This window comes from Megascapheus bottae, chromosome 18, assembly GCF_031878675.1.
Source record: "Megascapheus bottae isolate mThoBot1 chromosome 18, mThoBot2.hap1, whole genome shotgun sequence".
Lineage (NCBI taxonomy): Eukaryota > Metazoa > Chordata > Mammalia > Rodentia > Geomyidae > Megascapheus > Megascapheus bottae.
In genome coordinates this window covers 6,378,814-6,522,631 of record NC_143526.1, presented here as the reverse complement: position 1 = coordinate 6,522,631, position 143,818 = coordinate 6,378,814, and the positions used below count along the sequence as shown (strand labels likewise).

General features: G+C 45.1%; 2 protein-coding genes, 1 long non-coding RNA gene and 2 other non-coding genes across 9 annotated transcripts in view; 4 read left to right on the top strand and 1 right to left on the bottom strand.

The window, feature by feature from the left end:
- LOC150050033 (uncharacterized) overlaps nucleotides 1-22,186 on the bottom strand; it is a 23,833-nt gene extending 1,647 nt beyond the window's left edge. Inside the window, exons 1-3 of one of the 2 annotated variants that reach the window (XM_090352744.1) lie at nucleotides 22,119-22,186; nucleotides 2,979-3,212; nucleotides 1,851-1,956 (exon numbers count right to left, since the gene is read on the bottom strand). In XM_090352744.1, the coding sequence (XP_090208870.1) occupies nucleotides 1,851-1,956; nucleotides 2,979-3,128 (256 nt within the window). In that variant the 5' untranslated portion in view covers nucleotides 3,129-3,212; nucleotides 22,119-22,186. Of the gene's footprint in view, nucleotides 1-1,850; nucleotides 1,957-2,978; nucleotides 3,213-15,246; nucleotides 15,314-22,118 lie in introns of those variants that run through there. The other variant, XM_090352745.1, reaches the window with a different exon arrangement.
- LOC150050034 (U6 spliceosomal RNA) lies at nucleotides 11,910-12,015 on the top strand. Its single transcript, XR_016538774.1, has one exon. It is a non-coding gene; the product is annotated as a U6 spliceosomal RNA (small nuclear RNA).
- Nucleotides 22,187-31,625: 9,439 nt separating the features above from the next.
- On the top strand, nucleotides 31,626-33,576 carry LOC150050032 (uncharacterized). 2 transcript variants are annotated; one of them, XR_016538697.1, is made up of 3 exons: nucleotides 31,626-31,742; nucleotides 32,699-32,832; nucleotides 32,937-33,576. It is a non-coding gene; the product is annotated as an uncharacterized LOC150050032 (long non-coding RNA). The 2 variants fall into 2 exon arrangements; XR_016538698.1 differs by having other exon boundaries at nucleotides 31,626-31,746.
- A 36,886-nt stretch (nucleotides 33,577-70,462) lies between these two features.
- Nucleotides 70,463-70,569, top strand: LOC150050031 (U6 spliceosomal RNA). The gene has a single exon (XR_016538748.1). It is a non-coding gene; the product is annotated as a U6 spliceosomal RNA (small nuclear RNA).
- Nucleotides 70,570-76,177: 5,608 nt separating this feature from the next.
- Nucleotides 76,178-128,404, top strand: Gpd1l (glycerol-3-phosphate dehydrogenase 1 like). Of its 3 annotated transcripts, none has more exons than XM_090351799.1 (8): nucleotides 76,178-76,395; nucleotides 96,529-96,706; nucleotides 105,645-105,785; nucleotides 107,496-107,634; nucleotides 114,533-114,645; nucleotides 122,398-122,631; nucleotides 123,638-123,744; nucleotides 126,041-128,404. In XM_090351799.1, exons 1-8 carry the CDS (start codon nucleotides 76,328-76,330, stop codon nucleotides 126,135-126,137), a joined length of 1,077 nt encoding a protein of 358 aa, XP_090207925.1. In that variant the 5' UTR covers nucleotides 76,178-76,327; the 3' UTR covers nucleotides 126,138-128,404. The 3 variants fall into 3 exon arrangements, with proteins under 3 accessions (XP_090207925.1, XP_090207927.1, XP_090207926.1); XM_090351800.1 differs by lacking the exon at nucleotides 76,178-76,395 and adding an exon at nucleotides 94,053-94,167; XM_090351801.1 differs by lacking the exons at nucleotides 123,638-123,744; nucleotides 126,041-128,404 and adding an exon at nucleotides 122,965-123,269.
- Nucleotides 128,405-143,818: the final 15,414 nt, after the last annotated feature.

Genomic DNA, 143,818 nt, shown 5'->3' with positions numbered 1-143,818 from the left:
GACTTTTTCAAAATGAGAGCATGCCAAAAGTAAGCTCGATAGGCTCAACTCCACCTTAAAGTTTATTCTGAGACTCACATGGGGAGGCTCCAATTTTAAGAGAGCAAACACAAGAATCAGCAGGCGCTGGTAGCTCACACTGTAACCCTAGCTTCTCACAAGGCTAACATCTTAGCCTGGTTACCTACTGAAAAGCTGGAAGTGGAGCTTTGGTTGATGTGGTAGAGAGGGAATCTTGAGTGGAATAGCTAGGGGATAGTACCCAGGACCTGAGTTCAAACCCCAGTACCTAGACACAGCAACATACATCTATAATAATACTCATATGCTTTTCTCCCCGCCCCCCTCCAGTTTTTATTACAAACTATAGTCATGTGACTGAAATGTCAACTAATTCAAAAGAGACAGGAGAGCATGCCATCCCGGCACTCTATGTCCAGGCTGGATGCATGGCTCATGGTGTCTGCCATGGGCTGGCTGCCCCATCCCATCTCCCCTCCCCACCAGGCCCAGCCAGGCTGTGGTAGGCTCAAGTCTGCTGACTGGCCACACTGATTAGGGAAGAAGTACACAGCCCCTTAGCAGCACAAGTTGTCAACCTCTCCAAGGCTACTCCCTGCCCCTTGCGCTGCATTCCAGGGAAAAGAATGACTTGTGTAACAGAATGCCTGTGTGTGCCTGGGTTTCCACCTACTTAGTAGACACGAGCGAATTGCTGTGTGATTGCACTACCAAATAAGAGGTCTGTTGTTTTATTAGATGGGTTTTTTTTTTGTTTGTTTGTTTTTGGTGAAGCTTAGGATCAAAATCAGGGAGCTACACCTGCTAGGCAAATGCTACTGAACTCGTAGCACGGAGCTCCAGACATCTCAGCTCCTTTTGGTTTCTAATATGAGGCCTTATTGTGTAGGCCAGGTTGACCTTGAACTTGAATAACCCTGGTCTCAGCTTCCCAAGTACTGAGATTACAAACATGCATTACTCCGACCATCAGGGGCCGGTAGTGTGGCCTAATGTAGAAGTTTGCCTAGCATGGCACGAAGCCCTGGGTTCGATTCCTTGAGCCCACATACACAGAAAAGGCTGGAATTGGTGCTGTGGCTCAAGTAGTAGAGCACTAGCTTCGAGAAAGCTCAAGGACATTGCCTAGATCCTGAGTTCAAGCCCCAGGACTGGCAAAAAAAAAAAAAAAAAACAAAGGAAAGAAAAGACTTTCACATGGCCTCTGTGTGGTAAGTGGGGTGCCTCTGATAGGATTTGGGGGTGGGTGGGCAGGTTGGTAGGAACTGTCTGTATTCCCTGGCTCTAGGGGAAAATGGAACTGGGATCCTGGGCTCACTCGCTGCCTAGTTTAGGGAGCCACTCTTCCCTCACCCCTGTCATGTCTTGATTTTTCTTCAGACTAGAAAATGGACACTTAGGTGTTCTCCATTAGCTTTTTCACTCAAGGTGGGTACTCTACCACCTGATCCGTAGCTCTAGTCCAGCTTTGGTGGCTAGCTGGGGGTAAGTGTCTCATGGATTTTTCTGCCTGGGCTGAGTTTGAACTGTGATCCTGAAATCTCAGCTCACTTAGAAACTAAGACGACAGAGGGGAGCCCCTGGCACCTGGCAAGGTGATCACTTTTGAAACATGTGAAAGGCCTTCCTGAGTTCCCTGGCAGAACAAAGAAGAATTTACTACTCCATAGTCTATAATTCCTTAGAGGACAGAGACCTCACAGCAGTTTGTGCTGTCTGGGGTGTGCACATCTCATAAAAGACTGATCATTCTTTTCTGGCTTACCAGTGACATTCTAGAAACACTGTAAATGGTGGCATTCACCTATAGAGGACCAGATGTCACTTACTTGTCAATGAGTCCCTTCTGTTTGAGGATGCGGTGCACTTCAGCTGAGGTCTGGGGTCCTTGGAGTTTCTGCCATTCAGCATCTCCTTTTCCAATTCTTCGATTGTCTTAAAATAAATAAATAAAAACACACAGTCATCGGGTGTGGTGGCTCATGCCTGTAACCTTAGCTACTCAGGAGGCTGAGATCTGATCTGAGGATCATGGCTCTAAGCCAACCTGGGCACTAAAGTCCATGACACTCTTATCTCCAATTAAACACCAGAAAACCAGAAGTGGGGCGCTGTGGTTCAAGGGGTAGGGCAGTAGTCTTGAGCTGAAGAGCTGAGGGACAGCACCCGGGCCCAGAGTTCAAATCCCATGAACGACAACCACTCCCCTCCCCCCAAAAAAACAAAACAGTAAAAAACTAAAAAAAAACAAACAAAAAGGCCTTACATGTATTCAAAACAAGGAAGAGTTGAGAATGTGGCTTAGTAGTAGAGTGCTTGTCTAGCATTCATGAAGCCCTGGGTTCGATTCCTCAGTACAGGAACAGGAAAACTAAAAGTGGCATTGTGGCTCACGTGGTAAGGTGCTAGGTTCAAGCAAAAGAAACTCAGAGACAGTGCCCAGGCCCTGAGTTCAAACCCCAGGACTGGAACCAAAAAAAAAAGGGGGGGGGATAAGGTACTTGTGGCTCACGGCTGTCCTCATCAGTGTGAGAGCTGAGGACAGTGGTTTGATGCCAGCTAGGCAGAAAAGTCTGTTCGATTCTTATCTCCATTCAACCACATGAGGCCAAAGGTAGAGCTGTGGATCATGGAGTAGAGTGTCAGATTTAGTGAAAAAGTTGAGGGATAATGGCTAAGCCCTAATTTCAACCCTCAGTAGACACACACACACACACACACACACACACACACACACACACACACACACACACACACACACACACACACACACACACAAAGAGAAAAGGGAAGAGGAGTAAGAGCGAAGTGCCCAGTTGTAAGCCAACAAAAGGGAAAGGCCGAAAACGATGCTAGCACAAGAGCGAGCAGCAGGACAGACAGAACAAAGAGCCCCAGTTGGGGAGTCACGTGGAGGAAGAGGGGGCAGGTGTGTGTGTGTGGGGGGGCAGCGCTACCTTCCCCGTCCTGGCGAAGGCCTCGGCCACCCTGCGGTTCCGCCCTCCGTAGCAGGTGGTGATCAGGTCGGCCACCCCGCAGCTCTCCAGGAACGTGCCCGTGGACACCTGGCCCTTGCAGAAGAACCTGGCGAAGGCGATCATCTCCATGAGGCCCAGGCGGATGACGGCAGCCTTGGTGTTGTCTCCACAGCGGAGGCCGTCGCAGAACCCGGCTCCCACAGCCACGATGTTCTGCAGGAAGGACAAAAGCCGGCATGGGGGGAGCGCGCAGGCCAGGCGCCTCCACGGCGCGGGAGGCGGTCAGCGCAGGCCGGACGGGGACGGACCAGAACGGCATTCGAGGTCAGTCCCAACCCGACACGCACTTATGCCTCGTGGACGGCTCCTTAAAGTAAAACCGTAGCCTTCTACAGCTACAAATTCACACAGAAAGGTCTGTAAAGCCCAAGCTGGAAGTCAGCCTGGGCAAGACAGTCTCCTGAATCTTATCTACAATTACTTAGCAAAAAAATGGGAAGTGGATGTGGCTCAAGTGGTAGAGCACCACCCTTGTGTAAAACCTGTTAAGAAGGAGTGAGTAAAAGGGAAAAAAGTTTTAAAGGGTGGAAGGCACTAAGTCTGAGCCTCAGTAGCAGCACAAAAAGTCAGCTAAAGAAAAAAGCCAGAAAGAAGAATAGAGGACTTAATCTAATTAGCACACAATGTATACGTAAGTGAAATGCTCTGCTGAAACTCCTTGGTACAATCAACATAGACTAAAAAGGGGAATGACAGGCTGTGTTGAGGGATGAGATAGAGTAAATGAGGGTGAATTAGATTGAAATCCTTTTTATATGTACACGAAAATAAAACAAAGAAAACACTGAAATAGTTTTAAAAGTGAAGACAGGAAAGTGACAGAGCCCAGGAGGTTAATGGATCCATTATATCCATGTCTGCAAATTTCGCAAAACCCTTCTTGCAAAACTAATGTATGCTAATAAAAAATCTTTATAATGACAGACTGGAATAAAAGGGGGCTGACTGACAAAAGGACTGGGAGCAGAGCTTCCTTTCAAAGCAAGATGAGGCCTGTGGAAACTGTGCTAGGCCTTGGGCTCCATTCCCACTGCTGCAAGGAAAAAAAGAAAACATTGGAAATGAAGCAAGGAAAGCAGCAAGGAGGAGGGGATGTCTGAGCAGAGGCTCCAATCCCACGGACACCGTCCCGGGATCACAGGACAGCAGAGCCTCCCAGTCTCAGAAGTGGCACGTGTTTGGCTCTCCAGTGGAAGGGCTGGCTCCTAACCCACGCTTCCCCAGGGAAACTGCACGCCAGGAACATGCATGTATTCTGACTCTCACTACGGTAGCATTTTCTATACTGCTTGCTAATGATACAGCAGTTCGGGTGTCCAGAAAGCTTAAATCATGAAACAAGTTGTGAACAAAATAAACACAGGCAGATTTTTTTTCCCCCCAAAAAACATTTTGGACTGGAATCATGGTTAAAGTGGTAGAGTACTTACTTCGGCCCTGAATTCACACCCCAGGACTCTGCCTTCTCAAAACCCCCCCAAAACCCGTTTTAATACTGAAAAGCCTATAAATCCTGATCTGAAAGGGGGTGCAGAAGGAGCATAAGCGCCTGCCCCTAGGAACCCCACAGCGGCTTTGGTACCCACATTGAGCAGGCAAGGTTCATCATGAGCAGCAGCCAGCTTTGGGGAGAGCACAGAGCTGTACCCGAGGAAACACACTTCACGAGCCCTTCTGAATCTATGCCTACTTCCCCACCCCACCAAGACAACACAGGGCTCTCCTTCACTTTCCTAGGTAAAGGGTGGGGGAGCACCCTTTGGAGGAAGGCTAGAGAGCCAAGGATGGGACTGGAAGGCTCTGAAGAGTTGTCTCACCTTCCTCAGGGACAAAGCAGCACTCATGCAGGTTGTTAGCTACTCTTCTCCTTGTTAAGGCAGAAAGAAAAAGTCAAAGCCAGGTGTTGGTGGCTCCCACCTGTAATCTCAGCTACATAGGAGGCTGAGATATGAGGATCATGATTTGAAACCAGCCCAGAACAGAAAGTCTATGTGAGATTCATATCTATCCATTTAACCAGCAAAAACCTGAAAGTGGTATGGTTCAAGTAGCAGAGTATCAGTCTTGAGCCAGAAGGCTAAGGGAGAGTGCCTAGGCACAGAGTTCAAGCTCTAGAACTCACATAGAGAGGGAGAGGCGCCAGGGGAAACAATACCAGCTAACTTCATTGAACACTCCTAGGTGCTCAGACATGATTAAACTTCACCCATTCTTACAAAGCAGGCTCTGAGGAAACTGAGGCAGGGAGCTTGCCAAAGGAGACACACCACCTGGTGCTTCCTGGGTCCTGAGACTGGAAGGAAGGCACACAGGGGTCCTCTCAGAATCCAGCTAAGAACTTTCCAACAGGAGGGGCTGGCCACCCATCCCAACAGACGTGGCAGGAGCTCTCCCTGGACCTGGCCAAGCAGCACTTCACACCCCCCCGAGTGTAACCCAGGAAAGACAGTGCTTTCATGTCTCTTGGCTGAGAGGAAAGGTGAACAAGGAAGCTGGCAGGGAGACGAGGCCGCCAGGGGCCTCTTGCTTCCCCATCACCCTCTACTGCAGGGCCTAGGGATGTGGACCGCCTCAAAGCTTCCAAACATCTAACTTTCCCACCAGAAGCGAACAAGGCTGGCATCCACTCAGAGTCAACCCACTCCCTAGACACCCTGGGCCCTGCCCAGCTGAGTTGTCTTCTGATAGATCTAGAAATCTCTCCCCACCACCTACCACTGTCAAAAGAAAAACAAACACAGCCAGTGAGAGCATGTGGGAACTGCTCTCAAGCAGCTGTCCTCTGAGATGGCTCCGCTGTGGAAGTTATCATTATCCCCTGTGCATTTAAATCTGCCTGGAAACATCTGCAGCCCAAAATACCATGATCTCCAGCAGGCAGACGTGCTTCCCCATTTCCTGGGTCCTGGCACTATCCCGAGGAAATCAGCCAGCCCAAAGCGCCATCTTTGCAACTCTGCACCAGGGCGGTTTGGATGGGGCTCAATTCCTCTCTCTCTGCCTGTGTGCACAGAAAAGAATGGAAATCCAGAGCAGCCAACTGTATAACCTGCAGGTTATACAAACACTACCCAGGAAGAGTCATCCCAGGAATCTGGGGTCCTTGCCTTCTTTCCTCTCTAAGTACAACAATCCATCTATCTGCCCCTTCCTGGGCCCAGCTCCCCATGTACTTGACCTTGGAGGGCGATGTGGCAGAGCAGGCTTACTAACAGCAAAGAGCCATGGACTGTTGCAAGTTGGGCCGCATAAAGGCACCTGGTGTGCACACTCTGGCCACCAGGCTGAACACCCTGACCCAGAGCTGCCTCAGCTAGAGCAGTCATCACTGAAAGCCATTTCTACCTTGATATGATGTTTCCCATGTGCTCTATCTCAGAACATAACCACCAAGGCATACCAAGCCTTTGCCATATGGTTATGTGACTAGGAAACTGACTTTCCAAAATTTGAAACAGGGTCTTACTACATAGCTCAGTGTGGCCTTGAACTTGTGATCCTCTTGATTCAGCTTTCCAAGTATGATTCATTTTATGGCTGAGCTTGTGATTTGCCCTGTATGTTCAAGGGCCAGAGTTCATGCTCAGGACTGGAAAAAACAAAACCAAAAAACTGAATAAAACAAAACAAAGAAACAAACAACAACAAAAAACCCCAACAGTCATGAGAGCATCTTATTTATTTATTTATTTATTTATTTGCCAGTCCTAGGCTTGAGCTCAGGGCTTGAGCACTGTCCTTGGACTTCTGGCTTTTTTCTATGTATGTGGTACAGAGGAATCGAACCGGGTCTTCGTGCATGCTAGGCAAGCACTCTACCATGAGGCCAAACTCCCGGCCCCTGAGAGCATCTTACTTTAAAACAAGAAAGCACTTTTTGTGACTTTCCCACCTCAGCTGGTTTCAAAGCCCAATCCTCCAGATTTCAACCTCAGAAAGGCTAAGATTACAAATGCGTGCCATTTTGTTCTTTGATAGTATATTTCTGTCAAGGCTACCATAGTCAACAACTGGTGGCTCACACATGGGATCCTAGCTACCCAGAAGGCTGTAATGTAAGGAGCTGTACATCGTGACTCTAAAATGATCAATAGAAAGTCATTCATCAAAGCCAGTTCCATTAAAATATTTATTCCTTTTCTCTCATTTCAGTGGCTTTACAAAAAAAAAAAAGGGATAATATATCTTTCACATTTTGAAACACTACCCACTTCTAAGGAATACACAGGTAGCTCCTAGCCAAAATCAATCAATCAATCAATCTCCAATGGTTCTGTTTTGTTGTTGGTGGTGGTTTTTTTTTTTTTTTAATCAGTCCTGGGGCTTGAACTCAGGGCCTGGGCACTGTTCTTGGGCTTTCTTGTGGCTAGCACTCTATCACTTGAGCCACAGCACCACTTCTGGCTTTTTCTGTGTATATGTACCAAGGAATTGAGGCCAGGGCTGCTAGGTAAGCACTCTACCACTAGGCCTTACTCCAGGCCTTAGTTCTCTTTTTTTTTTTTTGCCAGTCCTGGGCTTGAGCTCAGGGTCTGAGCACTGTCCTTGGACTTTCTCAAGGCTAGAGCTCTACCACTTGAGCCTCAGCACCACTTCCGGCGTTTTTCTATGTATATGGTACCGAGGAATCGAACCCGGGTCTTCATGCATGCTAGGCAAGCACTTTAACCACTAGGCCAAACTCCCGGCCGTTAGTTCTCTTTTTTGAAAGGGGAAGATAGGCCATATTTTATTTCCTGAAAAAAATAATAAAACACATTGACGATATAAAACTTTCATGGAAAAAAGTGATGTTTCATTTAAGGCACAGAAGGAAACCCTGTGCAACTCTGCTCTCTAAGCAAAAGGTTCATTCACCTCCACACTTTGAAGCCTCAGACATGGCCACCACAGCACTGCAGAAAGATACTGAAGGGAACTGAACTCCAAAGGAGCTTCCTTCCTGTCTGTGCTTCTATTATCTAGAAACCAGGGAAAAACCAGTTAGGACCCACACCTCGAATAGACAGCGTCTCGTAGATGGCCTCTACTGGTTCCCAAGGAAACAAGTGTCTTTTGGGGGTCCATTCCCACAGATTCTCCATCCTCTTAAGAGTGACTGGCTCATGAGATACGGGTACTTCACCTTGTAACCCGAGCTGCTCAGCAGGCTGTGATTTGAGGATCTAACCCAAAACCAGCCTAGAATGACAAATCTAAGAGATTCACATCTCCAAGAAACCACCAGAAAGCTGGAAGTGGAGGTATGCCTCGAGTGCCAAAGATATGAATGTCACTTCAGGGCCTGCAGTGAACCTCCAAACTGTTTTCAGAAAGAAGACAGGCTCTTACTGCCCAACTAACAGGGGAGCTGCCAACCATCCAGTACTCAGCCCTAAGGCACCTCTCATGTTCACCTTTCCCATAGTCCTACTCCTTTCTGCTGGACCTTCCGAGCCACCAGCAACACCATCCCAGCATCCCCTGCTGCCTTGGAGGAACCTGGCTCTTCTGAAACAAGTACCAGAAAGCTTGTTCTTGGTCCCCAAAATTGGTTCCAAATCACATCCATCATGCTAAAGAGAAAATTCCTTGTCCTTCACTGAACGACCTCAGATGCAAGGGTATTCCCTTATAGGCGAAGGCTGCCTCTTGGTTCAAATCCTGCAATCTCTCAATACCAGAAGCTCCACCCTTTGTCATGCCTGCCATGAACCTCCCCTTTCCCTCCTACCTGGCCCCTCCTCCTTTCCAGTCTCTCCTAGCCATGCCTCCTTCTCCCATCAAGCCTTTGGGTCACTACCTGCCCCACCACCTCCACTCCACTGCAGCTCATACAGCCATACCAACTCCTGCAAGTTGTTTCCCAGTTCTCCCCACCATTGCATGTCCTTCTCCTCCACTCATGCCCAGCTTGTATGCCCCACCAGTCCGCCTGTGCACATATACAAAAATATTCTCCTTCAGTCACATTCACTCTACAACGAACACACGTGCTAAGATTAGGAAACAATGTCAGGGGGGAAGAGGGGAAGAAAACTAGGAGAAAAATGAGGCAGTGGGTAACAATGTTTGACAAGAAATGTACTCACTACCATACATATGTAACTATAACACCTCTGAATGACATCTTGACAATAAAAATTTGTAAAAAAATCCACAAACATTAGGAAAGTTTTACCACAAGCATTCCTGTTTTGTCTCCCTGCTTCCTAGTTCACACTCTGTGAGCTGCTTTCAAGTCACATATTCTTCGCAGCCCTGAACAGAAACACAACCCTGGGCACGAGAAGCCTAAACAAGACTTTTCCTATCTTCAATTGTTTATCTCAGGTATTTATCGCAGCTATTCCAAGGGAAAATTACCACCAAAAATGGAGCTCAGTCACATGAACATTTGATTTGAGGCCATCTTTGACCACCCCACTTACAGTGTCATAGAGAAAATTCCTGGACAGAGAGATATCACCTGACTGACACATTCTAGACCCTGATTGTTCAAAGAGTTCACTTTCCTTGGAGTGAGAGTGAGAGCACCAAGGCCCATGTCTCAGCTCCTTTTCTAGGATCAAGTAGCTGATCATTTGAAATTCAGTGTGTAATACATACTTACATGTATATATACATATGTGACATACTGATAGAGAGCATCTATAAAGGAATTAAAGAGAAGAACAAGCTCCAGGTCTTTCAAGGGGCTCTGAAGTTAGGGATCAGAAGACCAAGACTTCAACCAGACATCCACCAGAACAATTTCTATGGTTCTTCAGGAAACCAAACTCAACACCACCACTATGAGCGCTGTCCTTGGGCTTTCCTCAAGGCTGTCACTTTACCACTTGAGCCTCAGCACCATTTCCAGGTTTTCTAGGTACTTGGTACCAAGGAATGGAACATGGGTCTTCTTGTATACTAAGTAAGTAGTCTACTACTAGGCCAAACTTTTGGCCCTGCTCCATCTTGTTAAGAATGGATACACTAAACAGAGAAAGGGTTAGAATTGCTGAGGCTGGTGGGGGTCATGAGTGCCGGAGGCTGCTCCTAGACTCTGTCCTCCTTGACTCTCCCACCTGCCTCACCCATCAAGAGATTGCCTGCACCTTGCATTGCAGACAGCAAACAGGACTGTAGTCTGCCTCACTGGGAGTTATCAGAGGACAAGGATGTCAGCCACACCTTGTGAGAGCTGGGAAAGCTGTGGTGTCCAGCACAGCTATGTCTCCACCTGCCAGTACAGCACCTGTCCCTGTGTACAGCATTCGGCCTCTGGTTATGCACATAGGCTGTGGGGTCCATATCCCAGGACACTTTATGCAAGGTGCTTGTCTCCTATCAGCCCCTCCCCTCATCTCCCCACCCCATAGCAGTGGAGAAGACCAGTGACCCTGATACCATAGTCCTCTAAACCCCTGCAACTTCATAAAGGTGATTTTCAGAAAAGAATTGTCTTTGAGGAGCTGGACAATGGGATTTGAGTTCAACATTCTAGTTGTACGATGCATCTTGGCAGTGTCATCCATTCATCATCACCCCATTGCTCTCAACTCCACTCATTCTCTCAAACTCACCTGTTTCATTTCTCCCGTATATGCCATGAAGTGTCACCACTGACATTGAAAGGAGGTCAGGCCCTGGTGCCTCACACCTGTAACCCCAGCTGTTCAGGAGGGTGAGATCTGGGATCATGCTTTGAAGGCCAACTGGGATCAAAAATCTGACACTCCATCTACAATGAGCCAGCAAAATACCAAAAGTGCAAGTATGGCTTAGGTGGTAGAGTGGCAGCCTTGAGCACAAGAAGGGAAAGAAGAGGGCAAGACACTGAAGTCTTAGAGCAGGGGTCAGGACAAAAAAGAAAGGAAGAGGAGAGCGAGGCACGGGGGGAAGAAGAAAGGGTGGAGGGAGGAATTTGGAGGGGGTAGAAAACAGCACCTGTGCATGGCCTCAGAGGCCTATGGGAACTCACTGGAGTACTCCCCTTTCAGTGTATATCTCTCCCTCGGCCAAGTACACAACCAGTGCAGGGGAGTTTCATGGCCAGGACACAATGGCTCCCGATCGACAGGATTCCACCTGTCTTCTGGGAGCTGCTTCGATTATCCATAAAACACTGCAGATTGCAGGTCTCCAAATCCAGCACAAAGTACCTGCAAGGGGATACCACAGGACATCACTCTGGCCTCCCAGCGTGTCCTACACAGCTAGATTAAGTCCAACAGAAAGGTCAAGGTATCCAGGTTCCTCCCAGGGCCCCATGAGTGTCAAACACAATGTAGAGAGAACACTTTTTTTTTCCCCTTTTGTGTTATTTCTGAGGCTTGAACTCATGGCCTGAAGCACTTATCTCAGTTTCTTGCTCAAGGCTGACACACTAACACTGGAGCCACAGAGTCCACCTCTCAGGAGAAAGCCCTGGAATCAGAATGGAGTTGAACTAGGCCTCAGTGGGCAAGAGTGAGGGTCACTCAGGGCAAGAGTCCAGGCCCAGAAGTTCACTTGGTGGCCAGAGACACTGTTTCAAACCTCAACATAAGGGATTAGGAGGCAATGAAACAGCAAAATGTAAGCAGATCCAACCTTGTGGATGTTAGCACCAATGAAGGAGGCTTCAAAAGACATGATTTTTACCCCAGCAGCAAAGCCCAGCTTCCTGCCATTGCTCAGCCACCACAGAGCCACTGGGCCACACTGTATGATCCTTTCATGACATATCTTTGCCAAGGGTTTCACAGGGTACTGTGAAAAAAACAAGTATCCAGAGCTGCTAATGTAGCTCACTTGTAAAACACATGCCTATCATTTCTGAGGCCTGGAGCAATGAACAACACACACACACACATACAACAACAACAACAACAAGAAAACTCCTAAGTGTTCATTTTAACAGCACAAATAGTAAAAGTAGAATAATGCAGAGAAGATTAGCATAACCCTGGGTAAGTATGACATGCAAATTTGTGAAGCGTCCCATATTTTTATTCACAAAGAACTAGAAAGACTTGAAAAAATCATGGTAAGGTAAGCCAGACCCAGACACACACAGGTTCTATGGTTTCTGTCATGTGTAAGAATTACTATATGTGTAGGATAGCCCTAGCAGGGAATCCCGATGGCTCAATAGCTATGTACACATGACCACGTAAGATGGTGCTAAGCGAAACAAAATTCAAGATCATTTTTGCTTGTTGCTGTTATCACGTTCTTTATTTTTATCTTCTTTTTTTTTTTCCTTTACTGTTTATCCCAGTGGTCACTGTCATTAATTCAGGTACTCTACGTTTTCTACATAGGTTTACCTCATTGGGATAAGGGAAAGGGAATAGAAAAATGGTGAAAGAAGGACAAAGGATGAACCAATGTAAAAGGATTACTCACAAGAAATTGGGTTGGAAATGAATTTGAGCAATGAAGGTGGTAGAGTGAGAAAGGAGGGAATGCGGAAGAAAAACCAAGGAGGGGATAACCACGTTCAACAATAAATGCACTCATGCCATTTCTCATGTAACTGTAACTCCTCTGGATATCACCTTTACAACCAAATACATTTCAAGTAAAAATACAGAAAGAGGCTGGGTGTAGTGGCTCATGGCTATTAAACTAGATACTCAGGAGGCTGAAAGCTGAGGATCATGGTTCAAAGCCAGGCCAGGCAGTAAACACTGGGAGACTCTTGTCTCCAGTTAATCACCAGAATACCAGAAGTGGCACTGTGGCTCAGGGGTAGGGCAGTAGCCTTGAGCTGAAGAGCTCAGGGACAGCGCCCAGGCCCATAGTTCCTGCCCAATGACCTGAAAAAAAAAATACAGACAGCAGCATAGAATTCCATTGTGTACAAATACCACAACTTGTTGATCCACTCATCAATGGAGGGACATCTAGGTTGGTTCCATATCTTTGCTATGGTGAATAATGCTGCAATGAACATTGTTGTGCTAGTGGATTTAGTATGCCCTAGATTCTGGATGGTTGGGTAAATGCCAAGTAGTGGAATTGCTGGGTCATAGGGGAGTTCTATGTTTAGCCTTTTGAGGAACTGCCATACTGCTTTCCATAGTGGTTGAATGAGTTTGCACTCCCACCAACAGTGTAGTAGTGATCCCTCCTGGCCACATCCCCTCCAGCATCTGTTATTATTCTTTTTCCTGATCCTGGCCATTCCAACTGGAGTGAGGTGGAATCTTAGAGTTGTTTTGATTTGCATTTCTTTTATGACCAGAGATGTGGAGCATTTCTTCATGTGTCTATAGGCCATTTTTGTTTCGTCTTCAGAGAAGACTCTCTTTAAGTCTTTGGCCCATTTTTTAATGGGATGGTTATTACTTTGGAGACTAGTTTTGGAGTGATTCAATTTTTTGAGTTGTTGATATATTTTAGATATGAGGCCTTAGTCTGTTGTTTGGTTGGTGAAGATCTTCTCCCACTCTGTAGGCTTCCTAATTAATTTACTAGCTATGTCCTTTGCCATACAAAAGCTCTGCAGTTTAATGCAGTCCCACTTATCCAGCCTTTCTCTGATTTGTTGTGATTCTTGGTCCTTATTAAGAAAGTTTCGACCTGTGCCAAGGAGGCCTAGTGTATCTCCTATTCCTTCCTGTAAAGTTTTCAGTGTGTCAGCTTTTACCTCCAGGTCTTTGATCCATTTGGAGTTAATTCTAGTGCAGGGTGACAAAGAAGGATCCAACTTTAGTTTTCTGCAGGTGCTTAACCAGTTCTGCCAGCACCACTTGTTGAAGAGGCTGTCTTTCTTCCATTCTATTTTTTTGGCTCCCTTGTCAAAGATTAGGTGGCCATAGGTCTGTGGTTTAATATCTGGGTCCTCAGTTCTATTCCATTGGTCTTCAGGCCTGTTCTTGTGCCAGTACCAAGATGTTTTGATAATTATAGCCCTGTAATAGAGTCTTAGGAAATAGAAAGACTTAGAAAAAATCATATTAAGTGAAGTAAGCCAGACTCAAAGGAACTTAGGCTCAATGGTTTCCCTCATTTGTCATAATCAGTAGAAACCTTGGGCTCTACTAGCAGAGATCTGCAATAGAGCAAAATCTTGATACATAAGGCCATATAGTATGAAGCTAATTGAAAGGACCTCCAGGATAGTGAAACAAATGATTGTTGTCCCTAATGTACTATGTTATCTCTCATCTCCTTTGCTGTCCCTTGGGTATTTCATATTGTTATAGTATCTCACTTTGTTATCTGATATATTGAATTTATTTGTATTTGATTATTTGAAATTTGATAGGGAAGGGGGGAAAACCAAGATGGGGAGGGGTGGGGAGAAGGGTGATGGGTACCAAGACATGTGAAAGGGTATAAATGTATGTGAATTAATGCACCTTCTATCTGGCAAATATCATGTAACCCTTTTATTAATTACAATAAAAAAAATTTAAAAAATACAGAAACAAAACCAAATACCTGCTATCACTCACCAAGCACACATAAGAAAAAGAGGTGAATGTCACCTCAGGGCCTACAGTGAACCTGCAAACGACTTTCAGAAAGAAGACATGTTCCTTCCAATCATATAACAGGGGAGCTGCCAACCACCATCACTCAATCCTCGGCCCCTTCCACATCCACCTTTCCCACAACCCCACCTCCTCCTCCTCCTGTCTACTGGATCCCTAGACTCTCCAGCAATTCCACCCAGCCTCCCTACTGTCCTGGCTGCAACCTGGTTCTTCTGCTGGAAGTGGCAGGCGGCTTCTTCTTACTCCCTAAAGTCAGTTCCCAATGATATCCTCCCCTCAATCCTAACCAACATTCAGTGCTCCTCTCCTCCAAGGTTACCCCTCTGCAAGGTGTTCCCTCCCAGGCTCTCCAGATTCTTACCTGCCTCACATACAAGCTTTCCCACCGGTCCCTGCCCCACACATCCAGTCTTTCCACTCCTACCTTCCCCAGATGCCCAGCCATTGCATTACAGCAGGCTACTCTTTTTTTTTTTTTTTTTGCCAGTCCTGGGCTTGAGCTCAGGGCCTGAGCACTGTCCTTGGACTTTCTCAAGGCTAGAGCTCTACCACTTGAGCCTCAGCACCACTTCCGGCTTTTTTCTATATGTGGTACCGAGGAATCGAACTCAGGTCTTCATGCATGCTAGGCAAGCACTGTAACCACTAGGCCAAATTCCCAGCCAGCAGGCTACTCTTTTAGAGGCTTTCAACATATGCAGTTCTACCCTTGAGCCCTGAAATCCTGTAGCAACCTCTTATCCGGCCTGGACCACCAAGAAAACTGCTCTTCTCCACATCGCTGGATGTGGTTCTTCCAAGGGAACAGTGCCAAGAGGTATCCAGCTTTGGCCAGCTCCACTCACAGCATCACAGAGGAGCTTCCAGGCCAGAGAGTCACTACCTGACAGACACATTCTAGACCCTGATTGTTCAAAGAATTTACTTTGCTTGGAGTTCTAGTGAGAGAGCCAAGGCACATGCCACAGCTCTTATTCTAGGATCAAGTAGCTGATCATTTGGAATTGAGAATATATAAATATGCACACACGCATGTAAGATACTGATAGAGAAAAATATAAATGGCTCAGAAGAAGAACTAGGCCCTGTTTCTCCAGTAGGGGGCAAAAGTATGTGTCCTGAGGAGCAGATACCAGAAGACCAAGACCCCAACCAGACATCCACAGGAAAAAATCCCATAGCTCTTCAGGAAGCCAGTCTCAACACCAGCACTTTGGGATCCAGCCATGGCAAGTACTTTGGGAATGAGGGCCCCCCAAGAGGAGGCCAGAGTCCCCAAACCTCCATCTAAAGGGGCTTCAATATTCAATATGAAAGAGGGTACCCTGCTTAGACATTCATGGCCGACCCATAACAGGTTGAGGAAGCTAAGGTGCCCCCAAATAGTGGAGGTCAGACCCACCCGAGATCCCCCAATCGAGATTTATCTCTATGACAAGACAGACAGTCTCCTGCCCAGACCTTTCTGGATGGATGAAGACAATCGTGCAAGCACCACACACCCAAAGTCAGGGCACAGCAGTGTCCCCAGGTCATCCATGGGGGACTTTGGCTCTGCCACGAAGGCAAACCATCTGTCCAAACCCTCCTTCACCATCAGTCCTAGCAACCACTCCATCATTTCATGCCCACACACAGTCAGGGTGGAAGCCCCCAGACAGCCATCTCAAATGGCAGGCTTGAAGGAGGGAAACGTGCGCAGGGCCGCCTCCATGATCAGCAACACCATTATAGTAAACTTTAAACCACACATCCCTGGAGACCCAGATGCCCAGCCCAAGGCTGCCAAGTCCAAGTCTGACACAGACATTAGACGCATCAGACCCAGCTGTGCGCACAGGAGAGGGGAGGTGACCCTGAGTGCCCAAACACGGAGCCAAACCCCGTCATTCTCAGTTTTAGAACTTGATCTCTCCGTGGAGGGCACAACTTGTAGAATCCAGGCTGCCATGGCCACATCTGACGGTGACCAGGCTAAATTACACAGGGATGCCTCCTGTACCAGCAGTGTGCCACTCACCTCCAGTCACAATTTACTTGAATGCCAGGCAATTGGTACATGTGCTGCCAATGCCAGCACTGAAGGCCAGGCCACTGGAGACATAACTGCTGAGGAATGTGCACCAGGAGAAGCAAATAAACCATGCAAGGACAAGCTGTACCTCAAGGCTACCACTGCAAAACCACTAAAATCCAAACCCATAAAAGCAGAAGTCCCAGAAATCCCATTCCCCACCAAAGTAGGGTCTCTAGCCCTAAGAAAAGTCCCCCGCAAAATTCCGGTTCCTGGAAAATCCAAAGTCACTCAAACTAAGCATCTGAAAAGAGTACAGGAGCTTAAGACTCTAAACCTCCCACAACCAAATGCCAACACGACCCTGCATGAAACTAGACCAGATGCCAACAAGCCCATGTGCTCCACAAAACATGATGCCACCAAGACTCTGTGCCCCACAAAAACAGACATGAGCAAGACCCGGCCACTCAAATTGAGGCCCAGAATAACAGACCTGTCCAAAAAAACAGATCTCACCAAGACAGAAAAATTGAACTTGGCATCTAAGAATGCTGCTGAGCCGCCTGCTGCCAGCATAAAGATGACAGAAGACAAAGCTAAACCGAACCAGACCACATCCAATACCAAGAACAGACCCCAAATCAAGAGTTGCCCCTTCATGAACAGCTATGGGAAATTCAAACCTAAGTACCACAATTCAGAACAGGAAGAAAAGGAAGAGCATGAGAATACCTCACTCAGCAATAGCAAACAAGAATCTAAGAGCCCCCAAGCAGCTGGGGTCACAGCTGGTGTAAGCCAGGCTGCTGGGACCAATTCACCCACACAAGACACTGAAGGAGACAAGGCTGTCTTAAGCACCCGCAAAGCACTGGGACAACTCACTCCACTGCCAGGTGCCAGAGACAAGGCATCTCAGGATGTCACTGGCAATGGACAGGCCACCCCCATTCCCCTAACACCAGGGGGCCCAGCCTTGGGACCTTTGTCTGCCAGGGGGAATAGGACCACTAAAGATGCTGACCCAGTTGCTGATGGCTTTGTCACCATGATAGTGTTTGCTAGGGACAACCGAGAGGTATTTAAGAGGCAGAGGGCCTTACTGGGTGCCACTATCTCTTGTCACAGTCCCCCAACAGAAAAGCCCAAAGCACTTCCCAAATTGCCACCAAGGGAGGGGGCACCCAAAATGCCTCACACCAGTCTTCAGGCCTCAGCAGGCACCTTGGGTCCACAACACACACGACCAGGTGACATGACAGGTGGCATGACACTTCACCATTGCCTCAGATCTCTGCCACACATACTCAACAGGAGTGAGCAAAGTAAATCTGTCCCCATAGCAGAGAAAATGCCAACATTGGACTATAACATGCAATGGGAGACAATGGAGACCCCTGCCAGGATGGTCATTCAGGCAAGAGAAATTCACACTGCACATGACACTTCCCAGAACCTGCAAGAAAACAAGATGAAACTACAGGAGCAACACTGGTGTGGGAAGGCTTGTCACATATCCTTTCTCAAGTATTTACTCTTATGCACTGAGGAACCTGAGCCACAGCAAGGGGTATACACAACCAGACACAGCACGAGACACAACTCTACCTTACCATCTATGAAAACAACTCCAGACTTGGAGGAATATTTGGAGATCCATGAAAGGCTGAAGATGAGGAACCAACACCATACAACCAGGGGTGCTTCCCATGCACGTTACACACCACATGCCAAACAACAGACCTTATTGCCTGAGAAAACCCATGAGGAGAGACTTGTTAAGACATGGAACAAACTCAGCAGATCACTTCTCAAAAGACAATCTCTGCAGAGGAAACTCTGTGACCTAGGCATTCAACAGCTGAGAGCCTCCCAGCTGAGAAGATACATGACAAGAAAACCTGGCAATGTCAGAGAGGTCTGGTATCAAGGAGGCTTCAGCGGCCACCAAATGAAGGGAAAGCCACCCAAGATCCTGAAGCCCTTAAAGCCAACTGGTTGGGCCAGAAATTTTCATTTGCAACAAATGGTAGTCACAGTCTGATACTATGTCTACAGAAGAATCTACAAACCAAAATGAAACCAGGAAAGCAAGCACAGTATTTTCTACCTCATGAAATATTACTCGGAATAGATACCCATCTTTCCGTTCCATTATGATTTTTTTATCCCATTACCATTAAATTGTGTTATCCGTTTCTTGCCTTGTGTCCCTCTTATCATTAAGGAGTTGTACAGAGGGGTTACAATTGTGTAAGTCCCAGTTCTTCTGGGACAATGTCACTCCTTCCTTCTCTGCCTTTTCTTCTCCCTCCTGTCACTGGCCACAAGTGGAATTAGGCCCTCGTATTGGTATGCATGCACACACATGTGCAAACACACATGCTGTGCCCATGCTCCAAAAGTATTCTCAGGAGTAGCCTTGGCTTCCTGAGCCTCTCCAACCTCCATGAGCACAGCTCTCTGGGACTCTGCTGCTGCCACTCTCACAGTGCTCCTCCCACTGCTTCTCCATTGGTTGGCCTCTGTCTCTTCCCACCTCTCACAGTCCCAAAGCTCTACCTGCCTCCGTGCATCCTTGTTGCTTGCTGAGGAGTTGTCCCTCCACCTCCCAGAATCACCATTCAGCAGCCCTGCTGGGCCCATGGCAGGCACCGTGGTCTGAGCAGTACTGTCTGGTGGTTCAAGTTTCCAAGAACTCAACCTGACGAACTGGTTCCCAGTGCTGCTTGAGCCTTTCCTTCTTGGTGAGAAATCCCAGGTGGAGGTGGGGTGGAATGCTCTCCCAGGCCTCTCAGGGTACGCCGTGGTGGGCTTCTACAGTCTGCTCCATCTTTTTTGGCGGGGGTGGAATGCGGGACATCATGGCGCCTGTACTGAGTCAGGCTGCTCTCCCTGAGTTCTTCAGCTCAAGGCTACTGCCCTACCCTTGAGCCAAGCCCCATTTCCAGTTTTCTAGAGGTCAATTGCAGATAAGAGTCTCAGGTCCTTTTGTGCCTAGGCTGGCTTTGAACCTTGATCCTTAAATCTTAACCTCCTGATTACCTAGGATTAGAACCGTGAGCCAATGTGCCTGGCTCCATCTTTTTTTTTTTTTTTTTTTTTTTTTGCCAGTCCTAGGCTAGAACTCAGGGCCTGAGCAGTGTCCTTGGGCTTTCCTCAAGGCTGTCACTTTACCACTTGAGCCTCAGCACCATTTCCAGGTACTTGGAAATGGTGCTGTACTTTTCTAGGTACTTGGTACCAAGGAATGGAACATGGGTCTTCTTGTATACTAAGTAAGTAGTCTACTACTAGACCAAACTTTTGGCCCTGCTCCGTCTTGTTAAGAATGGATACACTAAACAGAGAAAGGGTTAGAATTGCTGAGGCTGGGGGGGGTCATGAGTGCCGGAGGCTGCTCCTAGACTCTGTCCTCCTCGACTCTCCCACCTGCCTCACCCATCAAGAGATTGCCTGGACCTTGCATGGCAGACAGCCAACAGGACTGTAGTCTGCCTCACTGGGAGTTGACAGAGGACAAGGATGTCAGCCACACCTTGTGAGATCTGGGAAAGCTGTGGTGTCCAGCACAGCTATGTCTTCACCTGCCAGTACAGCACCTGTCCCTGTGCACAGCATTCGGCCTCTGGCTATGGACATGGGCTGTGGGGTCCATATCCCAGGCCACTTTATGCTATGTGTTTATGTCATGTTGTTCTCTTTTGACTTCTCAACTTGGTAAATGTCCCGCTAACCATGTTGGCGATGGAAAGTCTCTACAAGAGGTTATGGAGAGTGGATTCCTATTTTCTTATGAGACAAATCATCCAGACAGGCTGGATGATCCTTCAAAGATCATTGCAATGACCACTGATCCTGAGCTGAGGCTTCCTTGAAGCAAGTTTTCCCATCAGTCCTCAGAGCAACGTTTACACCTGGAGTCAAGCAATCCAAGCCCTCAGAAGTCTCTCACACCTTTAGAGAGATTTTCCTTATCCAGTGACACCCCCCCCCCCACCGCCAGCAAAGCCTGCCACAGTGGACAAAACTAAACCAGAATACTTGTCCTACATTTCCTGCAGTGTTACCACGCAGGACCCAACATCAATCTGTCCTTCCTCCTTGTCAGGACTCACTATTCCTTTTCACCACTCACCCAATGTCACATGAAATACATATGGCCTCCTTTGTGTCTGTCTTTGATTTCCCTCATAGCATTCTCCGTATCATAATAGCACTTTCAGTGATGTTACATATCATGTACACTTAGAACAAGTGTGGCAGGGAAAAGACAAAACAACAACTCATACCCCAATTGGTATTCAAATTGCAAGGAAGTAAAAGCAAACCTAAGGGGCCAGGAGCCTGTCTTAGTGGTACAGTGCTTGACTAGCATGCACAAAGCCCTAGGTTTGATTCGTTCATGCCACATACACAGAAAAGGCCAGAAGTGTTGCTGTGGCTCAAGTGGTACAGCGCTAGCATTGAAAAAGCCCAACCACAGTGCCCAGGCCCTGAGTTACTTAAGTAAAAAAAAAATAGCAATGCTTGTTGAAGGGAATGAAATTATGTTACATACCAAGAAGAAGTAGTCATATCTAAAGAAGGGGCAGAGTAAAGAATGGAAATTCTCCTGGGTGCTGGTGCCTTACTCCTTTAATCCTAGCTATTCAGGAGGCTGAGATCTCAGAATCGCAATTCAAAATCAGCCAGGTCAGGAAAGGACCTCAGAGTCTTATCTTCAACTAATCACCAGAAAATCAGAAGCAGAGCTATGGCTCAAACTATTTTAATGCTGTCCTTGAGCAAAAAAGCTCAGGGACAGTGCCTAGGCCCTGAGTTCAGGCCCCAGGTCTAACAAAAACCAGACTGTTAATCTATTGAACACACAAAAAGTATTCTTCTTCCTGTTCCTATTGTATGATCTTCCAGAAACGAACAGATATTCCAGTTCCTGAGTATGTACCCTGGGCAGCTGGAGGAATACACTTAGCCTGACTTTCTGTCTCTGCAATTGACATTTCTAAAAGTGTATGTGACTGGCCTGCCTGCATACTGAACTTTCCATGACCAACTACCTGGAAGAAGCACATACCACTTGGAAGACTGGAACTTCTCAGGGGTCTCAACAGTGTTTTCTGCCACTCTGCTCCTAACCCCTCCTGCCTAGATATTTTTATTTGGCTCCTATGTTGTACAGGGTAAGTTCACCTTTGGTGGTGATGCAAACCTCATAGTTCAAGGGTGGCCCCGGATTATCTCCTGCCCTCCTTTCCTGCTCCTGAAAAATTACTCTCAGACAAGACAGTGCCTCAAACACAGTAATGCCCATGAACTTTCATGTCCCCAGGACCATTAGAAAATGACCAGCAAATAGATTGTTCAAAACTATGTATTTTGGAGAGCAAAAGATTATTAATGCCAGGTGCTAGTTGCGTATGCCTGTAATTCTAGCTACTCAGGAGGCTGAGATCTGAGGACTGAGGCTCAAAGACAGCCCCGGCACTAAAGTCGGGAGACTCTTATCTCCACTTAAGTAGAGATAAAAATCTCTTGAGCTTGTATCCCCTCAAAACCATTCTTTGCACCAGGTGTGGCAATGCTTACCCGTAATCTTGAATATGGAGGAGCTGGGGGTAGGAGGATCAAGTCTAGTCACAGAGCCTATCTGAAAAGTAATGAGAGAAAAAGGGTTGTGGTTGTGACTCAGGTGGGAAGGTGCTTGTCTAGTTAGTTTCAGGCCCCGAGGTCAAACTCAACTACCATAGAAGGAAAGAGCAACTCTTGGAATGTCACAAACCAATTGTTCTCAACCAAGGTTAATCCCTCAGGAGACACTTTGGCTCTCACAAGGAGGAAACACACCACTCGCTTCCAGGGGTACCATGTTGGTGACATTCCCCTCTAAGAGGACACAGGACAACAGTCCCCATACAACCAATATTCACAGCCCAATGCAAAGAATGCTCAAGTTAAGAAGCATTGGAAGTAAAACAGTGGCATGGGTGTTAGCAAGGCACTTAAAACTTCCACTTACTTCCTCATGTACTAACCTGGCAAGCTTAGCTGCCAAATTCTGTTTTTGTTTTTGTAAAAGTGCTTAACCTGCTCGACTACCTGCATGTGGTTCCATCCTTGTGGTTATTGACTGTGGACGTCAGTCAATGACCACCTGTGTATAGTTGTGAGCACCTCCGTGTGCTGTTTACCTTGAAAAGCTCAGTCCTGCTGATGCTCAGGGATGCTATCAGCCTCCTGAAGGTGGAAAGGTGGAGAGTAGCCATTGCACTGCTATGAAAATGACCTCTAGCTCTGTTCACTGAGTGCTAGTGACTCTATTACTTGGCGGGGGGGCAGGGAGAGTTCAGGTCTCCCCAGAGTGACTGGAATATTACACCTCATGAAATTGTCCTAAGTTTGAGAACATGGAAATAAGAAAGTAATGAAAATTGTCAGTTCATACACCATAAATATAGTCAGAAAACCAACACACATGAGGATTTAATGTAGTGTGGAAATGAAAATTGCTCCATCTCTGGACTGAGAGTTTGGCCTAGTGGTAGAGTGCTTGCCTAGCATGTGCAAAGACCCAGGCTCCATTCCTCAGTACTTCATACATAGAAAAAGCCAGAAATGGTAGAGTGCTAGCCTTGAGGAAAGCCCAAGGATAGTGTTCAGGCCCTGAGTTCAAGTCCCAGAACTGGCAAAGCAAAGAAAGAAAGAAAGAAAGAAAGAAAGAAAGAAAGAAAGAAAGAAAGAAAGAAAGAGGCTCCAGCTGACTAAAGATTCAGGACTCAACCTGAACAGCAGCAATGGAGGAAGCATGCCACAACACCAGCCTCTGGCTGCAACCACCCACAGGCAATCAATGGACATGTGAGTGACATAACAGCACACATATGCCACATAAGGATCAATCCACAGGAATACTATCCGGCATGTAAGAGATTAAAGATAGCTGAGCATCAGTGACTCTGACCTTTCTGAGTTGGCTACGCAGAAAGCTGAGCTTTGAGAACCACAGTTCAAAGCCAGTCCAGGCAGAGGAGACCATGAGATGATTATTTCCAATTAATCCGCTAAAGGCCAAAAGTAGAGCTGAACTCAAGCCTTGAATTTAAACACAAACTTACATAAAACAATTTAAAAAATAGAAGAAGGAAGAAAAACAAGAGGAGTAGTATGAAGAAGAGGAGAGGAGAGAAGAGGAAGAAGAAAAAAGTCCTTTTCAGTTTGCTGACATATGAGGTTCAGTTGATTCAAATAATAGTCCCTATGAAATTTAAATATCAAACTATTTCGCCACCTTTGTTTTTGTTGGTCGTAGGACTTGAACTCTGGGCCTGGGCGCTGTCCCTGAGCTCTTCAGCTCAATCCTACCACCCTACCCCTTGAGCCACAGCACCACTTCCTGTTTTCTGGTGATTAATGGAAATCTTACACACATTTTAGTGCCTGGGCTGGCTTTGAACTTCGATCCTCAGATCTCATCCTCTTGAGTAGGTAGGATTACAGGTGTGAGCCACCACACCTGGCCATTTTTAATACCTTCGTATGTAAATTCCTGGTGTTCTTACCCTGAACCCTAATGCTAGCAGTCAGGATCATACAAGCTGGCACTATTAGGAGGTGGTAGAATCTTTCAGGGGTAGAGCTTGGTAGGAGGTCTTAGGTAGCTAAGGAATAAGGCTCATGTTGGTAATCCTACAACAAAACCATATCAGGGATCAAGCCTAAGCTCTGAATTCCAACCCCAGGACCAGCACACAGACACACAGACACATACACACTTGCAGACATTCATGCATATGCACACACACACACACACACACACTTGATACAGATGAGAGAAAGTTATCTAGAAGACTTAAGAAAAAGAAGAGAAAATTAAGTATTCCCTGGAAAGGTGGCCTAGTATAAGAATGCTCCCCCCCCCCACACAAAGTTCTGGAAGTGGTACTGAGCCTCAAGTGGTAGAGCACTAGCTTTTAGAAAACCCAAGGACAGTATTAAAGCCCTTCATTCAAGCCCCAGGACTGGCCAAAAAAAAAAATTAACTACTCTCTCCAGCCCCTCCAACCCATGCCTACCCATTTTTCCAAACTCAACCATGCATACAAGTTCCATACCTACTCCAGCAAGTTCCTCCCTCCCCACCTCTATCTTCTCTCCAAACAGACTACCTTGCACACATTCTCCCCTGGCCCCAGCCCTGCAAGCTCCTTACCTTCAGACTTTCCCAGCACACAGCTCCATCTCCTGGAAGATGCACCCTTTGCCCACACCTCTGGTTCTTCTTTGCCAGGTCTCCTTGGCCTTCCTTTCCTATCTTCCATATACTCCCCCAGCTACCACCCAGACCCACACATGGTGTACCTAAATGACCACATTGAATGCCAGTTTTTCACCTCCCCACGGGGCCCTCTGTCAAGACATCCACCATGAGATGAATGCACCACCACTAGAGGCTGAATATCAACACAGATGTCAGGAGGAATGGATGCCACCCAGCCCACTCTCAGTCCCCTCTCCGGTTGTTTTCCAGCCTTCTTTGCTCTGTACATGCCTAGAGCTCTTCCCATCTCCTCCTGTTCCCCTACAGAAAAGACTCATCATTTGATAGATTAAAAAAAAAACACAGAAAAAATAAAACAATATGCTAGCTGAGTGGAAACCGTTCCTTTCACCATCATTCAAAGGTATACAATATTATCAATACAGGTAGGGCAGCAGTGGACAGCCAGAAAGAGGCATCTAAAAAGCAGACAGGGGGCCAGGAGTTTGGCCTAGTGGTAGAGTGCTTGCCTAGCATGCACGAAGAACTGGATTTGGGTCCTCGGTACCACATACATAGAAAAAGCCGGAAGTGGTACTGAGGCTCAAGTGGTAGAGCTCTGACCTCGAGAAGGTCCAAGGACAGTGCTCAGGCCCTCAGCTCAAGCCCAGACCAAAAAAAAAAAAGCAGACAGGTCTGTACAGTCATGTGCCAAATGATTTCAAGGTCTTCCACAGCCCATTGGCCAAACATCCTCTGTTGCCAAAAATGGCCAATCAGGGAAGATGACAAAGTTTACCACTTGTAAAACTTGGCTTCTAGCCAGGCATGGTGGCTCACACCTGTAATCCTAGCTACTCATGAGGCTGTGATCTGAGGTTCAAAGTCAGCCCGTGCACAAAAGGACCTGAGACTTTTATCTCCAATTAACCTCTAGAAAATGGGAAGTGGGGCTTGGCTCAAGGGTAGGGTGATAGCTTTGAGCTGAAGAGCCCAGGGACAGGGCAGTAGCCTTGAGTTGAAGAGCTCAGGGACAGTGTCCAGGCCGAATTCAAGCCCCATGACCCACAAAACAAACAACAACAACAACAAAAAGCAAAACAAAAACTTGGCTCTTAAAAACCAGTGAGGAAAAAAAGAACAGTAAAAAAACAGTAAGGGACTGGGAGTTCAGCCTAGTGGTAGTGCTTGCCTAGCATGCACGAAGACCTGGGTTCGATTCCTTGGTACCACATATACAGAAAAAGCCAGAAGTGGTGCTGTGGCTCAAGTGGTAGAGTGCTAGCCTTGAGAAAAGCCCAGGATAGTGCTCAGGCCCTGAGTTCAACCCCCAGGACTGACAACAAATAAAAGAACCGTAAGAAAATAAAAAAACCAACAACAACAAAGAACATGAACTGGTTTCTGAAAATGATGTGCCACCTGTTCTGAGGACATACAATCATGCTCACCTTCATGTAAAACAGGAGAAATTTTACTTTCAATGAGGACATGCCGGCATCTGCCTAGCCAGGTGACACAGGCTAAGTCTGGCAGCACAGTGAGTCTGCGGGGTACACAGAAGCCGCTGCTCCTAACAGCGTAGGTCTGGGTCTGGGGAAGTTCTCCTTCCAGGAACTGACAGAGATGCCCAGGGCCCCCTCATACCTTTGTAAACCAGGCATAGACACCGAGGTTCCCTGCTGCATGCTAAGAGCACAGAGCTGGGAACATCCTCAAAGGACAGGAGAAGTCAGGTCATGGGGACAAGAAGCCAAACAAAAGTCATTACTGGGCTGTGACAGCACACTCAACAAGCTTCCCTGGTGTGCCCGGAGTCCCCTTGGGACCAACCAGGACTTGTCAGCACAGGAAGTCCTCTCTCTGTGAGACAAGGTAAGCCAGAAAGGATAAGGAGCAACAATTAACGTACAGAGTAAAGATCCCTCCATTGCTTCTCCAATGCATCTATCCCTACTCCAAGAAAGGCCAGGGCCCTTTAGGAAAAAGATTGGAACTGAGCCAGGATCAGCTTCTTTTCTTTTAACGCTGATTCTGGGGCTTGAACTCAGGGCCTGGGCACCATGGCTGAGCTTTTTTTTTTTTTTCTTTTTTCTTTTTTTGAATAAAGGCTCTCAGTCTACCACTTGAGCCACAGATCCACTTCTCTAGTTTTATGCTGGTTAATTGGACAGAAGTATCTCAAGGAACTTTCCTGCCCTGGCTGGCTTGGATCAAGGATAGAATTGAGGTCAAATTCAAGTCCTCAAAGAGCATTCCTTAAGTCACACTTTATCCACAGGAAATATCATTACAGACATTCAAAAAAAGCAAACAAATGGGGCGGCTCCTACCTGCACTGACAAATCTCTTCCAAGAAAAAAATACTTTTTTTTTTGTTTGTTTGTTCTTTTGCTAATCCGGGAGCTTGAACTCAGGGCCTGAACACTGTCTGAGCTTCTTCTGCTCAAGGCTAGTACTCTACCACTTGAACCCAATGCCACTCCTGGCTTTAGGTACTGTTTAGATGATACTGAGGAATCAAACCCAGGACTTCATGCACACTAGGCAAGTATACAACCACTAAGCCACAATCCCAGGTCCCAGAAAGCAAACTTCCTATGGAGGAATAGGACAATCAAGTCCACAGGGCAGAGACCAGAAGATGAAGCCACCATCCGGCCATCTGCATGGGAAACCACTATTGCTCTTCAGGAAGCCAACCTCAACACCACCCCTTGCAAATCTAGTAATGCAAGTACTTGTGGACTGAGACCCCCTCATCCTCCATCCCTCTTTTGAACATGGAAGAGGGTATACTGTTCAGAACTTCACGGCTACTCAGCAGCAGGTTGAGGAAGCTAAGCTACTCCTAAATAGTTGAGCTCAGAACCACTTGACCAACTGAGATTTATCTCAATGTTAAGGCAGAGTCTCCCCAAGACCTTTCTGAATGATGATAACACTTATGCAACCCTCCCAGACCTCAATTAGTGAACAGCAAAGTCCCCCAGTCATCTAAGGGGGCTTCGAGCTCTGCCATGAAGGAAAAGAATCTGCGCAAACCTTCCTTGATGGTTGACAGAAGCAATCACTCAATCATTGCCTACCCTCAGACAAGGTTGGAGCCCACAGACATGTAGACTACATCCCTGACCTGAGGCAAGCAAATGTGGGCAGAGCTGCTTCAATGACTAAAAAAACCACTTCGTCAACTTGAAACATGAAATCGTGTGGAAACAACATGCTATGTCCAAGGCTGCCAAGTCAAAATTGGAAAATAGAGAGTAGGTCAGGTAGAACCACTTCACCTCACAAGTAAGTCACGTGACCCTGGACACCTAAAGAGGCACCAAAGCTCTAGGGTCTCAGCTTTACAAGTTAATCCCTCAGGTAAGAGGTGAGGGCCCAACTCTTAAATTTCCATCTAACATGGCCAAATCTGGTGGTGACCAAGCTAAATGACACTGGGCTACCTCCACTCCCAACAGTGCTCCACGCACAGGAAGTACCCCATTAGTTGAAGGTGAAGCCATTGGTATATGTGCTGCTCAAGTCAACACTGAAGTCCGGGGCATTAAACCTTGACTGCTAAGGAATGTGCAGGAAAGAAAATACACCACGCCAGGAACAGATATCCATCCTCAAAGGTCACCACATCAGAGGCACTGGAATTAAGTCCAACAAAACCAGTGGTTCCCCAAGACTGCCCTGAGGAAAAAAGTCCCCAAAAATTAGCACCCCCAAGTACACTGAAGTTACCAAGAATGCCAAAAAAATAAGCAGAGGTCGCCAAGAGTTTGTGCCTCTCCCCAAAAGCAGTAGTCTCTAAGACAAAGAGGCAAAGATAATACCCAATAAAGCAGAAGTCCCCAAAACTATACCCCAAAACCAGATATCAGGAAGACTTTGTAACCCCAGAAAACAGACATTATCAATATATGGCCATTTAACTTGGACATCCAATGAGCTGCTAACACTCCTGCTACCAGGGATAAATCCACAGCAGAAAAAGCCAAAATGAACCAGGCCACATCCAGTACCAAGAACAGGCCAAAAACAGGTCAAGAGTTGCCCCTTCATGAACAGCTACGAGGAATTCAAAGCTAGGTACCACACTTCAGAACACAAAGAGAAGAAACAGCACGCGGATACCTCACTCAGCAACAGCAAACAAGAAACCAAGAGCCCCCAAGCAGCTGCTGCCACAGCTGTTAAACCTGGGTTGCGAGGATCAATTCACCCATACATGATACTAAAGGAGACAAGGCTGTCTCAAGCAACCCCAAAGTACTGGGACAACCCACTCCACTGCCAGGTGCCAGAGACAAGGCATCCCAGGAGGCCACTGGAAATGGACAGGCTACCCCCACTCCTTGGCATCAGGAGGCGCAGCCTCGGGACTTGTGGCTGCCAGGGGGAATAGGACCACTAAAGATGCTGAACCGGTTGCTGATGGCTTCATCACCATCATAGTGTTTGCCAGGGATAACCGAGAGGTATTTAGGAGGCAGAGGGCCTTACTGGGTGCCACTATCTCTTGTTATCATCCCACAGGAGAAAAAATTCGAGCATCTTCCAAACTTGGAAAAAAGGGAGGAGGAACCCAAAATGCCTCACACCAGTCCTCAGGTCTCAGCAGGCACTTTGGGTCCACAACACACATGACCAGGTGAACCTGAAAAGGACAAGAACATGACACTTCACCAATGCCCCAAACTTCAGCCACAGACATCTAAGAGTGACCAAAGTAAATCTTTCTCTGTACTAGAGAAAATGCACAAATTGGAATGTTAACTTCAAAGGGAAGACACCAACCATAACTGACTTACAGGAAAAAGTAATTTACTCCACACATGCCCTCCTCAAGACATGCAACAAAACAGGAAACACCTACAGGAGAAACACTTGTGTGGGAAGGACTGTCACAACATCCTTTTACAAGCATTTGCTCTCATGCAAAAAGGAACCTGAGCCACAGGGATTTATATACAGAACCACAGAAGACAGGAGACATGATTCTACCTTATAACCCATGAACCAACTATGGACTATAAAGAATACTTAGCTGGACCCCTGTGACTTATGCCTGTAATCCTAGCTACTCAGGAGTCTGAGATCTGAGGATCATGGTTCAAAACCAGTCTGGGCATGAAAGTCTGTGACACTTTTATCTCCATTTAACCACCAAAAAATCCAGAAGTGGCACTGTGGCTCAAGGAGTACAACACAAGCCTTGAGTTGAAGAGCTCAAGATGAGAGTTCAAGTCCCACAACCAATACCCAAAACCAAAACCAAAGCCAAACAAACAAACAAAAACACTTGGATGTCTGTGTTAGGCTGAAGATGAGGAAGCAATTACCTATAACCAGTGATGCTGCCCATTCAGAGAAGACACCAGATGGATACCAACCAACAGGCCTCATAGCCTGAGAAATCCTGTGAGGAGAGACTTGCTGAGACATGGAACAGAACAAATAGCATATTGCTACACAAAAGACAACCTCTGCAGAGAAAACGCTGTGATCTAGGCATTCAACTGCTGACAGCCTACCAGATGAGAAGACATATGACAAGAAAAACTGGCATTTTCAGAGGTTTTGTACGGAGGGGGTTTCAGTGTCCAAATAAACAATGAAAATCAACCTATGATACTAATAACATTGAACCTGGAATACTCCCCTTTTTTATTATGATGGCAATTGTTATTAACAAGGTAATATTATTGTGCCTCCTCACTGTTATTATTAAGGAGTCATACAGAGGGCTTACAGTTCTATAAGTCAGCTAATGGGGACGATTCTTCTTCCTCTCCTTCCATTGCCCCTCTCCGGTCACTGACCATACATTTAGAGAGCATGCACACATCTGCAGGCACAGGTGCAAACACAATCTGTGTGTCCCTAAGCTCTAATTCCCTGCAGAACCTGATCTACCATACTCCCCTAGACTTGGGCCTCTTCCCACCTCCAGAAGCCCACCGATTTTGGGACACTGGTGATCCCAATCCATCCCTAAGCCAACGACTTTACCACTTCTGCTTTGCCTCATAGCCTCTGTCTGCTTCCCATCACTCACACTCCAAAAGGCCCAGTCAACCTCATTGCTACCTCGTGCACTGGTCCTTCCTCAGCTCCCAAGGCAGCATCCAGGCCTCCCCTGGAGTCAAGCCCTCTCTGCTGGCGCCTCTCTTTCCAGTCTAGACTTTCCGGACACGCCCACTCCTGAGCTCTGTCTTTAGACATTCCTAAGAGCTTCACAACTCCATCCAGGCCCACTCCCTCCAAGTCCTTCCTTCTAGCCTCCCTCTTCCCAGCATGCTCCTCTCCTCCAGCCAAGCCCACCACTCTGCTCTCTTCCCCTAGGCCACGCCCACCCCTTGCTCCTCCCCTCCTGCCACGCCCACCCTGTAAGTGCTCACCTGGAGCCTCCCCTTGCACGCATCGCACCTACTGGCAGGTGCATCTGTACCCTTGCCTCCATTGCTTCTTTGCCAGGTCTTTTTGGACGTGGCCATCTTTCTTTCTCTTCCTCCCAGCCCCCAACACGCCTAGGGACAGCACTCCACCCCACATCCTCACCGGCCCCATGGGCCCTCCCAGGCCCCTCCACGAGAAGACCACACGACCACTAGAGCTGATGTCACCCATCCTCTGAGACCCTGGGGGGCTGAACGCCAGCCCGCCCCACCCTCGGTCCCTTCCTGGCTGCTCTGGCTTCTCCACTTTGTCCGCACCCCCATCTCCTCCAGTTCCCCATCAGAACTCAACCTGCCCAGCCCTAAGCCTGGCCCCTGGCTCCACCGCTGGGGCCTCCTCCAACCTCCTTCTCCTCCTCCTGCGCGAGAACCAACCGCTCAGAACCCGCCTGCCCGAGCCCCAGCCCACCTTCCTCTCTGCAGCTTCCCAGACTATCTAAGGAGCCTGGCTTCTTCATTTTAAACTAGTACTGGAATTTGAACCGGGGGCCTTGCTCCGTAGGTACTCTTCTGCTGAGACAGACCCCTGCAAGTCCCCAATTTTGCTCATCTTAAAAAGAAAAAAAAAAAAGGCAGCCCTGCGCCGGTGGGCTATACCTGTAATCCTAGCTACTCAGGAGGCTGAGATCTGAGAATCGTGGTTCAAAGCCAGCCCCGACATGAAAGTCCAGGAGACTCTTATCTCCAATTAGACACCAGAACACCGGATGTGGTGCTGTGGCTCAAGTAGTAGTGCACTAGCCTTCAGCTCAAGCGTTCAGGGACAGTGCCCAGGCCCAGTGTACAAACCCAACCATGGAAAAATAATAAAGGCAACAAATAAACAACAAACAAACAAAAACTTATCTCTCCTCAAACCTACAGCCTGCTGTGTCAGATTCCCCTGCCAGCCTTCACACACACACACACACACACACACACACACACACACAGCAAGACAGTGGCTGATTTGGGGGTCACTAGCTAGACATGAGCTGGGGGATTGCCTAGAGAGGCCCAGGGTAGCAAGCCAAAGGCTTTGTGTGTGTGTGTGTGGGGGGGGGGGTTCATGGGACTTGAACTGTGACGTGGGAGCTGTCCCTGAGCTCTTCAGCTCAAAGCTACCACCCTACCCTTGAGCCAAGCTCCATTTCCCATTTTTCTAGAGGTTAATTGGAGATAAGAGTCTCAGGTCCTTTAGTGCCTGGGCTGGCTTTGAACCTTGATCCTCAGATCTCAGCATTCTGAGTAGCTAGGATTATAGGCATGAGCCACCATGCCAGGCAAGCCAAAGGCTTTTTGAATGTCATTCCTATTTCCCACTTAGATATCTAATTGTCTCCTCCTCCCCTTCCCTCTCTGCCACACAGTTCTGCCAAGGACCTGACATGTTCCCAAACAGGGAGTGGTCTCTTTCAGTTCCAGCTCCTTCCCTCTGAATAACACCATACCTCTGCCTTGACTAAACCTTGCAGGAATCCTTCTAGAACCCCAACATGAAGCAGGTGTCCCAGGACTCCTGCAGTTCCCAGTGCTTTCTGACATCACAATTCCTTTACTTCAAAATGCACGCATCCACTGCAGCCCCAGAATGTGAAGTGCCTGCCAGGTAAGCCAGGAACCTGGGACTCCTCAGGCCAAGCACAGATGGGCACATACTTGCAAAGAGCAATGTATAAAAATTAGTATAAAACATTCTTTTTTTTTCTTCAGTAACCACAACTACAAAAGAGGCCTTAATTCGGGATTGACTGCAATAAGAAGAGGACAAGCAGACCCGGCTCATTCTTACTCTAAAGGCAGAGAGAGAAGGGAATGGAAGTCACCTTGGGTAAATAAATGAATCTCAGGGAAAGCATGCTGAGTAACAACGAGAAGGCTCTCTGATGGATATAAACACGATTGGTTTTTCAGTGGGTTTAAGAGCTCAAGGTGTAGTCCCACAAACCTACCCTGAACTGGGTAAATTCCAACAGAGGTACCTAGGAGCTGAGCAACAACCTCGAAAGGTACCAAGAGTTGAATACTATCAAGTCTAGATGCTCCCACTTCTCACCAGGAATCTGGACACTTGCCCATTGCCAAGGATTCTGGCTGACCCCGATTTCTTGCTTTCTATTGGGTGAGTTGCTAAGCAACTGTGTGAGAGAGAAGCAGTCTCTGCTACCTGCCAGTTTTCACATCACACCTGAGCAATGGTTTCACCAGGGGAAAAGAGGGGGACAGTGTGAAACTGCAAGTGAAATGAATTCCTTCACTATCAGGAAGCAGAGGACATAGTAAAGATCTCCTTCCAGCACTCCTTGCTTCCAAATGAAATCTCCAATGTTATAAAGGGTGCTAGCTGCATTTCATCACATGCCATCCAATTTGCTGCATTCCATTTTTTTTTGTCGGTTTTGGAGCTTGAACTCTGGGTCTGGATGCTGTCCCTAGGCTCCTTTTGCTCAAGGCTAGTGCTCTACCACTTGAGACAGAGCACCATTTTTGTTTCTTTCTGTGATCGAAGATGAGTGTCTCACAGACTTTCTTTCCCCCGCTGGCTTCAAACTGTGATCCTCAGATCTCAGTCTCCTGAGTAGCCAGGATTACAAGCATGAGGCACCAATGCTCACCTTCACACTAATTTTAAACATTTCAGTGCTGGCAATTGCCAGGCTTCTCTTCTGAGTCAAGAATTCAATAACAAGCTTGCCATTGGCAGCTCATCGTGTAATCCTATCTAGGGAGCTGAGACCTGAGGACCACAGTTCTAAGCCAGTTCAGCCAGTCTTACCAGGACAAGTCCTCGAGACTCTTATCTTCAAATGACCATCACGATGCTGTGGCTCAACTGGTAGAATGTTGGCCTTGAACAACAACAAAAAAAAAGCTAAGAGAGTGGGGAGAGGGAAAGTGGGAGAAAAAAGTAAAAAAAATGTACGGAAAAGCCACATATGCTCAGATGGGAATGCCAACCATATCATGGACAGCCAGAGCCCAGGCTTCCAGCCCCTCCCAGGCACATTGGCAGCACCACTGTGAGCACGAAGCTCTTTCATCAACCAACCACAGTTGTCAAACCTTTCCCCTCTGTTCCAGAGAAATAAAGCCCAGGAATGAAGTCATGTCCATATTCTCAGGTAGAGAGAAGGGTGAAAACCAAGGGATTGGAAAGCATCACCCATCCTATAAAACCAGTTCACATAGTCTCCAATGCCTCCATTCCTGCACCACCTGCGCATTGTAATGTACACTAGTGGTCCCCAGTGTTTAGGAAGACAGCAGGCATAAATAGCCCTTTAAAAGTATATATATATATATATATATATATACATATGATATGAAAAACAGACTACTTCTGGAACACTTTCTGCTGCTACCAGTCTGGCACATGGACAGGACCTTGTTACCCAACACATAAATTACAGACACAGCCAAGGGGGAAACTGATCATTAATACAATCCTGATGATTTCCATGTGTTGGTGGGTCACACATGTAATCCTAGTTACTCAGGAGGCTGATATCTCAGGATTTCAGCTAGAAGCCAACCCAGGCAGAAAAATCACTGTAAGACTCTTATCTCCAATTCATCACTCAAAACTGGAAGTGGAGCTGTGGTAGACTGGAGTGAAAAAGCCCTGAGTTCAAGCCTCATGACCACCACCAACAAAAAAGCATCCCAACCTACTTAAGTTCCTGGACAATTATTGGATGGCAGGTGAGTGGTGTGTACGAATGGAGCATCTTGCTGGTGGGTCAGTTACTGATGCCAAGAGGAACCTCAAAGCTAGCACTCTACTAACTTGAGCCATAGCACATTTCTGGCTTTTTTTGTGTATGTGGTACCAAGGAATCAAAACTCAAGGCTTCTTGCATGCTAGGCAAGCACTCTACACTGGGCCACATCCAAACCCAGTCTAAGAAATTCTCATCTCCAATTAACCAGCAAAAATCTGGAAGCAGAGTTGTGGCTCAAGTAGGAAAGTGCTACCCTGTGCCAAAAAGCTAAGAGATAAACTGGGTGCTGGTGGCTCATGCCTGTAATCCTAGCTGCTCGGGAGGCTGAGATTTGAGGATTGAGCTTCAGAGTCAGCCTGGGCATGGAAGTCTGTGTGACTGAGCCCAGGCCCAGAGTTCAAGCCCCAAGACCAATAAAAAAACAAAACAAAACAAAAATCTAAGGGACAATGCTCAGGCACTGAGTACAAGCCCCAGTACACACACACACACACACACACACACACACACACACTAGGCAACAGAACATTACTCCAATTTCTCCACAATCCACTAGCTCCTCTAACACACTTTACAGAAATAATACTCTACCCAAACAAGTAAACCTACTGTGGTCCAGAGGAAAAGCTCTCTGGGCCTCCTAAGCTCTTAGAGAAAAACATTAGAAGTGATTGTGTAACACACCAGGCCAGGGCTGTCTGTGACCAGACACCTTGAAGTGCCACTAACTAGACACAATGTCCAAGTACTGACCTGGGTGTAATCATGTCCTAGCTCTCTTTTCCTCTGCATTCTGCCTCCTTTTCAACTTCCAAGAACAGCAGGAGAGACAGAGATGCAAGATGGCGCTGGAGCAGTAGGAAATCTCCCTAACTCTCTCCAACCAAAAAAGACAGTTGAGGTCTCAACACCCAGTCCCCCCAAGGAATCAACCACAACAATGAATATACGAACAAACAGAGAATCACAGGAACAAAAAAAGAAAAAAATCCTCCAAACTGGCACACACAAAGAGGGAGAACCAGGAAGACCCGTCCCCTGCCTCTCTAGCAGCTCAGTCGAGAATGTGGCCCGTGGCTGCCTGTAACTTCAGAAACACGAGTGGAGCACGGGAAACTCCCACAGCTCCAGACCTGGACAGCACAGAGACAGAGACCACAGGCAAGGGACTATGAGACTCAGACCCGCGGAGCTGCCACCGCCACACTGCTCAACCCACGACCAGCACAATGCAGCATGGTGGCGGGGTGGCAACCAGCGCAGATACAGAAATCTACCACCACGACATGGCTGGCTAGCCCTTAACCCGGCCCCGGAGGACTGAGTACCCGGCCATAGTCACCCCCACCCCTTGAGACCACACCCCTTCCCGCCACAGCGCGGGGAGAACTGGTCTGCGAACCCACACCTGCGCGCTTGCAGGTTCCCACCGCGCGAAGCTGTGCGCCCCGTGCAGCGCGCCCCCTCCCCTAGGCCGGATTTCAACCAGCCAGGGCCACTGAAACCCAGGAACCCCACAGGATCTGCCAGCGAGCGCGCCCTACATGGGAACCCCACAGCCTAGGCCGCTGGCCCGGCTGAGCTGCGAACGTGTGCTCCGCAGCCTGTGGGGCATGGCGTCCCAAGCCAGCTCTCTAGGTGGAAAGTCCAACCACCCGGAGCCGCTGGCCCCACGGAACCCCGGAACCACGAGCACGTCTCAGCAGCCCAGCCAGCAGAGCGTACCACCCACTGGCACTTCCCATGCCAACTTGCCCGGGGCAGGAATTGGAACCTCCTGGACCACTGGCCCTGTCGAAGGCACGAATTGCACACACCTGGAGGAGGGTCCCCTGCCCGCGGAGCCTGCCATGGAATGCGCCCTTCGTGGACATTCAAGTTGCCTAGGCTACTGGAGCAGCACCTCCCACCGCCTGGAGCCGCCCAGCCGGTACACACACAGATATGATGACAGAATGGGCCAAAGAATAAGAGAGCAGATACAAAAGCGGTTTCCAGAGCACAAAGAAGAAATACAAAGGAAATCGTTAAAAGAGGGAAATAACACTTGGAGAACCGATATAGGAACCATAAAATAGTTCAGTTTCCATAATGCAAACCACAATGGAAGAACTAGGAAATAGAATAAATGAGATGGAAAATAGAATATCAAGACTAGAGTTTAAAACACAGGAGCTGGAGCAGAAAGTCCTTTGTATGGATAAAAACACTCAGAAATTACCAAAAGGAGACCCAAGAATTGGCAGACAAAGCCAAGAAACCAAATGTACGTATAACTGGGATTGACAAGAGGGAGGAGTACCAGAAAACAGGGATGCAACTTATTCCATAGAATTATCACAGAAAATGTCTCCAACCTTAGGAGAGAAAATCTTACATAACAGAAGCATATATAACACCTAATAGACAGGATCCTAGAAGAAACACTTGTAGACATATCATAGTAAAAACACTACACCAGAGTAGCAAGGAGCTGATTTTAAATGCTAAAAAAATCAAAAAAGGAGCTCTATTACAATGGGAAAAAATCAGGATCATTTTGGACCTCTCTACACAAACCCTCAATGCAAGGAAAGGCTGGAAAGATACCATACAAGCTCTGAAGATCAACAGCTGCCAAATCAAACTGATATACCCAGCAAAGCTAGCATTTACATTTGATAGTGAAGCTAAAACCTTCCATGATAAACAAAGATTAAAGGAATGCATGAACACTGTAAGAAGCACTACAAAAAACACTAAAAGGAGGAATACAATCTAAATAAATCATCAAGATCAGGGAATCACATCAGATAGAAATCACTAGAAGGGATTGGGAGTGTGGCCTAGTGATAGAGTGCTTGCCTAGCATTCATGGAACTCTGAGTTTGATTCCTTGGTACCACATACATAGAAAAAGCCAGAAGTGGTGCTGTATATCAATAGCTTTGAGAAAGCTCAAGGACAGTGCCCAGGCCCTGAGTTCAAGCCCCAAGACTGGCAAAAAATAATAAAAATAATAAATAAATGAAATAAAACTTCCATTAAAAATCACTAGAACATCAATTTAGTAAGCACATGAACAGGAAACAAGCAAAACACAGGGAAGAAAGAAAATGGCAGGAAACATAGCACAGGTCCCTATAATAACCATAAACATTAACAATCAACTCTCCAGATTGGATCAGAAAACAAAATTCATGCATTTGTTGTCTCCAAAAGACCCTACTGTTTCCAAAGCCTATATTCACTAAAGAAGGAAAACCTAGCAGAAATAGACTTTTTCCTAGAGAAATACAAATTGCCCAAACTGAGCCAAGAAGAAATCAACTACATAAGCCGATAACATAGAATGACATAAAAGAAGTCATCAGAAGTCTTGCAACAAGGAGAAGCCCAGGCCCAGATATACTCACTGCAGAATTCTATAAGGCTTTAAAAGAGGAAGTAATACCCATGCTCCTCAAGCTTTTCCACAAAACAGAAGCAGAAGGAGCAATCCCAAACTCATTCTATGAAACCAATATTACACTCATCTGAAAACCATGTAAGAATCCAACAACAAAAAAAGAACTACAGACCAATCTCTCTGATGAACACTAATGCAAAGCTCTTCAATAAAATAATAGTCAACAGAATCCAGAAACAGGGGCAGATTGCGTGGTCTTGTGGTAGAGTGCTTGCTTAGCATACAGGAAGCCCTGGGTTCAATTCTTCAGTATCATATACTCAGAAAAAGCTGAAAGTGGCACTGTGGCTCAAGTGACAGAGCTTTAGCCTTGAGCAAAAAGTGTCCAGGGACAGTGCCCAAGTTCTAAGTTCAAGCCCCAGGATTGGCAAAAAAGAATCCAGAAACAAATTTTTAAAAATCATGCATTATGATCAAGTAGGTTTCATTTCACAGATGTAAGGATGGTTTATATGCAAATCAATAAACATAATTCACCAGTCAACAGAGCCAAGGTCAAGAACCATAGGATCATTTCAATAGATGCAGAAAGAAACCTTTGACAAAATACAATATCCATTCATGTTAAAAGCTCTGGAGAGGGGCCGGGAGTTTGGTCTAGTGGTAGAGTGCTTGCCTAACATGCACAAAGACCCTGGTTAGATTCCTTGGTACCACATACTTAGAAAAAGCCGGAAGTGGTGCTAAGGCTCAAGTGGTAGCCTTGAGAAAAATCCAAGGACAGTGCTCAGGCCCTGAGCTCAAGCCCAGGACTGGCAAAAAAAAAAAAAAAAAAAAAAAAAGCTCTGGAGAAAATAGGAATAGGAGGAACATTCTTCAAAACAATAAAAGCCATATACAACAGACCAACAACCAACATCAAACTATGTGAAAGAAAACTAAAGCCATCTCCCCTAAAATCTCTCCATTCCTCTTCCACTCTAGTACTGGAATCATTAGCCAGAGCAATAAAGCAAAAGGGACATTAAAGGGATCCAAATAGAGGGGCTAGGAATGTGGCTTAGTGGTAGAGTGCTTGCCTGTCATTCATGAAGCCCTATTTGGATCTGTCTATCTATCTATCTATCTATCTATCTATCTATCTATCTATCTATCTATCTGGTGCCAATCCTGGGGTTTGAACTCAGGGCCTAGGCACTGTCCCTGAGCTTCTGTTGTTCAAGGCTAGCACTCTACCATTTGAACCACAGTGTGACTTCCGGTCTTTTCTGTGTATATGGGTGCTTTTATTTATAGATCCTAAGCCTTCCTTTCAGCTGCATGCCTTGCTTTCTGACAAGACACATTTAGGGTCATCCAATTCTTGGATTTACTGGCAGACATTATGCAGTGAATTATTTCTGGCTATGAAAGCATGGCCGATTTATGTGCATAGCAGAGTTCTGTAATATGCCTACCATAATGCCAATAGACAGTGTTTATGTTCTAATAGTCTCCCTATGAGCATTTTATGCACATCATTCATCCATCCCATCTTTTCTTTGTGGTTCCAGGGAACAAACCCAGGTCCTCGAACATGCCAGGTAAGCCTCTACCTACCCCTGAGCTATGTCCCCAGCCCCCCAAAACTTTTTTGCTGGTATTGGAGCTTGAACTCAGATTTGGGCACTTTCCTTTGACTTCTTCTTTCACTCAGGGCTAGTAAACTCTACTACTTGATCTACAATTCCATTTCCAGCTTTTTGCTAGTTAAATGGAGATTTTAAAAAAAAGCTCATGTGAGTTTTCTTTAGTAGACTGATTTAAAATCTGGATCATCAGATTTCAGCCTCCCGAGAAGCTAGGATTATAGGCATGAGCCTGGCAGCCTTCATATGCTTAGTAGAACTGAGTGAGTAGACTGAGAATGTCAGCAGGACTTTTAACTTTCCATGTCAAATAGTCTTCCTATAATACATTTCATCAAACATTTGGGATGGGAGGAGGCAGAGTTATAATCTAGGGAGCTTTTTGTCCTGTGGATGTGAGTAGACATTCAGCTTTGTCTCATTCTTGAGCTGGGGGCTTCTTTGAGCGTCAGTCTTTTGGGGGGGGGGATTATGGGGCTTGAACTTCGGTCCTGAGCACTGTCCTCAGCTTTTTCACTTAAAGCTAGTGCTCTACCACTTTGAGCCATGGCACCACTTCTGGTTTTTCTGATACTTATTTGGAGATGACTCTCATGGGACTTTGGTGCCTAGGCTGGCTTTGAACTGAGTAGCTAGGGTTACAGGTGTGAACCACTTGTGCCTGGCTGAGCCTCAGTCTTTTATTTTCATTTTATTTTTTATTCTCTAGGTAATGGATAGAGGGGTTATAGTTACATTTGCCGGATAGTAGGTGCATTACTTGTCACACATTGATACCCCTTCTTATGTTTTTGTTCCCATTTCTCTCCCCCCGCCCCCTCCCAGATTGTTTTTGTTTTCCTCCCTTCCCTTTCCTATTTCAAATAAACAAATAAACATATACAATATACCAGGCAACAAAGTCAGATACAGTAACAACATGAGATTAACCAAAGGAGCCTGTCTTTTTACATGAAAATGCTGGTGAAAATCCCCACCTTCAAGTGCTAGAAAGGGGCTTTAACTGACTTGCTGAATAAAGCACCCTCAAATGAGTAAGTACTGGGAGTTTTGTTTTCCTTGAAACATTTTTTGTTCCTAGATGAAAGTGAGGAAATGATATTAAAGTATATTATATTCCAGGAAGAGGGAGTATGGCTCAAGTGGTCGAATACCAGCCTTCAGTGAGAGAGCCAAAGAAGACACAGGCTCAGAGTTCAAGCCCCCGTTCTGGTGTGTGTGCGTACACACACACACACACACACACACACACACACACACACACAGAGGCATGCATGCACACACATTACACTCCGTTAGCATATCTCAGTCCTTGCTGACCACACCGTACCCCTCTAAAACTACTATTAAAATCCATACCAGTGACCAAGCTGGCTGGTTTCCTGCCAAAAGAGGGTTGTGGCCCTCATGGGACTGAATTATAACTTTAAAAGAATTTCACAATTATATTAAGCTGAGATTGCCATGATACATTTTGTTAGTAGCAAAAGCCATAAAAATCCCAGTCATCATATTTGTTCATTTTATTCCATACTTCTCTGTTTCTGTTTCTCTGTTCCTCTCTCTCTGACAGGAAGGAGTAGAGGTAGTACAACTCAGAGCCTCCTCCTAGCTTGCTAGTCAGGTATTCTATTATGAGCCATGCCTTCAACCTTTTGGGGTTATTTGGAGGGAGAGGCTAAATTTTTTTGATGGAGAACAGGTATCCTCAGATCTCAGCCTTTTGAGCAACTAGGACAATAGACATGAACTATTAGTACCTGTTGTACCCGAATTCCGAGGACCCCCAAAATGACCACTAGAGACCGAAGTCAAAGCAAAGCAGCAAGGGACGTATATTGCGAGTTCAAACTCGGTCCTCCATGCACCCGTAGCTGGTGATGCTGAGGCCCCGAGCACAGATTACACACAGCTTTTATAGGGGAATTCCACAGTTACAAACACCCGATTGGTTGACATTTAACTTCCAACCACTGGTCGCTTCAGGATTGGTCAGTGCTCAGGTGTCTAAGCGCTGGGCGTTGGACTGTTGCCACCTGGGGTTCAAGTCCAGGCTAGTTCCGAGAACATGTGTTTTTGATTCCCAGAACACCGGCCCTGGGCAAGGGGGGTCATTCCCAGAACACGGGGTAAGGGGGTCATCTCAACAGCATATACCAGTATTTTTCTACTCTTCGTTCCCCTCTTTCCCATGATACTTTTAGAGCCAATCTTGGATCTATCTCTACACACCGGAATAATCCTGTAGTTCCTGGCCATCTAGGGACTGATACTGTGTTCTTAATACCATAAGCTGGACAGTATTAATCCTGTCCTTAACAAAAGCAACTAACTTATTAATCACACAAGGGCCTATGATCAAAGCTAGCAATAGCAAAAGTAAAGGTCCAGCTAAGGCAGAAAGCAGGGTTGTCAGCCAAGGGGAAAAATTAAACCATGACTCAAACCATCCTTCACTTTGCTCCCTTTCCCTTTTCCTTTCTGCTAGGCCTTCGTGGATCTTGACCAGGGACTCCCTGACCACCCCGGAGTGGTTAGCATAGAAGCAACATTCCTCTCCTAGGGTGGAGCAGAGTCCCCCCTGCTAGAGGAGCACCAAGTCTAGTGAGCTTGCGAGCAGCAGCCGGGAGACCCACCATTAGAGTCTGGTGATAAACCCATAGCCTTCCTCTACCTTCTACCATGTTATAGTCCCATTCATCCTGAGGGGGTCTGGTTAAGGGAAAAGTATCATTAATCAAATCTGGATTAACAGTGGGCTGCCCATCGTCACCAGGGACCAGTTTCCTGGCCTCCACTTGGATCCTTTCCCTCTCCTCCGTGGTGAACAGGATTCGGAGGAGCTGCTGACAATCATCCCAGGTGGGCTGGTGAGTGAACATAACACGGTCTAGAAGAGAGATCAGATCTTTGGGGTTATCAGAGAAACGGGCTTCTGGGTTTTCCAGTTGTAGAGGTCACTGCTGGAGAAAGGCCAGTCCTGAAGCCTAGGGTTCCCAGTGTCATCTGGAAGATCTATTTCTCGCAGCAAGAGGGCCACCATGGAGTCGGGAAGGCGTGGGCTCGCCACTCGCTGGGCATGTCCCCGCGTCCTGCCTGCTGGGCCCCCAGCGTTGATTTCTCTCGGGGCATCCAGTGCAGTGGCGTTTGCCTCCCCCTCATCTGGGGAAGGCACCTCTGCTCCTCCTGCTGGCATTGCAGGAGGTTGTGGATTGAGAGGAGGAGGAAGATAGGGGGTTCAAGGAGTAGGGGATCTACACTGTTGGCCAGGACCTGGTAAAGGGGAGCCGAGGGCTTGGGTGGTCAGGGGGCATCAACCTGGTGCAGGGCCAAGACATCACTGGTTCTTGGTGGTTCTTCTGTGTTTGACCCATCTCGGAGGGAAATGCCCTAATCAAAAGAGAAAAAGTCAAGAGAAAGGCAAAATCGAGAGGAGATGACAGAGTTGCAGCTGTCTCAGGTTGGAGATGACAGCGCAGCAAATGGTCTCCGCAGGGGAACGAGTAGGAGTGACCTGCAATAGACCAAAGGGATGGATTCTGACCGGAAGGCCCAGATTATCTGAGTCCTCCAGCAGGAGCAGGAGGGGTCCTTCTTCTTGTTCCAGCATTATTGAAATCTGAAAGTGAAACTGTTAGAGACGAACAAACAGAAATAACTGGAGCAGACACAAACACAGACCGCAAGCGCGCTTCAGGCTAAGTCCTGCCTGACCAGATGGGCTATTATTCCTTAATACAGATAGCCGCGGATGGGGTCCGGGGGACGTTTCCCACCGGCCCTGCCAACAATCCTATAGAGCATCCTCCAGGACTCTTTGTCGACCCAGATACAGAGCCTGTAGGCAACCCAGAACAACAGACAATACACAGAGACAGAGCTGACTCACTTACCAGCTGGCTTCCTTCGACCCATTCACCAGCCATCTGAGTGGGCTTGGGTGATCCCGGACGAGCCCCCAAATGTTGTACCCGAATTCCAAGGACCCCCAAAAGGACCATCAGAGACTGAAGTCAAAGCAAAGCAGCAAGGGTTGTTTATTGCGAGTTCGAACTCGGTCCTCCGTGCACCCGTAGCTGGTGACGCTAAGAGGCTCTGAGCAAAGATTACACATAGCTTTTATAGGGGAATTCCACAGTTACAAACACCTGATTGGTTGACATTTAACTTCAAACCACTGGTCGATTCAGGATTGGTCAGAGCTCAGGTGTCTAATCGCTGGGCGTTGGACTGTTGTCACCTGGGGTTCAAGTCCGGACTAGTTCCGAGAACATGTGTTTTTGATTCCCAGAACATGGGCCCTGGGCAAGGGGGGTCATTCCCAGAACACGGGGTAAGGGGGTCATCTCAACAGCATATACCAGTATTTTTCTACTCTTCACACCCAGCTCTAGAACTGACTTCTGATTATTATTATTATTATTATTATTATATTATTATTATTATTCAGCAACACTGTATTACCAAGGAGGGAGCTTTGTGAACCTTTCCAGTGGCAGTGTTCATGTTCTTGGGAGAAATATTATTTATTGTTAATTTTGGAGCTGATATAGTTCTGTCTTTGATTCCCTCCTGATGAATAGTCAGGAAAATGATCACAGTCAAGCTAATGTTTGCCTGCTGGGGTCTCAGTGGGAGACAGTGAGATTATTTCAGAGCTGTGGAAGGAGGTTAGCAAGTGCTTTGTCTAGACTTCCCTGGGTGGAGGGGGAGTTTGGAAGAAGGAGGCCTCCCCTGGGGGAAGATCCAGCTCTTCAATGGTGGGAAGGTGTGGGGTAGGTTAAGGCCAAGCACAGACTTGGTAGAATAAGGATCTGGCAGAGTTAACCTTTTCAAAATGCTAACTCAAAACCAAACACGAGCCTGTGTGTGAAGCTCAGTGGTAGCTAAGCATTTTTCTTTCTCTCCACCTTGCCCTGTCTCACTGTATGATGCCCAGAATGATATCAAACTCAGTCTTCCTGCCTCAGTCCCCATATTCTGGGAAAACACTACCACACCTGAATGCTGTTTTATTACTCATTGAGAAACACTCTTTTTTGAAACTGTGGATCATTTGTGGGTCATAGCCTTCCACCTATGTAATCCATACTACCCTGCTACCCCCTGCCACCAAGGTCCTAGGGCTTGAAGTCAGGGCCCTGTGTGATCAAGACTACCACTCTACCACTTATCCACAGTGCCACTTTGGCTTTTTCTGTGTATGTGGTACTGTGCAATCACACCCAGGGGCTTTATGCATGCTAGGCAAGCAAGCACTCTACCACTAAATCACACTCCCAGCCCCATCCTTGCTACTTTGTGGAAATAGCTACATGGTAGAGGAATAGCAGTCTGAGGCTGGACTCAAGCAAAAACTGGAGCCCCGACCTGAACAGTAACTAAAACAAACATGGTTGTGGCTCAAGTGGTAACGCACTGGAATATGGTTCAATCACAAGACCTTGAGTTCATATCTCATAGCTGCCAAACATACAATAACACTTGCTAGACATAGTGGCATCTATAATCCCAGCTACAAGAAGCAGAAGTAAGGGGATTGAAGTCCAAAGCTTGAGATTCTGTCTGAAAAGTAACTAAAGCAAGCTGGTTGTTGGTAGCTCACATCTATAATCCTAGCTACTCAGGAGACCAAGATCTGAGGTTCACAGTTCAAAACTAGCCTGTGTGAGAGCCAGAAAAAGCCAACCTGTGGGATTAAAAAAAGAATTATAGTCTGGAAAGATGTTCTCCCAACAAAAACTCTCAGAATGCTAAGAGTTTCTTGGAGAGGTCAATCAGGAATTCAGATTTCTATCCTGGGTGTGGGCTAATTTAGCCCTAAACTGCCAGGGAGCTTGGGGGGTGTGGTAGACTAAGGCTTATGCGAATTGTAAGTTGTTTACTATTTACCTACAGTTTCCAAGATAAAGAAGTCATTTATCACTTATATACAAAATATTGTCATCAGTTGATGTTTATATCTTACTTTCTATACATACTTCCCTGTAAGAAACTCAATAAAAACCTTGGTTAATGGAACCTTGAGATCTTAAGTTGGCAGAAGGCTTCAGGGCCCCTGCAACCCCAAACCTCAATTCCATGGTCTGGGGTCTCTATTCCTGCCTGTTCACTGATGTGGCAGGTTGCAGCAAACCTGCACAGAAATATCCTTGATAGTCTTATCTCCAGTTGACCATCAACAAACTGCAAGTGGAGCTGAGCCTCAAGAAGTAGAGCCCTAGCCGGGAGTGGGTAGCTCACGCCTGTAATCAGCTACTCAGGAGGCCGAGATCTGAGGAACACGGTTCAAAGCCAGCCCAGGCACCTGAGAAAAACAAACATACCACAAGTCAGAGGAACAAAAAAATGGGGTGAGCCAGGACACCACTGCATCCTCTACCAAGATTTGATAATGACAGGAGACTTCAAGGTGTCTCTCCCATGGTATAGAAGGTTGTCAAACCTTGTGGTTGCTAATCTGTTGATTGTGATGTCTCTACCAATCGTTTCATTACCTTGGTGATTCTGACCTTCAAGTCTTCAGCCTTGAAGGGACATAGGGGAGGAATAGCAGTTTTAATGATGGACACCCCTACACACAGGCTGAGCAAGACTACCACCCAAAGATTAAGGCAGCAAAGACAGGTGTAAAATGAAGACAGTGGCGCCAGGCATTTGTTCTGCTTCATTATCCAAGGTAATGGAAACAGCAGGCAAGGGGGAATGGACATTTTTATTTATTTATTTTATCAAAAGTAGTCCCTCGCTAATTGCCTATCATCCTACCTGAGTTCTGACGATCCAGGTTGCAAACCAGCCTGGGTAAAAAACTTCATGAGACGCTTCTCTCCAATTAACTACCAAAAAGCCAGAAGTGAAGCTGTGGTTCCAGTGGTAGAGTGCTAGCCTTAAGCAGGAAAACTGAGGAACAGCACACAGACCTGGAGTTCAAGCCCAGCACCTCTATGTCCCTGCTATAGTTCCTTTCAGGCTACCATTGCTCCCAGTTTGCAGAGAGGAGCCACATTGGAGATGCACCCTGAGCCATCCATCCTATTTCCTGAGAACTTTCTAGGAAGCAGGCTGGTCTTCAACCCATGCTGAGTGTCAGGAAAGGACAAGCAGACCTTGGAAATCATGGGCGCAGAGAAGCAAGGTGCAGACCGAGGGGGACCCTGGGCTGCTGAGGCTGTGGAGAGGAGTCTGCTGTGAAGCGCCCTCCAGGCCCCTGCTGAGCCCCTCCCTGGCTAGTGGAGGGGACGGAGAGGATGCAGGCCTGGCCACGGAGGACAGCCTCCAAGAAAGAATGGAGCAGGTGGAGGACGTGCACAGGCATTGTGTCTGGAGGAAGATCATGGAAAATTCTAGCACATGGGGGGAAATGAGAAATATATTAAAAAAGAAATATATTCATGATCTTGTAACTATAGCCACTCTGTACATTGCCTTTTCAATAAAATATTTTTTTAAAAGAAAGTTCTAGCACTGGTGGTGGTGCTGTGAGCTCTGTCTGTCCAGGTCACCCTGGCCCATCATTGGAGGTTGCTTTGTGCACAGCTGAGTTGGGGAAAGTCAGAAAAAAAGTTGTCACATCAGCCTGAGGATCTGATGTCTTTAACTGTGCCTCCTCTGCCATTAGGGAGGCAGTTATAAAAAAACATCTAAAATTATTTACATATTTTTTTAGTGCTAGTACTGAGGCTCGAATTCAGGGACTCTTGCTCTCACTTGGCTTTTTCACCCTGGCAGCCTTAACCCCAAGTGTGGGCTAAGCATCAAGCACCAAAGCCATGCAAGCCAGGGGGGAGGGGAAAACAATGAGGGGGTGGGGGAGACAGCTAGAGTCTGTCCTTGATTTCAGGCACTTACTCTCTCCCACCTGAATGGGGTTGAAACTCAGAGGCTGATGCTCTACCATGTGAGGCATGCCTCCAGCCTCTCTTGACACCAAGCTGTCACCAGTGTATTTTTTAAATTTCCCATTCAGTTCCTGCTCTGTATCTCTCCCAGAAACTTTGATGGCCTGTAATCTGTGCCCTTTGATCTGAGCCATCCTCCATTGCAGTCACTTCTTAGAACTGTTGGCATCCTGGTACCAACACACACACACACACACACACACACACACACACACACACACACACGTGCGCGCGCAGATTGTCTCCCCCCACCCCCGACGAGGATTGAACTCTGGGCTGTCCCTGAAATATTCAGCTCAAGGCTAGTGCTCTACCACTTCGAGCTGCAGTGCCACTTCTGGTTTTTCTGGTGGTTAATTGGAGATAAGAGTCTCACAAACTTTCCTGCCCAGGTGGCTTTGAACCCAGACCTTCAGAGTAGCTAGGACTATAGGTGTGAGCCACCAGTGTCTGGCATAGATTGTCTTTCTTATTTATTTATTTATTTAGTTAGCCAGTCCTGGGCTTGGGCTCAGGGCTTGTGCATTGTCCTTGGACTTTCTCAAGGCTAGAACTCTACCACTTGAGCCTCAGCACCACTTCCTGCTTTTTGCTATGTATGTGATACTGAGGAATCGAACCCGGGTCTTCGTGCATGCTAGGCAAGCACTCTTCCACTAGGCCAAACTCCTGGCCCAGATTGTCTTTTTAGTAAGGCTCTATGGGCCTCTAGTATAAGGACTTCTAGTTGTTACTATAATACAACCTTCCCTGCCTCCAGGAGGCAAACCAGATCTTAAGCCTTTTATGAACTAATGCAAAGGCAACTTAAAAGATGCTTTTGCTGGGTTCCATAATTAACTAAAAGTTCCCCGACTTTGCATCTGTGCCTTTGATCTGAACCATTCTCTGTTTCAGTCACTCTACAAGAACCTTGAGCTCCAGGAGAGAGAAGATTCACTGAGAAGCTTCTTGTGTGGGAGACAAGCTGCCTCTCAACGACAGCTAGGCGCAGTGGCTCACCCCTTGAGCTGAAGAGCTCTGGGACAACGCCCAGGCACAGAGTTCAAGTCCCACGACTGACAAAACAAAACAATGAAAAACTTCTGTGATTGCAGGTGAATTTTTAGCATCCATTATGTCACTATACTGAAAGAAATAAGATTTAAAGCTAGGCATGGTGGTACATGAAAGCCCAGAAAACCGCAGGGCTACCAAGTCACATATAGCAAAGTTTATTGTCAGCAAGTGGACAGGCTAGCTCTCTTGGGATAGATAAAGTAGCAGCCTGTCCTTGTGTAGGAGAAGTGGTTATATCGGGCCAGGTAAGCTGCAGGCAGGATAGGGAGACTGAAAGTGGGAAGTCTTGTAGCTGGATGCTAGAAATAGCATGTCGCTGGGCCAAAATCTCCAGTGGTATTTTGTTGACACAGCTGGGGCTAGAGATAGTGCAGTGTAGGGTAGAGATGGTGATTGTGGCCTGGTCACCTGATTTGGGGGCAAGGACAGAGCTAGGATGAAGGCTGTCAAGCCAAAATAGGGGTGCATATGCTAACAATACACACCAGTAATCCCAGCACTCCAGAGGCTGAGCTATGAGGCTTCTAAGTTTGACACCAATCTGGCTGCACAGTGAGATCTTGTATCAACAATAACAATGAAATGAAAAGAAAAAAAATGTGGGAGATAAAGGATTGATCTCACTGTCTGGGAAAGCAGTTTGGTAGGACTGAATATAAGCAGGACTGAGTATCTGTGATCTTAGCCTAGAGTTTATTCTCTCCCGCTGCAGTTAGCGTTCACAGTGAGAGCAAGCAATTCTCTTGCTAGTGTGTTTGCTTTAAGAGGATTCCTTGCAGCTGGGAGGCTGGTGGCTCACACCTGCAATCCTAGCTACTCTGGAGGCTGAGATCTGAGGGTCACAAGTTCAAAACCAGCCCAGGCAAGAAAGGCTATGAAACTCTAATCTCTAATACACTACTCAGAAAAGGTTGGAAGTGGTGCTGTTGCTCAAATGGTAGAGCAGTAGCCTTGAGCACAAAGAGGCTCAAGGATAGCATCAAGGCACTCGGTTCAAGTCCTCCAACCACCACTATCAACAACAAAAAAAACTTTGCAAATACTAAAACCCAAGAATAGATGCAAAATTATTTGCACAACAGTATACAATAAAAATGTCAAGGCTTTGAGTTCAAACTCCATGACTGGCAAAAAAAAATTCTTTCCTGAGCTAACTTTGAACCACAGTCCTCACATTCGGAGTAGCCAGAATCACAGGCATGATCCACCAGTGCCCAGAAGCGTGTACTTTTCTGTTAAACTAAGCTGTAGGCCTCCATTTAATTTGTGCCAGACCTGAGTCTTTAGATCAGAGCCTAGGCACTGCCCCTAAGCTTTTTAGCAAGGCCAGCACTCTGCCAAGAGCCACAGCTCTTGGATATTTAATTGGAGATAGGAATCTTAGGGATGTTTTTTTCCCCCCATGTTCAGGCTAGCTTTGAACTGTGATAATCAGATCTCAGCTTCCCTAGTAGCTAGGATTACAGGCATGAACCACTGGCACCTGACATTTAACATTGTCTTCTTAATTATTTAATTTAGTTTAATTTATGTATTGCTAGTCTTGGGGCTTGCAAGGCCTGGGCACTGTTCCCGAGCTTCTTTTGCTCAAGGCTAGCATTCTTTCACTTGAGGCACATTCCCAGCCCTGCATTCCAATTTTAAAACATCACCCTCTAAATTCTAAGGATCAGTACTCCATAGACGAAGGCCTCAAAAACCACAGTGAAGAAGGGTGGAGGTGTCCTTCAGCTAAGTCTAAGCTTGTTTTCCTGTTGAGCCACCAGGGGGCAGAGCAGCCCACTCAAGTCAACCAACTGTATGTCTTCTTAGACCTGGATAATAAGCTTTTGTAATCTCATGCCTCCTGGAAACCACCTCAGGAATAAGAGACAGATACTCACATATAGTATAATTGAAAACCCAAATAATGGTGCCCCCAAGAACGAAAGGTGTGTTTTTGTGGAATGGGATGGCAGTGGGTAAGTGTGCCAGTACTAGGGCTTGAACGCATGACTTTTCTTCCTCTGTTAGCTTTTTCACTCCAGTGTTCTAACACTTGAGTCACATCTCCACTTCTGGCTTTTTTGCTGGTTAATTGGCCATAAAGTCTAGGAAATGTTTCTGCTTGGCCTGGCTTTGAACCTCAATCCTCAAATCTCAGCATTCTGAGTTTGCTAGGATTACAGGACTTCAATCTTCATATTACAGCTTCCTGAGCTAGATACCCTGTGTCAGTTTGCCCTTTTATGTTTTTGAGGGGTTTTTGTTTGTTTGTTTAAGTCATTAGTGTACTCATCATGTTTTCTTGGCTTGGTGCTCTCCATTTGAAGCATGCCTCTAGTCAGGCCTTTTGCTGGTTGGTGACAGTGGCTAAGAACTAAGATGAAGGCATGAGTCATTTTCATCCAGTTGTTTAAGATTTTGTTTCTTTTGTTCACTGAGTTTGATATTTATGGGAATATACAGATGTTGCAGTTTGTTTGGCGATACTGGAGTTTGAACTCAGGTCTTCACATTTGCACGCACTTTACTACTGAGCCATGTCTCCAGCGTAGTTCTCTTTTTTGGTTGGTTGTGGGGCTTAGATTGCCCCCCACTAGGCGCTGTCCCTGAGCTCTTCAGCTCAAGGCTACCGCCCTAATTCTTGATCCACAGCCTCACTTCCGGTTTTCTAGTGGTTAATTGGAGGTAAGGGTCTCACGGTCTTTAGTGCCCAGGCTGGCTTTGAACCGTGATCCTCAGATTTCAGCCTCCTGAGTAGCTAGGATTATAGGCATGAGCCACTGCATCTTGCTTGTTTGTTTGTTTTTAACCTACTTGGGTTTCTTTTTTGTTTAACTAGTTGTACAAAGGTTTATTTCAATAAGTCTGTTAATGAGTATAATGCAGCTTAGTCAATGTCCATTTTTATAGCACTCTCCCCATCTGTTCCAACCCCACCCATGCCAAGTTGCCTGGTTCCATTTTTGTTTGTTTGTGCACCAGTACTGCAGCTTGAACTTAATGCCCAGGCACTGATCCTGAACTTTTTCACCCAAGGCTTGTGCTCTACCACCTGACCCACAGCTCTCTTTCTGGCTTTTGGGTGGATACTTGGAAATAAAAGTCTGGCAGGCTATGAACCATGATCCTCGGTTCTCAGTCTTCTGAGCACCTGGGATTTCGAGTGTGAGCCCTCAGTGCTAGGCCATTGAGTGTGTTGTGCATCTGTGCATTGAACATTATGTCTGTTCTCACCTACTCTGCCACTTCCCTTTCATCTGCACTCCTCTCCGTGACTTCTCCTCCAACACATGTTTCAGCTTTTCAAACTGTAAGTCATGTGTTCAAGAGTTACTCCACTGGAGCCAGGCACCGTGGTTCACGCCTACAATCCTAGCCACTCAGGAGACTGAGATCTGAGGATCATGGTTCAAAGCCAGCCTGGGTACCAAAGGACCTGAGACTCTTATCTCCAATTAACCTCTAGAAAACAGGAAGTGGCGTTGTGGTTCAAGGGGTAGAGCCTTGAGCTGAAGAGCTCAGGGACAGCATGACAGCATCTCACAGCATTTGGTGTCCAGTGCTCAAAATTCTGATGACTTTGTGTGTGTGTGTGTGTGTGTGTGTGTGTGTGTGTGTGATGGTGATGGTGTTCAAACTAAGGACTCCATACTTACTAGGCAAACACTCTAGTGCTTCATCCATATCCCCACTCCTTGGTGCTAATATGTAAAGGAATATTTAAAGGTAGACTTGAAGGGAAAGCAGACACAGGAAATACATTTTATTTCAAGCGAAGACCACATTCCTGGCCTGCACAATCCTTCTATTTTGCTCTCATAGAAGAAGTTCCTTCTTGCATGCCACTCTTTTATCCAGAAAAAATAAAGTAGGCCAGGGACCAGTGGCTCAGGCTTATAATCGTAGTTACTGTGGAGGCTAAGATCAGAGGATCAGGTTCAGTCAGCTGGGAAGACAAATCTGAGAGACTCTTATTTCTAGATAGCCAGCAAAAATCCTGGAAGTAGATGTATAGCTCAGGTGGTACAGCACCAGCCTTGACTAAAAAAAAAAAAAAAAAAAAAAAAGCCAAGTAGGGACCAGGAGTTTGGTCTAGTGGTAGGGTGCTTGGCTAGCATGCATGAAGACTTGGGTTTGATTCCTCCATACCACATACACAGGAAAAAAGGAAAAGCTGGAAGTGGTGCTATGGCTCAAGTGGTAGAACTCTAACCTTGAGAAAACCCAAGGACAGTGCTCAGGCCCTTAGTTCAAGCCCCAGGACTGGCAAAAAAAAAAAAGGAAAACATTTGCACATGGGATATTATGAATGTTTTCCCACCCTTTTCTCTCTTTGTTCGTCCTCATCTTATCTCCAATAAATCAGTAAAAAGTTTTAAGTAGAGCTGTGTCTCAAGTGGTAGAGCACTACCTTTGAACAAAAAAAGTTACTGGACAGCATGCAGGCCCTGAGTTCAAGTTTGTACAACACACACACACACACATGCATGCACGCACGCACACATGCGCGCGTGCGTAGTCAATAACAAGAGTTCCACCAATCATACACCAATATTTCTATGTGAAGTGATGTTCATTATAGTACTTGCGGGAGAAAAAAAATAGCAGGCACCGCAAAGTGGGGAGATCTGTTTCTATCCAACATATCACAGGATCAGGCAACAACGGCCAAGACACCATTTTCCAGGACAAGGGTTGGTTTGTGGATTTGCTATTGCTTTCAGACTGGAGCTGCAAGAAGCAATGGAAAAATCAGCCTCATGCCAAAGTGTAAGACAAAGTCCCGCCAAATCCAATGTGTTTGGACACTACTTGTAAACCTCATTCCTAATGACACCAACCAGGCTCTGACAGCCACAGGGAAAGTTACTTGTCTGAATTCCAACCAAAGTAATAAGCAGAAGACCTAAAATGAGCAAGCTGGCTTATTTGATTTAACTTGAACTCAGGGTCTGGGCACTGACCCTGAGTTGTTTGTTTTTAATTTTTTTGGCTAGTCCTGGGGCTTGAACTCAGGGCCTGAGAACTGTTCTTGGGCTTTCCTCAAGGCTAATGCTCTACCACTTGAGCCACAATGCCACTTTGGCTTTTCTGTTCATGTGGTGAGGAATCAAACCCAGGGCTTCATGCATGCTCTGAAAGCACTCTACCACTGAGCCGCATTCCCGGCCCCTCAACTTTTTTTTTAGTAGTATACACAGAAGTTTCCATTTAACAAGACATTACGAGTAGGGTACATGTTGATTAGTCACCCTTTTAATCATTCTCCCCCATCTTTCCCAACAAAACCCATTCCATTTTTGTTTTAATTAGAATTGCAAGAATTTACTAGCTGGTTCTGGTGGCTCATGCCTGTAATCTTCAATACACAGGAGGCTGAGATCTGAAGATCACAATTTGAAGCAGCTTTGAGTAGAAAAGTCAGATAGGGTTCAGGGTTTGGGGCAGGTGAAGGTAGGCAAGCAGGTTCATAAGGAATCAACACCAAGAAGTGCAAGCGGAGCAAGACAAGGCATTATGTGGCTTACAGAAGGGCAGAAGCCAGCTGAGAGTCAGTGGCTCACACCTGTAATATTAGCTACTTAGCAGGATGAAATCCCAGAATCACCATGCAAAGCCATGCAAAGTCTGTAAGGCCCTCATCTCTAACCAACAAAAAAGCTGCCAGTAGAGCTGCCAAGTGGTAGAATACCTCAAGTGGTAGCACAAAGGCTAAGAGATAGTGTTAAGGAACCAAGTTCAAATCCCAGTATTTGCAACACATACATAAACAACAACAAAAAATCCTTCTTACTTTCTTTAAAGGCTCCCAACTCCCACTTGCCAGCAAACTGTGGGGGAAAAGGTTTTTGTTTGGGGGACCTTTTTCTGTTTTTGTTAGCCACTCTTTGAGAATCTTGGAATATAATTCCATATTGTTAGACTGGTCCAAAATGATAGGGGTGTGTGTGTGCGTTCCCCCCATCCTCCTCTCCTACCACCCTGCCCCAGACTGGTTTCAGCACAGGCAGGAAAGCCATTTTACTGATTGATTTTGATTTGGAATGAATAAGGAAATGAATGTTTTTCTTCTGGTTGTATCACATTGTACCCAGTAAAATAGAAAGAATTAGCCATCATATCACTCACCACATTTTTCAAAAGAAATATTCAATGCATTCAGAATCACTGATGGTTTTCTAAAGCTCTAAAGGAGCCTCATACACATGGAAAACTCCAGAAATGAGTTTTTTCTCTGTCTCCCTCCTTCCTCTACTCCCGCCCCCCCCCCACCTCTCTCTGCCAGACCTGGGGACTGAACTCAGGGCCTGAGCACTGCTCCTTAGACTTTTCCTCAAGGCTAATATAGTGTTCCACCACTTGAGCCACAGCACCACATCTGGCTTTTCTATGTATATGGTATTGAAGAATCAAACCTGGGTCTTCGTGCATGCTAAGCAAGTATTCTATCACTAGGCCAAACTCCGGCCAGTGTCTCTTCTTTTGGCCAAAACTTTAGCCAGTCCTTGACATGGCCTTGGGCTTCCCTTAGTTTCAGTGTCTAGTTTCAGTAAGAATCCAGCTAAACTGCCTTAGGAGCCCCACTCCTTAATATGTAACAACCTTAGACATCTGACCATACCTTTTATCTGCCTTCTGTAACACTCCTACTGAGAATTTAGCCTGAAACCTTTGATCTTGACATTGCCTTGTGATCATTTTTTAGTCCTAAACCTACATTTGTCCTTGCCTTTGCCCTGTGGCTTAGTCGTAGAGTGCTTTCTTAGCATTCGTGAAGCCCTGGGTTCAATTCAGTGCCACAGAAAAAGAAAAAGTCAGAAGTGGTGCTGTGGTTCCAGCAATAGAATGCTAACCTTGAGCCAAAGCAGCTCAAATACAGTACCCAGGCCCTGAGTTCAAGTCCCAGCACTGGCAAAAAAAATGTTATTATAGAGGTGATTTATAGAGGGGTTACAGTTACATAAGTCAGATAAAAAGTACATTTGTTTTTACAATGCCACTCCCTTCCTTGATCTCTCCTGGTTTTTCCCTCCCGTTCCCCAACCATTTTTTTTTGGGGGGGAGGCCAGTCTCAGGGCCTGAGGGCTGTCCTTGAACTTTCTCAAAGCTCTACCACTTGAGCCACAGCTTTTTCTATGTGTATGGTACCAAGGAATTGAACCTGGGTCTTTGTGCATGCTAGGCAAGCACTTTAGCACTAGGCCCAACTGCCAGTCCCCATTCTTTTGTTTTGTTTTTCCTTTCTTTCCCCTACAAATTGAAGTTGTGTCTCTAGACATCCACTAAAAGACTGCTCTTCTCCAGAAATCAGCAGCCCCAAGGCCTTAGTCTGAGCTCTGCAGGCAGCTTTATAGCAGGCCCCTTTTTAACCTGCTCTGAGGCTTCTTATCTCCCCTCCTCCCTCACGTTCCCTCACACCTACCATCCCTGGAGAATGGAGTCTATATCTTAAGAAACCAGAATTCAGATAATATGCTTGTTGCTCCTTTCTGTAGAGGTAATTCAATACCTTTGGTCCTTTGGAAACAGTGATACCTTATCATATGAAATCAGAAAAATAATATAATCAGATGTTTTCCTCTCTCTGGGAAGGCCTGGGGAATCACTCTTCAAGTACAAATAATTTTTTTCATATATTTTTATTGTAATTAATAGAAGGGTTACATTATATTCACCAGATAGAAGGTGCATTACTTCACAAACATTGATACCCTTTCTCATATCTTGGTCCCCATTTCCCTCTGCCCACCCCCACTCCTCATCTTGTTTTCCCCCTTCCCTATCCAATTTCAAATAACCAATTAAGCATATAGCCAATATATCAGATAACAAGGTAAAATTCTGTAACAGTAAGAGATAACAAAGGGACAGCAAAAGAGATGAGAGATAACATAGTACATTAAGGACAACAATCACTCATTATATGGCTTTTGTTTCTATATCCTGGAGGTCCTTACATTTAGTGTCATACTATCTGGCCTTATGTATCTAGATTTTTGTTCTATAGTAAATCTCTGCTAGGAGAACCCAAGGTTTCTACTGATTATGACAAATGAGGAAAACCATGTTCCCTTGAGTCTGGCTTACTTCACTTAATATGATTTTTTTCTAAGTCTTTCCATTTCCTTACAAATGGGGGGGATGTCGTTCTTTCTGACAGCAGCATAAAATTCTATTGTGTATAAATACCACATCTTGTTGAGCCACTCATCAACTGAGGGTTCCATCTCTTTGCTATGGTAAATAGTGCTGCAATGAACATCATTGTGCTAGTGGATTTATTATGTCCTTGTTTCTGGATGATTGGGTAGATGCCAAGTAGTGGAATTGCTGGGTCATAGGGGAGCTCTATGTTTAGTCTTTAGAAATAATTTTTGAGTGAGGAATATATAATTTTTATTCCCACTTTATAAAATAATTGCCTACAAAGCAGTCTCAGTTCTTCACTCACATAGTAAACAAGGAGCTCTTGAATCTCAGTGGTCTAGGAAATAGATTGTTATATGGGAACTCCTTCAGTTAGATACAGAGAAGACACACACTCTGAGAGGTCAAATCTTAAGTCTTTATTGCAAGCTGACTACTGCAAGTAGGCTTGTGTCAAAAACAAAACAAAACAAAAAAAGAAACAAAAACAAAAACAAAAAAAAAACCTGGTAAGCTTCAATGCAGTTAATATAAAGCTGATAAAGGCAAAATCCACATGATTAGTATAAGGATAGTTCCTAGCAAAAACATGTTTATAGAAGCAAAGCAAGCTAGGGAGTTCTGAGTCAATGCAGCCTAAGAATTGCCTGGAAAGAGGCTTTCCTGGAGCTTAACCACTCTTGACACACCTGCGATTCTTAGTACTGGGGGAAAGTCCCCATCTTCTGTTAAAACACTAAAGATAGAGGTGAAGACAAGATAGCATTCATTAGGCCATGTATCCAGATTTCAATATAGTGGCTTTTTGGGAAAGTTTCACAAGGATTTATGCAGCTCATCCTTCTACACTCATTCTGGATGGGCAACATGGGTGGGGTCCACCCAGAACATTGTTAGGTCTTCCTTTTGCCAGATAGGCCTCCTTCTAGTCTTCCTTTTACCATTCATGAAGAATTTCCAACATTTATCATTTTCAAAAGAGAAGGTAGATTTATATCACCCTTCCAGTGTCTCTTCTGTGAAATCTTGTAACTGAACATTAAAAAGGAGGTTTGGAGGGCAGAAGTTTGGCCTAGTGGTAGAGTACTTGCCTAGCATGCACGAAGACCTGGTTCTATTCCTTGGTACCACATACATAGAGGGGAAAAAAGGAGGTTTGGCCGTAGGGGTGCTTATTTGCTTTTTCAGTTTACTTCCTGGTTTTAACAAGTCTCCCTCCCTCCCCCCTCCCCCTCTCTCTATATATATATTATACACACACACACACACACACATGCGCACGAGTGTGTGTGTGTGTGTGTGTGTGTGTGTGTTTTGGCCATTCCTGGGGCTTGAACTCAGGACCTGGACATTGTCCCTAAGCTTCTTTTGCTCATGGCTAGCATTCTACCACTTGAGCCACAGCGTCACTTTTGGTCTTTTCTCTTGATGTGGTACTGAGGACTCAAATTCAGGGCTTCATGTATAATAGTCAAGTACTCTACCACTAAGTCATATTACCAACCCCTAAAAATATCTTTTGATATTAAAAAAAATAAAGCCAGATGCTGGTGGCTCACGTCTGTAATCCTAACTAGTCAGGAAGCTGCAATATGAGGATCATGGTTCTAAAGCCTGCCCAAGCAGACTCTCCTTATCTCCAATTAACCACTCAAAAAAATGAAAGAAAATTGTGGCTCAAAGTGGTAGAACACTAACCTTGAGCAAAAGAGCTCAAGGAGAGGTGGGAATTTGTGTGTATAGACACCTACATTTGTATACATATATACACACATAAACACATAAATGTATATACATGTATAAACATATACAAATCATATAACATACATCTATAGGTATACATATATATATTTCCCCTGTCTCTTCATCTAGCTTGCCTCATTTTCCCCTTGAATGACTTGATGAGTCCCTTTTAATCTGAAAAGGGATGCAGTGTCAATGGTCTATTTTTTCATAGGCAAGAGACACCTGTGCTCCTACCCCTAAAGAAATATTTACTACCAACTGTTTTATTCGCTTGAACACCTTTGTGAGTATGAAGTAAAAATAAGTATTTGCAGATTACTGGCTTCAATCAAAAATTCAGATAACATCTGAAACCAAGAGAAGGGATTCCCTCCTAGGCAAGATTTTCTGTAAATCACAGAGTGGGAACCACTGAAATAGGAAATCCATAATGTTTTCTTTTAGAAATGGTTTTAAAATAAAGTGGCTTCGCCTGGAGTTTGACCTAGTGGTTAAAGTACTTGCCTAGCATGCGCGAAGACCCGGGTTCGATTCCTTGGTACCACATACATACAAAAAAGCTGGAAGTGGTGCTGAGGCTCAAGTGGTAGAGCTCTAACCTTGAGAAAGTCCAAGGACAGTGCTCAGGCCCTGAGCTCAAGCCCAGGACTGGCAAAAAAATAAATAAATAAATAAAGTGGCTTCAACTTTTGGGTTCATTCTTTGTATGGCTTTTGTAATCTCCAATTCATTTCTTTCTTTCTTTTTCCCCTGGTCTTGGGGCTTGAACTCGGCCTGGGCACTGTTCTTGAACTTTCTCAAGGCTAGTGCTCTACCACTTGAGCCACAGTACCACTTCCAGCTTTTCCTGTATATGTGGCACCAAGGAATCTAACCCAAGGCTTCATGCATGGTAGGCAAGCAGCACTCTACCACTAGGCCACACTCCTGGCAGCCTCCACTCCTGCTCCAATTAATTTCTTCCCTAATTTTTATTGCTAATTTTCATCTGCAAAGTGAGGGTTTAGCTCTTTTCTCTGCAAGTTTGACATGTGTTATCAAGCTTTTTTTTTTTTCTTTTTGCCAGTCATAGACCTTTTATCATTACATGCTAGGCTCAACCACTTTGAGCCACAGTACCACTTGCCCTTCTCTGGTGGATGATTGAAGATAAGAGTTGTACTGTTTGAACCGAAATCTTCAGAATTACACCTCTGAATACCTAGGATTACAGGCATGAACCAACCTGGCTTCATCATGCTATTTGAAAGCTTGAATGCGGGGCCTAGCCACTGTCCCTGAACTTAGATATTGAAGACTAGCACTCCTACCGGACTTTTGCTGAAAAATTTGCTATTCTAGTAGGCTTACCATTATATGACTAATCTCTTCTCCTTTGCAACTTTCAATAGTGTGTATATTTAGTGGTTTAAGTATAATTTATCTGGGTGTTTCTTTCTGGTGCTACCTGTTTGGTATTCTGAAACCCGAAGGATTCTCTCTTTTTAGGATGGAGAAGTTTGCAGCTAGTATTTTATTAAGTAGGTTTTCAATGACTTTGTTTATATTTCTTTCTCTTTCTTCTATACCCATGATTTATTCATTTGATCTTTCAATGGGCTCTAAAAGGTCTTGAAAACATGACTTGTATTTTCTCAGATTTTTTTCAGTATCTCTAACTATTTAACTCCTCTGCTTTATTTTCAATCTCAGATAACCTATTTTCAACTTCCTCTGTTCTAGTAGCTAGGAGTTCTGTTGAGCTTTTCTTTGTGTGCAGGTGCTACTGGCATTGCTAAAATTTCTATTTGATTTTAAGATTTCTATATCTTTATTGAATCCTCTTTATAACCTTCCTAGGGTTCCCCTAGATTTTTCATGACTAATCTCAAACTCAAGATCCTCCTACCTCTGCCTCCTGATTAGCTCTAACTACAGATATGTGCCACCCTCTCCTCCTCTCTTCCCTTCTCTATCAGCAGCCATGCATCGCTACAAGCAATACAGCCAGGCATAGTGGTACATTCATTTCATCTTAGTACTCAGGAGACCATAGTATGAGTTTTCAGGCCAGCCTGGGCTATATAGAAAGATATGGTCTCAAAAACTCCAAAGGGAAAAACTAGGAGAGTGCAAAGGAGAAGGTGACATTATATTTTTAAAAATGTACTCATTACCTGACTTGTGAAATGGTGACCCCTCTTAACATCACCTTTGAGCAATCAAAGTTTTAATTAAGAGCTGGGAATGTGGCTTAGTGGTAGAGTAGTTGCCTAGGATGCATGAAGCCCTGAGTTCGATTCTCAGCACCACATAAACAGAAAAGGCTGGAAGTGGCCCTGTGGCTCAAGTGGTAGAGTGCTTACCTTGAGCAAAAGAAGCTCAGTTACAGTGTAAAGTCGAGTTCAAATCCATGGACTGGCAGAGAGAGAGAGGGGGTGGCAAACAAATAAAACCAAAATTTAATTTAAAAAGTTCCAAATTCTAAGGAAACACAAGTTCAAATGCTAGTACAAAAAAAAAACACCTTCCTATATGTCCACATGTATGCACATGTGCACACACAATGTCAAGTGAGAAAAATAAAAGTCAAGAATCAAAGAGATCTTTCGTTGGCTGTGTACTCTGGCAGGGCTTGAATCCTAAGTCCTGCTGAGAAGCTTCAAAGCTTTATTTAAAATATTTGAAATATCTGTTTTAAAGTAATCCCAGGAAATAGAAGCAGGTGTTTTTTTCTTCTTCTTCTTCTTCTTTTTGTCTTGTTTATCTATCTGTGAATAACAAAGGCAGGGTACAGAAATAAAGGAACATAGGGTGAACAAATGTAGCAATAGTACTTAGTAGAAGCTACCTTGAAAATGAACGGTAAAATCTGTGGGTGAAGGGCCAGGAATGTGGCTTAGTGCTAGAGTACTCGCTTAGCATACAGGAAGCCCTGGGTTCAATTCCTCAGTACTACATAAACAGAGCGGAAGTGGTGCTGTGGCTCAAGCGGTAGAGTTCTAGCCTTGAACAAAAGAAAATCAAGGACAGTAGTGCCTAGGCCCTGCGTTCAAGACTGAGGACTGGTAAAAACGAAAAAAAAAAAAAAGAAAAATCTGTGGGGAAGGACAGGTGGGAAAAACTGGGAGAGAAAAAGGAAGGAGGACACTGTCCCCAAAGAAATGTACTTTTTACCTGACTACAACTGCTCTATACTATATATCACTGTTATAATTTAAAAAACAAATATTTTTTAAAAAAGAAAAAAATGAACTACACAACTTTTGAGTGGTGAGAAGGGAGAAAACTAGAAGAGGACAAAGGAAGGGTGACATTGTTTCCCAAGAAATATATTTACCCAACTTAGGAAATAGTAACCCATTTGTGTATCACCTTTATAGTAACAATTAATATATCTGGTCCCTGTCAACACTCTGTATCTCTTTCAGGATTAAAAGACAGCAGAGTCATTTAGGGGAAATTGAGGCAGGACTGAACGATGAAGAGGCGAGGGCTATATTCTTTTTAACAAATATCAAAAGGGCCAGACTTAAAACCAGGAGGTAAACTGAAAGGACAAAAAGGAAATAAGCATTCCTTCTAGCATACCTCCTTTTTAATACTAAGTTACCCACCTACCAAATCTTCTTTTAATGTTAAGTTACAAGCTTTCACATAGGAGATATTTCAGGGACGATATAAATCTGCTTCTCCTTTGAAAAGGTAAACATCTGGAACTCTTCACAGACCAGTGAGGCACAGAGAATGAAGGGCCAATCTATCAAAAGGAAGTTCTGAATGTTACAGTGCTTGGAGTAGGGTCTCACTTATCTTGCCCACATCAAGGCATGAAGATTCAGTAGCCTGACATGACCACGTGTCTGCTCCCAGCTCAGAGGGAATAAAGGCAGAAAATAACAGCTCCCATTTTGAATTTTTTTTTTGGCAGTCCTGGGGTTTGAACTCAGGGCCTGAGCACTGTCCTTGGACTTTTTTGCTCAAGGCTAGTACTCTACCATTTGAGCCACAGCGCCACTTCTGGCTTTTTCTGTGTATGTGGTACTGCAGAATCGAACCCAGGTCTTCATGCATGCTAGGCAAGCACTCTACCACTAGGCCGTGCTCCCAGTCCCTGTTTTGAATCCTGGGTGAGGAACAGGAAATGTTTCTCTTCCATTTTTTTTCCCTGACTTTAACCTTATTATATGAAAATAATTTCTTGCTAAACTAAGGGAAAACAATAGGGTCCAGAAAGCATTACTATAACTAGTTTACCAGGAGGTGTGGATAGAAATGGGGTTGATAAAGTCCCTTCCTGGTGAGAACGGGAGAGTTGACAAAGAATAGAGTTATGAAGAGTTCGGGTCCTTCTCCTGCTGTCATGCCTGAGCAGCTCTCAAGGGCACTGATGAGCTGTTGGCTGCCTGTAACTTAAGCAGGCTTTGTGAGATGTGACAGTACACTTTTGGAGGAAGACCTTTCATTATGTGGCATGCATAAAATGTAGCTGTGAGATGTCCCGCTAAAAAAATAACATCAAAACCTTAAATACTCCAAGATTAAAGAGATATTAAGAAAAGGGCTCTTGGCCATTGGTGGCTCATGCTCATAATCCTTGTCACTCAGAAAGCTGAGATTTGAGGATACTGGTTCAAAGCCTCCCCAGATATGGAGCTTTGGCTCAAGAGGTAGAATGCTAGCCCTGAGCACAGAAAAGCTTAGAGAAAGAGCCTAGGACCAGAGTTTAAGCCCTAGGAAAACACACACACACACACACACACACACACACACACACACACACACACACACACGAAAACAAGTAAGCTCGTGGAAAATGGGTACATGGCCTTAATTTTTTTTAGAAAGAAATAAGGAAAGAGAAAGAAAGACAAGAAATAAAAAAGAAGAAAAGGAAAGAAAGTGAGCTTGGGAAAAAAATTAAAAAAGAAATTGAGCTTGGGAAGAATAGAAACTAACACAGCATTAATTTTTTAAGTGCACAGAAAAAGTAAGGCAATGTGAAACACTAATGTCACACAGAAATGTCACATGAGAAAAGTGGCAGGACCAGGCACAGAGGCTCACTCCTGTAATCCTAGCTACTCCTAGCTAAAGGATCATGGCTCAAAGCCAGCCTGGGCACAAAAGTCTGGGAGACTCTTATCTCCAATTAATCACCAGAAAACTGGGAGTGGTGCTGTGGCTCAAGGGGTAGGGCGGTAGCCTTGAGCTGAAGAGCTCAGGGACAGCACCTAGGCCTCCAGAGTTCAAGCCCCATGATCGACCAAAAAAATAAATAAATAAAAAGTGGCAGGAAGTTGCTAATCAAATGAGAAAAATTCACCAAAATGAAGATTTAAAAAGAAAAACACTGTGGGGCCTGGAGTTTAGCCTAGTGGTAGAGTGCTTGCCTAGCATGCACGAGGACCCGGGTTCAATTCCTTGGTACCACATACATAGAAAAAAGCCAGGCTCAAGTGGTAGAGCTCTAGCCTTGAGAAAGTCCAAGGACAGTGCTCAGGCCCTGAGCTCAAGCCCAGGACTGACAAAAAAAAAAAAAAAAAAAAAAAAAAACCCAAAACAAAAACAAAACACTCTGAAGAAAATCCGCAGAACCAAATACATGGAATAGAAAGTTGCCCACGACGGACTGGAAATTAGGTAAAAATAGGATCCTGATAACTTCACAGAGAGAGAAAATCCCAATGGCTCATACACAAAGGAAAAGAGTAGAAAGGAAGACTACAAGCTGCATTCATAAAGAGGACTAAAAACAAGGGTAGCAGACTGAGGTAGGATTGCTAGTTCAAGGCCAGCCCAGACTACATAACAAGACTTTGCTTCAAAAAACCAAACACAGCTGGTGCCAGTGGCTACACTTGTAATCCTAGCTACTAAGGAGACTGAGATCTGAAAAAGAGCATGGTTTGAAGCTCACCTGAGCAGCAAAGTCCAAGAGATTCATCTCCAAGTAGCCAGCAAAAAGCCAAAAGTGACGCTGTGGCTCAAATGGTAGAGCACCAGCTTTGAGAGGAAAAAGAAAACAAAGGGGAAGTGGTGCTGTGGCTCAAGTGGTAGAGAGCTAGCATTGAGCTGAAGAGCTGAGGGGCAGTGCCCAGGCCCAGAGTTCAGGCCCCATGACCAACAAAAGAAAAAAGAAAAAAAAACTGGAGGAACAGCACCCAGACTCTGAATTCAATCCTTAGTACAAACTTAAACATACACACAAACACCCACATACACACACACACCTAGCTACATAACACATCATCACCACCACTAACAACAGAATTTGCAGAAGTTATTGCATGATATTCTCTCAGTAAATACTGAGTAATCTAAGAGGAATGAGAACACAGGATCCAAGAAATAGTCTAGAACAACAAATTCTTTTTTTAATATTTTTATTGTAATTAATAAAAGGGTTACATGATATTTGCCAGATAGAAGGTGCATTAATTCACATACATTGATACCCTTTCACATGTCTTGGTCCCCATTACCCTCCCCCTACCCTCCCATCTTGGTTTTCCTCCCTTCCCTATCCAATTTCAAGTAACCAAATACAAATATATCCAATATATCAGATAACAAAGTGAGATACTGTAACAATATGAGATAACCAAGGGACAACAAAAGAGATGAGAGATAACGTAGTACATCAAGGACAACAATCATTCATTATATGGCTTTTGTTTCAATATCCTGGAGGTCCTTTCAATTAGCTTCATACTGTTATGGCCTTATGTATCAAGGTTTTGCTCTATTGCAAATCTCTGCTAGTAGAACCCAAGGTTTCTACTGATTTTGATAAATGAGGGAAGCCATTGAGCCTAAGTAGAACAACAAATTCTGAGACCATCACAAAGTGACTCTGGGAAGGAACATCCAGGAAAAAACAGAGTCAGTGAATTTTCTGATACATCTTATCATTTGTAGGAAATAATACGAATATGGTCCGATGGAACATGGAAAATAACCTTTAACAGTGAAAAGAGTTGGGCACCAGTGGATCTTTCTGTAATCTCATCTACACAGGATGATGAGGCCTGAGGAAAGAGGTCTAAAGCCAGGCCAGCTTGACCAGACAAAAGCGAGAGAGTTTTGTCTCCAGTGAATGAGCAAAATATCAGAAATGGAGTTGTGGCAGAGCACTCGCATTTGCGCAATAAAAAATGAAACAAACAAACAACAACAACAAAAAACGAGTTCTAGCAGGAGGCCCCTAGTTTATGCCTCATTAGACATATAAGAATGTATATGTGTTAGAGCTCCCCTATGACCCAGCAATTCCACTATTTGGCATTTACCCAACCATCCAGAAACTATGGCATACTAAATCCACTACCACAACAATGTTCATTGCAGCATTATTCACCATAGCAAAAATATGGAAACAACCTAGATGTCCCTCAGTTGATGAGTGGATTAACAAGTTGTGGTATTTGTACACAATGGAATTCTATGCTGCTGTCAGAAAAAATGACATCGCCCCATTTGTTAGGAAATGGAAAGTCTTAGAAAAAATTATATTAAATGAAGTAAGCCAGACTCAAAGGAAATTAGGCTCAATGGTTCCCCTCATTTGTCATAATCAGTAGAAACCTTGGGCTCTACTAGCAGAGATCTGCAATAGAGCAAAACCTTGATACATAAGGCCATATAGTATGAAGCTAATTGAAAAGACCTCCAGGATATTGAAACAAAAGCCATATAATGAATGATTGTTGTCCTTAATGTACTATGTTATCTCTCATCTCTTTTGCTGTCCCTTGGTTATCTCATATTGTTACAGTATCTCACTTTGTTATCTGATATATTGGATTTATTTGTATTTGGTTATTTGAAATTGGATAGGCAAGGGGGGAAAACCAAGACGGGGGGGGGGGTGGAGGGGAGGGTAACGGGGACCAAGACATGTGAAAGGGTATCAATATATGTGAATTAATGCACCTTCTATCTGGCAAATATTATGTAACCCTTTTATTAATTATAATAAAAAAAATTAAAAAAAAAAAAGAATGTGTATGTGTATAAGAAGCCAGGCATGGTAGCACACATTGTAATCCTAGCACTCAAAAATCTGAAGTAGAGCTGGGAAGGTAACAGTGGTAGAGTGCTTGCCTAGTATGCATGAAGTCCTAGGTTCAATTTCTCAGTGCCACATAAAAAGAAAAAGCCAGAAGTGGTGCTGCCATTCAAGTACTGGAATGCTAACCTTAAGCAAAAAGCTCAGGGACAGTGCCTAGGCCCTAAGTTCAAGCCCCAGGACTAGCAAAAAACAAAACAAAACAAAACAAAAAACCAAAACCAGACTGAGATCTGTGGTCCTCACATGGTCTGTTCTTGGTGAGGGCTCAGAGAGGAAGCAAGGCCTCCAATGTCTCTTCTCATCAGAAAACTAAGCACGTGGAGTGAACTCCTCTTCAGGCCTGATCACTGCCAGAAACCATATCTCTCAAGGATTCCATGCCAAGGATGGAGATTCTACCACACAAATATTAGGGGCACATAGCAGATGCTCTGTCTATCAAAATAACACAATTACAATTTGTTTGGTTGTATTTTAGACAGATTCTCAAAATATTTATAGCCCAGGCTAGGCTCAAACTCTTTAGTAGTATGTATTTATTTTTGAAACTCAGTACCTTACACTCACTTGGTTTGCTTGGTCAGCTGGTATACTACCACTTGAGCCACGCCCCCACGTCTTTGGCTATTTCTTTTCTTTTTGTCGGTCATGGGCCTTGAACTCAGGGCCTGGGCACTGTCCCTGAGCTCTTCAGCTCAAGGCTAGCGTTCTACCACTTGAACCACAACATCACTTCTGGTTTTCTGGTGGTTAATTGGAGCTAAGAGTCTCCCAGACTTTTGTTCCCCGGGCTGGCTTTGAACCATGACCCTCAGATCTCAGCCTCCTGAGTAGCTAGGACTCTAGGCATGAGCCATCACTGCTTGGCTGATACTTATTTTAGAGATGTACTTTAAAAATCTGGACTAGGGGCTGGAAATGTGATTTAGTGGTAGAGTGCTTGCCTAGCCTGCATGAAGTCCTGGCTTTGATTTCTCACTATCACATAAACAGAGAAAGATGGAAGTTGTGCTGTGGCTCAAGTGGCAGAGTGCTAGTTTTGAGCAAAAGCTCAGGGACAGTGTGCAAGCTCTGAGTTCAAGCTCCAGGCCTGGTGCCCCCCCACCCCCCCAAAAATCTGGACTGGCTTTGAATTGAGTTCCTTTGGATCTCAGCCTCCTCAATAGATAAGATTAAAGGCATAAACTCATCAGTGCTGATGTTTTTGGGGGGTGTGTACAATCTCTGGGGCTTGAACTTAGGGCCTGGATAGTGTCCCTGAACGTTTGTGCTCAAGACTAGTGCCTAAAGGGTATCAATATATGTGAATTAATGCACCTTCTATCTGGCAAATATCATGTAACCCTTTTACTAATTACAATAAAAAAATAAAAAGAAAAAAAAAAGACTAGTGCCTTACTACTTGAACCACAGCTTTACTTCCAGCTTTATAAAAAATAATAATAATTGGAAGAAAATCTCCCAGACTTTTCTGCCTGGACTAGCTTCAACCTGTGATCCTTAAATTTCAGCCTTCTAAGTAGTTAGGATTACAGGTATGACACAACAGTGCTTGACTATAGCCTTTACTCTGAAATCTCCTGCTTCAGCCCGCCAGCAGCTGGAGTTTCAGGTGTGTGCCATCCTATCTGGTCCACGGCTATTTTCTTAACTAAAACAGCAAGGTGCAGAACTGTATGGAAAATTATCTAAGCTGGCAGCTTGGAAATCCTCCTCCAGTGCTACCTGTCTCTCACCTGAAGTGCCAATTTGCAGGTCTTCTGGTAATTGATCCTGTCCTGGCTTACCTGTGGACTCGGTTCCCAGCTGCAGGCACTATTGGTTGAAGTCACCTTCAGTGGATCCATTCATTCTTCTGTGTCTGCCTTTAACCTCCAAGAGGCCAGCAACCCTTCTCTACCATATCCTCTGCTACAATGATGAGCCTCACCATAGTTCAGAAACAATGGAGCTAGCCAACCATGAACTGAAGCCTCTCAAACTGTGAGTGCAAATGCACCTTTCTTCACTTGAGTTATTTATCTCAGGTATGTTGTTATAACAACTATAAATGACTAACAGGATTGGCAAGGAAGAGAAGGGTTTATCTCAAGAAAGAACAAATACCTAGCAAGCCAAAGACAAAGTTCAAACCAAAGTACTGAGGGAGAAAAGGAGGGAGGTAAGGAAAGTTGCAAAATAGCTCCCCTTCTCCCTGTGCAGATGTCTCTAGGGTTGCCTTCTGTTCTGCTTCTTCTGGGTCATCCGTCCTGTATGTGAGACCATACCCACCTAAAACCTTGGGGGTTTTCAAGATGAAATTACCAGGGTTGAGCATAGTGGTAGATGTCTGTAATCTCAGATCTCAAAAGTATATACACTTCCTCATGAAGAAAGTGTAATTCACACTTGTTACTGCAACATGTCTGGGGTCTGTTGGTTCTCTTGCGCAGTCCCACTGCTTTTCATCTACTAGTTTCACAGGAAGTGAGATAAAAGCCCATAAATATTTCCAGACTGGAACACTGTGGTCTTTACCCAAAGATCTAAAATTTATCATTGAACTATCAACAGAAATATTAAGAAGGACAATTTCACTGGAAATGACTGGATCAGGACATATCACTCCAGAGTATGTGCTAATTAGGAAGAAAGCATTGGCAGGTAAGTGGTTTAGGATGGAGTAGGTAAAATATTTCTCTAGGGTGGCAGCAGTACATGCCTTTCTGGTTAGTGCAATAAGTTTAATCAATTCCAGTCCATAAGAATGCTTTCAGTGCCACAGAGAATTTTTTTTGCCAGTCCTGGTCCTTGAACTCAGGGCCTGAGCACTGTCCTTGGGTTTTCTTAAGGCGAGAGCTCTAACTCTTGAGCCACAGTACCATTTTTGGCCTTTTCTATGTACATGTGGTACCGAGGAATTGAACCCTGGTCTTTGGGCATGCTAGGCAATCACTCTACCACTAAGCCAAACTCTTGGCCCAGAGAACTTTTTTTTTTTTTTTTTTGGCCAGTCCTGGGCTTGAGCTCAGGGCCTGAACACTGTCCTTGGGCCTTCTCAAGGCTAAAACTCTACCGCTTGAGCCTCAGCACCACTTCTGGCTTTTTTTTTTTTCTATGAATGTGGTACCGAGGAATCGAACCCTGGTCTTCATGCATGCTAAGCAAGCACTCTACCACTAGGCTAAACTCCCAGCCCCCAGAGAACTCTTTAAAAAGAGAGATTTTGGGAAGTCAGGAGCTTGTGGCTCACACCATGGCTACTCAGCAGGCTGAGATCTGAGGATCACGGTTTGAAGATACCCCAGGTAGACATGTCTGAGAGACTCTTATCTCCACTTCACCATGCCAAAACCATGCTCTATCTCAAGTGATAGAATAGAAAAACTCAGGGAGAACACAAGGCCCTAAGTTCAAGCTCCATGATTGGCACAAACATAAAATTTGATGGGCCAGGAATGTGGCTTAGTGGTAGAGTGGTTGCCTGGGATGCATAAAGCCCTAGGTTTGATTCCTCAGAAAAAGCAGGAAGTGGCACTGTGGCTCAAGGGGTAGAGTGCTAGCCTTGAGCAAAAGAAGCTCAGGGACAGTGCCCAGGCCCCAGGGTCAAGCCTCAAGACTGGCAAATAAGTGCTCACTTCAGCAGCACGTATACTAAAATTGGAACGATACAGAGAAGATTAGCATGGCCCCTGCGCAAGGATGACATGCAAATTTGTGAAGTGTTCCATATTTTTTCATACTAAATCCACTAGCACAACAATATTCATTGCAGCACTATTTACCATAGCTAAGATATGGAACAAACCTAGATGCCCCTCAGTTGATGAGTGGATCAACAAGATGTGGTATTTATACACAATAGAATTCTATGCTGCTGTCAGAAAGAACGATATCCCCCCATTTGTAAGGAAATGGAAAGACTTAGAAAAAATCATATTAAATGAAGTAAGCCAGACTCAAAGGAACATAGGCTCAATGGTTTCCCTCATTTGTCATAATCAGTAGAAACCTTGGTCTCTCTTAGCAGAGATTTACAATAGAACAAAACTTAAATACATAGGCCATATAGTATGATGCTAAATGAAAGGACCTCCAGGATATAAAAACAAAAGCCATATAATGAGTGATTGTTATCCTTAATGTACTATGGTATCTCTCATCTCTATTGCTTTCCCTTGGTTATCTCTTATGGTTACAGTATTTTACCTTGTTATCTGATATAGTGGATATATGCTTAATTGGTTATTTGAAATCAGATAGGGAAGGGGGAAAACAAGATGGGGGGAGGGAAATGGGGACCAAGACATGTGAAGTAATGCGCCTTCTATCTGGTGAATATAATGTAACCCTTCTATTAATTACAATAAAAATATATGAAAAGAAAAGACTGGCAAATAAGTAAATAGACAAAACAAAATAAAAACTGAGACGAATGCTCCAAGAAGTTAAGAAAATTAATTATAAGTCCTGGGATTTTTTGGGGGGAGGGGGAATTTTAAACTCAGGGTCTCATGCTTTTTAGGCAGGCTCTCTTACCACTGAGCCATACCTCTGGTCCTAAGTGAATTCTTTTAAGTTTTCATTTTAGCAAGCTTTTATATAGTGGTTAACATTCTTAACGAGAAATGTTGTGAAGCAATGAGTCCCCTAATGAAATGGTATTGTCCCAGCGACATTAGCCCACCCCTTGTCTTCTGGAGAGTGCAGCCCTCTTGGAACAGGAGGCACAAGGAGGCCAGCATCCCTGGCACTACCATCTCCGACAATCAGGCCTGAAACTGGCACAAGAATGGCCACCTCTGCTGGGTACCGGTGTCTCACGCCTGTAATCCTGGCTACTGAGGAGGCCGAGATCTGAGGATCAGGGTTCAAAGCCTGGGCATGAAAGATCATGAGATTCACCTCCAATTAACCACCAGAATACTGGAAATGGGGCTATGGCTTACGTGGTAGAACACTAGCCTTGAGCTGAAGAGCTCAGGGACAGCACCCAGGCCCAGAATTCAAGCTCCACAACTAACATTGAAAAAAGAAAAAGAATGGCCACTTCCACTTGAGACCAGATCACTTGTTCTCACCCACTTTGGCTAATGCGTTCCTCACTCTTCTGTACTATACTTTCTCCTCTCCTCCAGGATTTCCACTAAGTACTGACATCATGTGTTTACAGTATCTGTAAAATGTGTAAAGAATATTCAACCTTCTGAAGAGGGTGAGTGAAAATGAATATGGTTCATGGTCAAAGTGTTTGTTATTGTTGCTGTTTTGTCAATTATAGAACTTGAACTGGAAGCTTGGGCCCTTTTCCTGAACTCTTGTGTTCAAGGCTACCACGTTGACCCATGGCACCACTTCTGGTTTTCTGGTGGTGTACTGGAAATAAGAGTCTCTTACAGTTTTTCCTGCCTGGATTGGCTAAAAACTACAATTCTAAACTCTCAGCCTGGTGAGTAGCTAGGATTACAAGAGTGAGCCACCAGTGCCAAGCTCTAAGTGTTCTTTAGTATATGTAATAAGTGGATAATGAAACCTGTTGACACTATTTCAAGTAGGATGAGGCAGGAATCTGTTTTGGGATCTGCTTTGTTCTTGTGTCTCAATGATGTTCCCATGGCCGGCTGACCTCCCTCGGCCCAGAAGCCTCTCCTGAAAATCTCCACTCAGGAATCTTGTCCCTATTCTTGAGTTCTCAGCAAAAATTTCACCCTGGACCTTATCTGAAAGTTTACAGTCTGCCTCTGCTGCAAGGATATTATACAGTCTGCCACCACTACAAAGGCATTTAAAAGAAACTCATCCTTGCATATATAAAGACCCTAGCCTCCCTCCTCCCCATACACTTGTTTCTCTGATCCTGCTTGGTGTTACATGGAGCTCCTCTGCAGCCATAATTAAAGCCTGCTCTGCTGAGATCTCTGCCTTCTTTTTCTCCTTTTGCGTGGTTGATCTTTCCTAACACTTATGACACAGTATCCTAACAGGGAGTAGGATAGGGGAGAGAGCTGGAAGGGTGAGGTTGATCAGGACACATTGTTTGGCATGTGTACAAATGTCACAGTACAACCTCTTGTACAGCTAATGGGTGCTAATAAAATACACAAATACGTTTTTTTCAAAACAGAACTAACCTATTGCCAGCAAACTGCCAGTCTAAATTTGCATCTATCCTTTTTCTGTTTTCTCCTGTTTCATCTAGGCACACAAAGCATTTTCTATCTTAGTGATGTGTTTCACTTTGCTTATTTCTAAACAGAAATGTGATCACTACTGCATTGTAGCTTGCTTTATTCTCTTATCATCACATTCATTAGTTTTACCTACTTGGTTTTTGTCTTAACCATCATAACGAGTCTATCAAACCAATGAGCACTTGGTCTGTGTATTGAGGCACAGGTTGTAGATATCAGGTGTTAGGTCTGTGAGGGACAAGGTGTCTTCACAGAATAGTCAGGCAGTTTATTATGCAGGTTGTTGTAGTTACTTCCAGAAATAAGAGTTTCCACAGCAAGTATAAAATGTTAAGTCCAGGAAGTGGTGATGTGGCTCAGTGTGGTAGAGCACTAGCCTTGAGCTGAAGAGTACAGGGACAGCGCCCAGGCAGAGTTCAAGCCCTATGACCCCCCCTCCCCCCGACAAACACACACACACACACACACACACACACACGTAAAGTATCCACCAAGAAAAGGAAAAAAAATAAAAGTTAAGTCCCAAAAGAAATCATTTGAGGTAAATCCTTGTGTATAACAGTGAAGTAAGACTTCACTGTTTCACTGGATGAATGCATTTTATAATACAAATGGAACAAGAAAAGTGTTTGCATTTGGACCACTAATTGAGAGCAAGGTATCAGAGAGGGAATGAAGAACTGCCCTGCTGTACCCACCTCATTGAAATATTTCTGTACTTAAATACAGGAAATACCAGATAATTCTTTTACATAATTCCCAAAATAACCTAATAGTGAATCTGCTTGCATCATGCTAATGGGCCTGCTAGAGTCTTCCTTCCTTCTTTTCTTCTTTCTTTCTTTCTTTCTTTCTTTCTTTCTTTCTTTCTTTTTTTCTTTCTTTCTTTCATGGGTCATAGGGCTTTAACTATGCCTGGGCACTGTTTCTGAAATATTCAGCTCAAGGCTGCCAACCCTCCCCCTGGCCTGGGTATTGTCCCTGAGCTCTTCAACTCAAGGCTACCACCCTACCCTTGAGCCAAACCCCACTTTCCATTTTCTAGAGGTTAATTGGAGATAAGAGTCTCAGGTACTTTTGTGCTCAGGCTGGCTTTGAACCTTGATCCTCAGATATCAGCCTCCTGAGTAGCTAGGATTACAGGAGTGAGCAACTGTGCCCAGCTCTAGATTACTTATTTCTTTAGACAATGTTCTAGATTTTTGTTCTAAGGTTCTCCATCTGTTGTTCCTCCTCAGCCTTTTGAGACAAGATGCCCTTATATAGCCCAGACTGGTTTCAAACTCACAATTATCCTATCTCAGCCACCAAGTAAATATTGGGATCACAGGATTTTCTTTTTTCCCAGTAAAGAGGTTTTGAACTTGGAGCCTGGGTGTGTCCCTGAGCTCTTTTGCTCAAGCCTAGTACTCTACCACTTTGAGTTATACTCCATTTCCCGTTTTCTGGTGGTTAATTGGAGACAGAATCTCATGGACTTTCTTTCATGATCTGTCTGAGAACATTGATCCTCACATCTCAGGCTCCTGAGTTGATAGGATTACCAGCAACTGGCTAGGTGTTTGTTTTTGCAATAACTTTTTGACCATTAAAAAGAAATTTTAAGCTGGGTGTGGTGGCTCATACCTGTCTGTAATCCTAGCTACTAAAGAGCTAAGATCTGAGGATAGCGGTTCAAAGCAAACCTGGGTACAAAATGTCCATGAACCTCATACCTCTAATTAACTTCCAGAAAACCAGAAGTGGTACTGTGGCTCAGGGAGTGGGGTGGTAGCCTTGAGCTGAAGAACTCAGGGACATCACACAGGCCCAGAGTTCAAGACCCAGTACAAAGAGAGAAAGAGAAAGAGTGGGAAGGAGGGAGGGAAGGAGAGGGAGAGAGGCAGAGAGGGGGAGGGGGGAGGATCTGGCAGAGTGCTAGTGACTCATGCCTACACACTTGGTTATTCAGGAGGCTGAAATCTGAGGATCAAAGTTCAACCTGGGCAGAAAAGTTAATAAAGGAAATTGCCTGAAGTGGAGATCTTGTTCAAGTGAGAGTACCAACCTTGATTGATAAAGCCAAGCAAGTATGAAGCCCAAAGTTCAAGCCCCAGAACTGGCACAAAAAATAAAAAAATTAAACCTGAGTCCTGGCTTAGGATTCTGATGGAATTGATCTGGGTTTCCTGGGTCTAGGACATGAGCTTAGCCCCAGTGACAGTGCTAATTTAACCTAGTTTAAACGATCATATCCCTCTCAAACATCATCGAGTTCAGCGTCATTTACAGACTGATACTTAAAATGAATAATATCCTATTTATGAGGACAGACGAGAGCATGTCTCTGAACCATAATGACAGCCTTACAGGGTAGCTCATGCCTATAATTCTACTTACTCAGGAGGCTGAGGTCTGAGGATTGCAGTTTGAAGCCACACTGGGAGACTCTCATCTCCAATAAACCTTCATAAGTGTGGAGCAAAAAGTGGTAGTGAAAAAAGAAGACTTGAGAAAAAGAAGTTCAGGGACATTGCCCAGGCCCTGAATAAAGTCCCATGACAGTCACCATTGAAAAGCAGCAGCAGAAAAATAAAAGAAAAAGAACGACAGTCGCAAGCCAACAAAAACAGGGCTAGTTAGGACCAGGCAAAACCATGCAGGCAAGTCCTGCCTTAAGGTGTGTGAGTGTGACCTCCATACCCTCTCCTCCATTCAGTTCCTGATTGGACTCTAGGTAGATCAATCTCTAACCCTGAAGTGCTGCAGGCCAAGGCCTCAGAGGATCCAAGTTCACCAGGAAGTTCCAAAACTCCTGACTACCTGTCCTTCTAAGGCAGAGGCTGGAGAGACTGTGCACAAAGATCTGGCAAGTCCAGTTGACAGGGGAGTTTAACTGAGAAGCTGACCCCAGGGTTTGAACTGGCAGTGGAGGCTCCTGCAGCGCAGGGAGAGGAGGGACGAGTACGGGGACCCCCTCTCCCCAGGGCGGGGTAGAACCTCCTCTGTCCCAGAGGGTGCAGCCCAAACCCCAGGGCAGAGATGGCCATTCGTGCCCCTAGACCTGGGTGTGCACGTGGGCGGGGCCATGGACTACATTTCCCGACAGGCTTCGGGAAGGGGTGGGGCTCTGGAGTAGGCCGCGAGGCCAAGGCCAAGCGTGCGCGGAGGTTCTTGGGAGGCTGTCAGCTGTGGCCCCGGCGGCCTCCCGGGCGGGGTGGCTGTGGCCATTGGCCCGGAGGAGTCCAGGGCGGGGTCGCCGCGCACTCTTGGGGCCGGGTCGGGCGAGCGAAGACCTCAGCGGGCCGGGGCGGGCCGGGCAGAGATGCATCGCGCCGGCTTGGCCATGGCAGAGGCGCCGCTGAAAGTGTGCATCGTGGGCTCGGGGAACTGGTGAGTGTCCGAGCGGAGGGCGGGCGGGCGGGCGGACCGGCGGCGCGAGCTCCGCCTCCAGGAAGCCCGCGGCCGGGCGAGGGGGGCCGCGCGCCCCCGGCACGGCGTGGGCACCGGGCACCGCGCGCCCGGGAGGCCGCGCGAGGCTGGCGCCCGGGAGACGCCCGGCCTGCGAGCCCGCGGCTCGGCGCCGGGCGGGCAGCGCGCACCCCGGGCTCCCGTCTGCGTGCGGCCGCAGCCCGCCTGCTCGCCACCGGGACGCGGGGCACCGGGGCCGGGAGGGCTTCCTGGCCTGTCTCGGCGGGGGCTGGCGCGAGGCAGATCCACCTGTCTCTGACAGCGCGTCACCACCGCGCCGCGTGCGTGCGGAAGAAACGCCAAGTCCAGAGGGGCCTCGCCCAGGCACGTGGAGGATCCCTGGAAGGTGTCTGCGGGGGCCGAGCCGCCCGGCTCCGCTTCCAGCGCGGATGAAGCACTTGGCGCCGCTTCACCACCGTCAGCTCCGAGTGCCGGTTGTTGGCCATCCCCGGAGGATGCCTTGGCGTTTGGGCAATGGAGGGGAGCCTGGGAGGAAGGAGGCAGAAGACAGCACCGCCATTCCCACCCTCTTCCCCGAGGCTAGGCATGTTTCCCCTTTGGGGCCAGGATGGGCGTTCAGCGCTGTGCCCCCAGGGCCTGCCTCACAGCACAGCTCAGTCTTCTCCACTGTTGGAGGCATAGGGAGGAGGTAAATGGTGGGGGTCCTCCTGGAAGACTTGGCCCAGAAAGTACTTAAAGAAACCTGACCTGGATTCCATCCCACGAGGCCAGTCGCTTCTGGCAGGGCTCTTGTTGCTGGCATCTAACATTGGAGGGATTGCCTTATTTATTCTTTTTTGTGCAGGTATTGAGGCTTGAAGTCAGGGCCTTTGCACGGTCCCTTAATTTTTTGGCTCAAGGCTAGCAATCCACCACTGGAGCTAGAGCTCCATTTCCAGCTTTTGGGGGGTCAGTTGGAGGTGAGTCTGTAGGACTTTCCTGCCCAGGTTTCCTGTGTGGAGAAGTCTGATTTCTCACCTGTCCTGTCATGAACTTGTGTGTGTATGTGTATTGATACTGGGGCTGAAAACTGGATCAGGGAGCCCTCCTTTAGTCTTTTCCACCAAGGCTGGTACTCTTACCACTCCAACCAGGGCTTCCAAATGTTGCTAGTTAACTGGATATGAGCCTTTTGGATTTGTATGCTTGGGCTAGCTGCAAACGTCAGCCCTGATATCTGAGCCTCCTTAGTAGCAAGCATTCCAGGCATGAACCCCAGGCATATGGCTGTGGAGTAATATTTAATTATCTCCATTCTCCCTCACCAGCTTCTGAGATTTAACATCTCCCTTCATGCCTGGCATGTGCTAAGTAAATTCTAATACCTAAAAATACCTTTTATTTTTTTAATGCTGTAGATTGGAAGGGAGGGCCTCTTAGATGATAAGAATATGTTCTAGCACTGAGGTACCAAACTGACTTTTTTTTATGGGGGGGCTGGACTCTAGGCCTGGGCACTGTCCCTCAGCTCTTCAACTCAAGACTACTGCCCTACCCCTTGAGCCACAGTGTCACTTCTGGTTTTCTGGTGGTTAATTGGAGATAAGAGTTTCAAGTTCTTTAATGCTTTGGGCTGGCTTTGAACTGCGATCCCCAGATCTCATCCTCTTACAGGTGTGAGCTACCATGCCCAGCTTAATTTTTTTTCCAGTCCTGGGGCTTGATTTCAGGGCTTGGACACTGTCCTTGGGTTTTCTCAAGGGTAGTGCTCCACCACTTGTGGCACAGCACCATTTTCGTGTGTTCTGTGTATGTGGTACAGAGGAATTGAACTCGGGGCTTTGTGTATACTTGGCAAGCACTCTACCACTAGGCCACCCTCCCAGCCCCCAAACTGCCTTTTTTTAGTATGTTGGTCTTGGGGCTTGAATTCTGGGCCCAGGCCTTGTCCCTGTGCTCTTCAGCTCAAGACTACCACCCTACCTCTGCAGCCACAGCCCCACTTGCAGTTTTCTAGTGGTTAACTGGAGATAAGTGTCTCTCGTTCTTTAGTGCTTGAGCTGGCTTTGAGCAGTGATCCTCAGATCTCAGCCTCCTGAGTAGTTAGGGTTATAGGTGTGAGCCTCAGTGCCCTGCTCAAACTGACTTTTAAAAATATCATTCTATTTTATTAGGTGATACAAATATAGATGCTGAACTTTGGACAATCACCCCACCACTGACATATTACCCCAGGCCAATATGTACAGGGTTTGAAAACCCATAGGTGCAATAAAATACAGAGGAAACATCTCCCATCCACATTTGTCCTCCTAGGCTTTCTCTCCTGAGGAAACGCTGGGGTTACTCTGTCCCTTGGGACAGAGTCCGTCAGACCCAAGGGAATGTTACACACGAGTTTGTCTCCTCCCTTGGAAATACCAGGATACTGTGCAACCAGCAACAGAATGTTCTGCGTGACTCCTGATGGTGTTACTTGTGGTCCCCTCTGGAGAGCTTTATTTGGGCCTGGCTCTTCCACATTCATTTCAAGGTCACATCAGTGTGGTGTCTGTCACCACTGGAAAGTGTCCACTTAATACATGGTTGTCTGTCTCCTCCCCCACCCCCTCCTGGGGATTCAGTAAACTCAGGGCCTCACTTCATTCACATGCGCAGTCCAAGGCATGTTCTCTTAACATTAGTTTCCTCTTCTGTCCTATTTGACAAGCAGCAGGTCCTTTCCTGCTGGTGGAAGTGGCCCCCATTTTGGCTGGTTGGATTGGGTCAGAGTAATGAACCTCCTGCACCTTCCACAGAGATTTGGCAGCTAGCCAGCATATCACCATTCTCATACACTGGACTGTTTTCTTGGCTTGCTCCAGCGAAGGAAATGGAGTAGAACTTGGCCATCAACATTGAGGCACTGCGGTTGAGAAATGTTCTTATAGTTTGGGCTGGCTGCCTACCCCATGAATTACTAGATGAGACAGGAACCATTGTTGGCTTCTCTGCCACTCCCCTCCTGTGTGAGAGGAGGGGGATCTTCACCTCCCCATAAGTTTCAAGCAGAGGGGCAGAAGACAGCATGGAGAGAAATGCCCAGAGGGAGCATGGAGTGCTCAGCACTGGTTCAGTGGTTTGGCCTAGGTAGATACTGTGGCTTTCTCAGACATGGGGACACCCAGACACAGTCCTTGCTTTTAGCCAGTTTACCTTCAGGTGTCAGATAAATAAGAGCTTAGAAGATAAGATCAAAGGAATGCAGAGTGGAGTGGAGGTGTGTCCATCTCCAGTTTAGAAATCACACTTAAAATAGTGGTTCTTACTTGTCTACTTGCCTCCTGAATCCTCACTGCAGCTAGATCTGAATCCTATTCCTTGAGGGCAGGACCAACTTTTTCTAAGGGGCTTTTTTCTGAGGGACTTTAGCCTCTAGTAAAAGACTGGACCTACCCTTGTAGTTGGGTTCTTTCCTCAGGAAAGTCAGAGTTGCTTCAGCAAACTTTACACTGGAGACTTGGAAGTAGCTGTGAGTGCTTGGGTGGGTAAAGGTGCTGAGTGCCTTTAGCTGTGAGCTGGGAAGTGATCCCACTTGCAGTGAATTCAGCACTTGCCAGGAACTTTAGCCAAGAAGGACCTGATGGCCGAGCTATGAGGCCACCAGCAGAACTGTCTTGTCCTTGTCTCATCTTCTAGGTGGATGAGAGAGGAGGCTGCTTCTCCACCCTTGGCTGTAGGGGAAGCACCTGTAGTTTCTGACCCTATGACTTGTTACTTGGAAATATTTTTTCCAGGTTTCTCCAGAGATGTAACAAAGTTTCTTTGTCTGTACCTTGGAAAGATCACTCAGGAGAAATGCAAAATGGAGTTGCAGAACTAAATCACCTTCTGAGACGGAAAACATACTCCATCCTCCTTTGAGGAAAGTCAGGGCAGTAGGATCCTGAAGGGCATAGGATTCAATTTCTTGAACTTCTGCCCTAGTCCTAGCATGGCAGCCAGCAGGATTTGGGTGAACTTTTTGAATCATTGCTTATATTGGTATTGGCTGTCTGAGATTCTGGTTGGGATTACAAGAGATTGTAAATTCTGCCTAAAGGAAACTCCAGGCAGTTCAGGAGAAGAGGGTTTATTGTGTGAGGAGAGCAGACTTCCTGTAGCCCAAGATGGAGTTGGGCAGAGAAAGAGTTTATGGGGGAAGTGAGACATTATTTGGCAAGGGTGGCGGGGGGAATATGGCCCCAGTGGAAGTGGATGTGATCTCAGAAGATGGGAGATACCTCAGACTGGGGGACCTCCCATACCCTCACCTATGCCAGTTGCCAGGGTTACAGGCTGGGCAGGGATTTCCAGGGTGCAGAGGGAGAGAGCCAAGGGAAGAAGTCATTTTAAAATCCAGGTGGACCTAACAGAGATGATCTTCAAAAGAGTGGCTAGCAGTGGTTTTTTGTTTGTTTGTTTTTGTTTTGTTTTCCTTTTTTTCTTTTTCTTTTTTTTTTGTTTATGCTGCTACAGGAGTTTGACTCAGGTCCTGGGTGCTGTCACTTAGCTTATTTGATCAAGACCGGCACTCTTACACTCTAAAGTAGTAGTGACACAACTCCATTTCTGGATTTTTGGTAATTTATTGGAGGTAAGAGTGTCAGATTGCTGCTAGGAGTGTGGTGTAGTAGTAGAGTGCTTGCCGGGCATGCATGAAGTCCTGGGGCTGTGGTTCAAGTGGTAGAGTGCTAGCCTTGAGAAAGCTCAAGGACAGTGCCCAGGTCCTGAGTTCAAGCCCCCAGACTGGCAACAACAACAACAAAGGAAAATTTCAAGGCTGTTCCTGGGCTGACTTCCAAATTAGAACTTCCGGTCTCCTTCTCCTGATTAACTTGGATTACAGGTATGAGCCACTGATGCTCAGTTGGTTTATTTCACTGGTTTCATCATACTTGACCAGAGCTATCTCTATAAACAAGTTGGACTTTGGTCAAGAATTGGAGACAGAGGATGGAAGAGAAGACAGAAGATTTGAATGACTGATTGGCAGTAGATAGTTTTTCCAGGCTTGTTAGTTGCTCTTCATAGTCCTGGCCGTTTTCCCAATTGTAGGTCAGGGTTAGTGTTGGTCCATTTTGTAGGTCTGGCTGAATGTGACACTCCAGCTCTTCACCCTCCTTGGATACCTTTATCTGTGTTGTTCCTTCTGTCTTGCTACCTGGAGAGCTGTGAAGCAGTCTAGGTGATGATAATTCCTCTCCTCTGTGATCAGAGTGCTCCCTTACCTGTGGACGGTAGATGGACTGTGCAGACATCTTCTGCCATGAGAGCTGGAGGGAGATTGTTGTTGATTTTTGTTTTTCATTTTTCTTCTTCTCCTTCTTTTTTTTTTTTTTTTTTTTTTTGGTCCTAGGGCTTAAACTCAGGTCTTGGGTCTTGTCTCTTTTTACTCTTGGATCTACTACTTGATTCATAGCTCCAGCTTTTTCATGGTTAATTGACTCATAAGAAGTCTCCTGGACTTTCTTGCCCCTATGCACCCTGATCCTTTGAGTTCAGCTCTGAGCCTTGAAGGAGGCCTTGATAGATAGGTTAGAGCTGAGCTGAGAGAAAATTTGGTTTCTCTCCAGGGTTAGCATTAGACCCTGTGTAAAACTTGGAAACCTTACTGCCTGTGTGTCACCCCCAGAAGCTGGATCTCTTTTTCTTAGGAACCCTCATCAACTTTATGCTTTTCTCACTCCCTGTTTCCTGAAGGAGATACTAGTAAGGACTGCCATCCAGATTATAGGATTTTTCCTTGCTACCATTATTGTTCTCATCTTAGATGATATAACTGAATTTAACTCAACGTTAAATAAAGGTGAAATTTAACCCAGATGTTACTTTTTTCAACCCCCCACCTTTTTTTTTGTCATTCCCAGACACCGTCCCTAAGCTTGAGGCTAGCATTCTTATCAGGTGAGCCACAGCACCACTTCTGGCTTTTTATGTTTATGTGGTACTGAGGAACAAAACCCAGGGCTTCATGCCTGCTAAGCAAGCACTCTACCACTAAGCCACATTCCCAGCCCCCAATCCCATATTTCTATAATGTCTCATCATTTTCATTCCCCCCTGGATCATCTCAGTACCTGTCTAGTTTGACAAATACTGGACTATATAATAATGTAGCTTCTCATTTCCTTCCATATAGCGGATCATATGATCTCTACCAGGCTTGCTCAGGGCTAAAAAAAGGAAGCAGTTTTCTTGGCTTATGAACAAAACCAAAAAAAAAGTTCTAGAATTTGTGTTTCTCCATCCCTAGTGAAGAGCTCTGAGGTAATAGCCTAAGCACTGGAGCACTGAACATCTGGAAATACCCCCTGGATAAAAGCAGTAATTCATGTAGCCATCTCAGCCAGATGGAAAAGGTCAGCAGCCAATAACCTCCCCCCTCCTCCTCCTTTTTTTTGTTGATCATGGGGCTTAAACTCAGGATCTGGGGGCTGTCCCTGAGTTTTCTTGCTCAAGGCTAGTGCTCTACCACTTTGAGCCACATTTCCATTTCTGGTTTTCTCATGGTTAATTGGAGATGAGAGCCTCTCATAGATTTTTCTGCTTGGGCTGGCTTGCACCATGATCCTTAGATCCCAGTCTCTTGAGCAGCTAGGTTTACAGGCCTGAGCCACTAGCATGTGGCTTCTTCTTTGGACACATTTATGTGTGCTGCTCCTTTTGTCCCACTACTACTTGGAGAGCTGAGAAACAGCCTAATTGATCTCCTGTAATGAGATGTGCTCCCTTCTCCATGGGGGGTGAGATGGGCTGTGCTGGCACCCTCTGCTGTGGGTTTTTGAGTGGATCCACTCAAAAGTAGGAAGTGTCTTCATGGACTAGACTCATTGGCTCTCAACTCATCTGAGAATTGAGAGTTTATGCCAAGGGTCTTCATAATAGCTGGGTCATTGTAAAATGCAATATGGATGTTTGAAATTAGTATGGATAAGTCCACATTATCATCTATAATTGGATGATCAAAATTTTATATCCTGCCTCATTTGTACTTGTGCTGATCTAACCATAAATCGCACATTCTTTTAGTCTCACAGCTCTTTTTTAGAAGGCTGGGAATGTAGCTTTGTGGTATAGGACTTACTATGCACAAGGATCTGAGTTCAGTCCCTCACTCTGCAAAAAGGTTTCTGTTTATACCTTGAGGTTATTGATTTATTTATTTATTTTGCCAGTCTTGGGCCTTGAACTCAGGGACTGGGCAGTTTCTTTGGGCTTTCTCAAGGCCAGGGGTCTATCAGTTGAGCCACAGCACCATTTCTGCCTTTTTTTCCCCTATATATGTGGTACTGAGGAATCGAACCCAGGTCCTCGTGCATGCTAGGCAAGCACTCTACCACTAAGCTAAAGTCCCAGCCCCTATACCTTAAGGTTATTTACGTGCCATTCAAATAATTTGCCTAAGGTGTACAATGCAGTGGTCTTTTCTGTATTCACGAATATGTGCAACATTCACCACAGAACATGAGTTTAGTAAATCCATACCTAGGCAGGATGTAGTGATTCCTGCCTGTTATCCCAGCTACTCAGGAGGGGAATTGTAAGTAGGTAAATCTGAGAGTAGCCACTAGCCAAAAAAATCACAGCAAAATCTACAGCAAAAAGGACTGAAGGTGTGGCAAAAGTGGGCAAAACACTTGCTCTAGCAAGTGATGAGGCCCCAAGTTCAAATCCCAGTACTGTGAAAAGAAAACCAACTCATACCCATCAGCTTGAACTCAGGGCCTGGGTGCAGTCCCTGAACTTTTTTGCTCAACTAGCTCCCTATCATTTTGAGCCACAGCACCACTTCCCGTTTTCTGGGGATTAATTGGAGGTAAGAGTCTTTCGGACTTTACTGTCTGGGCTGGCTTTGAACTGTGATTCTCCGGTCTTGGCCTCCTGAGTAGCTAGGATCATGGCATGAGCCACCTGGTTTAAATTCAAATGTTTGTCAATTTTTTTTTCCCCTAATCCTGGGCAGTGAACTCAGGGCCTTGTCATTCTGTCCCTGAGACTTTTTTGCTTAAGCTAGAGCTCTACCACTTGAGCCACAGTGCCAATTCTTGCTTTTTTCTGATTATGAAGTACTGAGAAATTGAACCTAGGGCTTCATGCATGCTAGGCAAGCACTCTACCACTAAGCCATATTCCCAGCTTCAACTAGCATCCAAATTTAAAAGATGAGATGTATGGCTCAAATGGTAGAGCCCTTGTCTAGTAAATCCAGCCCTGATTTTAAGCCCCAATATGCAAAAAAATTAAAAAAGAAACATACAGGTTCTAGTAGCTTATACTGATAATCCTACCTGTTTTGGATGCTGTGATCTGAGAAATGTGGTTTGAAGCCAACCCAGGTAGGAAATCCGTGAGACTCTTATCTGCAATGAAGCACCAAAAATGTTGGAAGTGGAGCCATGGCTCAAGTGGTAGAGCACTTGTCTTGAGAAAAAGAAGTTCAGGGAGCCAGGAGCGTGGCCTAGTGGTAGAGTGCTTACCTAGCATACACGAAGCCCTGTGTTCCATTCCTTGGTACCACATACACAGAAAAAGCTGGAAATGGTTCTGTGGCCCAAGTGGCAGAGCACTAGCCTTGAGAAAGCCCAAGGCCCTGAGTTCAAGTCCCAAGACTGGCAAAAAAGAAAAACAAAAAAAAAAAGAAAAAAGAAAAAGAAACTCAGGGATAGTGCTAGGCCATGAGTTAAACCCCAGGATTGGTAACAAAAAAATAAACTTAAATTCTAATATTGTTTCAAGTATCCCACATTGATTTTCTTTTCATTCTTTTTTTTTTTGTTGTTTGTCATGGGGCTTGAACTCAGGGCCTGGACCCTGTCCCTGAACTTTTTTCACTCAAAACTAGTGCTCTACCACTTGACCCAGTGCCACTTCTGGTTTTCTGGTGGTTAATTGGAGCTAAGACTCTCCTGGACTTTCCTGCCACGGCTGGCTTTAGCCTCCTAAGTAGCTAGAATTACAGATCTGAGCCACCAGTGCCTGGCTTTTTTTCTTCATGTGTACACAGATACAAAGAGTGTTTTGGGTTTTTTTTTCCCCAGGCACAGATCCCTGTAATCTGGTCTCCTTCACAATCCTTCTGCCTCCAACCAAGAGCTGGGCACAAATTACCACACTAAACTCATAAGTTAGTGCCTTGCAAGAAAATACAAGCCAGCCTGAGTTCCATCTTCTTCGTTGTACTTGCAGTGCGAACACTACCTCTACTTGCAGCTTCATTTCTCATTTTTCATTTCTCATTTCACAGTTGTGGTAGTCCCAACTCTTGATTCTTGATTACATCTTTTCTTTTCTTTTTTCTTTTTGGTCTGTCATGGGACCTGAACTCTGGACTTGGGCTCTGTCCTGGAGCTCTTCAGCTCAAGGCTATCGATCTACCATTTGAACCATAGTACCACTTCTGGTTTTCTGGTCTTTAACTGGAGATGAGAGTCTCACAGACTTTGGTGCCTGGCCTGGCTCTGAACCATGATCCTCAGATCTCAGCATCTAGAGTAGCTAGGATTACTTGCATGAGTCACTGGCACCTGGCTTACATCAAGCAAGAGGCTTGAAGTTGGGGCCTCTGTGCTGTCCTTTAGCGTTTTCTTGATCAAGGCTAAAAATCTTACTACTAGAGCTTCAGTTCTGGCTGTCTGGTCATTACTGGGAGATGAGAGTCTTACAGAATGTCCTTCCCTGACTGCCTGGGAACCATGATCCTCTGCCTCCAAAGTAAGCTTTTATTAACTAGAAGTGATTAGTACTTTGCATTTTGCTTTATATATCATTTTCTGGTAAGCATTTTTTCTGTGCAGTGACCCAAAGTCTTTTCCATCTTTTTAAAAAATTTTCTTTAAGTGAACATCTATTTTTAAAATACTCTATTTTTTACATTATCATTGAATACAGTGGTATTCGATTGTACCTTAAAAGCCCTGTAAGTCTAGAAAATTACACAGCATGCTAACAGTGGTTCTGTCTGGGTGGGGACATTCTTCATAGTTTTTTTCTTCCATGTACTGCTCCTAGGAGTGGGGCTACACATTCATTAGACCCAAACGGATCATCCTGTTGCCCTGGGAACCTCGACTCAGAGGAGCTCTGGGAGACGTGGGCATGGACTGTGGAGACTCTGGATGAGCCCTTGCCAGCTCTCCCGGGACTCAGTTTCCTCCAGGAGAAGGAGAGGTGTGCTGGAAGGTCCTTTCTGTCTTCACATGGCTTTACACTCCAGAGGCATTGCTGACCTTTGCCTGACTTGGTAGGCAGCCATTCATGGCTGATGACACATCTTCAGCCTAATTCAGATCTTATCCTTCTCAGGGACGATGGAAGGGCAGAACAAATACCACAGGATGAGCTGGGGTCTGCTCATCCCTTCTTGCCCTGATGGGTTACAGAATACCCTGGGTTGTTGTTGTTTTGAACCCTGTACAATTTGTTTGGTGTGTGTGTGTGTGTGTGTGTGTGTATGTGTGTTTAATGTAAAGCAGTTGTAATTGCACCAGCCTTGAAACAGCTCAGTGTGCCCCTTTCTCACTCCTGGTCCCTCGTGGTTCCTCACTGCCTTGTCTACCGTCTCTACCTCCCTTGCATGTTCATGCTTCCCTTCCCTCCTCTGCTGCCTCTTCCCCCTCCCCACCCCCTGAGACCCATTCAGCCTTCAGAAGCCACTTTTGCTCTGTGTTCTCCCAATGACCTAAGAAGTATCACTGGCACTGGGTCACATGCTCTCTCCCCTTGGGTACCTGATGTCTTCAAGCAGCTACACTGTCAGTCTCCTAGCTCCAAGGGCAGAGGCATGTTTGCTTTTATTCTCTGGATCCCTGCCTGTAGCACGAGATCCATTCTTCAAAGAGCTCTAGGTGGATCACCAGCAATTCCATTTTACACCAGGACCAATTAAATGGGTGGGAAGTGTGGATTTTAGAAGCAGACAGGTGTAGGCTTGAAGTCCTGACTCTAGGTACATGGTAGGACTTTGATGGCATTCACATTCCTCTAGCCTCCATTTCTTCATTTGTAAGTGGGGGAATCTGTACCCTGTGGTCTACTCTCAAGAATAATTGACGCTGGGTACCAGTGGCTCTTGCCTGTAATCCTAGCTGCTCAGGAGGCTGAGATCTAATGATCATAGTTCAAAGCCAGCCCAGGCACAACAATTTGTGAGACTCTTATCTCCAATTAACTACCAGAAAACTGGAAGTGGTGCTAAGGCTCAAAGTGGCAGAGCTCATGGACAGCTCTCAGGCCTAGATTTCAAGCTCCAGGATAGACAAAACAAAATAAAACAAATAAATAAAAGGAATAATTGAGCTTTTTAAAAAATATTTTTTTAATTTTAATGTTTGGCTTTTTTTTTTTTCAGTCCTGACTTGAACACTGTGCCTGAGCACTGTCCTTGGGCTTTCTCAAGGCTAGCATTCTACCACTTGAGCCACAGCACTACTCCCTGCTTTTTCTTATCTACCGATATCTAGGAATTAAACCTGGATCTTTGTACATGCTAGGCAAGCACTCTACCACTATCAAATTCCTAGCCCCAGTTGAACTTTTAAATACCTACCCAAGTTCTCTTTAAGTTGCATTGTCATAGCATTGCAGAAATGAGATGGCCCAAGACGAAGACAATTCACGTTTGCTTGGGTGATGTGAAAAACCAAGGCCTGGCTGAGTCTATCCCAGGTCTGCTTATGCTTTTTACTGACTTGGGCTCCTCAGTGCTTCCCAGGTTCTGCCTACTGCTAGGGGAAAATCAGAGTGCCAGCGTCCAGCCGGGATGAACCTTACCTCAGTGGGCCTTTCCCTTTCTGTTTCACACCTGTAATCTCCTTCAAGTACTTTTACTTTGTAAACACCATTAGCTGGAGGTAATAGTAACAAAACCACAGCCCCAGACAGACCAGTTCTTGCTAGATAACCATTCCTAGCAAGAGGAGATCCAGGCCTCCCAGGGGAGAGAGGGTTCACTAGCAATGAGAGATGGCAACTTAGACATGTGACATCTGACAAAGGCACAGTTGTGTCATTTGCTGCTGTGGAGACCAGTACCCAGCCTTTGGGGCTGTTCTTGCTTCCTATTGCTCACTTTGAGAAACAATGGAAGGGACCTTCAAGAAACCACCTAGCTTGGGACTGGGAGCATGGCCTAATGGTACAATGTTTGCCTAGCATGCACGAAACCCTGGGCTCCATTCTTCCGCACTATATACATAGAAAAAGTTGGAAGTGGTGCTGTGGCTTAAGTGGTAGGGCTGTAGCCTTGAGAAAGCCAAAGTTTAGTGCTCAGGCCCCGAGTTCAAGCTCCAGGACTGGCAGAAAAAAAAAAAAAGAAACCAACTGCCTTATCCAGCATCTTATAGATAGAAATGCTGGATCCTTGGCAGGGAACAAAAACCTGTAGCCCACTGTACTTGTGCAATGTTGACCCCACATATGGGACCCTGCACTGCCAGTCACAGGTAAGCTACTTTTGGGGACTGTAGTCAGGACTTGGGCTGGCTTTCTTTCTCTTTCTCTTTCTCTTTTCTTTTCTTTTCTTTTCTTTTCTTTTCTTTTCTTTCTTTCTTTCTTTCTTTCTTTCTTTCTTTCTTTCTTTCTTTCTTTCTTTCCAGAGCTGAGTATCAAACTCAGGAGCTTGCAAGCCACCAAGCTAAATCTTTGACCCCTCTTTGACTTCCAATTTTATTTTTTTTGGTGCTGGTATTGGATTTGAACTCAGGTCTTGCATTCTCCCTTAGCTTTTTCTTTTAAGGTTATCATTCTACTACTGGAGCCATAACTTCTGGCTTTTTGCTAGTTAATTGGAGATTTAAAGTCTTAGTATTCTCCTATTTCAGCCTTCTTAGTAGCTAGATGTACAGTCATATGCCACTGGTGCTTGACTTACTTTGAAAAAGAAATATATATATATATATATATAAATATGTATATGTAGTCTCTATATATGTACTGAGTATGAAGATACACATGCTAGGCAAGTGCTAGATATACCTATCTATACCTTTGTTCCTGCCTCAATTTTAGAGTCAGTTTTAGATTTTGCTTGTATTAAGACCCTCAAGGCATCTCCAGAACTCACTACTTCTCTATTTGATCCAGGAGGAAAGTTAAGTTCCCCCATCCTTTTTTTTTTTGGTATGGTTACTGGGGCTAAAATACAGGTCTTGGACATTTTCCCTTAGCTTTTTTATTTTCTCAAAGTTGGTGTTCTACCACTTGAGCTATCCTTCCACTTCTATTTGGTCTTTCATATTGGAAATGTCTCAGGATATACGACCACACCACCTTGAAAGGAACTCAATACAACAAATTTTTACTCCTGCACAAGGGTATACTACTGACAGGAAACTTATTAAGAAGGCTTGTGGAGTGGGCAGTCCACTCAGGTTCTGTCCCTTTGTTATGGCCCTTTATTCTGATTGTGAATCTAAAATCTGACCAGTCTTGCTGCCATTAGGTAGTTTAAAAGCTGTTAAAAGTTTACCCGGGCAATAAACCCAAACCAGGACCCCAAGCAGGAATTAGATAAAGAATTCTTACGCAGCTGATGTTCTGCCAGTTGAGGCATACCTTCAGTTCTTAGAATAACAATTCTTATAAGAGGACATGGCTTAAAAGTAAAGTAGCACTGGATGCTGGTGGCTCATGCTTAGAATCTGAGCTACTCAGGAAGCTGAGATCTCAGGATTGTGATTCAAAGCTAAGGCAGGAAATTCTTTGAGACTCTTATCTCTAATAGAGAAAATTACTCAGAAAAAGCCGGAAGTGGGGCTTTGGCTCAAGTGCTAGAGCAACAGCCTTGAGCACAAACAAGTCAGGGACAGAGCATGCATACACACACGATCTCGTACTAGCTTCTAGTAGGATGTTGGTGCTGTGTCAAACAACCACTTTGACAGAAAAGATTCTAATTCCCCTACATTCACATGGGTCAGAAACATGAAGCACACAGGCTTGTCACTGCAAGACCACAAAGGAGTTTGGGGTGTAAATTATGCCTTTTGATATATTATATTGTATATACACGATATTATATAATTAACAGAATAAGAAAAGGTTCAGCCCAATACCAATAGAGTCTATACCCAACAGAATATAAAAAACAAAAATGTGCGTGATTTCTACTGCCCTCTAAAAGATTTATAAGTCACCTAAAATAAGACTAAGCCTTAGGCACCAAGATCTCTGTCTCTTTTAAAGTTTATTCCCTCAGGTCTGATCTGACCCCACCCCCCAACTTCTGTCTCATCTTTAATCCCAAAGTGGCAGATACAGCTACCTGGCCCAGGATTCCTTGGTAAGTCACCTCCAGTTCCAAGTTGTCATATTTGGTGCTTGCATCCCATCAGTTGTGGCTGCAAGACTGCTCACCCCATCTCAGTTACTGCTAGCCCCAGTAACCATACCAGAAAAAAAGAGCATGTTCTAGGAGAACATGTGCTTATTATTGCTCAGGAGCTCTGACCAGCTGCATTCTCGGCTTGGTCCTCCTCATTCACTTTTTCTTTCTTTCTCTCTGTCCCTTCCTTCCATTCTTTTTTCCTTTCTTTTCTTTCTTTTCTTTTCTTTTTTTTTTTTTGCCAGTCCTGGGGCTTGAACTCAGGGCCTGAGCACTGTCTCAAGGGTAGAGCTCTACCACTTGAGCCACAGCACCATTTCCAGCTTTTCCTATGTATATGGCATATAGGGAATCAAATCCAGGTCTTCATGCATGCTAGGTAAGCACTCTATCATTAGCCCTCATTGACATTTCTGAATACTGGATATTGCTCATCCTAGCTCTGATCATGAAATTGTTTTTGCTTCTCACCAGGGGTTCAGTCCTCTTCCTGTACTATTGTTTAGCTCTGACCATCATGGTTTCCTCTGTAGAAAGCTCTGGACACTTGTCATAGACCGATGTGGATTGCATTAAGGTCCTTTGTGTTAAAGTCTAGGACAGTTGTCCCTGTAGAAACATATCCTTCCATTTCCCTTCTCTTAGCAAACTTCATCTTGAGTATCTTTGGGGATGTTAAGCTTCTAGGAGCAGTGACTAACACATGAGGCTTTTTCTGTTGACCCCCACTACATTTAGCCCAATGTATTATATGCTGTAGGTGCCCAATAAGTATTCAGTGACTTAGATAGGTGGCTGGCTGAATGATTGGATGACACTACTGATGGAATTAGGAAAGAGGCATTTGCAGAAGATTAAATCATATGCTGGAGTTTCCCTTAATTTTTTTGTGCCAGTCCTAGGGCTTGAACTCAGGGCGTGAGCACTGTCCCTGAGCTTCTTTTGCTCTACCACTTGAGCCACAGTGCCACTTCCGGCCCTTTCTGTTTTTGGGGTACTGAGGAATGGAACCCAGAGCTTTATGTGTGTTAGGCAAAGCACTCTACCATTAAGCCACATTCCCAGCCCATTCCAGTCATTTAAGTTTTTGTCCAGTCATTTAAGCCCCAGTGAACTACAAAGAATGTGCAGATGTGGCCTGGTGGGCTTCATACCCATGTTATTTGAATTCCTCAAGTTCAAGTTTAGCAGGTGTTTCTAGTTTACTTCTGCCTGTAAATACTTAGCTTCCTCTGGAGGCTACAGAAAAGATTATGGGAAGGGATCTTTTATTCTGGTTTGTGTGTGTGTGTGTGTGTGTGTGTGTGTGTTTGTGTTTGTTTTTCGGTCAGTCATGGGGCTTAAACTCTGGGCCTGGGTACTGTCCCTGAGCTTTTCACCTCAAGGCTAGGCTAGCATTATACCCCTTGAGCCACAGTGCCACTTCTGGTTTTCTGGTGGTTAATTAGAGATAAGAGTCTCATGGACTTTTGTGGCCAGTCTGACTTTGAACTGTGATCCTCAGATCTCAGCCTCCTGAGCAGAATGAGCCACTGGTGTCCAGCCTTTGTGTGTGTGTGTGTGTGTGTGTGTGTCCATGGTAGAGCTTGAACTCAAAGCCTGGGTGCTATCCCTGGGCTCTTTTTGCTCAAGGCTAGCTCTACTACTTTGAGTCACAGTGCCACTTTTGGTTTTCTGGTGGTTAATTGGAGATAAGAGTCTCATGGAGACTTTTCTACCTGGGCTGGCTTTGAACCTTACTCCTCAGATCTCAGCCTACCTAGTAGCTAGGATTACAGGCATGAGCCACCAGTACCTGGCCTGATTTGCATTTGAACTAGCCTTCCTCCCCTCTACTAGAGATAGAACCCAAGGCCAACACTCTACCACTGAACTATCTTCCCAGTTATTTTGCAGTTTAACTGGATGCCACGGAGCACTGTATGAGTACAGGAGCAGCCATACTAAGCTGAGAAGAAAGGTGTAGTGATAGAAAGCCTCCCATGTCTAAGTTTCAGTGAGCTGGCTTGCTGACATTGGTAGGCATAGCTGCCTAGACACATTCCTTGGCCAGGAGGTTGGCATAAGAATTCTAGATCACATGGAATAGCAGCTTCCAAATGAGTCACAGTGAACTTGAAAAATGCCACCCTGGAGGTGACAGTTTTATTGTTTGGTGGTTTGGGTATGGCTTGGAACACAGGACTTCTTGACCCTCACAGGTAATTCTAGTGTGTAATCAAAGTTGAGACTTACTGTTGTAATTTATTGTTCTTTTTCTTTTCCCAACATAGAATAATCTATGGTAGATTTATTCAGGTTTTCATAGCTGTCAAAGTCTAGAGATTGAAATAAAGGCTTGGGACAGATTAGAGCTGGCTGAAATGAGATAGAGGGCCAGCTGCTGGTGGCTCATGCCTGTAATCTTAGGACTGTGACATCAGCCTAGTCAGGAAAGTCTGAGACACCCATTTGCAATAAATCACACACACGCATGCACATGTGCATGCAGCCCAAAGTGGAGCTGTGGTACAAGTGGCAGAGCACCAGCCTTGAGTGAAGAAGGTAAGGGACAGGCCAAGTTCAGGCCGCATGCCAGCACGCGCGTGTGTGCACACATGTGCACACACACATACCCCTCAGCTGTGAGGGACAAGAGAAAGAAGAATGACCATGTCATGTATGTTCTTCAGCATTACCTGCTCTGCCCAGAATACTTAGAAAACTACAGATAGCCTCGATTTTGGATTTGCAAGGTGCATTTTACCACATATGTTCATTAGAAAGTTACCTAGATAAAAGTTCTTGGAGCTGAGAATATGGCCTAGTGGTAGAGTACTTACCTAGCATACACAGAGCCCTGGGTGCAATTCTTTAGTAGCATATGTACAGAAAAAGCCAGAAGTGGAGCTGCGGCTCAAATGGTAGAGTACTAGCCCTGAGAAAGCTCAAGGACAGTGCCGAGTCCCTGAGTTCAAGCCCTAGGACTGGGAAAGAAAAAGTTCTTTAGAGCTGTTTGGGGCTGATTGGCTCAGCTGGGTTAGGTGCCGAGTCAGCAGTAATTCTAGGAGATGCAAGGATAATTGGTGCCAGAGTGTTCCCTGTGCTGCAGGCAGGAGCTGTTGGGTCTGCTTTGAGTAGTTAGGATTCAGTCATTTCCATAACTGAATTTGTTAGAGTAGAGCTAGAGATGAGGGTTTGTATTTGATAGAGGACGAAAGGTAGAGACGAGGGCTTCATGGCTGTAGGCCGCCTGTATTCGGTGCTCAGAATGTGGGTCCTGTTCTCTCTTGGCTCCTTTTAGGAATTGTTGGGAACATCTCAGGATATTGGGGTAACATATAGAAATAAGGACATCAACTTGAAAGGAACTTAGCTCTGCAAAGCTTGCTGTGACAGAATGACCTACTGGAAGGAAGAAGCCAAGTGAGCAGGTACCTAGGTTCTGTCTCTCACACACCACTGCCTCCTGTTTTGATTGGCTGAAACTTAGGTTCACAAGCCTGCCTTATGATAGTTTGAGAGGATATTGCTTAATAAAAGTTAACAGGAACAGAACATAACTGACAAAAGGATGTCTTAATTAGAGTATCATCAACTGGGGCCAAGCCACCTGGGCAAAGCAGGAACTGGTCAGAAAAACAATTCTTAGCCGCACTTTACCACTTAAGCCATGCATCTAATCTCAAGAAAAACAATTCTTAAAACAGGAATGTGGCTTAGCTAAAATAGCTTCTTATAGGTTGGTAGCTACCCTTAAAATGGCAGTGCTTATGGCAAGCAACCAGTGTGACAGAAGATTCTTTCTTACGCATACAGAATCTATTGGGGTTCTTTTTTTTCTTTTGGTTATTAGTATCTTTAAGTAGATATATAAAGGAGTTCCATTTCAGTTTATAAGTACAATTCATCTTAAACAGTGTCACTCTTTCTCTCGTAACCCCACCTCCCTACAAGTTACCGGATTCCATTGCCACATATGTATATTGAATATGACGACTGGATTTGCCTGCCCTCCTACTCTCTGTAATATCCCAGCTATTTTGAGGGGCCTCAAGCACCCCAGCAATAGAGTCACCAGCACTCTATGAACGGGGCTAGGAGTCAATTTAATAGCAGCGCAGCAGCTACTCTCTACCTTCAGGCAGCCTGGACCTTCTGTGGGGCTGAGCTTTTAAAGGTAAACATCACACGCAGGTGGCCAAACAGTTGAATTATTTTTACAAAAAACAAAAACAGACAGCTAATCCTGACAGGTTACTACACTCCATTTGTTTCTCCCCACACCCTTTTTTTTTTTTTTTTTTAGTCATGGGGCTTGAGCTTGGCTTGGGCTCTGTTCCAGAGCTCTTCAGCTCAAGGGTACTGCCCTACCTTTGAGCCAAGTCCCACTTCCCATTTTCTAGAGATTAATTGGAGTCTCAGGTCCTTTTGTGTCCAGGCTGGCTTTGAACCTTGATCCTCAGATCTCAGCCTCCTAAGTAGTTAGGATTACAGGCGTGAGCCCCTGGCTCTTCTCCCTTTCTTGAACTCTATCCCTTTTCCTCATCTCCCCATCCAGGACAAAACATTTTCTAGCCACCTGATATTTTTGTTGACCCATAAGTCATAAGTTGTTCAAAAGAGTTAAACTATTAGAGTCTTCCTCTGAATACCTCTTACTCAATTGGTTCATGTATATCTGCATTACCCTGTGTATGTTTTCCTATGTTTACAATGAGAGAAAACCTGCACTGTGTGTCTCTGAGCCTGATTTATTTCACTTAAGATTTTTTCGAGGTCTATCCATTTCCTTGCAAATGATATAATGTACTTTTTGATGCATGAGTACAATTCCTGTGTGTGTGTGTATGTTGATCCACTCATCCATTATAGGGAATCTAAGCTGTTTCCAGAACTTTGGCTATGGTGAATAATGAACAATGAATATGGCTGTGCAAGAGTCATTTGTAGTCTTTTGGATAAATGCCCAACATCTGTGTAGTTCTTGTCTTTCCAGTTAGGATTCCACTGTGGTCTTTCCAGTTAGGATTCCACTGTGGGCCAGTTTATCTGGACAGTTTGTCTTCCAGTGAGCACATTTTCATCTTCTTGGTAGATTTGAACTATATAGCTTGGTGTCCTTGGAGTCTTCAAACCCTTTCAGTGTCATCATGCTTTTGGGTTGGATGAATTTCTTTCTGTAATATCCCTGTCATTGTGGGGGGGGCCTTCAATCCCCCCAGAAATAGAGTCATCAGCACTCAGTGAACAGAGCTGAAAGTGTGTGTACTACTAGCATAGTGACCGCTCGCCACCTTCTGGCTAATTGAGAGCAGCCTTGACCTTCTGTGAGGCTGGACTTTTAAAGGTAAACACCACACGCAGGTGGTAGTCACTGTATTACGTCACCTTAAAATGCCAATAGTCAATAACCCACAGGGATGGAACCACACACCCGTGGTCCCAACACTCACAGGTGGTCGAGCAGGTTAAGCAGTTTTTACAAAAACAAAAATTTTGGCAGCTAAGCCTGCCAGGTTATTACACTTTCTTCCTGTCCCAAGTAACTTTGGCTTTTACTGGTTCCGAGATGGGTAGGTTTTCATTAGTACAAAGTTCCTGGGCTTTCCAGTGAGATCAAGCAAGTTTCATGTGACTTAAGATGGATACATGTCGCATTTTGGTCCTTGAATTGGAATGAAAGCACGCATCTTGTCAATTTAAAGTGAGCACATTTAACTTAATTGCAATCAAATTCTTCTGCTCAAGTTATTTTTTTCCCAAGTTAATTTTTTTTCCTGGTTTCTTTGTAGGGGTTCAGCTGTGGCAAAGATAATTGGTAATAATGTCCAGAAACTGCAGAAGTTTGCCTCCACAGTGAAGATGTGGGTCTTTGAAGAAACGGTCAATGGGAGAAAACTGACTGACATCATAAATAATGATCATGAAAATGTAAAGTATCTCCCTGGACACAAGCTGCCAGAAAATGTGGTAAGACTCTGGGGGAACAGTGCATTTGCTTCATTCTGCAGTTCTTTTTTTTTTTTTTTTCTCTCATTCTTCAGTTCTTCCTTGGCAGATGATGCTTGGGACCTGGATCTTATTCCCCAATGGCTCTGGTTTTCCTGACTGTGAAAATCGGTTTTGTGTTAGTCTTAGGGCTGCTCTAAGCAGAGTGCCTCAGGCGGGATGAGCTAAACCACAGAAACTGGCTTATTTGTGTGACAGTTCTGAGCACCTGCTTCCTTGCAAGGCTTCCTTGTGGCTATGTCCTCTCATACCCTCCTGCGTCATAACCCTCACTCTGGAACAGAGTCATCTTGGATCACATGTATCATACAGCAGTCAGACTCCCTCTCTATGATCATTTTTAGTTCACTACCTTTCTGAGGGCACTGTAACCAGTCACAGTCTCAGGTGATGAGCTTTGGGGGACATACCATGTAGGCTGTAAGAGTAAGAATCTTTTCTGTCAAAGTGGTTGCTTAATATAATCACCACCATTTCAAAAGTAGCCTCCATCCTACAAGAGGTATGTTAGTTAAGCCACATCCTGCTTTAAGAATTATTTTCTAGGCAGGCCCCCATAACTCACACTATAATCCTAGCTACTCATGAGGCTGAGAACTGAGGATCATGGTTCAAAACCAGCAGGAGCAGGAAAGTCTGTCAAAGTTGTATCTCTAGGCTCTCAGATCAAGTCCCAGCATTGAGAGAGACACACACAGACATGTATGCATGGGTGCGTGCGTGCGCACACACCCACCACACACACACACACACACACACGCACACACACACGCCTGCCCGCTCGCCCCATACCTCTAGTGGTAGAGTGGTCCGGCTCCAACTGAGTAATAATTGTTTTATTGACAATTGAATTAGATGTCATGATTTGGGTGGATGGCTTGCGTAAACTTATAACCCCTTGAAAATTAGCCAATCTCACAAGATTGTGGACCTAAGTTCTAATCAATCAGAAACTCAGAGTAAAGGTCAGTGACACTTTAGGGATAAACCTGTGCCACTCCCTAGCCAGCTCTGGCTTCTTTTCAGTAGCATGTCCTTTTGCTTTTGTAGAAGTAATTTTTGCTAAGTTCTTTTTGAGTCAGTGTCCTATTTCTATGTGATACTCCAGTATCCCAAGACATTTCTAATGAGTCATAGCAGGACTCCTTTGTTGGTGGTAGCTTGTTTTGTACCAGTAGGAGAGCTGAAACTCAGGGTCTCTTGTGCCCTCCCCTTAGCTTTTATGCTCAAGGCTGATGCTCTACAACTGGAATCATATCCCAGTTTCAGATTTTTATAACTAGAGATGAATCTCTCAGACTTGTCTTCCCTGGCTAGCTTCAAACTTCAATCCTTAGCCCTGAGCTTTATTCTATTTTTTTGGTCAGTCATGCGGCTTGAACTCTGGCCTGAGTGCTATCCCTGAGCTCATCAGCTCAAGGCTAGTATTCTGCCACTTGAGCCACTTTCTGGCTTTTTCTGGGTACTGAGGAATTGAACCCATGGCTTTGTGCATACTAGGTGACCACTCTACCACTAGGCTACACTTCCAGCCCCATAAAAACATTATTTTAGGGGGCCGGGAGTTTGGCCTAGTGGTAGAGTGCTTGCCTAGCATGCACGAAGACCCGGGTTCAATTCCTCGGTACCACATACATAGAAAAAAGCTGGAAGTGGTGCTGAGGCTCAAGTGGTAGAGCTCTAGCCTTGAGAAAGTCCAAGGACAGTGCTCAGGCCCTGAGCCCAAGCCCAGGACTGGCAAAACAAAAAAACAAAAAAAAAATTAGTTTTTTGTTTTTATTGTTGTTGTTGTTCATTGTGGGGCTTGAACTCTGGGCCTGGGCGCTGTCCCTGACCTAAGCCTCTCAAACAGCTAGGATTATAGGTGTGAGCCACTACCACCCAGCAAGAAGGTTCTTTGTCATTTAGAGTGCACTGGAGATGGAACCAGTGATGACCTCCCTGCTTGTGTTCCTTGATGTGCTTTTCTCAGTGCCTGTATTTGATCAGCTATTCAGGCCAGCTAATGTCCTACTCCATAAAGTCAAGGTCAAGGCTTAAATCACAAAGGGAAAGAGAAGAAAATAGGATAACTGTAGAACTGACAATTGAAAAAGCAAAGTTACCAGATCTGGGAGAGAAAAATATAGGTTGTTGCATGGCCTGGTTCTATCGATTTGAAGGGGAAGAAGAAAGTGGGCATGGAGAAAGAAGAGTGTCCACCCTGCTGCGGGTATGGTGGAGTCTGTAAACTGCTGCTGCCGCCAGATTCACCCTCTAGAGGTTTCTGTAACAGTCTGTTTGGAAGCTGTGGCTTCCTACTTTGTCTAGGTTACCCCCCCTCCCCCCGCAACCCACCTCCATGAGCATACTGCCTGTGAGGGCAGAGAATAGTGCTTGGCTGTGGGCAGAAAGAGGAATAAGATGAGGGCTTCCTTCCTGGGGGACTGAGCAGGTCTGTATGGAAAGAAATGAATGCGGGAAACTTTGCAGATGCCAAGGCCTACCTTGTGTGTGTGTGTGTGTGTGTGTGTGTGTGTGTGTGTGTGTGTGTGTGTGTGTGTTGCTTAAGGCTAATGCTCTACCACTTGAGCTATAGCTCCACTTCCAGCTTTTTGGTGGTTAATTGGAGATGAGTCTCACAGCATTTTTTGCCCAGGCTGTTTGAATCTTGATCCTCAGATCTCAGCCTCCTTGAGTAGCAAGGATTATAAGCATGAGCCACTAGCACCTGGCTTATGGAAGATGTGTATTGGGATCCCCCATCTTCACTCTGCACCCACATGCTGAAGACAGAACCCAGGATTTTGTGCATGCTAGGCAGGGGCTAAGCTACTCTCTCAGCCCTTTGAATTTAGCTTTTAATTATATCGTGTTCCAGCTAAATAGTGCATGTATCTCACTCAATTTCAACAACCCTCTTAGGTAAAAACTATTAGTTTCCTACTGTGTTGATGGTTTTAATGATAGAGGGGAAGAATCCAAGGGCCAGAGAGGGGAACAGACTGGCACAAGGTCACATGCTCTGAGTTGACCTTGGGATTGGACCCTGGTAGATTCATTGCTAAGCCAGAGGAGTCTGTTGCTTTATGGACAATAATGCCCTTCTTCTCTATGTCATCAAAGGACTGTGAGCCAACATTTCCCTAAGGTTATTTAGTGGGGAAGGAGATGGTGATGACTGTGAAGGTGAAAGGTTGCTCAGACATCTGAAAGGGAAGATTGAGAGGCAGACACAAGACACCTATAATGAGGCAGGGTCTCACTATGTCATCTAGTCTGGCAATCCAGCTCCTTTGCCTGTGAGTGCTGCTATTCCAGGTGTGCACCACCATGCCTGATTCATTCCTGCCCTTGTTTGTTAAGTGCCAGTACTGAGGCTTGAATTCAGAACCCAGAGCTCTGTCTCTTAGCTCTTGTGCTCAGTGCTGGCACTATAACTTGAGCCACAGTTTCACTTCTTACTTTTTTTTGGTGGTTAATTGGAAATAAAGGTCTCACAGATTTTGCCTCTCTAGGCTGGTTTTAAACCATGATGCTCAGATCTCAGCCTCTTGAGCCACTAGGATTGCAGGTAGAAGTCACTGGCACTCAGCTTGCTCTTGCTCTTCTGTAAGCCACGTGCCTCCTTGTCTTGTTCCTCATGGTCTTTTTTTGTGCTGATTGCCTATGAACCTGATTGCCTACCTCCATCTGCCCCAAACCCTCTGCTCTGACTTTCAGGTGTCCACAGTAACTAACCACTTTTTCTTCCCTTGGTACTCATTGAATGCTGGGGGACATAACTCTGCTAAGTGGTTCTAAGAAGCTAGAGCCTGAGTGGTGAGCAGGGAGAGTGGAGGGAGGGACCAACCCCGTGAGTCATGAACCAGAGCCCCATCCATGCCCAAAGCCTTGCAGGTGCATGAAAATGAACCTACAAATATATTTTAGGAGCTGGGAATGAGGTAGAGTGCTGGCCTAACATGCATGAGGCCCTGGGGTCTCTTCCTCAGTACCACCAGAAGTAATGCTGTGGCTCAAGTGGTAGAGTGCTAGCCTTGAGCAACAGAAGCTCAAGGACAGTGCCCAGGTCCTGAGTTCAAATACCAGGACTGCCCTTCTCCCACCCCCTCCAAAAAAACAATATGTTTATCTATCTGTTTACAAACATTTTTTTTTCATTTTGAAGAGGACATTTGTGCCACTTCTGACTTTTGTCTAGATGGGCAGTGTGCCAGTACCTAGAGATGGAATTCCAGGTCACAGAAAATGATCAGTCCTCTGCCTCCTTGTCTCTGAATTTTAACACTTTTGGATCCTTGTGAATTTATGGAAATACATTCCATCAACACAGGATTGGTTTTTGTGGTGTCAGTGTGCTGGGTTGAGATTGTGTGTCTGGTTTGTTCAGAGCCCTCAAACTGCTGTTTGCCTGACCTTTCCCCCAGGCCCACATTCATGTACTTATAAGATGACTTCTTACCCCAGGAACTTTGTGTGACAAAGACATCACTGTGTCATTGCCAGTTCACTAAGGGCTGGCGAGTCTAAGTCTGTACTTCCCCTGAGGCCAAAAGAACACTTACTTCCTGTCATCGCAAGATAGAAATATTGATCTTGTGTTGGAGTGTTCTTCATCCAGAACCCCTGCTGGTAAGCACGCATCTTCCTAGGGCTTTTCTGCTTTTCCCCTCAAACTTAGCAAACCCCAGTGTGGCCCGGGGATTTATGATCATGGCATCCTCCATGAAATTCGATTGTCATGCCCTCTTTGTGTTCTAAGATCTGCTCACTTATAAAAACAAACCAAGTATCCTTAATATGTGGCTATTAGATCCAAACAGTACAAGAGTGAGGACTCAATATTTGCGTACTCAATGCTATGGACATGGTACTGGAAATATAAACACAACTACATAGACATAAAAATTTATGATTCTATAGACATAATGTTTTATTACATAGATTAATATGTATTTATGACATACAAACCCTCAGCCTAATTTTAATTACGTTCTAAAATCTAAGTGTCAGTGAATATATGTAGAGATTCCCTTCCTGAATACTTGTTTGTTAAACATGTCATTTGAAATATGATGTAAGAATCAATGTTAATAAATTCTTTAATAAAAAAAAAAAACAAGGCTGGGAGTTTGGCCTAGTGGTAGAGTGCTTGCCTAGCATGCATGATGACTCGGGTTCAAGTCCTTGGTACCACATACATAGAAAAAGCCAGAAATGGTGGCTCAAGTGGCAGAGTGCTAGAAAAGTTCAGGATAGTGCTCAGGCCCTGAGTTCAAACCTTAGGACTGGCAAAAAACAAGCAAACAAACAAAAACAACTTACATCATAGCTTTAAATGCCTTCCTAACATGCTTGAGATCCTAGGTTTAAATCCTAGTACTGTTTTTAAATGTAAAAGAAAACATAGAAACTGCTTTACTGAGAAGTTCCATGTGCCATAACATTTGGTGAACTAATACATTCCCATAGTTGTGCACCCACCTATCACCACAGTCCTGGGGCTTGAACTCAGGGCCTGGGGACTGTCCTTGAGTTTCTTTTGCTCAAAGCTAGCGCTCTACCACTTGAGCCACAGTGCCACTTCTGTCTTTTTCTGTTTATGGATACTGAGGAATTGAAGCTAGGGCTTTATGCATGCTAGGCAAGCACTCTATCACTAAGCCACATCCAAGCCCCCACAAGCAATTTTTAAACCTTTTCTTGCTAGTCCTGGGGCTTAAACTCAGGGCCTGAGCTCTGTCCCTGAGCCTCTCTGTGCTCAAGGCTAGCACTCTACTATTTGAGCCACAATGCCACTTCTAGCCTTTCCTGTTTATCAAACCTGGGCTTCATGCATTCTAGGCAAGCACTCTACCACTAAGCCACATTCCCAGCCCTCACTTAGTTTTTTTCATACAAAACCTTGGTGCTTTTTCATATAAAAACCTTGGTGCTCTACCACTTGAGCCATACCTCCACTTCCAGCTTTTTGGTGGTTGTCAGATATCAGCCTCCTAAGTAGCTCAGATTATAGGCATGCAGTGCCCGGCTGTTCTTCAGTTTTATGGCTCTGGCTTTAGGGCAAAGGCTCTGGTTTCTGCACTTGCCCCTACAGTGGGCAGAGGAGTGCGGGTTTAGAGGATGTCAGGGAGGTACTGCTTCAGAGGCTGTCACTGGGGCAGAAAGTCCCTGGCACTTGTGACCCTGACCCTAGATTGTGATCTGGAGGTTTTTGGAAGGGAAATAGGGGCTTCCCCTGCCTTTTTGAGGAAGGAGGGAGACACACTAAGCTTTCGGCTGTGGTTCCAGCATAGGAAGGACTGATTGTATCTACATATGCTAAAAAAAATGTTTTGCTTGAGGCTGGGAATTTGGCCTAGCTTGCATGAAGACCTAGGTTCGATTCCTCAGTACCACATATATAGAAAAGCCAGAAGTAGTACACTAGCTTTGAGAAAAGCCCAAGGATATTGCTCAGGCCCTGAGCTGAGTACAGGTCCCAGGACTGGAAAAAAAAAAATGGTTTGCTTATTTGACTAAAAAAAAAAAAAAAATCCACATAGGAGCTGTGAAGGTGGTAACTCATGCTTCTAGCTACTTGGGAGACTTGAGTGGAAGGATCATGGTTCAGAGCCATCCTGGGCAGAAACATTTGTGAGACCCGTGAGCAAAAGTCCTCCTTTTTGGGCCTGGAATTTGGCCTAGTGGTACAGTGCTTGCCTAGCATGGAAATGTGTTGTGTCCTATCAGTCTTGTCAGAATTGTTTTTCTTAAAAGTTTGTGCTTTGGGGCCAGGAGCATAGCCTAGTGGTACAGTGCTTGCCTAGAATGCACAAAGTCCTGGATTCGATTCCTTGGTACCACATACATAGAAAAAGCCAGAAGTGGTGCTGTGGCTCAGGTGGTAGAGTGCTATCTTTGAGAAAGCCCAAGGACAGTGCTCAGGCCCTGAGTTCAAGCACTAGGAATGGCAAAAAAAAAAAAGTTTGTGCTTTGGCCTGGCTTTGCTCTTGTTGAATATCCTGTTCAAAGACAATATCAGCAGTAAAGAAAGGGAAAGAGGAAATACTTTGTCATAAGGAAGGATTTTTTTTTAATGTAAGGTTTTCATCTTAACTGGTTATTCCAAAATGGGAGAGGAATTAAGACACACCTCAGATAGTACAAGAAAATAGCAGACGGTGTGAGTATGTTTTGAGACCACCTGTATGCTATTAAAATTTTTTAATGGTCACCTTATGTAAATATACCCTACCCTTTTTTATTCTGATTGGCCAATCAGAGCAGGGGGCGGGGCCTGCTGCATCAGGAGTCCAAAGGAGCAGCCTGCCTGGTCAGGTGCTTGCTGGCTCAGATCAAAACCTGGCTATCGGGGGCCGGGAGCTTGGCCTAGTGGTAGAGTGCTTGCCTAGTATGCACGAAGACCCGGGTTCAATTCCTCGGTACCACATACATAGAAAAAAAAAAAGCCAGAAATGGTGCTGAGGCTCAAGTGGTAGAGCTCTAGCTTTGAGAAAGTCTAAGGACAGTGCTCAGGCCTTGAGCTCAAGCCCAGGACTGGCAAAAAACAAAAACAAAAACAAAAAAACAAAAAAAACCTGGCTAACAGCACACCTTTGTGCAGAAGTAAATTCTGCCTTGCTGACTTGCTGAGAGAATTATTTGTTTTTGTGTCATCAGTTGTGATTCTGGTGATTCTTGGGGGGCACATTTATAACAACCCCTTCCCGCCTCATACCTCACTATGTACAGTGGAACAATGTCATCCCAAACGACATGGGAGTCTGGGACTGGGAGTTTCATGGTTCTAGGTCAACCAGGGGAGAAAAATCTAGGAGCCCTTTGAGGAGCCATATGTGATGGTGCATACCTGTGTTCCCTGTGGTGCTGGGAGGCCTTTGGTTGGATTTTGGCTCACAGTGCACCAGGACAAGAAGTGAGAGCTTACCATAAAAATAACCAATGAACCAGGCTGAGTGTGGCTTAGCAATACTGAGGCCGCCTAGCAAATGTGTGACCCTGAGTTCAAACCCTGTGCTGTCAAGAAGAGAAGTCCATGAGAGGTTGACTTCAGATACATTGGCCTAAGTTGTGCCCATGAAACTCTTCTTCCTCCTCCTCCTTCTCTTCTTTATATACATGGCTTCATCCACATGGGAGCCACCCCACACATGCCTAAAATGGCTTCAGTAGCTCCAGGCTTCGTGCCACCATCCCACACTGTTCAAGAAAACACCCATAGCTACTACTGAAGAGTGAGGAAGCATCTGTTTCTCATAAGCCCTTACAGACACCTCCTGGCTTCTGCTCAGCTCTGAATGTTTGATATGCCTGTTGGATAAGTTAAGGACCATATCTGCTATGAGGTTTAGACTACTTGAACCCAAATTACATAAATTGCTTGCAAACTGTAGTATTTTGTGTGTGTGTGGGGGAGGTCAGGGGACTTTAACTTGGCCTGAGCACTGTCCCTGAGCTCTTTAGCTCAAGGCTACCACCCTACCCTTGAGCCAAGCCCCAATTCCCGTTTTCTAGAGGTTAACTGGAGATAAGAGTCCCAGGTCCTTTTGTGCCCAGACTGGTTTTCAACCTTGATCCTCAGATCTCAGCCTCCTGAGTAGCTAGGATTACAGGCATGAGCCACCTCACCCAGCACAAGCTGTAGCTTTTAAAAGAACCCTAGGAGCTGGGTGTGGTGGTACATCTCTGTTACCTCAATACTTAGGAGGCTGGAGCAGATCTTGAGGTGGAGGCCTGCCAGGCTACAGAGGTAGACCCCCCTCCTCTCTCTATCACACATACACACACATAGTAAGGACTCTAGATGGAGATCAGGGGAGTGGGGCAGGCAGCAGCCACTAGCGGTGCTGGATAGAAGCGATTCCAGATCGATGTGTGTTGTCTGATGGCTGTCTCCATCTCCCGGGGCTTGCAGGTTGCCATCCCAAACCTCAGTGAGGCTGTGCAGGATGCGGATCTGCTGGTGTTCGTCATCCCTCACCAGTTCATCCACAGGATTTGTGATGAGATCACAGGCCAGGTTCCCAAGAAGGCCCTGGGGATTACGCTCATCAAGGTAGGTGGCGTACAGAGAAGGCCGGAGTCTGCACTGGAGCCGGAGATTGCCTCTCATCACCTCCATCGGTGGAGCTGGGGGAAGGTGGAGGCAGAGCTCTGGGTTTTGTTTGCATGTTTAAGGGTGCCTGGCAGGTAATAAAACCCAGTTGACAAGCCTGGTTCAGATCAGGTTTAGGGGCAGTGAAGCTTTCTGTAGCAGCAGGTCAGCCTGGCAGAAAGAACAGACAGGACAGGATAGGACTGCTTTGATGTTGTGGCCTGCTTTGCCCAGCCTGCATTGGGGCCTGTGTCAGCTCCCAGTCTCAGGGGGAAGACAGGCCCTGAAATAGGCTTTAAAAAAAATGATCTTTAAGTAATTATAGAAAGGAGTTTCAATATAAAAAAATCAGTTTATAATTACCATGCATCTTTTATTTTGTCACCTTTAACTTGTACGAAGGCGTTTCAGTTCACTTGTCAGTTTATAATTACCATGTACTGTGGTGAATGTCATTCCTTCCATCGTTCTCCATCTGTCCACTGCCGCCTGTCCCCTCAAGTAACCTCTACCACTTGAGTCATAACACCACTTACAGCTTTTTATTTTTTATGTGCTATTAAAGAATCAAACCCAGGGCTTCATTCATGTGAGGCAAGCACTGTACCACTAAGTCACATTCCCAGCACTTTATTTTTTGCACTGTTGGTGAGTCATATTCTTAATCCAAGATGGGTACATAATTTTTTAATTGTGTGTGTGCATGCATATGTGTGCATGCACATGCACATGTGGCAGTGCTTGGACTTGAGCCTAGGATCTGGGCACTTTTCCTGAGCTTTTATGCTCAAGGCTTGCCCTCTACCACTTGAGCCTCAACTCTATTCCCAGCATTTTACTATTAAATTGAAGATACAAGTCTTCCAGACTTTGGCCAGGGCTGGCTTCAAACCTTAATCCACAGGGCCTGGAGGGTGGCCCAGTGGTAGAGTGCTTGCCTAGCATGCATGAAGCCCTGGCTTGATTCCTCAGTACCATGTACATAGAAAAAGGCACAAGTGCTGGGTGCGGTGGCTCACATCTGTAATCCTAGCTACTCAGAATCCTAGCTACTGAGATCTGAGGATCAAGGTTCAAAGCCAGCCCAGCACAAAAGGACCTAAGACAGTTATCTCCAATTAACCTCTACAAAACAAGAATTGGGGTTTGGGTCAAGGGTAGGGTGATTGCCTTGAGCTGAAAAGCTTAAGGACAATGCCCAGGCCCAGGGGTAGGACAGTAGCTTTGAGCTGAAGAGCTCAGGGACAATGCCCAGGCCCAGTTAGAGTCCCATGACCCACACAAAAAAAAAAAAAAAAGAAAGAAAAGAAAGAAAAAACCAGAAGAGGTGCTATGGTTCAAGTAGTAGAGCATTAGTTTTGAAGAAAGCCCAAAGATAGTGTGCTCAGGCCCTGAGTTCAAGCCCCAGGATTGGCAAACAAAAACAAAAACTGAATCCACAGAAGTCATCTTTTAGTGCTCAGGCCCTGAGTTCAAGCCCCAGGATTGGCAAACAAAAACTGAATCCACAGAAGTCATCTTTCTGATTAGCTAGGATTACAGGTGTGACCCCCTGGTCCCCAGCTCCTTCCAGCCTTTCTTCAAGCAGTTCATGGCACTGTGTTTTCTCACCTAAGAGTATTTGTCTTGATGTCTCTGGTGGCTCTTTGGTGTTGCCCGTCTCCCTCCTAGGGCATCGACGAGGGCCCTGAGGGGCTGAAGCTCATCTCCGACATCATTCGCGAGAAGATGGGCATAGACATCAGCGTGCTGATGGGTGCCAACATAGCCAGCGAGGTGGCCGCCGAGAAGTTCTGTGAGACCACCATCGGTGAGCTGCCACGGGACACCTGGGAAGTTCCCCCGCCAGCCCCCCACCCTGCCTGCCCTCTGTGGTGCTGGAGCAGAGGGAAGCCAGGGCCGGGCACGTGCTCTACCCGCTCATCAGACTTTCTGTGGAGGACAAGGCGGTTATGTGCAGAACCAGTAGTTTCTCTGAAGACGTCCAGACCCACAGGAAGGGACCGTTAAGTTAGACATGGAAATGGAAGGCTGTTTGTACTCAGTTACAGGTGGTGCTCGAATGGTGGCGGTCCCTTAGCCAAGAAATTCCATTTTTGTCCTTCCTTCCTTGCTTGCTTCCTTCCTTCTTTCCCTCCCTCCCTCCTTCTTTCCTTCCCTTTCCCCCTTTCTTCTCACCTCTTCTTATCTTCCTTTCCCTTTCCTTCCCTTCCTCCCTTACTTCCAGTTCACTTTTCCTTTCATTTCCTCTTTTATTTCTGTGTTGCTTAGACTGACCTTACACACTCTGTCCTCTATCCTCCTGGTAGCTGGTACTACAGGCATGTGTAGCTGCGCTTTTCACCTATCACAAATGCCAGTCTCCAGGTCCATACTCACTGATTTTGCTTTTTCTTTTTTGTCGGTCATGGGGCTTGAACTCTGGGCCTGGGCATTGTACTGGAGCTGTTCAGCTCAAAGCTACTTACTGCCCTACCCCTTGAGCACAGTGCCACTTCTGATTTTCTAGTGGTTAATTGGAAATAAGAGTCTCACAGATTTTAGTGCCTGGGCTTTGAACCTAGATTCTCAGATCTCAGCCTCCTGAGTAGTTAGGATTACAGGCGTGCGCCACCACGCTCGGCTCACAATGTAAATCCTGATTCAGATTTGGCTGTCTTGTTTCCCAAAATAGTAAGCTTTTTCTGTTCTGACACAATGTGAAGGAAAAAGCATTCTCACACTGATGTTGTGAAAATTCTCATTTATACAGGGCTTTGAGAGTTCTGAAGTACCTGTGAACTGCCAGAAAGTATGCACTGGTGGAAAAATAATATTTTTAGATACTTTGCAAGCATTTAGATTTTTCTCTACCATTGCAAAACTTTCTTCTGCCATTACCATTTGTGTAAGGAGATGTTTCTCCTTGTCAGATGTCCTAAAACAAACCTGAGGGACCAGAGGCTGGGTTCTTTCTGTAGTGACATGTGGTTCACAGAAAATATACTTCTAGATTCTCATACTTTCCATATAGGATGTGTATAGTTTGTTTCATTGCCATCCCCCTTGATTTTTCATTTTAAATATGTATACATTTTTATTTATTAGGGAGAATAAAGTAACCTTTTTCTTTTTTATTTTCCATGTGGTATATATTATTTGGCAAACTATTAATTTCTGTTTATTATGTCATATATTATTTTTTTCACTGCTTTATTCCCCTAATTTGTACCAAAACATTTTTTGCCAGTCCTGGGGCTTGAACTCAGGGCCTAGGTACTGTTCTTGGGCTTTCTCAAGGCTAGAGCTCTATCCCTTTGAGCCACAGCATCACTTTTAGCTTTTTTTTCTGTATATGTGGTACCAAGGAATTGAACCCAGGGCTTTGTGCATGTTGTGCAAGCACTCTACCACTAGGCCACATTCCAGGCCTGTACCAAAACATTTTATAGTCTGTTAACATATTTTAATAGCTATGTAGTATTCCATCAATAACTATATATTCCAACTCTTAAAGCTTACATTGAGAAATATTTGTTGGGCCAGCAGCGATATCAAATATATTTAAAAATGTATTGGAAAGTTCAAACTTTGCCTTCAAGATTTGGTAGTTGATTTTGTTGAAATAAGCTGGCAGAGGATCACTGAAAAAGAGTATGAATAAATTATTGTGAATGGGTCAGGCACTGGTGGCTCATGCCTGTAATCCTAGTTACTTTAGAAGGCTGAGATCTGAGGATCACGGTTCAAGGCCAGCCCAGACACAAAAGTCTTTGAGACTCTTATCTCCAATTAACCACCAGAAAAACAGAATGGAGCTGTGCCTCAAGTAGTAGAGCAAGTTCAAGCCCTACGACTGACAAAAAAAAAAATTGCTGTGACTATGTTCACAGAAGCCATACAAAATATGAAACTAAGAGCAGGGGTGTGGCTTAAGTCACAGAATACTACCTAGCAAGTGCAAAGCCCTCACTTCAAACCCACTACTACCTGTCCCCCACAACCCCCCAAAAGAACGAAAACTAAAGAAAGGCCAGATATTGGGTCTTAAATACCCTCTTTACAAAGGAGGTGGAAGCGGGGGAGTGACAGATAGTTCTAAAGGGGTTAGAACTGAGTCTTAGGGGAAGAACTGAACCTGGTAGATGGTGACCTTGGGTAGAGTTCTGGGCCTGGTGTTTGATTTCGTTTCTTCCTCAGTAAGGCTGAGAACCAATCTCCATTTAGTTATTTAAACTTAGTCTTTTAGACTACCTACACTTCTGGCTGAGTTGTTCACCTGCCTGTAACCTGGTCTGTTGTAGGGAAGTGACTTGGACTTGTTTGTGAAGACAGATAACTTTCCTATTGTTATCTTTCTTTCCCCTTGGCTTCTGTCTGGTCCTTTCTCTGTGGGTTGAACAAAGTTGGCACTGGTGACCTGAGTTAAATTAAGCAAAATATTAGAAGTAGATAGAGCTGGGTTCCCGTTGTTCATGCCTGTAATCCCAGCTACTTATTCACAAGGCTGTGAGGATAGAAGCTTGAAGGCAGCTGGGCAAGCTGACTTCAAGAGTCAGAGTCCAGGAGACTCTTACCCCCTATTAACCAGACTCTAATTGGTGCTATGGCTTCTTAAGAGGAAGAGCACTAACCTTGTACCCCAAAGCTCAAGGACAGTACCCAAGGCCCTGAGTTCAAGCCCCAGTATTAGCATACACACACACACACACACACACACACACACACACACACACACACACACACACACACACACACACACACACACACACACAGAGAGAGAGAGAGAGAGAGGAGATAGAACATGAAGGTGATCATTTTAAAATGGAATGTTTTATATAACCTGAATTTAATCATGAGGCCATATCAGACAAGCTGGAAGTAAGGGACAGATATTTCCAAACAAATGTCTCTTTCTTCCCAAAAGGCCAGTATTCTGCCTGCTTGGCCTTTAATCTTGATCCTTCCAATTTGCTAGGATTAAAGATGAGAACCACTACATATGTCTTTTTCCCCCTTTTCTTTTCCTTCTTTTAAAAAATGATTCTGGCGATGAAGCATTGGGCCTTGTACATACTAGATAAGTACTCAACCAACCATTGAGCTACCTTCCCAGATTTCCTCTATTGATGACATTCATCTTAATGTTTTTTGTTGTTGTTTTGAGACGGAGTCTTTAATAATCCTCCTTTACCTCCCAGGTGCTGAGAATATAAGTATATGCCACTATGTCAAGCACCAGTTCATTTTTAATCATGGTAAATTCAGAAGTGTTGGCCCATCTGTCACTCAGAGATGAAGAAAAATGGTGTGATTTTGAGCCTTTGATCACGGGTGCGCCCTTGTGGTGAGCGCTGCCCTCATTCCCAAGTTTAGCACAGAATCTTGTGAGCCAATCACTGTGTGGTGTTTTTGTGCATCAGACACTGTGACAGATATCTCAAGATATACAAGTTTTTGAACAAATATGCAATCAGAGACTGAAATTGAGGTGGAAAGGACTTTTATTCAATAAATTGATTACCTCTAAAGTGGCTTGGCAGAGGACCTTTGTCACATGGTCTTGGATCCTTGCCTGTATGGCCTAGATGGCCTGGCTCCCTGCTTGCCACATCACTGCTTAGAACCCGTAGTAATAATAAAGTGGCGCTTTGCTTTGTTTGTAGGGAAAGTTGTTCCACTCAGGGCCTGGCGCTTGCTACGTTAAGTGCTCTGCCATGAGCTAGGTCCTCAGTCCTTTTCTGCTTTAGTTATTTTTCTAATAGGATATGCTGGCCTGGACCTCAATCCTTATTTATGTTTTTCACATAGGTGAGGGGACAGGTAAATTCCATCCGTCACACTCAACTTTTTTTGTTGTTGTTAGTCGGGCTTGAACTCCGGGTCTGGGTCTGGGTCTGGGCACTGTCTCTGAGCTTTTGTGCTGAAGGCTAGTGTTCTACCACTTTAAGCCACAGCTCCACTTCATGTTTTATTGGTGGTTAATTGGAGATGCGTTTCATAGACTTTCCTACAGGCTAGCTTTGAACTGCTATCCTGAGAGCTCAGCCTCTTGAGTAGCTAAGGTTATAGACGTGAGCTTCCACATTCAACTTTGTTGGTTGAGATAAGATCTCCTTAATTTTTGTTGTTGTTTTGTTTTGTTTTTGTGGGTCATGGGGCTTGTACTCTGGGCCTGGGCTCTGTCCCCGAGTTCTTCAGCTCAAGTTTACTGCCCTATCCCTGGAGCCTCAGCCCCACTTCTTATTTTCTAGTGGTTAATTGGAAATAAGAGTCTCCCATTCTTTTGTGCCCAGGCTGGCTTTGAACCATGGTCCTTAGATCTCAGCCTCCTGAGTAGCTAGGATTCCAGGCGTGAGCCACCAGGCTGGCTACATTTTTTTGTTTATTAAAGAATTTATTAACATTGATTTTTACGTCATATTTCAAATGACATGTTTAACAAACAAGTATTCAAGAAGGGAATCTCTATATATAATCACTGGCACTTAGACTTTAGAACATAATTAAAATTAAGCTGAGGATTTGTATGTCAGATTCATATTAATCTATGTAATAAAACATGTCTGTAGAGTCATAAATTTTTATGTCTATGTAGTTATGTTTATATTTTCAATACCATGTCCATAACATTGGGTACTCAAATATTGAGTCCTCGCTCTTGCACTGTTTGGATCTAATAGCCACATATTAAGGATACCATGCGCCTTTTGTTCCTTTGGTCTTGACTTGTCTCATTCAACATGTTTCACTCTAGATTCAACCACTTCCCAACGAATGCCATTATTTTATCTTGTCTGCTGGCTATGTAAAATTCCATTGTGTATATAAAAATATATACCACATTTTTGTATCCATTCATCTGCAGGAGGGCATCTGGGTTGTTTCCATTGCTTGGCTATTGTGAATAGTGCAGAGATGAACATAGTTGAGCAGGTGTCCTTATCATATCCTGGGTTATGATGTTCAGGATAGATGCCCAGGAGTGATATGGTGGGATCACAGGGAAGGTCTATTTTCAGTCTGGTTACGTTTTTGCCCAAGTTGGTACTGAACCAATTTTCAGCCTTGCAAGTAGCTGGGATTACAGGAGTGACACAATACACTGGGCAAAATAACACTTTCTTACCCATGATGTCAACTGATCATATTTATTTTATTTATTCATTTATTTTGCCAATTCTGGGACTTGAACTCAGGGCCCGAACACTGTCCTTGGGCTTTCTCAAGACAAGCACTCTACCACTTGAGCCATAGCACCATTTCCAGCCTTTTCTATCTATGTGGTACTGAGGAATTGAAATTGAACCCAAGTGTTCATGCATGCTAGGCAAGCACTCTACTACTAGGTCAAACTCCCAACCCAAAATGATTTTTTTTTTTTTTGCCAGTCCTGAGCTTGAGCTCAGGTCCTAAACACTGTCCTTGGACTTTCTCAAGTCTAGAGCTCTACCATGTGAGCCTCAGCACTACTTCTGGCTTTTTTCTATGTATGTGGTACTGAGAAATGGAACCTGTGTCTTCGTGCATGCTAGGTAAGCACTCTACCTCTAGGCCAAACTCCCAGCCCCGAAAATGATCATTTTTAAAAGGCACATTTTGGAGAATGAGGTTGTCGTGAACACCATGTTCTATCTGTAGCCACTGATAAGCGCCTGCATTGTCTCATTGGCAGAGCTCCTTCTCCCTTGGCCTGTTCCTCAGCACTAGCTGGTGGCAGGACTGGCTTCCAGCTTGATATAGCTGGCTGAATGTGACCAGGGATGGCAGGTGGTGAGCTAGAGGAGACACAGTACTGGGACATTGTGCTCTGGCCAGGGCTGGCTTACCCATGCAATGATGAAACAGCATTGCACAGAAGCACCTAGAACCTGCTAGTATCTGCAGAGGAAGGAGTCAGCTTGCTCAACTGAACACAGTTTGAGTATTGGGAAAAGGAGGACTTAGCCTAATGCCTGAAGCTTACTAAATGGACTTGGTACGTATTTAGTTTTTTTCTTTGTGCTCAGGGCCTGGTTACTGTCCCTTAGATTGTTTTTGCTCAACTTGCTCTACCACTTGAGACACAGCTCTACTTCTGGTTTTTTGGTGGTTAATTGGAAATAAGAGTCTCATGGATCTTTCTGCCCTATCTGGCTTTGAACCATATTCTTCAGAGTTCAGTCTCCTGAGTAGCTACCATTACAGATGTGAGCCACTGGTGCCTGCCTCTCTAGGCTATTTTAATTGCATTGGAATTGTTCAGCTCAAATTGTGATGTTTGGTTTTTCCTTCTTTCTTTCAATATCCAAGAAGTGGCACATCATAGAGCCAGAGCTGGGACCTTGAGCAAAGTTCAGTATACTAGCTGGGTGACCAAGGCAGGCTGGACACCCATCTTTCTTTTCCTTGTTTAGAATCATAAGCACAGAAATGTCCCCAGTGCCTTAGGGTCTCTTTGAATGCTGTTACCCAGAAGCTCAGCACAGCTGCGTTCAGCTGCGTGAGTATCTGTCAGGGAAGCTAGGGGTACGAGTGTAAGCATAGAGTTTACTAGGAATAGTAAAGTTACTATAGAAAGGCATCTCAGAGGTCAAGGGAAACTGTCCCTTCTACATTGCCTCAAGCTTTCATGGAAGTTCAGGGGGCTGTGATAATTATATTGTTTTAATAATAAAAGGATTTTAGCTTCTTGATTAGGTTGAACATTGACTTTAGAGTGCTTATTTTTTTTCTTTACTTTTCCATAGGCAGCAAAATAATGCAGAATGGCTTGATCTTCAAAGAACTCCTGCAGACTCCCAATTTTCGAATTACTGTGGTAGATGATGCAGACACAGTGGAACTTTGTGGTGCTCTTAAGGTAAGGTCAACCTTGCTACTTCTGCTCAAGGAAAAGAGTGACTCAGGCTGGGCCCCAGTGGGTGGTGTGGAGTCCAGTCCTGAAGAGCAGCTCCGGGAGCTTTATATCAGTGAAGAATAGTGAGTCCAAACTGGGGCTGGTGGTTCATATCTCTAATCCTAGCAGCCTTAGAGGCTGAGATCTGAGGATCAAAGTTGGAGCTGAGCCAGACAAATCCAGAGACTATTATCTCCACTTAACCAGCAAAAAGTCAGAAGTAGGGGTGTGGCTTGAATAGTAGAACATTAACCTTGAGCAAAAAAGCCCACATGAGATTTCAAGCCAAGTCCTGAGTTCAAGCCCAGGCACACATACATACACACACATGCAAACAAAGTGAATCCAGGGACTTCTTTGTAACTTCCTGCTAACTTTCTTTTCCTAGGTGGTGAGGCTCACTCTTTTTTTTTTTTTTTTTTTTTTGTCATGAACTCTGTGCACCTGGGAGCTGTCCCTGAGCTCTTCAGCTCAAGGCTTCCTCCCTTCCTCTGGGCCTGGGTGTTGTCCTTGAGCTCTTCAGCTCAAGGCTACCATCCTAACTCTTGAGCCAGAGCCACTTCTCATTTCCTAGTGGTTAATTGGAGATAAGAGTCTCATGGTCTTTTGTGCCCGGGCTGGCTTTGAACAGTGATCCTCAGATTTCAGCCTCCAGAGTAGCTAGGATTACAGATGTGAGCTACTGTGCTCACTCTCATTCACAGTTTTCTTGTACTAGAATCATGCTATTTTGTTCTTTGGGTAACAGCCATGTTGTTTTCCCAGGGTTTTACCCAGGAGCTAACAAGCCCACTCACGTCTCCTTCAGCAAAAGCAGAAGCTGGCTCCCCCTAAATTTCTGTGCTTTGCTGCTTGTGGTGGTTTTCAAGGAAAAAAATACACACACACACACACACTCAAATCCCACTGACCATAGATTTTTCTAATAGTTTATCTTTGCCCCCCATAGAAGGAAAAGGTCAAACTAAAGCAGCAGCATTCACAGCTCAGTGACTTGGAAATGTTGGAGCAGAATTACAGCAAATGAAATATAGACTGGGTGGCCTCTATTAGTTTATGCCTAGGAGCAGCCTGTGGGTTTTGTAAGCTGCATATTATATACAGGGCTGGCTCAGAACTGTGATCCTCAGATCTTGGCCTCCTTAGAAGCAGGATTACAAGCCTGAGCTGCCAGTACCTGGCTGAGCACTATATCTAGGAAAAGCTTTCAGCTTTAAAGCAAAGGGAACTTCGTTATTTTGCTGGCCGGAAAAGCTGGCCTGCCAGGACCTAGCTGCTCTCTTTAGTGATTCACTTTGCTGATGTGACCCATTCTGCTTCATCTGTTCTGTGAGGGCCTGGCACAGTAACAATGTCCAATAGTATGTCCTGTATTCTTTCAGTAACAGAAGTAAAGGAAAACATTTCATTCATCCGTTTTTGTGCTACTACTAAGGTTTGAACTCACAGATTTACCATTTCACTTGGGGGTTTTTTGCTAAAGGTTGGTGCTCTAACACTCGAGCTACAGCTCTACATCCAGCCTTTTGCTGATTAGCTGGACATGAGTCTTACAGATGTTTCTGCCCTAGCCATCTTTGAATGGTGACCCTTAGATCTCAGCTGAGCCTCAGCTGAGATTATAGGCATGAACCACTTAAGTCTACCAAGGACAAGCCTTGGTGCTGTCTGTCCCTCATGATGAAACCATGTTTTCAGACCTCAGATCCCAACTTTTGGGATTCCAGGTCCAGCGCCTTGCCCCTCTATGCTAACTAAAGAGGTTCTATTGTTAAAGGGCAGAGAGAGGTGTGTTACCTGACATTTCAGCTGTGGGAAGATAGTAGCAGTGAGTTCATCTTGAGACATCTTCCGGACACAAATGGGAGCTTTAAGTTGAAATGGGGATTAGGGTGTGTAGGAAGGTGGTGTCAGTACGCATTGTGAAGTGTTCCCAGCCAGCATGTTACGGGTGCCCACTGTCTCTTCCTTGTTTGGGGAGGTGTCCAGAGGAATTACCAATTTCTGGTTAGTCCTGGAGAGGCCCCTTCCTTCCCAGTAGTTTCTTGCATTCCTCCACGGAAACATGCTATTGCTAGGTTCTGGCTTTCCTGAATTGTAAGACAACTGGCATATAGAAAGATAGGTACGAGATGGAAGCAGGGATACCAAGCTTTTCTCCCCTGTGTGTTAACTTGTGGGCCCAAGTGAGGAGTCTGTACTTTTCAACAAGATGCAGCAGCTCCTTCTGTCCTTGCTCTGAGTGTATGGCTTCAAACCAAAATCCTCAAATCTCAGAGTTTGGAATAGTTGGAATTACAGGCATGATCCACCAATTTCTGACTTATTTTATAGCTCTGGGGTTTTCTTTTGTGGGTTTTTTTTGTTTTTTTTTTTTGGTCAGTCAAAATGGGTCTTGAACTTAGGGCCTGGGCACTATCCCTGCACTTTTTTCCTTAAGGGTAGTGCTCAAAGAGTTTCACAGTCAGTGCTGGTGGCTCATGCTTATAATCCTAGCAAGAGGCTAAGATCTGAGATCTGAGGATTGAGGTTCAAAACCAGCCTAGCCATGAAAGTCTGTGAGACTCTCATCTCCAGTTAACCACCAGAAAACCAGAAGTAGTGCTGTGGCTCAAGTGGTAGAGCCATAGCCGTTCAAGCCCTACTACTGAAAAAAATAAAATGAGATTCTCACTACTTTTATCTGGCAGATTGGAGTAGCTGGGATTATAGGCATACACTATCATGCTCAGTTTATGTGATTTTTTTTCTTAAAACAGTACAAGAGCCATTTTTCATGAGTTAAATACCTATAGAAGGAAGTTAGGATCCTCATTCACCTGCCAGATCGCCAAAATCAAATATACCTTCCTTCTCCCTCAGAAGTTGTACTTCTGTTTTTTTTCTAGTCAGAATTTAGATCACTCCCTAGAATTAATATTGTATGTGTCTATATAGTCATGATATACAATGAACCCTTAGAAAAGCCAGTGAAAGCCTGGACTCCCAGGCAGCAGACTCCATAATCCTAACTATGCATGAGGGATTCTTCACAGCATAGACAGATTCTGTCACATTTTAGAAGCTGGCTGTACTGTTTATTCTGGGTGAGATTTTTATGTGCTTTTAATAGTCCTCCATTAAACTAATGACCACTTGACAGCAGGGGGCGTCATGAATGCCTAATTGCTCAGTAATGGCCCGAGCTGCTGCAAAACTGCTTTTAAGTGACTAGATGTTTTGGGAAGTAGAGAAGCTGTGAAATCCTGCCTAGAACAAAGGGATGCTGGATGAGAAAATTCTAGACTATGTGTTCTCGAAATACTGCAGCTAGTGGGAACCCATGCGGGTCTTGTGTTAGAACCAAAAATGGGCTTTTCATTTCTCCTGGCAGGAAGCCTATAAATAGATTTGTGCCTGCTACTACCACAGAAAGAGATTAAATCCTTTGAGGCAGATGGGGGTGGGAGAAGGGGGCCTCTTATAGTCCCCCTCCTCCAGGCTGGGGTTTTGGAAACTAAGAGCTAGCCCCTTTTGACTGTTACTAACTCCAATCAGACAGATGAGGGCAGTAAGATCCAAGATCCAAAGGCAAGAAGTACTGGTACTATTGGTGTGTTTTAGAAATCATATTCTGGTATTCTCTGGTTACTGTATGTGACTCTGCTTTTTTGGTTTACATCCAGGCATTATCACTAGGAATAAACGAAGCCCTCTTACATTTGAGTCTCTCAAGCAAGGATGAATGAGCATGTTTCCTCCCCCTCCCTCCTCACTCCTCCTTCCTCTCTTCCTATTGGTACTGGGGCTTGAACTCTGAGCCAGAGCTCAGAGCTCTGCTCTTGAGCTTTTGCTCCGGCTTTTCTGAGTAGTTTAGTGGAGATAAGAGTCTCAGGAAGTTTCTTGCCCAGGCTGGCTTTGAACCTCAATCCTCAGAGATGAGCCTCTTGAGTATCTAGGATTTCAGGTATTACCCACCAGAGCCTGGCTACCTTTTTTTTAGGGGGGAGTAGGGCTAGAACTCAGCTTTATGCTTGCTAGAGAGGAACTCTATGGCTTGAGTACATCCTCAGCCCTTTTTGTTGTGTTTTCTTTTTGATGTTTTGAATTTAAAAATTCAGATTCTTTTCAAAATCATCTCACTAGGCTAAGAGTTTAGCCTAGTGGTAGAGTGCTTGCCTAGCATGTACAAAGATCTGGGTTCAATTCCTCAGTACCACATACATAGAAAAAGCTGGAAGTAGTGCTATGGCTTCAGTGGTAGAGCACTAGCCTTGAGTTAAAGTAGCTCAGGGAGGACAGTGCCAGAGTTCAAGCCCCATGATTGCTGCCCCCCCCAAATTATCTTCACTTGTATAAAGAAATTTCAATTGAACATGTCAGTTTGTAAATATAATGCCTCTTTGAACGCCTTTTGCACTGGCTATTTGAGATAGGATCTCACTTCTTGTCTGGGAGTGCATCTGGACCACAGTCTTCCTGCTTTGTGTTTCTGTCCAGTTATGCATGTCAAATCCAGCTTCTTCCTTCCTTTCAGATGTAATCCCATACACTCTTTTACCACAGCCTGCTCAGTAGCCAGGATTATAGGTATGAGCCACCAGCTCCCAGCTTGGAATCCTGCACACCAGGCGTCTTTATACAGCCCAACTTGCAACAGTCCATGGCTCTTTGCTGTTAGTAAGCCTGCTCTGCCACATCGCCCTCCAAGGTCAAGTACATGGGGAGCTGGGCCCAGGAAGGGGCAGATAGATGGATTGTTGTACTTAGAGAGGAAAGAAGGCAAGGACCCCAGATTCCTGGGATGACTCTTCCTGGGTAGTGTTTGTATAACCTGCAGGTTTTACAGTTGGCTGCTCTGGATTTCCATTCTGTTCTGTGCACACAGGCAGAGAGAGAGGAATTGAGCCCCATCCAAACCGCCCTGGTGCAGAGTTGCAAAGATGGCGCTTTGGGCTGGCTGATTTCCTCGGGATAGTGCCAGGACCCAGGAAATGGGGAAGCACGTCTGCCTGCTGGAGATCATGGTATTTTGGGCTGCAGATGTTTCAAGGCAGATTTAAATGCACAGGGGATAATGATAATTTCCACAGCGGAGCCATCTCAGAGGACAGCTGCTTGAGAGCAGTTCCCACATGCTCTCACTGGCTGTGTTTGTTTTTCTTTTGACAGTGGTAGGTGGTGGGGAGAGATTTCTAGATCTATCAGAAGACAACTCAGCTGGGCAGGGCCCAGGGTGTCTAGGGAGTGGGTTGACTCTGAGTGGATGCCAGCCTTGTTCGCTTCTGGTGGGAAAGTTAGATGTTTGGAAGCTTTGGGGCGGTCCACATCCCTAGGCCCTGCAGTAGAGGGTGATGGGGAAGCAAGAGGCCCCTGGTAGCCTCATCTCCCTGCCAGCTTCCTTGTTCACCTTTCCTCTCAGCCAAGAGACATGAAAGCACTGTCTTTCCTGGGTTACACTCGGGGGTGTGTGAAGTGCTGCTTGGCCAGGTCCAGGGAGAGCTCCTGCCACGTCTGTTGGGATGGGTGGCCAGCCCCTCCTGTTGGAAAGTTCTTAGCTGGATTCTGAGAGGACCCCTGTGTGCCTTCCTTCCAGTCTCTGGACCCAGGAAGCACCAGGTGGTGTGTCTCCTTTGGCAAGCTCCCTGCCTCAGTTTCCTCAGAGCCTGCTTTGTAAGAATGGGTGAAGTTTAATCCTGTCTGAGCACCTAGGAGTGTTCAATGAAGTTAGCTGGTATTGTTTCCCCTGGCGCCTCTCCCTCTCTATGTGAGTTTTAGGGCTTGAACTCTGTGCCTAGGCACTCTCCCTTAGCCTTCTGGCTCAAGACTGATACTCTGCTACTTGAACCATTCCACTTTCAGGTTTTTGCTGGTTAAATGGATAGATATGAATCTCACATAGACTTTCTGTTCTGGGCTGGTTTCAAATCATGATCGTCATATCTCAGCCTCCTGTGTAGCTGAGATTACAGGTGGGAGCCACCAACACCTGGCTTTGACTTTTTCTTTCTGCCTTAACAAGGAGAAGAGTAGCTAACAACCTGCATGAGTGCTGGTTTGTCCCTGAGGAAGGTGAGACAACTCTTCAGAGCCTTCCAGTCCCGTCCTTGGCTCTCTAGCCTTCCTCCAAAGGGTGCTCCCCCACCCTTTACCTAGGAAAGTGAAGGAGAGCCCTGTGTTGTCTTGGTGGGGTGGGGAAGTAGGCATAGCTTCAGAAGGGCTCGTGAAGTGTGTTTCCTCGGGTACAGCTCTGTGCTCTCCCCAAAGCTGGCTGCTGCTCATGATGAACCTTGCCTGCTCAATGTGGGTACCAAAGCTGCTGTGGGGTTCCTAGGGGCAGGCGCTTATGCTCCTTCTGCACCCCCTTTCAGATCAGGATTTATAAGCTTTTCAGTATTACAACTGGGGTTTTGGGGGGGTTTTGAGAAGGCAGAGTCCTGGGGTGTGAATTCAGGGCCGAAGTAAGTACTCTACCACTTTAACCATGATCCCAGTCCAAAATGTTTTTTGGGGAAAAAAAAATCTGCCTGTGTTTATTTTGTTCACAACTTGTTTCATGATTTAAGCTTTCTGGACACCCGAACTGCTGTATCATTAGCAAGCAGTATAGAAAATGCTACCGTAGTGAGAGTCAGAATACATGCATGTTCCTGGCGTGCAGTTTCCCTGGGGAAGCGTGGGTTAGGAGCCAGCCCTTCCACTGGAGAGCCAAACACGTGCCACTTCTGAGACTGGGAGGCTCTGCTGTCCTGTGATCCCGGGACGGTGTCCGTGGGATTGGAGCCTCTGCTCAGACATCACCTCCTCCTTGCTGCTTTCCTTGCTTCATTTCCAATGTTTTCTTTTTTTCCTTGCAGCAGTGGGAATGGAGCCCAAGGCCTAGCCCAGGTTCCACAGGCCTCATCTTGCTTTGAAAGGAAGCTCTGGTCCCAGTCCTTTTGTCAGTCAGCCCCCTTTTATTCCAGTCTGTCATTATAAAGATTTTTTATTAGCATACATTAGTTTTGCAAGAAGGGTTTTGTGAAATTTGCAGACATGGATACAATGGATCCATTAACCTCCTGGGCTCTGTCACTTTCCTGTCTTCACTTTTAAAACTATTTCAGTGTTTTCTTTGTTTTATTTTCGTGTACATATAAAAAGGATTTCAATCTAATCCACCCTCATTTACTCTATCTCATCCCTCAACACAGCCTGTCATTCCCCTTTTTAGTTTATGTTGATTGTACCAAGGAGTTTCAGCAGAGCATTTCACTTACGTATACATTGTGTGCTAATTAGATTAAGTCCTCTAGTCTTCTTTCTGGTTTTTTCCTTTAGCTGATTTTTTGTGCTGCTACTGAGGCTCAAACTTAGTGCCTTACACCCTTTAAAACTTTTTTCCCTTTTACTCACTCCTTCTTAACAGGTTTTACACAAGGGTGGTGCTCTACCACTTGAGCCACATCCACTTCCCATTTTTTTGCTAAGTAATTGTAGATAAGATTCAGGAGACTGTCTTGCCCAGGCTGACTTCCAGCTTGGGCTTTGCAGACCTTTCTGTGTGAATTTGTAGCTGTAGAAGGCTACAGTTTTACTTTAAGGAGCCGTCCACGAGGCATAAGTGCGTGTCGGGTTGGGACTGACCTCGAATGCCGTTCTGGTCCGTCCCCGTCCGGCCTGCGCTGACCGCCTCCCGCGCCGTGGAGGCGCCTGGCCTGCGCGCTCCCCCCATGCCGGCTTTTGTCCTTCCTGCAGAACATCGTGGCTGTGGGAGCCGGGTTCTGCGACGGCCTCCGCTGTGGAGACAACACCAAGGCTGCCGTCATCCGCCTGGGCCTCATGGAGATGATCGCCTTCGCCAGGTTCTTCTGCAAGGGCCAGGTGTCCACGGGCACGTTCCTGGAGAGCTGCGGGGTGGCCGACCTGATCACCACCTGCTACGGAGGGCGGAACCGCAGGGTGGCCGAGGCCTTCGCCAGGACGGGGAAGGTAGCGCCGCCCCCCTCCCCACACACACACCTGCCCCCTCTTCCTCCACGTGACTCCCCAACTGGGGCTCTTTGTTCTGTGTGTCCTGCTGCTCGCTCTTGTGCTAGCATCGTTTTCTGCCTTTCCCTTTTGTTGGCTTACAACTGGGCACTTCGCTCTTACTCCTCTTCCCTTTTCTCTGTGTGTGTGTGTGTGTGTGTGTGTGTGTGTGTGTGTGTGTGTGTGTGTGTGTGTGTGTGTGTGTGTGTGTGTCTACTGAGGGTTGAAATTAGGGCTTAGCCATTATCCCTCAACTTTTTCACTAAATCTGACACTCTACTCCATGATCCACAGCTCTACCTTTGGCCTCATGTGGTTGAATGGAGATAAGAATCGAACAGACTTTTCTGCCTGGCTGGCATCAAACCACTGTCCTCAGCTCTCACACTGATGAGGACAGCCGTGAGCCACAAGTACCTTATTCCCCCCCCCCTTTTTTTTTTGGTTCCAGTCCTGGGGTTTGAACTCAGGGCCTGGGCACTGTCTCTGAGCTTCTTTTGCTTGAACCTAGCACCTTACCACGTGAGCCACAATGCCACTTCTGGTTTTCCTGTTCATGTAGTACTGAGGAATCGAACCCAGGGCTTCATGAATGCTAGGCAAGCCACATTCTCAACTCTTTCTTGTTTTGAATATATGTAAGGCCTTTTTGTTTGTTTTTTTAGTTTTTTACTGTTTTTTTTTTTTTGGAGGGGGGGGAGTGGTTGTCGTTCATGGGATATGAACTCTGGGCCCGGGCGCTGTCCCTCAGCTCTTCAGCTCAAGACTACTGCCCTACCCCTTGAACCACAGCGCCCCACTTCTGGTTTTCTGGTGTTTAATTGGAGATAAGAGTGTCATGGACTTTAGTGCCCAGGCTGGCTTTGAGCCATGATCCTCAGATCAGATCTCAGCCTCCTGAGTAGCTAAGGTTACAGGCATGACCCACCACACCCAATGACTGTGTGTTTTTATTTATTTTTTTAAGACAATCGAAGAATTGGAAAAGGAGATGCTGAATGGGCAGAAACTCCAAGGACCCCAGACCTCAGCTGAAGTGTACCGCATCCTCAAACAGAAGGGACTCATTGACAAGTAAGTGACATCTGGTCCTCTATAGGTGAATGCCACCATTTACAGTGTTTCTACAATGTCACTGGTAATCCAGAAAAGAATGATCAGTCTTTTATGAGATGTGCACACCCCAGACAGCACAAAATGCTGCGAGGTCTCTGTCCTCTAAGGAATTATAGACTATGGAGTAGTAAATTCCTCTTTGTTCTGCCAGGGAGTTCAGGAAGGCCTTTCACATTTTTCAAAAGTGATCACCTTGCCAGGTGCCAGGAGCTCCCCTCTGTCGTCTTAGTTACTAAGCGAGCTGAGATTTCAGGATCACAGTTCAAACTCAGCCCAGGCAGAAAAATCCATGAGACACTTACCCCCAGCTAGCCACCAAAGCTGGACTAGAGCTACGGATCAGGTGGTAGAGTACCCACCTTGAGTGAAAAAGCTAATGGAGAACACCTAAGTGTCCATTTTCTAGTCTGAAGAAAAATCAAGACATGACGGGTGAGGGAAGAGTGGCTCCCTAAACTAGGCAGCGAGTGAGCCCAGGATCCCAGTTCCATTTTCCCCTAGAGCCAGGGAATACACACAATTCTCATCAACCTGCCCACCCACCCCCAAATCCTATCAGAGGCACCCCACTTACCACACAGAGACCATGTGAAAGTCTTTTCTTTCCTTTTTTTTTTTTTTTTTTTGCCAGCCCTGGGGCTTGAACTCAGGATCTAGGCAATGTCCTTGAGCTTTCTCGAAGCTAGCGCTCTACTACTTGAGCCACAGCACCAATTCCAGCCTTTTCTGTGTATGTGGGCTCAAGGAATCGAACCCATGGCTTCGTGCCATGCTAGGCAAACTTCTACATTAGGCCACACTACCGGCCCCTGATGGTCGGAGTAATGCATGTTTGTAATCTCAGTACTTGGGAAGCTGAGACCAGGGTTATTCAAGTTCAAGGCCAACCTGGCCTACACAATAAGGCCTCATATTAGAAACCAAAAGGAGCTGAGATGTCTGGAGCTCCATGCTACGAGTTCAGTAGCATTTGCCTAGCACGTATAACTCCCTGATTCTGATCCTAAGCTTCACAAAAAAAAAAAAAAAAAAACCAGCTAATAAAACAACAGACCTCTTATTTGGTAGTGCAATCACACAGCAATTCGCTCGTGTCTACTAAGTAGGTGGAAACCCAGGCACACACAGGCATTCTGTTACACAAGTCATTCTTTTCCCTGGAATGCAGCGCAAGGGGCAGGGAGTAGCCTTGGAGAGGTTGACAACTTGTGCTGCTAAGGGGCTGTGTACTTCTTCCCTAATCAGTGTGGCCAGTCAGCAGACTTGAGCCTACCACAGCCTGGCTGGGCCTGGTGGGGAGGGGAGACGGGATGGGGCAGCCAGCCCATGGCAGACACCATGAGCCATGCATCCAGCCTGGACATAGAGTGCCGGGATGGCATGCTCTCCTGTCTCTTTTGAATTAGTTGACATTTCAGTCACATGACTATAGTTTGTAATAAAAACTGGAGGGGGGCGGGGAGAAAAGCATATGAGTATTATTATAGATGTATGTTGCTGTGTCTAGGTACTGGGGTTTGAACTCAGGTCCTGGGTGCTATCCCCTAGCTATTCCACTCAAGATTCCCTCTCTACCACATCAACCAAAGCTCCACTTCCAGCTTTTCAGTAGGTAACCAGGCTAAGATGTTAGCCTTGTGAGAAGCTAGGGTTACAGTGTGAGCTACCAGCGCCTACTGATTCTTGTGTTTGCTCTCTTAAAATTGGAGCCTCCCCATGTGAGTCTCAGAATAAAGTTTAAAGTGGAGTTGATCCTATCGAGCTTACTTTTGGCATGCTCTCTCTCATTTTGAAAAAGTCCGATGGAGGCTATGTCTGTATGATTTCTACCAGAAAAACAGCACAATGACAGCATGTGTGCGTATTACTCCCACACCAGAAGTAGAGTTTGACCTCAGGGCTTCATGCACTTGCTTGGCTTTTTTGCTCAAGGCAGTCACTCTATCAACTGAGCCAGGCCTCCACTTCTGCCTTTTTTTCTTCAATTGGAAGTAACAGTTACTTCAACAGGAAGTAACATGGACTTCCCTGCCCAGGCTGGCTTTGAACTGTGATTCTCCCAGCTCCACCTCCCGAGAAGCTGGGATCACAGGCGTGAGCCACAGGTACCTGGCACACCGGGTGTCTTGCAGGGGCTCTGTGCTCTGACTGTGGAGGTGCATGGGGCGCGGGCACTGCCGCCCTGCAGGCCCGGAGACAGGACTGGAGGTGGAGCTTACGCCCCGACCTTCTACCCACTCTTCCCCCCACCCAGGTTTCCGCTGTTCACGGCCGTGTACCAGATCTGCTATGAGGGCAGACCCGTCACAGAGATGCTGGCCTGTCTCCAGAGCCATCCAGAACACATCTAAGAGAACTGTGCCGCAGCCCGCAGCACTCTGCCCTCCCACATCGGCTGTGGCGACACCAGGACTTGAACATGGCAGGTCACTCAGCTGTACAGCACCCTGACCTGGATGAGTTCTTACAGGGGTTCTTGACCGGGACAGGCAGTTCATTGATAGCAGCCACGCACACGTGTGGACATGTGTGTGCTCGTTGTCCTTCCGTGGATCTTTCTATGAACAAACGTGTTAGATATCCTTTTTAGTGATTGCATTTGAACACTTCCTGCTGTGTAACCTGTAAGATGGCGACCGTGTCAGCTACGATTTTAGGTGTAACTTGTCTGCATTTGAACCTGGGGGTTTCTTTCCTGTCATTCTTCTGTTGACAAACCTGACCAGCCTCAAAACTGGAAGGTAGGTGAGGGCAGAATTGAACTTTTAAACACTATCTCGAGGACAGCAAAAGTAGCGACTTGATGGTGGCTGATCTTTTGTTGTAACAAGTAGAGATTTTTCACGAGTTGTTCGCATATGCAGTGTCCTCTGCTGCTGTCCCCTGCCCCTCCAGGCTTTCTCTTCAGGGCGTCTTCATCCACAGCAGCGGCAGCAGAGCCCAGGAAGCTCAGCTGGGATTTTCCTGTTGTGGCCACACGTTCCCTGGGGGTGGACCCTTCCCTGTGGTCTGTGGGAGGCTGGACTTGTCTGCAGGTGTCTCTCAGAAGGGACAGTGCTCACCTGGAAGGACCAGGAGCTGGACGCCGCCTCCTCCACTCTGCCCGCACACGAAACCGCCAGCACGTCACTGGGCTGCGTGACCTCCTCTTGTGGAAAAGCCCTGGGTTTTGTGTGGGTGAGGGTCTCGATGGCCACCACTCCAAGTGGGCTTGAACCAGCAGCATCAGTGTTGTCTTAGAAGTGCTGATTCCCAGGCCAGCCCCCTCCCAGACCCCTGCAGTGGCCTCTGTGTCTCTGCCTGCCTTCCACGTGTTTCCCACGCTCGCTGTGATTTGAGAACCAGTACACTGGTTCATTAAGAAGTGGATTTAGACATGGGTACCAGTGGCTCATCCCTGTAATCTGAGTGATCATGCCTGACATCTGTGGGTCACCCTCCAGTGCCAGCCAAGCAAACGGATTGGGCAGATGCTTATCTCCAGTAAGCCAGCAAAAACCTGAAGTGCTGGGTGACTCAAGGGTAGAGCACCATTCTAGAACAGAGTAGGCATGTGAGTTCAAGGACTTGAGTTCAAATCTCAGTACTAGTATAAAAATACCAGCTTCAGTTTAGCCTTCCCCAAGCAGTGTTTCATGGGAAGCACGGGTTCTGGGGTCAGTCTAGTGGCCTTTCCAAGAGCATGCTGGGAATGGCAGCGGCTTTGGGGAATCCTCTTTCCCCTCCCTCTGCTCACTGCATCAATGGAGTCTGGACATGGTAGAGGATTTGGAGCAAGGAAACCAAGTTTCCAGGCTAGATGGAGACAGAGGTGACTTCAGTGCCTGCGGGAAGCTGGGTGAGTGAGGAGCTGGGGTGTCGTGTCTTCTGAGCTGTCCCCGACCTGTCCTGCCACGAGTCTTTGAGGAAGTTTAGAGGTGACAGTGTCACCTGCTGAAAACGCACATTCCCATTCCAGAGTTAGAATGGGGTCTCTGTGAGGCTCTCTGGTGAGGTGGGTCTGGGCACAGCACTCGCCTGACCTCACACAGCCTTCCACAGCGGAGCCACTCACGGAGTCACGCACTTTGCCACACTTGGTGAGCTTTTTGGCTTCCTCCCTCCTCCATCTCAGTTTGGAATGTTTTGAGATCCCATCCCTCTTCTAAGACTGAAATTCTTATAGAATATATCTGTGTGGGAATTTTTGAAACTATCCAAACTCTATGGGGTTTCTTGGGATGCCTGTATGTCAGAAATACATAAAATCACACCAGAGGCTCCAGATTTTACCTGTTTTAATGAGGCGGTTCAATCCACCGATTTTTTTTTTCTCCAGATAAATCTTTTTAAATGTTTATACATAGGTAACATAGAGTTACTTTTTAAGGGCTGCAAGGTATCATTGGTGTGTGAGTAGGATAATAAGGAATTTTCTGCATTTTGCGTATTGTCATTTGCATCCAGTTTCCTGCTGTGGGTTTCTTGCTTTTCCTTTTGCTAGCACCTCTCATTGCTCATCCCTCACTGTCTTGAATGTACGTACAATAATCTTCACATTATGGGAAAAAGTAAATTTTATACGTTTTGTGATCAGTTTAACTATAGATATTTATTATTCTATAAGTCATCTATTTTTGTAACTGTCATTGATTTTTAATTCATGTTTCTTGCTAATTATGGTAATGTGAGGGGAAACCTAAATTAGAACCTTAATTTGTATTCTTTCAGCTAATCCATGAATGTAAAAACCATACTTTAGTTGGGCATACTAGTGTGTACCTACAGTCCCAGCAATTGAGAGACAGGGGCAGGAGTTCAAGGCCAACCGCAGTCTCAGAGTAAGACCCGTCTCTAAACACCAAGACTGGGACTATGTCTGTGATAAGCACTTATCAAGAATGTCTAAGGCCCTGGGTTCCATCCCTACCTAGCACAACAGAAACAAAAATCTACATCGTTGCCTTGTTCAGATGCAGCCTACTGAGGTATGAAAGAAATCACTGCTGAAATCCACTCCAGGAGCTAACCTAATGGTTTTTCATTTTCACTTCACTCTGTGACAGGGTTCTGGGCATCCGCCTAAAGAGGGTGTCGTGGTGAGGTGTTCACAGGGCATTTTAGGTATTCCGCTAATTTGTATATACTGTATTTGGTTACAGTCTACAGGTGGATATAGAATTTAAATGCCTGGTTTAATAAACATTTAACACCCCCCCCCGAAACTGTGCCTATTTTTTTGTTGCTGTTGTTGTTTTCATCACCTTTGTTTCATGTGTGCATGTGTGTATGAGCCAATACTGATTCTTGAACTCAAGAGCCTCATGACCTTACTTGGCTTTTTCACCCCAGGCTCTACTCTTGAGCCACAGCTGCTCTGCCAGCTTTTTCCTAGTTAACAGGAATTTCAAGTCTCACAAACTTTCCTACCCATGCTGACGTAGAGCTGTGATCATGAGAACTCTGATTCCCCATCGGCTAAGACTGCAAAAAGAGCCATGCACACCCACTTTGCCAAAGGAATTTTAAAGAAAAAAGCTAAGCAGGCAGCAACACACTACTTATCTTTAAAATATGGTACAAACAACAGATGCTGATGGCTCATGCCTACAATCCTAGCTACTCAGGAGGCTGAGATATGAGGATCGCAGTTCAAAGCCTATCCCAGTGTGGGAGACTCTTATCTCCAATTGATACGGGAAAACTGGAAGTGGTGTTGTGACTCAAGTGGTCAAGCACTAACCTTGAGCTGAAGAGCTCAGGGACAGGGCCCAGGCCCAGAGTTCAAGCCCCACAACCAACAAAACAAAACAAAATATATATATATATATGTATGTATATATGATACAAATCAGCACATTATTGCCATGAAAAACAATGAAATAGAATACACATCCTAGAATTAAACCCTGAATTTGAAGCCAGCCAATTTGACTTACTACAAGGTTGACTAGTCACCAGTGGCTCACACCTATAATCCTAGCTGCTTGGGAGACTTAGGTGTTCGGATGAACATTCAAAGCCAGTAGGAAAGTCTGGTAGACTCTTATCTCCAATTAACAACCAAAAACAGCCAGAAGTGGAGGTATGGCCAAAGTGAGTGCTAGCCTTGAGCAAAAAAAAAAAAAAAAAAAAAAAAAAGCTCAGGCCCTGGGTTCAAGCCCTATGACTGGCACACAAAAAAAGGTCTTGTGGACTTTTTTGCCTGGGTTCAGTGTAATCACAATCCTCAAATATCAGCCTCCTGGGAAGGTAGGACTACAGGTGTGGGCCATCAGGCTCGTCACCTGTTTCTACCACTTTAGTGGCTAATTGTTGATTGTCTAATTGGGTCAAGAACAAGCCAGTGGCTGGAATGAAATCAGCAAGGTAAGGCTCCATGAGCATGTCCCAAAAGACACTACCAGGCCTTCGGTGCCTGGCTGTGGGTCCTTTAGGAAACATTGTATGCTGGCCATTCCTCCATTCTAGTCTAGTTAGGAGGCCTCGGAGATAAAGGAAACAAAGTCCATGGCTCCTGTCCTCAGGGACCAGCAGTGCAATAAGAAGATCTCAATTCACCGCAGTATGAGTAGGAAACCCAGGTGATTTATGCCCACCATGGGAGTTTTGAGAGAAGCACATACATTTCCTTTGGTGTTACTGTGTTACTAGAGCTTGAATTCAAGCCCTTGTGCTTACTCCTGAGCATTTTAGGATTTGAGCTGAAGTTCCATATGGCTTTCTGCTGGTTATTTGGGAAATGAAGTCTCTGACTCTGTCATCATCCAGGCTATCTCAGAGCTCTTTGGACAGTGCTCAACCACTTGAGCCACTGCCCCACTTCAGGCTTTCCTGCTGGTTAGGTGGAAATAAGAATCTCATGTACTTTCTTGCCTGGGCTGGCTTTGAATCTGGTTCCTCAAGATTTCAGCCAGCTGAGTAGTTGATATTACAGGTGTGAGCCACCAGTGTCCCAGCTAAGGGATACTATTGATATGACAAGGAGACAAGATTTATAAAAGCTTACATAATACCTGGCTCTAATGAAAGCTTACATGATGTGTTAGGAGAACAAGAAGGGAGGACTTGGGCTGGGAGTTTGGCCTAGTGGTTAAAGTGCTTGCCTAGCATGCACGAAGACCCAGGTTCGATTCCTTGGTACCACATACATACAAAAAAAAAAGCCGGAAGTGGTGCTGAGGCTCAAGTGGTAGAGCTCTAGCCTTGAGAAAGTCCAAGGACAGTGCTCAAGCCCTGAGCCCAAGCACAGGACTGGCAAAAAAAAAAAAAAAAAAGGGAAGATTTAGGGACGCAAACAAAATAATGACGCTAAAACTCATCACTTCTTTCAGATCTAGTACTTTAAACACTGCATTTAAGGATCATGTACAGCTGGGGCTCATGTCTAAAGTCCTAGCTACTCAGAAGGCTGAGATTTGAGGATCATGGTTAAAAGCCAGGCCAGGCAAGCAAAACCATGAGACTCTTATCTCCAGTTAACCACCAAAAATGCTGAAAGTGGAACTGTGGCTCAAGTAAAGCAGCAGCCATGGACACAAAAGCTCAGGGACAGCACCCAGGCCCTGAATTCAAGCCCTAAGTCCTGCACACAGACACACACTAATGACACACAAGTCATTTCACTTATTGAAGTCTAAAAAGTGACCATTGTATAAAAGACATTTTTCTTTGTGCTAGTAGTGGGGTTAGAACTCAGGGCCTTGCACACTTGATCAAGGCTGGTACACTACTACTTGAGCCATACTTTCACTTCTGGTTTTTTTGCTGGTTAACTGAAAATAAGAGTCTGTTGACTTCATTTGCCTGGCCAACCTTCAAACTTCAATCCCCAAATCATCTGAGTCCCTTGGTGCTTGCCTGAACGGCTTTTTTTGGGGGGGCGGGGGGGGGCAAGGGTGCAACCTAGACACTTCTGGCCTACTTGGAAATTAACTGTGTCAACAGACCAGCCAGACATTCCTCTAGAAAACTCTCTGTTCTTTGGATTGGAAGTACCTATAAGTGAGTAAATTTGCTGTAGCTTGCCATTTCACACCACAGCAAGGTATGGCTTCATGGATATCTCAGCTATTTATTGCCGTTCAAAAGTACACAACAAAATTGCCTGTCATATAGACCTTTGCAAGGATTTGCATGCAAATTTAATTTACTCCTTAAGCCAGACAAGCATAAGTAATTATTTGCTCTGACTAGCATTGCTGTTTTCAACAATACCCCAACTAGAAAAGAATGAGAAGGGAGAGATTCAGATGGAGCTCTTAAGGTAAGGTCAGTCTTGTTACTTCCACCCAAGGGCAAGAATCACTCGGTAGGCCCAAGTGGGTCCAAGTCCAGTCCTGAAGAGCAGCTCTGGGAGCTTTACATTAGCTCAGTGAAGACCAGTGAATTCAAGCGAGGCCTGATGGCTCACACCTGTAATCCTAGCAGCTTCAGAGGCTGAAATCTGAGGATCAAGATTGGAAGCCAACTCTGGCACACAAATCCATCAGAGCTGTTGACTGAACTTCTTGTTGAGGCTTGAACTCAGGGCCTGAGCACTGTCTATTAGCCTTTGGGCTCTTCCCACTCTATCACAGCTCCATTTGGAGCCTTTTGGTGATTAATTGCAGCTAAGAGTCTCAGATTTGTCTACCTGTGCTGGCTTTGAATTGTGACCCTCAGTTCTCAGCCTCCTGAGTAGCTATACAGGCATGCGCCGCCAGTGTCAGGGGGGGCATTGATATTCTGTGTGCAGAGGCTTCTGGAGGGAACAAAGGTCTGTTTGCCAATTCAAACAGGTCACTGTGGGGACAGGTCAGGAATTACATCCTCCCCAACTGAGGTTCCAGCCCAGGACTGCTGCACTCCTGAACCAGGTTCCCAAATCCCTGCTGAATTCCTGCTCAGGCTCCATGGAGCCTTCTGCGTCCCTCAGAACACTGGCCTTTTGAGAAGTAAGAGACATTTGTTTGACAATATCTGTCTCTTACTTCCAGCTTGACTGATATGGCCTCATGATTAAATTCAGGTTATATAAAACATTTATTTCATTTTAAAATGATCACCTTCATGTTCTATCTCCTCTGTGTGTGCGTGCCCGTGCCAGTACTGGGACTTGAACTTGGGACCTGAGGTGCTATCCCTGAGCTTTTTATGTGCAAGGCTATTGCTCTACCACTTAAACCACAGCTCCAGCTTTTTGGTGGTTAGTAGGAAATAAGAATCTCACCAACTTTCCTGCCAAGGTTGCCTTCAAACACAATCCTCAGATCTCAGGCTCTGAGTAGCAGGGATCACAGGTATGAACCACTGCTACCCTGCTCTTTTTTGTTTGCTTTTGTGGCATACATATACAATGGAATTTGAATCATCCGTCAGAAAGAATGATATTGTAACATTGGTAAGGAAATGGAAAGACTTGGAAAAAAATTATATTAGGACAAGTAAGCCAGACCCAGAAAAAACAGGTTGCATGGCTTCCCTTATTTGTAGTAGCTAGATGGTGCCTATATATCTATAAGTAAACACGTTGGGTAGTAGGCAAGGGGTTACAAATAAATTAACTGTAATAGAATAATATGTATTATACTATGACATATAATATACACAATATAACATATATATTATATAATTATATTAATATGTAATTATATATTTTATATGCAATTATGCATCATATAGTTATATATGATGCATAATTATATAATGTATTATATATAATATATAATCGTATAATATATATACTATATAACATATATACTATATAGTGCAAATAGTATATATGTGTATATATATATATATTTTTTTTTTAAAGACTGAGTCAAAGCCCAACAAAATAAGTAAGCTGGGTGAGGTGACTCACATCTGCAATTCTGCTAGGATTACTCAGGAGGCTGAGATATGAGGATCATGGTTCAAAGCCAGCCAGAGCACTAAAATTAACTACTAAAAGCCCAGAAGTGGTGCTGTGGCTCAAGGGGTAGGGGAGTAGCCTTGAGCTGAAGAGTTCAGGGACAATGCCCAGGCCCAGAGTTTAAGCCCCAAGACTGACCAAAAAAAAAGTACCAGGAAATGGGCACTTGGGGGGCAGAAGGATAGAAGAATGAAGTGGAGAAGGTGGGAGAGTGTGGGCAAGAATTTATTGTATATGCCACAGAATTGAGAAATATAAGGGAAGGTGTGGGTCACAGGTGGTTAAAGTGATAACACAGATCAAGATGCATTGTATACATAAACCTTTATTAAATGGCAAAAAGTTCAATGCCTAACCTAAAATTAACATAAAGGAAGGGAGAGGGAGGATGGGAAGGGGAGGATGGGAGGGGGAGGATGGAGGGGTAGGTAAGAATAGGTAAGAATGTTGAAGGGCACTGCCCACCTGGTCACTGCTGTAACCCCAGCTACTCAGGAGGCTGAGATCTGAGGATTGCAGTTCAAGGCCAGATGGGGCAGGGAAGTCTGTGAGACTCTTATCTCTAATAAACTAACAGAAAACTAGAAGTGGCACTGTGACTCAAAGTGGTAGAGCGCTAGCCTTGAGCAAAAGAGCTCAGGGACAGCACCCAGGCCCAGAGTTCAAGCCCCACAACCACAATCTCTTAAATTCAAGGCACTGGCCACCAGAGGCTCAAGCCCCTACTCCTACCTCCTCAGGAGGCTGAGATTGAGGATTGAGGTTTGAAGCCACCTGGACTAGAAAGTCTGTGAGACTCTTTATTGCCAAATCACCACAGACCAAAAAAAAAAAAAAAAAAAAAAGCCCACGGAAGTGGCACTTGTAAGGTTTCGCCAAGAGTAAACAGTCACATGATCCAAACAGAAAAGAGTTTGAGAGCAACCTGCCAGCCTGTGTGCAGTGAGGACCCATGGAGAAGGTGCTGCCTTTTTTTAATGCTTAATTTAACTCAGGTCACCTGTGCCATTTTTTTTTTCAAACCACAGAGAAAGGATACAGAAGCCAAGGGGAAAGAAAGATAATAATGTGACATTTATCTGTCTTTACAAACAAGCCCAAGTCACTTCCCTACAATAGACAAGCCTACAGGGGGTAAACAACTCTTCCAGAATGTTCAGGTAGATACAAGTTTAATGAGTAAGTGGTTGATTAGTTCTAAGTCTTAGGAGATGATTAAATAACTGCCATTTCTAACCAACTGGGGAAAGATTATTGGCTAACAGACTGATTTGAATCAACTAGACAAAAATCTTCTGAGGGAAAAAAAAACACACTTTTTTCCCATAGGCTATATTAAAATTGCAAATGGAAAAGGAAATTAACTAAAAGACTGTACTAATATGCATGTCTGGTACCCTATATTAATATATACTAGGCATAGACAAATTCCACTCTGGAAGGTTAGCAACTGCTAACAGCAATTACATAAAATTACAATGTTGATTCTCATTTTCTACCTTCTCATACTGTTTGATTTTTTTGGGGGGGGGAGGGAGGAGTTGAATTCTGGGCCTAAGCACTGTTCCTAAGCTCTTCAGATCAAGGCTAGCACTCTACCACTTTGAGCCACGGTGCCACTTCTGGATTTCTGGTAGGTAATTGGAGAATAGACTCTCATAGACTTTTGTGCCCAGGCTTGCTTTGAACCTCAATCCTCTGATCTCTGCCTCCTGATTACCTAGGATTATAGGCATGAGCTACTGGCACCTGGCGCTGCTTGGTAATTTTTTTTAGCAATTTAGGCTTTTTCTTTTTTCATATATTTTTTATTGTAATTAATAGAAGGGTTACATGATATTTGCCAGATAGATGGTGCATTAATTCCCATACATTGATGCTTGGTAATTTTTTAAAAACTGGATCTGTAAAAGACTTAAAGAAAGGGGCCAGGAGTTTGGCCTAGTAGTTAAAGTGCTTGCCTAGCATGCATGAAGACCCAGGTTCGATTCCTCGGTACCACATACATAGAAAAAAAGCCGGAAGTGGTGCTGAGGCTCAAGTGGTACAGCTCTAGCCTTGAGGAAGTCCAAGGACAGTGCTCAGGCCCTGAGCTCAAGCCCATGACTGGCAAAAAAAAAAAAGACTTAAAGAAAGTCTTCTCTGAAGAAGAAATAAGAATGGCCTATAGACACATGAAGAAATGTTTGACATATCTGGCCATAAAAGAAATGCAAATCAAAATAACTCTTAAGATTCCACCTCACTCCAGTTAGAATGGCCAGGATCAAGAAATCCAATAACAACAGATGCTGGAGGGGATGTGGCCAGGAGGGATCACTACTACACTGTTGGTGGGAGTGCAAACTCATTCAACCACTATGGAAAGCAGTATGGCCTTTCCTCAAAAGACTAAACATAGAGCTCCCCTATGACCCAGCAATTCCACTACTTGGCTGTTGCTTCTCTGGGGAGCAACTCGGGAACGGGGAGGGACACACGGGGCCAGCCTGAGGTCCCCCGGAGCTGAGCGAGATGGTAAGTATCAACGACCCAGCCCTCCCCCAATTACCGGGGAAGAAAAAAACCACACTGAGTCAGGAGCAGGGTTAACTATGAAAGTGCATCAGATCTCTCCGCTGATCTCTGCTGATCTCATCTGATCTCTCTTTATTGCGTCAGACAATTAGTTATATACTCTTGGGGTAGGAGAAGGTGGGAACTGGGAAGCTAGCCAATAGGAAGAGGGCCACCGTGCTACCACTAAGGGTCTGGGGGGGGGGGGCTTTCAGGTACTGGGCGGGACAGGTTCAGGAAAGCTTGCCAGACCTGTGCTGCTTCGAGACCCACGAAGCTGTGGGGGACTCATTCGAGTCATGTATACAGAGATGCCTTAAGAGAGATATGCAAGGAACTAGAATTAACTCCAAAAGGATCAAAGACCTGGAGGTAAAAGCTGACACACTGAAAACTTTACAAGAAGGAATAGGAGATACACTAGGTCTCCTTGGCACAGGTCGAAACTTCCTTAATAAGGACCAAGAATCACAACAAATCAGAGAAAGACTGGATAAGTGGGACTGCATTAAACTGCAGAGATTTTGTATGGCAAAGGACATAGCTAGTAAATTAATTAGGAAGCCTACAGAGTGGGAGAAGATCTTCACCAACCAAACAACAGACAAAGGCCTCATATCTAAAATATATCAACAACTCAAAAAATTGAATCACTCCAAAACTAATCTCCAAAGTAACAACCATCCCATTAAAAAATGGGCCAAAGACTTAAAGAGAGTCTTCTCTGAACAAGAAACAAAAATGGCCTATAGACACATGAAGAAATGCTCCACATCTCTGGTCATAAAAGAAATGCAAATCAAAACAACTCTAAGATTCCACCTCACTCCAGTTAGAATGGCCAGGATCAGGAAAACGAATAACAACAGATGCTGGAGGGGATGTGGCCAGGAGGGATCACTACTACACTGTTGGTGGGAGTGCAAACTCGTTCAACCACTATGGAAAGCAGTATGGCAGTGCCTCAAAAGGCTAAACATAGAACTCCCCTATGATCCAGCAATTCCACTACTAGGCATCTACCCAACCATCCAGAAACTAGGGTATACTAAATCTACTACCACAACAATGTTCATTGCAGCATTATTCGCCATAGCAAAGATATAGAATCAACCTAGATGTCCCTCAGTTGATGAGTGGATCAACAAGATGTGGTATTTATACACAATGGAATTCTATGCTGCTGTCAGAAAGAATGACCTCGCCCCATTTGTTAGGAAATGGAAAGACTTAGAAAAAATCATATTAAGTGAAGTAAGCCAGACTCAAAGGAACTTAGGCTCAATGGTTTCCCTCATTCGTCATAATCAGTAGAAACCTTGGGCTCTACTAGCAGAGATTTGCAATAGAGCAAAACCTTGATACATAAGGCCATATAGTATGAAGCTAATTGAAAGGACCTCCAGGATAGTGAAACAAAAGCCATATAATGAATGATTGTTGTCCTTAATGTACTATGTTGTCTCTCATCTCCTTTGCTGTCCCTTGGTTATCTCATATTGGTATAGTATCTCACTTTGTTATCTGATATATTGAATTTATTTGTATTTGGATATTTGAAATTTGATAGGGAAGGGGGGAAAACCAAGACGGGTGGGGGGTGTGGGGGGGGAGGGAAATGGGTACCAAGACATGTGAAAGGGTATCAATGTATGTGAATTAATGCACCTTCTATCTGGCAAATATCATGTAACCCTTTTACTAATTACAATAAAAAAAATTTAAAAAAAAAGAATATATATAAAAAATTATTTAAAAAAAAAAAAAGAGTTATGCAAGGAGTGAATGCCTGGCTAAAGCCCTTTAATTGCTGCTGAGCTGGAATCAGGCCTCAGAGATGGAGGTCAGGCCCCAACAATTCCCCCTTTTTTGTTTATTAAAACAGGGGGGACAAGCATGCAAAGCCCCTGTCTTAGGTCGTCCCCTTCAGGGCATCTCACCCGTCATTGAGTGCTCTGCGGCCTTCTGTCCAACAGTACAGATCACCCCCGGGCCTGTCTTAGGTTGTCCCCACTCCAGAGATCTTACCTATCATTGGCTCTCGGGGAGACATCTAAGGGGAGTCGAGAGACTCCCTCCTCGTCATAGGGCTCTCCTTGGTCATAGGGGTCATTGGCATCGGTAGCAAGCCTCTGGTAATGCACCTGTATGTTCATCAACTGAATGGATTCTATCCTGCTTTGAATGAATTGTAACCTTATTGATAACACAGGGCCCAAAAGTTAAAAGTAAGAACAAGAGGAGTATAGGACCAAGAAATGGAAGGACATAGGGTAGCCATCTGTGCAGTCCTGTCCAGAGGAAGTTGATGATGGGTATCTTGACTCCAAGAAGAAACAGGGTCAGCATTAGTTATTCTGAAAAAGAAGAGAGAGAGAGATATCCTCAGGAGGCAGAGAGCCTTCTGGGTCCTCATCAGTATTATTGGGGTCCCTTCCCATTTGGGGACAATATTTAAGATCCCTTGCAGGGACCTAAATTGACTTTGCTTCATCAGTGGGGAAAACACAACCAAATCCTCTTCCAGCTGTAATAAGGGGATCAGGACCCCTCCACTCCCCATTAAGGGGATGCTTCCACCAGACATAGACAGTTCAATAAGGAATAGAGGTTGTCCAATGTTTCTGGAAGGGTGAGAGATGTTCCCCTTTGGCAAAATTTAAAATATTGAGAGTAAACAAGATCATCTTTAGCTGATCATGGGGGGGGGAAGTGTTCCGCTTTTTGTTTTATTAATTGAGATTTAAGGACATGGTTATATCTTTCTACTATTGCCTGTCCTCTGGGATTATGAGGGATGCCAGTAGTATGGGTAATTTGCCATTGTTTAAAGAAGTCATCAAGAGACTTGCTTACAAAACATGGACCGTTATCGGTTTTTATTTGGTCTGGCAATCTGAGAGTAGCAAAACATTGAAGAAAATGACTGATAGCATATTTAGCTCTCTCCCCAGAATGGGCTGTAGTCCAACAGGCATGGGAATAGGTGTCTATTGTTAAAAAAATATATTTAAGTTTTCCAAAAAAGGGAAAATGTGTAACATCTGTTTGCCACAGATTATTAGGCCTAAGACCTTGAGGGTTAACACCGCCCATTTGGAGTGGTGGAACCTGTAAGAAAGGGTGGCATGATTTACAGGTCCTAATAATCTTTTTTAGGTCTTTAATAGCAACTTGGGGAAATCGGTGGTGTAGTCCCCTCCAGTTGACATGCGTGAGCTGATGGAAAGAGATAGCCTCCTGTAAAGTGTAACATTCAGGATTAGAGGCTAACTGGTCAGCGAGGGCATTGCCTTTGGTCAAAATACTTGGAAGGCTTTGATGTCCCCTCAGATGTTGAATAAACATAGGAGCAATCCTTTGACCAAATTTCTAGCTTGAATCATCAAAGGAGTGATGGGGTTACTATCAAGTTTAATATGAGCTTCTATGAGGTTAGGTAACAAGTTGACCACATACAGGCTATCTGAGAATAGGTTAAGAGGACCAGTAACCTCAGATAGAGCTAAGACCACAGCATAAAGTTCCTTAAATTGCGCTGAGCCCTGTATTTCACTAGACAGGGTCACTGCAGGAGAAGAACTGCCTTTACCTGGGGAGAAAATAACAACGGAAGCCCCCTTCTTGCCTCCATCTGTGAATACGGTGGGGAAGGAGGGATCGGCTTCACTTAGAAAAAGTTTTGGAGGTCGCCACTCCAGCTGACTAAAGGAGCGCATCCATTTATGGGGACCATAATGACAATCCACTTTACCTGGAAAGCCTTCCATGGCTATTGCTAGTCTAGCATTATTTCTTTGTAGCCAAGAGAAATCATTAATCCTAAAGGGGACAATAAGAGAGTGGGGTTCACTCCCAAAAAGACGAGTGGATAAATCTCGTCCTGTGACAATACAATCTGCCACCTGGTCAATCATGGAGTAAACGCTAGGTGTTCCTCCGACTGACAGGTGAATCCAGTGAAGAGGTTCCCCTTCCTGGCCTAAAAGGGCAGTAAGGAGGGTCTGTCCTGATAGGACATAGAGTGTTAGGGGCATAGCAGGATCATACCTCTTTAAGGCTGCTTCATTTATAGCTAATTGAATTTTATTTAGAACCTCTTTATGATAGCTGACAACATTACTATGGAGGTCAGATCAAGACCTTTTAAGAGATCAAAAAGAGGTGTAAGGGTTGCAGTGGTTATGGGGATCCATGGTCTCATCCAATTAATTTCACCAAGAAGTTTTTGAAGTTGGGGCAGGGTGTAAGTGTCTTGGATAGATAATTGGGGTTTTAAAGGAGACACAATATCCACTGTTAGGACAGATCCCAGGATTTTAAAGGGGGGTATCTTTTGGATTTTTTCAGGGGCAATTTGGAAGCCATTATCTTTTAACAATTGGAGACATTTATTAAAAAGACACTCTAAATGCTGAGTGTCTGGGCTTCCTATAATGATATCATCCATATATACATAGAAAAGTGAGCCTGTCTCCTCGTTAAGAGGGGATAAGACTCTAGACATATAGTCCTGAAATATAGGAGGACTATTGGCCATACCTTGAGGTAAAACTGTCCATTCAAAACGCACATCAGGGCTTTTATATTAAATGAAGGAAGGGAGAAGGCAAACTTCTCAGTATCTCCAGGTGGAGAGGAATAGAGAAAAAACAGTCTTTGACGTCTATGACTATGAGATATTGGTCATTAGGAATGGCATGTATCTAGGGCATCCCCCTTTGGGGGGGTCCCCAAAAGTTCCATCCTCTCATTTATTTTTCTCAAATCTTGGCGTAGTCTCCACTTGCCATTAGGCTTTTTAATCACAAATACTGGGGAGTTCCAAGGGCTCAGAGACTTTCTTTTTATGCTCCCTTCAACTTTATCAACAAAAGTGGACAGGTCCTCTCCTGGTCTTTGGTTAATTCCTGCTATCAGAGACTCAGAGGGACCTTCCTCCAGTTTTCTCCTGGCCACTAGGCCCAAAGCTCTAATCTGACCCTGAGAGGGAGGGGGTATCATTGCCTGCTGGACCCCCGTTGAGTATTGATCAGAGGTCCCTGCAAGCATCCCCAAAGTAATGGGGATTACAGGTTGCGCATTTTGGTTCCTGCTGGGGCCTACCGGCAGCAAATTGGGATTCTTGAAATAGGGGGCAGGGACCGGAAAAAGTAGAGACAAACATATGGGGTCTGGGAGGTTTGCAGCCCAGATAAAGACTACAGCCCTGTTTATTTCCAAACTCAAGGTTTATATCCCTTCTTGAAACCAGGGAACTTCCAGGTATTACATCCAGATGGTAAATCAGGGAACTGTTAGGGGTTACATTCATATGGTAAATCTCAGATCAACTGAACAGAACAAGGCCAAAAAACAATAAGACAATAAAGCAATTATCTGATGCAAATCAAAGTACAGTTTGATTCCACTCTGGTTCCCAACATATCCCCCCTTTTTATTTTAAAAGAAACACAAGTGCAATTTCTACCGTTTCCAATACCTCTAATTTATCCTGTCTCATTTTCCAAAAATGACTGGTCCCTTCATCTAAAGGGGATTGATAGGCGGAGATTCAGCTTCTGTGATTTCTTCAAGCTGACTCAGGTGCGTTGTCTCTGTACTTGACCAGGGACCTTAAAAAGGCTAGCCTGTTTTACCAAGGGGTTGCAAGGATTAGATATCAGGAACAATAATTTGCTCCAAACTAGAGATCATATTTAACATTTAACAACTGTACAAACCTTCTTTGGCTACAATAGTGTAGCTTAGTTAGTACCCATTTGCAAAGGCATTTTTTTGATTGTCTGGGGAACTTAATCTCTGCAACCTCAACAATGCTTTAGTTGTCAGATCTAAACAGATTAATAGAGACACAAGCCCCAGATCCACAAACTTTCCTGAATTTGTGGCTGGTGTCAAATAAAAAAATTCGCTCAGTTAGGACTTTCAACTACCCACTATCACAGAAGATTGACAAGTTCCTGCCCAGTTATGAAAGGTATGGGCATTAGTAAGGCATGCTTACAAACTATTCTATGACCTCCCGGCTCTGATAAATATTGAATGGCCAACCACGAGTGACTCTAGGATCTGGCACCATCTCTGCCATCCAAACAGAGGCTTCCTGCATCTGGATGCTTCATTGTTTTCATCCCAATAATGTCTCTTCACCCCAGGATAAACATCCCATTGGCATTTCACTTTGTTGGTTGCTGGACTTGAACTCAGGGTCTGGGTGCTGTCTCTCAGCTCTCCAGCTCAAGGCTAGCACCCTGCTACTGTGAGTCCCGAGCTTGGTACTTGAGTACTGCCCCCCAGCTTTTCAGCTCAGAGCTAGCACTCTGCCACTTCGAGCTCCAAAGCAACTCTGTCCCAGCCTCCTGCTGGCAGATTAGACACCACAGTCTCACAGGGACTTTGCTTTGCCCGGGCTGGCTGGAAACTGCAGCTTTCAGATCAATGAGTCCTACAAAAGGCCACGTTACTCCAATTGAAGCAACAAGGTGGTCAACGCAGAAATAGTCTCTAAGCATGATTTTACCTGGAACCTGGTAAGAGGCAAAGTTACCTCTGAATAAGGATTGCTGTCCTTCTCCATGGCCCAGCTGGAAATTGCTATAAAGTAACTTACAAGAGCAAGCTAAATAGCAATTAAGCAATCATTTTGGTAGTCCTAATTTTCTTTTTGTCTCTTTCTTCAAACAAACATTTAAGCCAACCTTACTTTCAAATATTGTTTAGAAACCCATTTCCAATGTTCTTAAAAACTTTTACTGAACAATTAACACCTTAGCCTTTATTTGCAATTGAAAAACCTTTAAGGGCACAAAGAGGTCCTTTTGTCTCCAGGCCCCCTAGGGCTCAAGGCACTCCCTTTGCCTTTAGAAGAGGCTTTTTGTTTTATCCTGCAGTTTAGATTATTACTGCCCAGAACTCCAATAACATTTTAAACTCAAATAACAGTTTTTCCCTAATGCAAAAATTACAGACATCAGTACACCAAAAGTCTAAGTCTGGACTTAGTTTCTTTCCCTTTTTTAAAATACACCCAATTGCATGGAGATAAACCTTTAAACATTCCTTTAAAATACTAATTACATTATCCACATTTTACCATCAGATTTCTGGTGTCAGTCTGCAAGAAAAGAAGGACAGGCAAAGTTTCTGACATTAATGAACAATTTTACATTTAAATCTCTAATACATGTCTCCAAACTTTAACTAAAGGTAATAAATCCCAAATTGCCTAATACCTCTGTGCTAAACAGGATACAATGTTTGCAATGTAAGCAGCTGTATGCATTGCAATACCAGATTTTTAAAATGAAGATTTCAGGATCTTTAGAAAAATACTTTTTACCAGTTTCTCTTTAACACAATGTAATAATCCTTTGAGACATTGTAAAACATTCAAACCTAATACTTTTCTTGAAGTTTTAAGCTTAGATTTATCCAATTGCCTTTGTGTTTAAGTATAAATTTATCCATTGTTTTATACAGCATGCTGACAATTTAACCTTGAATATGTTCACTCACTCGTTCACACACATTCATACTCAAAGATCTTAAAGCGCGCAAAATTAATATCGGCCGTTCATTTTCCGGAAGTTTGTGTCAAGA

Bases quoted from the DNA above. Each gene is read 5' to 3' on its own strand.
- Gpd1l (XM_090351799.1), top strand. From the start codon at position 76,328: ATGCATCGCGCCGGCTTGGCCATGGCAGAGGCGCCGCTGAAAGTGTGC. The intron at 76,396-96,528 runs GTGAGTGTCCGA...GTTTCTTTGTAG, and splicing joins ATCGTGGGCTCGGGGAACTG to GGGTTCAGCTGTGGCAAAGA. The intron at 105,786-107,495 runs GTAGGTGGCGTA...TCTCCCTCCTAG, and splicing joins TGGGGATTACGCTCATCAAG to GGCATCGACGAGGGCCCTGA.